At 44.5% G+C, this 116,539-nt stretch overlaps 3 protein-coding genes and 1 pseudogene across 10 annotated transcripts; 1 reads left to right on the top strand and 3 right to left on the bottom strand.

Annotated features, from left to right (window-relative positions):
• Nucleotides 1–7,416: 7,416 nt before the first annotated feature.
• On the bottom strand, nt 7,417–16,513 carry LDLRAD1 (low density lipoprotein receptor class A domain containing 1). 2 transcript variants are annotated; one of them, XM_042951773.1, is made up of 6 exons: nt 16,449–16,513; nt 15,706–15,760; nt 13,025–13,150; nt 10,841–10,978; nt 8,972–9,100; nt 7,417–7,758 (listed from the first exon to the last, which is right to left on the bottom strand). In XM_042951773.1, exons 1-6 carry the CDS (start codon nt 16,467–16,469, stop codon nt 7,610–7,612), a joined length of 618 nt encoding a protein of 205 aa, XP_042807707.1. In that variant the 5' UTR covers nt 16,470–16,513; the 3' UTR covers nt 7,417–7,609. The 2 variants fall into 2 exon arrangements, with proteins under 2 accessions (XP_042807707.1, XP_042807709.1); XM_042951775.1 differs by lacking the exons at nt 7,417–7,758; nt 13,025–13,150 and having other exon boundaries at nt 8,978–9,100; nt 10,841–10,947.
• Nucleotides 16,514–25,619: 9,106 nt separating this feature from the next.
• Nucleotides 25,620–54,386, bottom strand: TMEM59 (transmembrane protein 59). 6 transcript variants are annotated; one of them, XM_042951477.1, is made up of 9 exons: nt 53,420–53,730; nt 49,387–49,419; nt 48,288–48,393; nt 46,182–46,276; nt 43,084–43,236; nt 41,449–41,530; nt 40,553–40,637; nt 37,070–37,178; nt 25,620–26,265 (listed from the first exon to the last, which is right to left on the bottom strand). In XM_042951477.1, the coding sequence occupies exons 1-9, from the start codon at nt 53,606–53,608 to the stop codon at nt 26,110–26,112; spliced, it is 1,008 nt and encodes a 335-aa protein (XP_042807411.1). In that variant the 5' UTR covers nt 53,609–53,730; the 3' UTR covers nt 25,620–26,109. The 6 variants fall into 6 exon arrangements, with proteins under 6 accessions (XP_042807411.1, XP_042807412.1, XP_042807416.1 ...); XM_042951478.1 differs by having other exon boundaries at nt 40,553–40,634; nt 53,420–53,728; XM_042951482.1 differs by lacking the exons at nt 49,387–49,419; nt 53,420–53,730 and adding an exon at nt 54,105–54,386.
• On the bottom strand, nt 30,568–32,827 carry LOC122227167 (annotated as a pseudogene).
• Nucleotides 53,980–91,792, top strand: TCEANC2 (transcription elongation factor A N-terminal and central domain containing 2). 2 transcript variants are annotated; one of them, XM_042951484.1, is made up of 6 exons: nt 53,980–54,179; nt 54,789–54,933; nt 64,823–64,964; nt 80,258–80,451; nt 85,938–86,025; nt 88,670–88,752. In XM_042951484.1, the coding sequence occupies exons 2-6, from the start codon at nt 54,832–54,834 to the stop codon at nt 88,687–88,689; spliced, it is 546 nt and encodes a 181-aa protein (XP_042807418.1). In that variant the 5' UTR covers nt 53,980–54,179; nt 54,789–54,831; the 3' UTR covers nt 88,690–88,752. The 2 variants fall into 2 exon arrangements, with proteins under 2 accessions (XP_042807418.1, XP_042807417.1); XM_042951483.1 differs by lacking the exon at nt 85,938–86,025 and having other exon boundaries at nt 53,985–54,179; nt 88,670–91,792.
• Nucleotides 91,793–116,539: the final 24,747 nt, after the last annotated feature.

Raw genomic sequence — 116,539 nt, forward strand, 5'->3', positions numbered from 1 at the left:
GATCAGGAACAAGGCAAGTACGTCTAGTCTCACTGCTTCTATTCAACATTGTAAATGACCACTGAAATGAGAGAAAAAAATGACAGACATCCAGATTGGAAAGAAAGAAATAAAACTATCTTTGTTCACAGATGATATAATTATCTATATGGAAAGTCTGATGGAATCTGCCAAAAAAATATCTAGAACTAATGAAAGAGTTTAGCAAGGTATATATGATTGATGTACAAAAATTGTATCTTTATACAATTAGCAGTGAAAAATCAGAAATTAAAATTTGTAAATGCCACTTGACATCGAAAACCATAAAATGCTTAGGGATAAATCAGACCAAGGATGTACAGACCTGTATACTGAAAACCATACCACATTGCTGAGAAAAATTTAAGGAGAACCAATAGAGATAAATGTAATCATTGGTAAGAATGCTCAGCAATGTTAAGATGTCAGTTCTCCCCAAAATTGGTCTGTAGTTTCAATGCTATTTCAATCAAAATTCCAGCAGAACTTTTCTGTAGAAATTGGCAAACTAATTTTAAAATTCATATGGAAGTGCAAAGGACCTAGACAGAATAGCCAAAAAATACCTTTGGAAAAGAACAAAGTGGAAGGACTGATACTGCCTGATTTCAAGGCTTAGTATAAAGCAACAGGAATCAAGACAGTATGGTATTGGTACCAAGACAGACTAATAGATTAGTGGAACAAATAGACCACAAATATATAGATTACTGATTTTTTTTTAAGTTTATTTATTTTGAGAGAGTGCAGGGGAAGGGTGGAGCGAGAGAGGGAATGAGAATCCCAAGTAAGCTCCATGCTGTCAGCACCAAGCCTGACGCAGGGCTCGATCCCGTGAACTGTGAGATCATGACCTGAGCCGAAATCAAGAGTCAGGTGCTCAACCGACTAAGCCATCCAGGCGCCTCTATAAATTACTGATTTTTGACAGAGACGCAAAGGCAACTCAGTAGAGAAAGTATTGTCTTTCCAACAAATGGCACTGGAACAATACCATGTGCAAAAACAAAACAAAAAGAATATTGATTCATTCCTTGCACCATATACAAAAATTAACTCAAAATGGGTCATAGACCTAATTGTAAAAACAAAACTATAAGCCTTCTAGAATGCAGAGGGTAAAATCTTTGTGACCTAGGGCTAGGCAATTATTTCATATATACAATACCAGAGCATTATCCATAAAAGAAAAAAATCTGGGGCACCTGGGTGGCTCAGTTGGTTGAGCATCCAACTTTGGCTCAGGTCATGATCTCATGGTCTGTGAGTTCAAGCCCCGCGTCGGGCTCTCTGCTGACAGCTCAGAGCCTGGAGCTTGCTTTGAGTTCTGTGTCTCCCTCTCTCTCTCTCTGCCCCTCCTCTGCTCACTCTCTCTCTCTCTCTCTCTCTCTCTCTCTCAAAAGAATAAATCAACATTAAAAAAATTTTTTTTAATGGAAAAATCTGATAAATTGGACTTCATCAAAATAAAAAATTTCCGCTCTTGGAAAGGCACTGTTAAAAGAATGAAAACACAAGCCACAGACTGGGAGAAATATTTGCAAATTACACATCTGATAAAGAACATGTGTTCAGAGTATATAAAAAACCGTCAAAGCCCAGTAATGAAAAAACAAGCAATCTAATAAAATAAAATGGGTAAGGAATTTGAAGGAACCCTTCACCAAAGAAGAAATATACATGGCAAGTAAGCACATGAAAAGATGCTCAACATCATCAGTCATTAAGGAAATGCAATGTAAAATCACCCCGAGATGCTGCCCCACACCCACTAGAATAGCTATGATGAAAAAGGCTGGCCATACCAAGTGCCGGCAAGAATACAGAGCAAGGGAACTCTCCTGTTGCAACGGTGGGAATGTAAAATGATACAACAACCACTTCGGAAAACAGGCAGTTTCATAAAAAGGTAAACATCCAGCCATCTCACTTGCATGTATTACCCCAGGATAAAGGAAAAGTCTCATGTCCAGATAAAAATTTGTACATAAATGATCATAGGGGCTTCATTGTAATAGCCCAAATTGGGAGTAATCCAAAACCATTAACAAATGAATGCGTCAGTGAAGAGTGCCTCTCTTCAGCCTGGAGTGCACCAATTGTGGCAGATTCATACAAAAGAATACTAGTCACCAATAAGAAGGAAGGCCGATCAGGCATGCTACAACATGGGTGAGCCTCATAATAGTTATTCTGAGCCAAAGAAGCCAGCCCGGCCAAAAGGGTATATACTATGTGATTCTATTTCTATAACATTGTAAAAAAAAAAGAAAAAAAAAAAAAAAAAGGACAGACTATACTGAGGAAAGATAATCACTGGCTGCCTGAATATGAGAGTAAGGACTGGGGAGAGTGAGGGTAAAGGGTGATGAATATGTTCACGATCTTGATTGTAATAGATTCATGGGTATGTACCTATGTCAAACTTATGAAAATGTACACTTAAAATATGTGTAACTTGGGGCGCCTGGGTGGCTCAGTCGGTTGAGCGGCCGACTTCTGCTCAGGTCATGATCTCGCAGTCCGTGAGTTCGAGCCCCGCGTCGGGCTCTGTGCTGACAGCTCAGAGCCTGGAGCCTGTTTCGGATTCTGTGTCTCCCTCTCTCTGACCCTCCCCCGTTCATGCTCTGTCTCTCTCTGTCTCAAAAATAAATAAACGTTAAAAAAAAATTTTTAAAAAAATATGTGTAACTTATTGTATGTCAATTATACTTCAATAAAGCTATTTTTATGTGTTTTTAAATGTTTATTTTTGAGAGAGAGAGAGCAAGAGGGGAGGGGGTAGAGAGAGAGAGAGACAGAGGATCCAAAGCATGCCCTGTGCTGACAGCAGAAAGCCCAACGCGGGCCTTGAATTCACGAACTGTGAGATCATGACCTGAGCTGAAGTCAGACGCTTAACCGACGGGGCCACCCAGGCGCCCCGCAATAAAGCTGTTTTTAAAAACTCATTAACATATACTTAAGATCTATGCCTTTACTGCGTGTAAGTTATACCTCAATAATTTTTTTTTTAAGAGGATTCGGAGAAATCACTTCTACCTTGACCTGGAGTTGCTGTATATCCCTCAGAATCCCAGTGACACCCAGCAGACAGTCAGTGCCACTTTGAGCTGGTCCCAGTGTCCTCTTGTCAAAAGCCTGGCTGGGCTCTGAGTTTCTCACCACTTCCAATACCTGTGGTTCAGAGAGTCCAAGGATGGACGGAGAGTCCTGGGTGAACAGTGACCACAGAGGGTTAAAGCAGACCAGATTTCCAGTGCAAGCCCTGCAGTGAAGGCTGAGCCTCTTTAAATTTCATCCGTCGGTCCCTGGGTGCAGGCTGGGTGGGGGGGGGGGGGGGAAGGAGCCGGGGCCAGGGAGATAGCAAATATTGACGCTGGCTGCCTGGGTTCTCGATTCAGCCTGTGGCATTAAGTCCGCCATTCTGTCCAATGTGAGCCAGGGGAGGGGCCTGGCTGGCCGCCCTGGGCTCTGTGGCTTTCTGGACCTGGCGTATGAGTGTTGTCTGGGAGGTTGCTGTGGCACCTGCCTCTTTCTGAAAGGAAGTACCGATAAACAAGAAAAGAACAAACGCCATTCTGCCAGCGGCAGCCACCTCCTGTTGACAGGCCGGTTCCCCCTGGCCTGGCCTCCAGCTCTCTCTTCCAGGGAATCCTGGCTGAGGAAGAGCGAGACGTCAAGGGGCAGGGTGGGGGGTACGACAGGCTCTGGATCTGGACCTCTTAAGGTTTGATCCTGGCCACGTGATCTCAGGCAAGTAACTTTATCTCTCTGTGCCTCTGTAAAGTGCGAATAAGCAAACCAGGTTCCTGGAACTTTTGCGAACACAAGGGGAAATGAGATACAAGGGACAAGACGTAGATAAGTTTGTGACACTGCTTGGCAGATACTACATGCTGACTCAATGTTGCCTTTTAATAGTCACTAAAGTGAAAGGTCCCTGGCACAGTGCTTGGCCCTCCCCTTTCTTCTGCTTAAATCTTTAAGGTTTCCCAGCGGGGTTCACATTCTGGATCTCACTTTTTCTTCTCAATGAGCCTGCAAGATAGTTTGACGATGACATCATGATTCCTGATGCACAGAAGAGAGACTTCTTTGCAGCCCCTCCTCTGAAGGAAGAATCAAATGTGTTCCTCCTGCTAAAGACCTCTGCCAGCACCCTGCAGTCTCCAGAGTCAAGTTTACTCCCTGCAGTCCAGAGTCGGAGGCTCTTCCTCACACTGCAGCCACGGGGTACCGTCTCACATTCCCTCAGCCACCGGGTGCCCTGCCTGCACACTTCAGCCTGAGCTACCCTGTCCCTGCTTCCCACTTGGCTCCTGCATGGCCCTACTCAGGCATCACCACCACCAGAAGCTTCCCGGTGTTCAACAGCAGACTGCCACAGCTAAGTGCCCAGGCCCCTGGCTCTGCCCCCGACCGGTCGGAGGGTTAAGCTCTCACTTAGAACTGTGCATGTGTGGCTCATAGTAAGCACTCATCAAGTGCCAACTGTGTGCACCTGGAAAGCTGGCTTTTAGTCCTTGCCTTGCCACTGGCACACTGCGTGGACTGGGACAAGTTTGTCCCAGCCTTGTTTCTCTGTCCTGAGAAAGGAAGTATCTTTCACGTGCTTCCTAGGGGCCCGTGGAGGGGTTTGGTGGAGAGAGGAGGGTAAAATGATGTGCAAACAGTGGGGCCTCCAGGCACTTTCTTTTTTAAAAATTTTTTTTTAACGTTTATTCATTTTTTGATAGAGACAGAGCCTGAGTGGGGGAGGGGCAGAGAGAGAGGGAGACACAGAATCTGAAGCAGGCTCCAGGTTCCGAGCTGTCAGCACGGAGCCCAACGCGGGGCTTGAACTCACGGACCGTGAGATCGTGACCTGAGCCGAAGTCGGACGCTCAACCGACTAAGCCACCCAGGCACCCCGAACAGGCACTTTCTGAAAAGAACCGCGGCCACTGAAGAAGCCCAGGACTGGATGGCCACTGGGGTCCACATGCCTCTACTCTGCAGGGCCCAACCATGGCACCAATAAGAAATGTTTCCCTGGCGGGAACCGGGCACTCTCCTGCTGCCTGAACCACTGAGGCTGACTGGTATGAGCAAACTAAGGGCATATTCCCATGGCCTCCTCCCAGCAACTTTGTTTTCAACAGCCAGGGCTCAGGGCATTGGAAACACATTATATCTGAGTGCTGGAATGTGCCTCTGGAACGTTCCTTGTTCCTTTCTTCCCCTGGAGACGGGTGTCCTGTTGGAGAAGGCATGGCCCAGGGAGGGAGGACTGTACTCCTTCTCAGGCCTCTGGACTCCTCTATCTCCTTTTCCCTTTCCCCGCGCGTGCCCCCCGCCCCCACCCAGGCACCCATAGGGCCCTCCTCTCCCCACTGCCCCCCAATGCTCCCATAGGGCCCTCCTCTCCCTGCCCCCACCCATGCTCCCATAGGGCCCTAAGGCCCAGGTTTCCCCACCCATAAGTAGCCCTTGACTACCCCCTCTGCCCAGTTGGTCCAAGTGCTGGCATCTCTTTCTTGGATTATTGCAATTAAAGTTCATCAGAGGTCCAGAAAACTTCCTTGCTCCTTGGCCCCGATGATGCCCACTGCCCTTAGGATGAAGCGTGACAAGCTGTGCCCTGAGGGATCACATCCCTCTTTGCCTCCTCACCTTGTCTCCTACTGTCTCCTACCCCCAGCCCATGCTTTGGCCTCTCTGGCCTGCTGGGCATTCCTTGGCCGAGCTGTGCCCTGTCACACACCCATACTTTCATTCACACTGGCCCCTTGGAGGGGAGTGCCCTTCTCCTCCACCTCTACCCCTGGAAATTCTCCTACCCTCCAGAGCCAGCCCAAGTGTCCTTGCTCTGGACCAGGTGTCAGAAGTGCCTCACTTGTGCCATTAGTTGGAATGAAGCTCAGCCAAGGGTGCCAGAGCCCTGGGCCGACCATCCCTCAACCAGCATCCCTGAGGCACCTTGTTCCAGGAGCTGGTCCTCAGGTCGTCAGTGTCGGGGACATGATTGTATCCTCACTCCCCAAAGGCCTCTCCTTGGTGCCCTGATCCCAGCATTTCCTGTTGCCCATCCATCCCTCTACGTGTGAGGTGCCTCCCCCATGAGACTCTGTTCCTCATGTGCTGGGATCCAGCTGTCTTCACTCTTGGGTGCCTGGCCCTGGCTTGGCCCACAGCAGGTGCACGGAGGCTGTGCAGTGAGTCAAAGGATGAACTGGAGCTCAGCAATCTCTCAGATGCTCATTTTCAACTCAAAACTCACAAAAGACTGCTATATAAAACCAATTAATTTCCAATGGAGATATGTCTGTCTCCTTCAACAGGAACCCTCTTGTTGGCCAGATTCTAAGTCTCTCTTTTGGAATAAGGGAAGGCCACATTCTGCCCTTCAAGCTACCTTGTTTAAATACCCCACAGAGATTCTGTTCCTGGCCAAGGTATAATCACATTGGTAGCAGGAAAGGCTTCAGAGCCTAGAGACCAGAGACCATGCTTGAGTTCCAGTTCCAGCACTGTCTTTGCTGTATGACCTGAGCAAGCCATTTCTTCCTCTGGGCCTCAGTTTTCTCATCTGTTCAATGGGGATACCGTCCTCGTCTGTCTGGCTATTGTGAAACCAGAAAGTATTCAAAGAAACAGTTCATTCACTCAGACACCAGCACCAAAATATAATACCTACTTCAGGAAACCTGGGCTGTTTGGCTGGGCAGCTGGTCACAGGGTAGAGGGTGGGGAGTGGTAGGGTGGAGAATGGGCAGTGAGCAGCTCCTCAAGCTTCGCTTTCTCCTGACCTTCTATTCTTCCGCTCAGAGCCTCCGGTGACAGCTTCCCAATGGCTGAATGGCCCATACCCTGCCTCATATGCAGTCTTCTGTGATCAATCAGTAGCACTCGCTGGGATTACCGTGTTGAGAAAAATGCTAAGGCTGCACGTGAGCCCGGCCGTTTGTCTTAGGTACCAGAGGGGCAGAAAGTGGCATACACTTCACATGTATGTTCCATCCCTAAGAGCTAAATTCCTTAGCTTGGTTTTTTAAGGCCCAGACTTAACCTTTTTCTAAGGGGTACAAGGTCAGGATCTGCAAGCCTGTCTTAGGGCAGAGGAACATATTTCTTCTGTGTCGCCCAGAAACAGGCCCAAAATCATGGAGGCAGATTCCATTCATCTTAGGAGCTGCCTATTACGGTAGTGAGCCCTTATCACTGTAGGCATTCAAGGAGAGGCTGACCAACTTGAAGGCAGGAGAGGCAGTTTTTTAAGAGAGGGAGCAAGCAGGGGAGGGGCAGAGTGAGAGGGAGAGAGAGATTCTTAAGTAGGCTCCATGCTCAGCTCAGAGCCTGGTGCAGGGCTCGAACTCACGACCCTGAGATCATGACCTGAGCCAAAATCAGGAGTTTGAGATTTAATCGACTGAGCCACCCAGGCGCCCCCCAGGAGAGGGGATTCTTGTTCACAGGCAGTGGTGCATGGTCCCACTAGATGATCTTGTAGCCTCCTTCCTGCCCTCGCGTTCTTGGACGTGATGCTCGTGTGAAGGGTTATGAGTGCCGTTCCAGCCAGCCTCCCAGCCTGGCCCGGGTGGCCCCCTCAGGGTCCAGGACAGGAGTATTCATCAGACCAGTCGGAGCAGTGCTGCGTGTGGTCACGGCACAGGACCCTTGGGATGCAGTCACAGTACTTGAAGACAATGGAGGGGCAGCGCCACCAGCCGGGGCCACAGGGTGGGCATGTAGTCACTGTGGGCACAAGAGCCAGCAGAAGGGCCGCTGCTGTGTCCTGGAGTGCCCTAGGCACCCGCCCACCCCTGGCTCTGAAATCTGCCATAGCTCCCCATAGAGCCACCCCATCAGACATGGGTCGCCTGTATGCCTTATCTCCCAGTGGGAGACAGAATTTAGACTCCCCAAATCATAGGCTATGTGACCACACACAGCCTTACCCTGTCTGAGCCTCACTTTCCTCATCTGCTCAAGGATGTTATTAAGGAAGATAAGCAAAGTGCCAGGCCCATGGTCAGTGTGGGATATTAAGGGGAGCATATTGTCTCCCGCAGCCCGGCTTCCCTCCCTCGCTCTGACTCAGCCACGCCAGCCAACTTATGGCGACTCTCGGAGGATGGCTCACAGACTTCCTGCCTTCACCCTGTACCCTGGGCCTCCAGTGTGCTTCTTGCACACTCAGCATCTGCCTGTTAAAACCTGCTTGAACAGTGCCTCTTCTGAGAAGTCTCCCTTGATTCTTACCCCCACCCCCACCCCCCACTGACCGCCCCGCAAACCCTCTCTAGGGTTTTTGGAACCCAGCACTTCCTTTTGGCATCAACGTGATATTAGTCCTGAGGGTAGGACACATGTTTGACTCCTGACTATCCCCCAGCAGAACCTGGCACCAGGGCCAGCCCCTAACAGTGCTCGGAACACGTTTGTTGATTGAACAATGGGGGAGAGATTGAAAGGAAAGTCTGGGCAGTGAAAGAGCTTCAGACTTGGAGTCAGAGACCTGGGTTTATACCCATGCTTCTTTCCTATCACTTATTCTATGAAGTCCCTTCTCTGGCCTCAGTTTACCTACATATGAATTTGGGGCCAGTGATTCCTATGCTGCTTCCTCACAGGGCTTTTGGGAGGTACAGAGGGGATGAAGGAAACTCAGGTTCACATCCCAGTTCAGCCATGTACATACTCTTTGCGTGACCACCCTCTGGGCCCCAGTTTCCTCATCTGTGCCCTTGAGGGTGAGCTCCCCACCACAGAAGAATAACCCTCCAGCAGGAGCCACCTGGAGTGGTAGTGAGCACTCCGCCACTGGAAGCATTCAAGCAGGGGTGGAGAACTTCATGGTATGTGAGAAGGGGAGGTGGGGGGAACCTCTGAGGTTCTCTGGTCAACTTCTGCCCTTTGGCCACTGCCTGGTCACCTGCCTCAGCCCGGCCTGTGCCCAGACCCTTACCTGGGCTCAGTTCATCTGAGCAGTCCCCGCAGTTGTTAATGCCATCACACTTTTGGTCCGAGTAGATCCAGGAAGACGGGTCTCCACAGCGGGCCACGAGGAAGCTGGGGAGGCTCTGGGGCACATCCCCTACAGGGAGACAGGTGAAGCAGGGGGAAGTCCACATCCGGCCTCCAGACATCTATCAGGAGGTGGATTGTCCTGGCCACCCTGGCAGTTGCCAAACGGGCTCACAAGGAGGTTTCCTGGGGTGGAGGTCACGTCAAGGGCAGAGGAGTGCTCTTTCCCTGTCTGCCCAACAAGATGCCCAGAGAGTGGCATCTCCCTTCCTCATTTCCGGCTTGGCTCTGGTGCATGCCCACCCCACACCAGGGCTTGCACTATTCCTTCCTCCGGAAATGTCCTTCTTGACACCTCTCCAAAACCATCCCACTTTTAAGTCCAGGTTCAAGTTCCTTCACCTCCAGGAAGCCTCCAACAGGAACATAACAAGCGTAAACATGAAATCTTGCATTCGGGCGCCAGAACTCAGAGGATGCGGGTTCACATACTTTGTGAGAGGGCATCAGAGCACCGTTCTTGCAAGTGGGTTCTGTGTTAGAGGGGTGAAAGGGCTACCAAAAATTCACATAAACTCAGGCCACATCACAAGAGACCTTTGGAAGTGGAAAAGCCTTTGTTCCTTGGACAAGCCAGGGCCAACCAGAAACGTCATGGATGCTTCTGGAGCCCGACCAGGGAGAGGGACAAGGGTAGCTGGTGTGTGTCCTATGGTGTGCTGGTGGAATGGAGAAAACCAAGCATGAGGGGATGACTGTAGGAGTTCAGAGTGTGGCCCGAGGAAGGAGACTCTCACGGTAGGCGAGAGAGCAATCTGCAAATCCATGCAGTGCCCCCATCATGGAAGATAGATTAAAATGTGGTTCAGATGAGAGAACAGAGTTGGAACCAATCAAGGATGCTGCAGGGAGACAGCTCTAAACTTGGCACAAGGGAGACATTCCCATGGAAACTATGTGATGAAGGAGGGGAGCAGTGCCTCACGCTGTACTGAGCCCCCCATCCTACACGTATGCAAGCAGAGGCTCGGTGGCCTTTATTGGGTTTGTTATGAGGGCATTTGAGCATGAGCTGGGACATGGACCAGATGACCTTTAACATCTCCTCTAGTCTAGCATGTCCACGATAAAGTGACCCTTTCCCCATCCGCTCCCCCCCCACCCACTCCAACACAGTAGACTCTCTCCCTCCTACATGGAAAGTGCCTCGTCTACACAGCCATGGTTTTTCTCTCCTGAGTACTGTCAGGTCTCTAAGTTTTGGGACCAGGTTTTCCCACTCATTCACTCATTCCATCATTGATTCAGGAAATCATCCCAGATCTAGTCCTCTGCCAGGAACTGGAGCCCCCAGACCAAGTAGACCAGGCCTGCCCTAGAGGGGTTCACAGTCTGGTGGGGGTGGCCAATGTGCCAATGTGAGTAGGGCTGGGACAGGGGGAAGCACGGGGGCTATGGGAGCCCAGGGGAGGGAATTAACCTACTTTGAGAGTCAGGGAAGGTTTCCTGGTGGAGTTAACACTTGAACTCTCCCTTGAAAGATGGATACAGGTTCTCAGGGAGTGGAGATGCCCAGAGCGAAGACCTTCCTAGCATGGGCACGTATGTGTGCATGTGCCCGGGACAGGGTGAGGACAGTGCTCCTGGCTGAGGGTCCCATACAAGCAAAGGCTGGGGGACATGAAGGTGCCTGGTAGACTGGGGACTGTAGAGCTTCAGTATGGCTGCAGGGAGAACAGAGTGGGGGGCAACCGCAAATGGGCCCTGGAGGGGCCCACTCGGGGCAGGGCAGGACTGAGCAGGTACTCACGGCACATGGCCTCGTCCTCATCCTCGCCCTGGGCACAGGTGCGGATGCCGTCACAGACCCTGCTGGCTGGGACGCAGCTCCTCCGGTCATGGCACAGGAAGCCTGTCCTGTTCATCAGTGTCACACAGGTCTGGACGCCTGAGTTGGCAGGGAGAGACCCCGGAGGCTCAAGAGCGGTGCTTACAAGGACATCACGAGTACCTGAAGCTGAGCCTTACACTGAGCCTGCCCACAGGACCAGGTGTGACCCTGGCGGGATGGTGACGGAGATGAGGTCCAAGCCCCTACTCTACCATTTGCCAGCTGTGTGACCTTGGGCAGACTACTTGACCTCTCTGAGTCTCAGATTCCTTGTCTGTACAATGGAGATCAGAGCACAAAGCCCATAGGACTGCTGGAGAGATTACATGAAAGCTTGTGTGTGAATGACCCTACCACAGAGAGCAGGCAGAGTGAGTCATGGTTCCCTCCTTTACTGAGAGCTTAGGGCCAGTCCCATGGAGGCCCCTGAGGGCAGCGTTCCAGTCCATGAAGTGGTTTTAATGGTGGAGGTCCTGGTGCCAAGGTCAGGTTGGCAGGAGCAATCTAGTGGGGCCTGCTGGGGACCGTTAGGCCACAGCCCCTTACCTGTGGGCACAATTCATGGGCTGCAGAGCCCTTTCACATTTGTACTCTACTGTTTCCCCAAAAAGCCCTGTGAGGTGTCATCATTAGCCCCACTTTACAGATGAGAAAAGTGAGGCTCAGACAGATGCAAGGCCCAGTCCCGCCGCTGATAGCCCAGGCCTGCTGGGGCTGGCTCTTCCCTGAGGCTGAGGCTGGTCCCCCAGTGTCCAGCTGAGAGTCTTCTCTTCCATCCCACTGGGGGGAACACCCACCCCGTGGCTGCTCCAAAGAACTAAAGGAGAGAGACTGGCAGACAAGTGGGGGGTCGCCCTGGCCCCACGGGCTGTGCCTGTGTATATATACGTGCGTGCAGGTTGGAGATGGGATCGGGGCTGTGCACGTGTGTTTGGGCACCCATGAACCACGTCTCACCTCCCGGAGCTAGCTTGGCTTCTAGGAGGGGGACTGACTCTCAGAGATACTCACATTGTCACACATACATACACACAGTGACACACATGCACATACTCAGACATGTGCACACACATGCACACGAACACACACACAGACACCCACACACACACTGACACACACATACAGACATACGTGTCATTCACGGGCACATGAGTGCAGCTCCACATGTGTTCACGTCTACCGTCAGTGCCCGTGTTCTTGCACAGGCACATAGAGTACTGTGGATTTTACCCCCTACCCCCACATTGTCCCCTTATACCCCCCCACCTGGCTCCAGAGACCTCTCTCAGAAATGACACCCCACCCCCAGCTTAAGCCCCTTCCCATGGCTCTCTGGATGGTGACCCCTCCCCAGGACAGCCCTGAGGCCCTGGGCACCTGCCTCGCCCCCTGCTCTTGCCCTGGGTGTCCCCTGGCCTCCTGCAGTCTCTCCTTCTCCTTATGTTTCCTCTCATCCCAGGGACTCTACACATGGGGTTGCCTGTGCCCAGGACATTTTTCCTGCCACCCCCTCCAGTAACCAGTTCCCACTTTTTCTTCATGGCTCGGCTCCCTTTCACCTCTCAGGGCACCCACGTGACTCCTAGACTGGGTCAGTGCCCCTGTTCCAGACTCGCAGAGCCCCCATTAATCCTGCCTTCAGGTGCTTATTTGATGAATGTCCTTTAATCTCCAAACTGCGAGCTCCACGAGGCAGAGACTGTGTTGGGGTTCAGCACTGAAGTCAGGGCTGCAGGGATGTACCAGACACGTCCCTGTCCTTTATGGTGGAGGCAGATACACAGGTAGACGGCACCTCCCAGGATAGCCAGGCCAGGGGAAGAGGAAGTATGTGGGGCTGTGGGGATCGAGACACATGGCCTAGCCTATGGGCCAGGGAGGATTCCTGAGGAAGGTGATGTCAGAGCCGGTCCTCTCAATAACTCCTATCACAGATGTGCAAATGGCAGCTCAGACGTGCATGTGGGCCGTGTCTGCGCACACACCCTGGGAATTGTCCCAAAGCCTGTTCGTGGAGCAGCCAGCGGCGTTAGGATTCCTTATCTCCCTGTCCCCGGATCCCCTCCTGGTAAGTCCAGCCCACCCTCTCTTGACCACACTGACCTGGTGTGCGCGGGGGGAGTCCAAGGATGGCGACCAGGGCAATCAGGGCTGCGAGAGTCACCAGAAGCAGGAGCAAGAAGGCTGAGAGGCAGGCGCCTCGGCGTGAGCAACAGAGGGAGCCAAAGCCTATGATGTACGGGGTGGGAAGCCAGTGACCAAGCAGCTAGGGATCCTAATCCCTGGCCCCTATAGGTGTGCCTCCCCTCCTAGGGGTGCAGGGGCAGGAAGGGCTCCCTGGAGGAGGGGGTGCCTGAGCCTTCCACGATGCTCCCAGTCCTGCCTGTGGGCCCACCTCCACCAAGCACCCATCCCTCGCCCCGGCCAGTAGCTGGCCAGTGATAAACATGTCAGAATAAACATCCCAGTCACTGCTCCACTGCCCTCACCCAGATGTCCTCCCTCGAGGACTTCTCCTCAGGGGGCCAAGAGAGATGCCCACCTGCTTGGTGAGCCCCTGCCTGGGGAAAAACTAAAGCGGGCCTTCATAGTCATTAATTTTCAAAAAGAACCTTTATTTTATGGATGAGGAAACTGAGGCTCAGAGAAGAAAATGTCCAGGTCACCTTGTGCAGAGCTGGGACATGAGTCGTGCCCTTTGCACGATGCCAGCTGATTGTCCATTCTGGAGCCAGCCAGGATGCAGGTTAGGATCCCAACTGGACCATACTGAGAAACCACTTTATTTTTCTAGGCCTATTTCCTCACGTGGAAAATGGGGGTCATAATACCTACCTTAGGGTTGTTGAGAGGGGTAAGCTAAGCTAGTTAACGGATAAGAGCAGAGCTTGGCACATAGTAAGTGCTCTAAAGGCTTTAGCTATTATTGTTTGCTGAGCACCGACTATGTGCCAAGCTGTATCCTAAGCACTGTGGAAATAACTGTGAGAGGAGACATCCTGCTCCTTTAACTTCCCTGGCTCCTTTAAATTTTGCTTCCTCATGAAAATAATGAAAGAAAGCTTTATTAAGGACCTATGAGGTGCCCTGCTCTGTAAAGGACAGAAAAACAGTAGTCATGGCTCTGGTCCTTATGCCCTGCAAGCTTGTTGTTGTACTTAGAGGACAAGGCATGGATGGGGAAAAGGAAGAGTGTGGGTGCCCACTGCTGTCCTGTCCTCTGGGCCACAGTTATTGCAGAAAAGGGAGCGAGACAGGTCTTAGGCATCTCTAGGTCTCCAGGGTCCCATTGAGAGGCAAGACACACAGTAGGTGCTTTGTGACCACTCTGACCTAGAGATCCCAGAGACACAGGAGGGCCCCCAGTTCAGGTGAGTTCATGTCACTTCCCTCCAGTCCACTCACATTTCCGGAGCTGCCTACTCTGTGCTTGCCCGCCTGTCAGATGGGTACCTGGACACGGGCAGCTCCGGTGCCAGGCACTAAGTGTCGAGCAGGCATGAGCAAGGTGGCATGGCTGCTGGACGGAGGGGTGTGGGAAGCACAGGTGGGATTTCCACAGGCAGGTGAGGGGAGGGTGCAAGGACAAGGCATCCCAGGTAGAGAGTGTAAGAGTGAAGGCTTGGCGGAGGGCGCGTGGGGAAGGGCAAGTGGCTGGAGCCCCTGAAGGTGTGCCCTGGGAGAGGAGCTAGAACAAGCGATGCAGCATGAACTGAAAATCCCCAACCCCCGCAGTCCTGGTCGGTGGCAGACACAGAGTAAACTCCGGTAACCAGGGAGACAGCGGGGAGCCAGGTCAGCCAAGCAGCTGCTCCTCAAATATTTGTGCAGCACGGGCTGCGGGCGGGGTGTCGCGGGAGACGCTTGAGACCCATTGGCGGCACCAGGGCCTGAGCCCAGGTGAAGATGCCGCTCGGCAAAGCTAAAAAGCCCTCGGGCGCCAATCCGTTCCGGACAGACGGGAACCCAGACTGTTCCACAGCCACGCCCACCGGGAGCCGCACTGGGAAATACACAAGCCCCGGTGTGGAGCCACAGGGACGCAGGGGCTTTGCCGCCAGAGGAACCCCAGGTCGAATTTGAACTCCACCTCTCCCACCTCCCAGCTGTGTGGGATCCCAATTTGGCCAAGTTCCCCAAACTCCCTTCTCCTCAGCTGCCCCGTCTTGTTACTGCCCCAAACAGGACCCCTTCCCGGAGCGGCCTGGGGATTAAAAAGAGGCCATACAGTGCCAGGCACATACAAGGGGGGTTGATTCTTTATAGCCATTATTATTATTATCATCCGCCTCTCTGGTTCTGTTTCCTCGGTGACAGAAGTGGGCCAAGACAGGGCTCAATAGATGTGCGTTCCTTCCTTCCTTTACTGCGTAAAGGGAAAGCAAACTGTGCTGGGTACACCGTCAGTGTCACAATGGAGGTGCTAAGTATGTGATCCTGCCCACTTTATCCCTCAGAGGTAAAGAGCAGAGCCCAGGTCATGCACTCAGTCAGGACTTTGGCTCCAGAGCTCTTCCCTCTATAGGTTACAGGGGGCGCTGTATGTGGCGCGGGGTCTGTGATAGGCAGCGCACAGTAGGCGCTCAACGAACGCATGGAGAGAAAGAACAAGCCTCTTAAGCAGGTGACCGTCAGCAGGGCTGGCCAGGAAGCTGGGAGCGGGTGACATTAGCATGGGGGCAGAGGTCCGAGGGACAGTGGGAGCCGTGGGGAGCCCTCTTCATGCGTCTGTAGCCGTGGCCCAGCCTCAAGGGAGCCCCACCTGGGAGCCCTCTGTCCTTTACCTTCCCCTCCAGGGAGGGCTTTGGTTCCAGCAGCAGCATTGCCATTGCCATCTCCCTGCCCAAGAGACAGAACGGGTTTTCAGAAGGGTCACGGAGAGTCTTCCATGGAACCACAGGCCCCCATACACCAGCGTGCTAAGTGTCTCAGACCTGTTTCTCGATTCCACACCTGCGCCTAGACTGTGCCCTCTGCCTGCAACGCCTTTCTCTCCACTTGGCAAACATTCCTCCTTCAAACTGGCTTGGGCTCCTCCTTGGAGGGGCTTTCCTTGCCCCCTCCCGTAATGGTGATGGCTCCCTCCCCTGGCCTCCTGTCCACCTGGCTCCTCTGTCCCCCTTCCAGCACCCACCACCCAAACTGTGCAGCTGGTTCACCTGCTGGGCCCCCTACAATCTGGGAGGGAGCCTCCAGAGCAAGGGGGACCCGGGCCACCTCAGCACCTCACCACTTTACTGCCCACTCCTTGCCCTGGGGTTGACTCCCCCAGGTCAGGAGCCATTTTAAAGCTGTTCTTGGGGCACCTGGGTGACTCAGTTGGTTGAACAACCGACTCTTGATTTCTGCTCACATCATGATTCCAGGGTTGTGGGATCAAGCCCCACGTTGGGCTCTGCACTGAGCATGCAGCCTGCTTGAGATTTCTCTCTCCCTCTCCCTCTGCCTCTCTCCCCTGCTCACACACTCTCTTTCTTTCTGAAATAAAATTTGAAAAAAAAAAATCAATCCATCAATCAGCTCTTACCTGGGGGAAGATTTTGTTCATGTCTCTGGCCTCTAGCTCCCAGCTCCAGCCTCCTGGCACTGGGGGCCCCATGCAGAGAACTCAGCGGGTTCCTGCCCTGTCACCAGGGGCAGCCTGGAGGAGGGAGTGTGTGAGGCCTGGCCACACCCTCCTTGCGGGCAGTCCCTTCCCAGGCTCCTGCCTGGCCTCTCCCCACCCTGCAGTCTGATGGCACACTCTCAGGTTAGAATCTTCCTGCCCATGATACCAACCAAGAGCCTGTGGTTCAGAGAGGGAGAAATTGCCCCAAGTGTCACAGTAGGGGGCAAGCGGGGTTCGGACCTGCTTTTTCCTCTACATCAGTGATGAGACTGGGGGATCTCCGGCCCCTCGGCCACATAAAGATCCAGGCAGAAATACCCAGAATTAATGTTCTAGTGGCTAAAAAACAGGAGTCGTCTTCTTATTGTTCTTCTATTCAATTTCATAGGTTATCTATGTGGAAAGAATATGAATTTTCCACTAAAATTATAAAGCAGATATAATTTTAACTTACTTTATCTTGAAAAGTAGCCATGTACCTTTTTCTCTTCTCTTCTCTTTTCTTTTCCTTCCTTTAAAATTTTCTTTTAGGGGCACCTGGGCAGCTCAGTCAGTTAAGCATCCGACTTTGGCTCAGGTCATGATCTCACCGTTTGTGAGTTCTAACCCTGAATCGGGCTCTGTGCTGACACCTCAGAGACTAGAGCCTGCTTCAGATTCTGTGTCTCCCTTTCTCTGCCCCTTCCCTGCTTGCGCTCTGTCTGTCTCTGTCTCCAAAAATAAACATTAAAATTTAAAAAAATTTTTCTTTTAATGGTTATTTATTTTTGAGAGAGAGAGAGAGAGAGAGAATGAGCGGTGGAGGGGCAGAGAGAGGGGGAGAGAGGATCCAAGCAGGCTCCGTGATGTCAGCACAGAGCCCGATGTGGGGCTCAATCTCATGAACCATGAGATCGTGACCTGAACCGAAATCAAGAGTCTGACGCTTAACCGACTGAGCCACACGGGAGCCCTGCCACATACGGTTTCATCTTTCTGGCAGTGGGGCCCCTGATGGGGGAGGGGTGGGCAGGTTGCTCACCTAAAAAACCCCTGCCGCCCAACCCTCATCCCACCGCTGGGGAGACCAAGGCCCAGGGAGCTTAAGGGACTGGTTGGAGGACCAAGGGAGGAGAGGTGTCCGTTGGGGCCTCCAGGGAAGGTCCCTCTGCAGCCTGCCTCTGATACCCAGGGGTTGTCTAACCTGTGACTGACCTTCTCTTTTGCATTGGGATATTAAGTACCAGATGCGCCTGCGGTAGGGCGGGATGGGCAGCCCTCTGGAGGCAGCGGCTCTGGGAAGGGCTAAACCCGCAGGCTCTCCTGAGGGCCCTGCCACTGGCGCTGCTGTGGGTGAGTGGCTCCCCTTCGCGGAGCTTCAGTTTCCTCGTGCGTAGGTGAAAAGCTTAGACTAGACGAAGGGGGCGTCTTAGCTGGGGACTCCTATAATCAGACCATAAGACCAGACTGAAAGGCAAATAGGCTTAATTGGGAGTGATGCCTGGAAATGCCAGCTGGGGAGTGCGGGAAGTGAGACGGGGAAAGGAAGGACCCCGTAACGGGCATGGTATCGAGCACATTCCCACGACGGGTACCTAAGAGTTCCCCCACCTGAAGGCCAGGGCACTGGGGTATTTATCTGCCCGCTCGTGCTAGTCACTGCCTGAGACTCGCCGGAGGGTACTCACTCCTGGCACCGCTGGCCTGCCTCAGGCGCAGAGATGCGGGCTAGGTTGATGTGCCCTGACATGGAAAGGGCTGAGGGCTATGGGCGGGACGCGCCACACCATCTGCTAAAGATGCCGGCTAGATCCCATCTGGTGTGCCAATGGCAACTGATTGGTAGAGGATGTCTGGCGCACGGGGTTCGCAGGGTTTCTGAGGTCAGGACTCAGGGTTTTAAGATTGAGCAGAGACGTCTACCATGGGTTCCCTTGGGCAACGCTGCTGAGCTCCCTTGGCCTTGGCTGGGGCCTGCTGGAGCCACCTTCCGGCAAGAACAGGAGCTTTGGAGCTGAGCGTCCAAATGGTCCCACGCTGGCTGTGTGGCCTCTGACAGGTCGGTTACCCAACCTCTCTGAGCTTCAGCTTTCTCATCTATATCTCTAAGCTTCCTATCCATTCATTCCAGAAGAAAGGTGGTGCCCCAATAAAAGGACCTCTCTGTCCTCCCCACTCAACACCCAGTACCACCCCCAGGCGCCCTTTCCCTATTTACTCTCACTTCTCCCTTCTTCCCCTCTTCCCTCCCTTGGGAAAAAAAAAGAGTCTCCAAAACTTATCACAGAAAAGTAGGAAGAATCATGTAACAAATAATCATGTACCTACCCCCGGAGTTAACAGAGGGCAAGACTTAGTCATTTTTGCTTCAGATGTCTTTACTATTAAGTTTAGCAAAATCAAAGGCTTCTGTTCTCCCCAGTCGTGTTTATTCCCTTCCTTCCCTCCCTGCAGTCCATCAGTTTCCTGACTATGCCCTGTATGCTTCCAGGGGCTGATTTTTACAATGCTGCTGCCTTCTCTACACACACACGCACACACACACACACACACACACACACACACAATCACATGGTAAGGACACCTCAGTTTTACCAGAATTTGCCAAACTGCTTTGCACGCCCATTAGCAGTGTGTGGGAGTTTCTGCCTCCCGTCTCCCCAGCATTGAAGTGGTCAGACTTTCAAACACCTGTGTCTGGTAGGTTCAAAAATCGTATCTCTGGTTTAATTTGTACATCTCTATTAAGTACTACTGCTGCCACTAATCACTGACAATTACGGAGCGTTCGCTTTTGCCACTCGCTGTGCTACAGGCTGTATGTATGTTGACTCGTTTACATACGAGTCTGTGCTCCTCCCAAGCACAGACTACGGGGACTACCATGTCCATTTTACAGATGAGGAAGCTGAGGCACGGGGACATTAAGTGACTTGCCGAAGGTTCACAGATGAAAAGAGGCAGAGCCGGGGCGGCTGGGTGGCTCAGTCGGTTAAGCGTCTGGCTTCGGCTCAGGTCATGATCTCACAGTCCGTGAGTTCGAGCCCCGCGTCAGGCTCTGTGCTGACAGCTCGGAGCCTGGAGCCTGCTTCAGATTCTGTGTCTCCCTCTCTCTCTGCCTCTCCCCTGCTCATGCTCTGCCTCTCTCTGCTCAAAAATAAATAAAAACATTTAAAAAAATTAAAAAAAAAAAAAAGAGGCAGAGCCAAGATACAGAAATGGCTGGCTGGAAAGTTCACACCCTACCTGTACCCACACCCTCACTTCTCCAAACAGCATGTGCATCATCTGAGAGCTGTTTAGAACTGGGGTCTCACTCCAGCCCTACCAAACCAGAACCTGCATCTTAACAAGAGTCTCAGGAGATTCAAAAGCACATTCAGTTTGGAAAGCCTTGTCCTACTCCATGCTTTTGTGCCGCTCTTTTTTATACACGGGTCGTGCGGATTTCCTCCCTGGTGTGTTGCTTTTTCCTATCTGTTGTTCATTTTTCTATGGGCGGTGTGTCATTTTCTTACTGATTTATGGATTTCTTTATGCTGGATTTGAGTAAACTGTTACATGGGTTATACATCTCTCTCCAGACTATAGCTTGTCACTTACTTAGAGTGACTTCTGCTGGCTCTCTCTGCCTTTTTTTGTTTTTTAAGATTTTTTGGAAGTTTATTTACTTTGAGACAGAGAGTGGGCAAGCAGGGGAGAGGGGAGAGAGAGAGAGAGAGAGAGAGAGAATCCCAAGCAGGTTCCACACTGCCAGCACAGAGCCCGACAGGGGGCTCAAACCCATGAACTGTGAGATCATGACCTGAGTGGAAATCAAGTGTTGGATGCTCAACCACTCAGCTGACTGAGCCACCCAGGCGCCCCATCCTTCTGCCTTTCTAAATCCACCTTTTGTGCCCAGATCCGGGTAAAAACCTCACTTGATAAAGATTTGACTCTCCCTCCTCCCTGGATTTACCTTTCCCTATATACCTTACCCTGTGGGGTTCTGTCTTAGCCCAGCTGTGGCTAGGAGAGACCCCCTAGATGTGAGATCAGCAAACCTCAGCTTGTCAGACACACCGGGGTTTTCATCCCAACTCTGTCAGATTAGTACTAACTCATTTAAGGTGGCAAGTCACAGCCTCTTGCAATCTTTCCTCATCTGAAGGATGGAGATAAGGACACTTACCTCAAAGGGCTACGTGTATTATGAAGTAAGAGCCCCTATGTGAAAAGAGCTCCGCTCCCTGCAATATTGTTTCTGGAGGCCTTGGTTTGTTTACAATCACAGAGAGATCCGCTAGGACTGCTTCTCAGTCCAGTGCCCAACACTGAGTTGGAGAATGCTAATGGGTGCCACTATTACATGGACCCGGGAACCGGAGAGATCTCCTTCCAGACCCCCCTAGAGTGAGGCCTGGTCCCTGCCTCGGCATTTATCACTCCTCCCCTATAAGTTGGGGAGCGCTGGCTGGCCGTCTCTCCTCTCCGAGACTGTCGACGCCAAGGCTAGAATGGGAATAGCGGGTCCCAGCCTGCTTTCCTAGAAGAATGTTGTAAGCACCCATTTAACGTGATAGTGAGACTGCTCTGAAGGGCTTGGCAGAAGTGACAAACGCCATTGTGATAGATCTAAGCAGACACTTCTCCAAGATAGCATTGTAATATAGTTTAATGCAGATGATCCTCACGTTATTGAAGTTGACATACTTAAGCATTGTGATTCAACAGATGTGGGCTCCAGCAATGACTGCCTGATGGTACATCTTGAGGTAACATTATCGAGCTTTTGTGGAAACCTCTCATGTCTAATCAGTCGCTGTTTTCTTTCTGCCCAAGCCTTCAATTATTGCTGTTCCAATGTTGCAGAACAATTCAAGTATAAAAAGCACACAGGAAACAGTAAAAAAACAAAAACAAACAAAAAAACCCAAATAATTTAGAATTGAAGAAGCAAACAAAAATATTTTGCTCCTAAAATGACAAAGTAAAACTGTAGGTGAACTGGAATTTCAATAAAATCTTATAAAAAATGACAAAAGTTAGACATCCTTTAAACCAAGGATTCAGCAAACTTGAATGGGAAAAAAATTAAATCTTTATTTTCACTAACTTCTAACTGAAATCTATCATTTCCTTCAGTTATGAAATACAGGCAACAATCGACAGTATATGAGAAGTACCTGTGACTTTGTCACCAATAGAAATCACAGACATTTAGAGATCATATTACAGTTGCTGCAGATATTTCAAAATAATAATTCGCAATCACTTTGAAATTACAGAGGTTTTAGAACCACCACTAGACCTTAATTTATGTGTTAATAAAGAAATAGCTATATACACAACCACAACATTTCAAAAGTCTCTTAAGAACTATATTTTAACATCATTAGTGTCCTTTGCAGTCCTTCATATTTAGTTTTATGCATTTGAAAACATTGTTCTAAGGAGCCCACAGTCTTCACCAGATCGCCAAGAAGGCCCACGGCCTGAACAGGGTTAAGAACGCCTGCTCTAAACAAGTCATCAACATCACAGGAAGAGAGCACTTAATTTGAAATGTATGGAGCTGACTTCAACAATCACAACTTTCAGAAAAGGTATATACACTGCACCTCCCAGTATAATTATCACAAGGAGTCAGAAAATGCACATTCATCGTACAATCTAGCTTCTCACGGAAGTCTGCATTTCCCACTATTTCAATCTCCATTACTGTACATACCTCCACCCCCAGACTCTAGAACAAGTGGTCAAGGAAAGAAAGATAAAAAAAGGTAACTCAAATGTTGATGATACTCAAATGTAAACATGACACCCTTAGCAACTGGAAAGCTTGTGGGAGGGGCTCAGGAGCACACTGGGTTGGAAGAGACTGGGTTGGCAAACCTAGAATTTGAGGATGGTGAGAATTTGACCTAGCATTGCAGTTTAAAAATGTAGCCCAACGTAAGTCTGGTAAGAAGCTTGGGCTTCATGGAACAGCCTTCCCAGTTGGCTTGGTAACACTTAGCTTGTGACCAGGACCCAGACACCGGTCCTAGGGTTTACCATCCAAACAGTAATGTGGAGGGGCAGAGAGACTTAGAGATAAGGACTCAAAAATATATGTGAAGTAAAATTAAACAGGATTATTGGGCATTAAAAAAAAAAGAACTCTGGGAAAGGAATGGAATTTCCCATTTTGGTGTGGCTGAATAAGTACATAATTTAATAGATTCTAGAGGTTACTACAGAACCGCTATTGTTGGCTTCTGAACTTGCCCCTCTGGTCTATCCTCAACGTTGCTGTCAAGTGAATCTGTTCTAAAACGCTATAACTTGCTTCAAACCTTCCTATGGCTTTCTGTCATGCTCAGGATCAAGTCTGGGTTTAAGAAGGTCCTTTATTATTTTGCCCGCCCAGCACCATCTATCGTTATGGTTTTGCGTACTCTGTCTCAACCCACCGACCAATTTGCAGTCCTCACATGTCTAGGTCTTTGTGCGCACTGCTCCCACTGCTTGGGATACTTCTTTGTCTGGCTTTCCTTTCTCCTCCAGGTTTAAGCTTGGATACGACTTCCTCCCACAAATTAAGGTTAGGGGTCTTCCCATAGTACTTCTATGCTTATCTGCTCATAGCCCTTATCACATTAATAGTCATCTCCTTCCCCAGACTTTGAGCAACCAGTCTTGTTTGTTGCTAAAGTCCTATCACCTGGCATAGGGCCTGACACTCAGGCTCTCAAGTGGTTGTTGGATGGTTACACTGTGAACCGGGAACAGGATCCCTGCACAAAATCACTCACTGCCATGGTGTGTGTGTGTGTGTGGCGGGGGTGGGGGTGGGGGTTGGGACTCAGATGAGACTGTTTTATAGATTGCTCCAAAAGTGAGGGGGACTGGTTAATTTTATCAGAAAAGGTCTAGAAACCTTTAGGTCAAGATTCCCAATATATGCCCTAAGATACACAACAGCTCATAAAAATCCTAACAGAGCTATTTTATATATTACAAAAATCATAATGGAAATGGCACATATATCTGAGATAAAGCCAGACCAATAACAAAGGATAAAGTTGTTTGCTTTTGGTTAGACTATCAGCTCAGAGTAAAACAGGTTTCACATGATGATCGAAAGCTCAGGTCGGCTGATAATGTATCATAGGAATTTCTGAGACAGGATTGATAGGCCAGATAATCTGGCCATTTCTAATTTCCTGGGGAAAAAAGTGTATCCTAAACAAAAGATGTCCATAAAGTTTTGTGAAAAGATTGGGATTCTTGGGGCTTACATTCTTCATTATAGGGAATACTAGTCTCTGTAACTGCCTGAGTTAGTATGTGTCTTAGACCAGGGACCTGATCCAAGATCTTTGGAGTGTGGGGAGTTTGAGTCATAGACTCAAGGGTCTTGATAATTTGTCCAGGGCCAAGACAAGATTCTCAAGAAGATGCTGTGTGGTAGGAAAGAAGGTGCTGCCTGTCTCATGGCAACAAGTGAAGATGGGCTCATCCAACAAGGGCTAAACTTTATTGATTTATTTTTTAAGTTTATTTATTTTGAGAGAGAGAGGGAGGGCCAGAGAGAAAGGGAGAGAGAGAGAATCCCATGCAGGCTCCGCACCCGACAGCATGGAGCCCAACGCGGGGCTTGAACCCATGAACCCGTGAGATCATGATCTGAGCCGAAATCAAGAGTTGGAGGCTTAACCAACTGAGACACCCCGATGCCCCAAAAGGGCTAACTTTAAAAGAAGGAAAAAAAAAAAAAAAAAAAGGAACTGGTTTCGTTGCTTCTTTTGGAATTTCAAGTCAAACATTTTTATGTTGTGTGTATTTTGTTGGGGGGGGGAGGAGTTTTTTTTTTAAGCTAAACTCTTTCCGAAAATGTCTTTTTGGTTTCATACTAAAATAAAAAGTCAGAACACAAATATTTGCATGCCTACTAAATAGCAGGAATGATTGGGTATTTCCACATATATGGAAATATCTCATACACAAGAGGGGATAGTTTGTCTAAACTTGGATCGATACTTTCTAGAGGAGAGTGTCTCCGGGGTACCTCATTCGAGAAGCAAAGAGAATTAAGACCAAGAGAAGGTGGGAGAATCTAGGACAACTATCCAGTTGCTCCGTCTTATCTACGCATTCCTTTGTAGTGTTTTATAAGGAAGGCCCTCCCTAACAGTGGGTTCTCAGGCTACTATAAATTTGCATCATCTGGTGTACTTCCCTCGCAGCATGCTTCACTGGATGCATCACAATAAAACCTGTGCCTGACTAAGGAACATTAAGTATGTACCACGGGTGGGAAAGTAAGACCACTGTGTGTGTTTTTAGATAACTCCAATCTATTCCTCAGGTTTTTCAACTGTTTTCTACAAAAAATAAGAAAGAGACAATGACTGCTCGACAACTGCTTAATAATTCCTTCCTTCTACCCGTTCTGGATGTGTTCGCATACTTTCAAACCCTCTGTCTTTCAAATCTAGACAAACTATTTTAAAAAATAAAACCCATCATTTTATGACCAAAGTGTCACTTGATTAGTTAACCCTATTTTCTTCTGACTCAGAGAAAGCTGATGACTCGGCTGGAAGGTAAGCGTGTGACTCACTCTGCAGAGTGCTGGCACGCAACGCCCTATGAGTAGGGAAAGTAGTGGTCTGCAAAGTTCTTTAACATTCCATGGTATAATGACACAGAATCACGTTCGGACTGTGGTGTACTATGTCGCCTAATGTCACTCTTCTTTTTAAATCTGAATTATTGTAGGTTAAAGGAATGATGATAACAACAGTCTCTGACAAGTGAAATCTATACTTAATTCTGCATCCCAAAGAGTCTAATTCTTACCATCAACATGAAAGGTTTTCTCTGAAACTTATACTTGATATGCTTTCTAACACAGAAAAATCGTTTTTTGGAACTACTCATCCAGCAAAAACTCTATAGCCTATACAAAATAACATAAAATGAACTTCTGAGAGAGTCATTTTTGCTTCAGTTTGTTCTCTGATCATCATATTATATAGCGACAGACATAGAACATTTCATAATTCTTTTCTAGGTTGGGTTGGGGTGAAAGGGGAAGATCTGGAAAATCAAGAGTATATTAACTCAAATTTTGGCACATAATTATTCAAATAAAATTTTAATGACTTCAGTCAACACAACTGAAAATGTAGTGTCATAAAGGGCATTTCCTGCTAAATTTCAAAATACAGCTTGTGGGCCATTTCTGAGCAGAAGCATCAAATCCTACCGAGTATTCAGTTTATTAACTAAGACGACAGATACTATCATGGTAGGAGGAGGGGAAGAGCAATGATCAACTTACACAATTTGGCTAAGAAAAAAAAACAAACAAAACAATGTAAATAATAAAATAGCTACAGATATTAGTAAAATAAAAATGCAATCTCAAATATCTGTCTCTTAAATTACTAGAAAAGAAATTACAGATAAAGTTACAGCAAATACAGTCTTCACAGATCTGGGTAACTTTATTTGCAGTTTATAGTGATTTTTAAGCCCTATATCCAATGAAACCATTTTTAAAAGCTCTATGAGGAAGGGAAATGTAGATGTCTATTACCCTTTACTTTAAAAAAGAAAAAAAAAAAGCTTAAATTTCTGAATGAGCAAGATTCACTTTTGCAGGTAGAGGCCCTGCTTCTTCATGGTCTTCAGCTTTAGATCTAACAACCACCAGAGAGGAAGCTGGATATCTGTTTAGCTTTTGTTCGTTCACAAATTCCAAGTCACCATAGATACTCAGCTTCTGCAAAAGAAAATCAATGCGTATTACAATAGTTAAGAACCTCTCTGAGTACATCCTCAAATAGTAATTTAATCTACAGGTATTTGGTAAAACAGAAACAAAAACTCTACCGACGTCCTCAAGAATGAAGAATGCTTTTACTCAATGTTACTGATAAGCGATTCAGCTCCCAATGGATGGCCAAAGAAAATTTTTCCACAGGTCCCAGCTTAAAATACATAGAGGTATAGCAACTGAGTATCAAGAAAAATTGCTCAGGTTTCAGTGGAATTAGTGTGGTCAAACCAAGAGCACTGATTCTGGATATTTGATATGTCAGGCGATCGATTCCTTTAAGATCTTAGTTCTCTGAATGAGATGTGGGGTAAGTTTTAACTTGACACATTGAAAAAGGATATTTTTAAAAAGCTATGAGTAGAATAAAGGATATACATGAAACACTTTAACATCGATACAAAGGTCTTCAGAAATATATAAAAAGCTCCTCAAATTGTTACTATCATATTCAAGAAGATATTGCCAACAAAAGAATGAAAGCATAAAACAGAATCAATGTAAATATCATAAAACTCACTGGAGTATAATGGCAACATTAATATCTTTTCAGAGTAGGCCTATTTAGACTAGGTCTATCTCCTAAAGGCAGAAAAGCAAAGTGAGAAGTTTTTACTAAATAATGGGTAGTTTTGTTAAGTCATACAGCAACAAACCTCTGAATCTATCAGTTAAAAATTGAAGTGCTGGGGCGCCTGGGTGGCTCAGTCGGTTAAGCGGCCGACTTTGGCTCGGGTCATGATCTCACAGTCCGTGAGTTCGAGCCCTGCATCGGGCTCTGTGCTGACAGCTCAGAGCCTGGAGCCTGTTTCAGATTCTGTGTCTCCCTCTCTCTGACCCTCCACGTTCATGCTCTGTCTCTCCCCATCTCAAAAATAAATAAAACGTTAAAAAAAAAAAAAAATTGAAGTGCTGATGCTATTGACAGGGAAATTGACTACATTATAAAGCAAAACCACCTAGAAGTACTTGATGTTGGAAAGGTACTTTTACTTTTTATTTATTTTCTTTTATAAAATTTTTTAATGTTTTTATTTTTATACTTGAAGGAGAGAGAGAGACAGAGAGTGAGCGGGGGAGAGGCAGAGAGAGAGGGACACACAAATCTGAAGCAGGCTCCAGGCTTCAAGCTGTCAGCACAGAGCCCGATGCAGGGCTTGAACTCACGAACCGTGAGATCATGACTTGAGCCGAAGTCAGACGCTTAACCGACTGAGCCACCCAGGCACCCCAGAAAGGTACTTTTAAAAGATGCTGAATAAAGAGCACTTTCATGAGGTTAAGTATCTATGAATACTACTACATGCTATAACATGGATGAGCCCTGGAAACATTATGGTAGGTGAAAGAGGTCATTCATAAGAGACCACATTTTGGGTGTCTATGGCTCAGGGTGGTGGTGGTAGTGGTGGTGCTTGGGAGGCAGTGGGGAGAGACTACTAGTAAGTAGGACGTTTCTTTCTGGGGTGATGAAAATGTTCTACAAGAGATCGTCACGATGGTTGTTTACTTGAACGTGTTTCAGATGTAGCCTGCTGCCTATGGTTGCAAGGCAACAACTATTCTACAACAAGGAGGCAGCCCAGTACCTTACACTTTTCCAGTAAGGGAGTATCTTCCAGACAAATTCAGTGGTTGATGGACTGGACATAAATCTGATATGCTGTGGCCTCCCCTTAAACCCCAGAACTAACAGGCGCTAATTTGCTCTGGGGCACGGTGAGAGAGATACTTTCACGACCCTAACGGCATTTAGACCTTGAAGCAGTGACCAGGACCAGTTTCAGTGATCTCAAACATCCACGTGGAAGAAGCTACCTAGAACAGGGTAAAAGTGTAAAATGTGTGCAGAGAAATGAATGGGAGTATATGGACACTCTGTAACCAGTAGGTATACTGATTTTGTGACTACTCTGAACTCTCAAATTCCAATTAAATATGCGTGTACAACAGAGCTTTTCAAAAGTGTTAACTTGGTAAGTTTACCATCCAAGTATCCTTTATGAAAAACAACTACTTAAGAAAGTACTCCAGCAAAATAAAAGAATTCAAGAAAGCAAAACACACCGAATACGAGAAACAGTAGCAGTTGAGATGACTTAGAAAATGAGAAGAAGGCTAGAACAAAACAATAAAAGGTTCCATTAAGCAAAGATATTTGGAAGATTCTCTTGGGAAAATTTTAAGTAATTCAGGTTTACATTTGCTTTTATGTGACTCTAATCACCACTGTATTTGGTTCTATTTTGCATATTTACATAATCATATTGTAAATGCTATCTACTGGATTTTAATGTTTTTAATATTTTTTAAAAGTTTTTATTTATTTATTTTGAGAGATACAGAGAGAGTATGATCAGGGGAGTGGCAGAGAGAGAGAGGAAGAAAGGAGAATCCCAAGCAGGCTCCATGCTGTCAGCACAGAGTCTGACGAAAACTCACAAACTGTGAGATCATGACCTGAGCTGAAATCAAGAGCTGGAAGCTTAACCGACTGAGCCACCCAGGCACCCTATTTTTATTTTTGAGAGAGAGCGAGAGAGAGCGAGAGCACACATGTAGGGGTGGGGGGTGGGTGGGCGGAGGGGCAGAGAGAGAGGGGGACAGAGGATCTGAAGCAGGCTGTGCACTGACAGAGAGCCTGATGTGGGGTCTACTGAACCATGAGATCATGACCTAAGCCAAAATCGAACACTTACCGACTGAGCCACCCAGGCGCCCCTGGATTTTAATTTTTCAAACTAATCTATTAGAAAAGCACAGAGGGATATATAAATAATTAATATTTACATTTTATTGTCAAGGGTCATAATAACTAATGAAAACTGAGAGAGAGACTACGGGAAGAAAGGAGAAGGTAAGGAAGTATGAGGAGTTCAAGTAGATCACTAGAAGTGTACAAAATTCACATTACAAAAACAAGAGCATGGAGAGACAAGGTGAGGTGGGACAGAGTATAAGTGAACCAAGTTCCTCATTCTTCAGTAGGAAGACCTTAGATGATGTCTGAAGTTGATAAAACAAAAAATGGAAGATAAAATAGAAGATCAAAGACAAAAATAAAAACGGAAGATAAAATTAAAAAGTGGCAGCTACTTGGAAAAATTGTTAAACTATTAACTGGTTTATCTGAGAAGTGAAGAAAAGGAAGACAATTTAATTCACATGCATTAGTACTTCTACAAGTTAAAAAGTAAATTAATAAACATGTATTTGGGTTTTAGGCCTCGTTCTGCCACTAACCAGTTATGGGATCGTGGATAAGTTACTTAAATCTCTCAAACTCAGTTTCTTAACAGAATTTGCATTTAAAAGCTGTGGCATTTACACTGTTTTCTGATTTTCTGACTCTAATCAGACTTAATACTTCAGAACAGCACGGCTTTTGGTCTTTTTTAAGTTAAAAAAATAATGCTTATTACAGTTTTTTATTTTTAAATTTATTTACTTTTAGGGAGAACACAAGCAGGGGAGGGGCAGAGAGACAGGAAGAATCCCAAGCAGGCTCTGTGCTGACTGTGCAGAGCCTGACTTAAGGCTTGAATTCAGGAAACTACAAGATCATGACCTGAGCTGAAATCAAGAGTCTGATGCTTAACTGACTAAACCACCCAGGTGCCCCCTTATTACAGTTTAAGACATATTTACTCTACTTCCCAGGTCTTGGAAGCCTTTATCATTCCATCTTGATCATAATATTCTCAATTGTATCTCTAGTGCCTTGAACAGAGCTTGGCACATATCAAGTTACTCATAAATGTATGTGATATACTAACATGAATGTTATTAGGAGTCTTCTAAAAGCCTTTCTTCTTTGTAGAAAACTGCATCTTATTTTGCAGTTAGAATTCTGAACAAAATAAACAAAACCCCCCACAACATACATCCAAACCTAATGTCAAATGTGGGAAGAAATAGGGTTTGAGGCCCTTGGATACTGCCTTAGAAAGACAGGAGAGGAAAAAAACCCACTAGGTATCAGCAGAGGGAACGAGGTAGCCCAGAGCCACTCAGGGCTACTAGGAGAGCCATGGGGACACTATGCTGAGGGCACAACTTCTGCAAGCAGAAACTCCTCATCTACTTTTTTTTTTTAAATTTTTTTTTAACGTTTATTTTTGAGACAGAGAGAGACAGAGCATGAACGGGGGAGGGTCAGAGAGAGAGGGAGACACAGAATCTGAAACAGGCTCCAGGCTCTGAGCAGTCAGCACAGAGCCTGACGTGGGGCTCGAACTCACGGACCGCAAGATCATGACCTGAGCCGAAGTCGGGACGCTTAACCAACTGAGCCACCCAGGCGCCCCCTCATCTACTTCTTCCATGCGGGAGGCATCCTCGTCACCCTCAAGGGGAGGCTCTCATCAGGAAGAGCAGCACTGGGTTCCTGTGCTGCCACTTCATGTGTATCAATGCCCGGGCCTAGTTTGACCATGAGGTAGAGACAGCTGGAGTGGGCCTGGGGATCCTCAAGTGGCAGGCCAGAAGACAGGAGTGGAGTTTCAAATACCAGCGCCACCAGATCCTTGACAACCGTATCATTCTTATGTGCCTCTGCCTTTTGGTGCAGTGTCTGCACAACGGGGTGGTCAGTGTTAAGCTCCAGGCGCTTTCTGGCCATCCTATTGCCCATTGTAGAGTTATCCCAAAGTGCCTGGGATATGATCTGTTCCGCGTTAGCTAAGTGCATTAGTCATAATGCAGCAGGGTGAAGACGTAAGCCTACTGGAAACTGTCACCTTCTTATCCAAGATTTCTTTCATGAGTTTGCAGAGGTTCTCAAACTTGGCCTTACTCTCCTCCATTTTCTTCTTCTCCTCTTCATTCTCAGGTAGCTCACGCCCTCCTTGGTAACTGAGACCAGACTTTTCACATCAAACTCCTTGAGCTGCTACGTGCAGTATAGTCAGTAGGCTCAGTCATCTACCTTGAAGCCCTGCTTCCACATTTGCTCCACAAGAGCAGAGTTGACAACCTGCTCTTTGTTCTCACCAGTGATGTAACAGATGGACTTCTGGGTCTCCTTCATGTGAGAGACATATTTTGACAGAGAACTCACCCCATCTCTAGACTGGGAGGTGTGACAGTGCAGCAGCTCGGAAAGGAGTTGCCAATTAGTCAAGTCTCGAAGAATTCCAAGTTTTAACTTTTTAGAGATTGGCTCATACAATTTCTTATAATTCTCCTTGTCTTCTGCCAGCTCAGAGAAGAACTCAAGGCACTTATTGACAATGCTTTTGCAAATGACCTTCGAGATTTTGCTTTGCTGCATTCTCAGGAGATGCTGAGGGGCAGGTACTCAGAGGCAACCACAACCATGGATGAAGTTGAGATACTCCCATAGCAACTCATCACAGCTGTTCATAATGAACAGATGGCAGATGGAGAATTTGTTATTTTTCTTTTTACTCTTGCTTTCGGAGGTCAAAAGGGGCCCAACAGGGGATGAACAGCAATGCTCTGAATTCCAATTCATCTTCTAGAGGTAAGTGCTTGATTACCAAGCGGTCTTCCCAGTCATTGGTAAGGCTCTTGTAGAACTCTGCATATTCCTCCTGGGTGGTATCATCAGGTTTATGGTCCAAATGGGCTTAGTCTTGTTCAGTTCTTCCTGACAAATATATTTCTCCTTAGTCTTGTTTTCTTTTTGTTGTCCTTCCTGCTATCATCCTCCTCATCTGAGCCTACATCTCCAGTCTTTGGCTTCCCCTCATTATCCTTATCTTCTTTCTCACCTTTCTCTTCCTCTGCCTCATTATCAATGATTTCTCTCTCTTGTTCCTTCTCCAAATAAAGGGTGATAACATAACCTATGAACTGTGAGTGCTTCTTCACCACTTCTTTGACCTGACTCTCCGAAGTACTGTGTCCGGTCTTAAGGTAGAGGATCACTTCGGTAGCCTAGCCAATGGGCTCACCATGGTCTGCATGTACAGTGAAGGAGACTCCAGCAGAAGATTCCCAAGCATACTGCTCATCATCATTGTGCTTTGTGATCACAACCACTTTCTCTGCTACCAGGGAGGCAGAATAAAAGCCAACACCAAACTGTCCAATCATGGCGATGTCTGCACCAGCCTAAAGAGCCTCCGTAAATGCTTTAGTACCTGACTTGGCAATGGTTCCCAAATTACTTATGAGGTCAGCTTTGGTTATGCCAACCTGTGTCCACCAGAGTCAGCGTTATGTTCCTTGGGACTGGGATGTCAATTTTCAACTTTTTAGCACTGTCCAACTTGGAAGGGCCTGTCAGGCTCTCATAGTGAATCTGGTTCAAAGCATCAGAAGCATTACTGATCAACTCCCAAAGAAAAACTTCCTTTTTGGAATAAAAAGTATTGATGACAAGAAATAAGAATCAGGCAATTTCTGCCTGGAAGGCAAAAGTCTCCATCTTCTCCACTCCATGGTATACTACCTCAGGCACCATAAAGGAGAAAAGCTACACGCACTACAGACCAGAGCGGGCAGGGACTGTGTCTGGCTCACACTCTGCAACAAGGCTGCATAGGAGTTGCTCAAGAGAGATAAAACCCTTTCTAACTGACGGCATGAAATCAGAGTATTACGATCTTGAAAAATAAGAAAAAAGGAAGCACACAGATGGGAACACTGAACAGCACCTATATCACCATCTGTTGCAACAGAAAATTTCCCTCTGATCTCTAGGAATGAATAATCCAATACTGCTACATCCTGATCTCACATGTCAAGTTTGACCTTCCTGACAAGGGCCACTATGAATGACGACTCTTTATCTTAAATGGATAGCTCAACAAGAGAAAGCGTCATGCCATGAAATTTCAAAATGACACAAAAAATGTGAAACAGGAAAAAAGGAGAGAAAAGAGAATCAAAATCTTTATAAATGACACTGCTTTAAGATCAACCAAACAAATGAAATTCTTTGCCAACTCTTTCTGGTCATTATAATCAAATGATAAATGATGAGTACCTACTATGTGCAAAGCAGGCTAAAGATAAATTATTAGAGAGCTTTCCTAAATAAGAAAAACAAAGCTGCTAGTAAGTTCCTAAGACCACACTCTTGACCTTTATTACCACCATTTTAAGCTTTGTTTGTAGTGACCGAAAAGGAAGCTTTTTATATTTCATGTTTGAGCTCTCAGATACCAGATCAGTACTGAAGAGAGACTCTCAGCAGGCTTATGATTTCCTACAAACACACAGGATTATATATGTAAGTAATTTAACAACATATAAGTAACATGGCTCACACGTGAGTTATACTTGTGGAACTTAAAATGAAGTCTCCTGTTACTATGGAGAGGGGTCAGAAATAATTTGTGTTTCAATAATAAAATCAACAAAAATGCTTTATGAAAGTAAAGTTTTAAAATAGGTGGCTTTTGGCCAAGAAAACCGAGTAATTTTTCTAGTACTAAGTTTTCAGCTATTTTTTACAGTAAATAGAGGAACAAATACCAGGGACAGAGATATTTTGAAACAAGAACAAAATATTAACAATATGTATTAAAAATTATTATTAAAAATTTTTTAACATTTATTTATTTTAGAGACAGAGAGAGCACAAGCGGGGGAGGGGCAGAGAGAGCCAGAGACAGAATCAGAAGCAGGCTCCAGGCTCTGAGCTGTCAGCATGGAGCTCGACGCAGGGCTCGAACCCACAAACCATGAGATCATGACCTGAGCCAAAGTCGGACGCTTAACCGACTGAGCCACCCGGGTTTCCCAATATTAAAAATTATTTGTGCTGAAAAGAAATCTGCTAAAATGGAAACACCATGATAGTTTTGGATGGTGACTGACTTTTTTGTTTCTTTATACGTACTTTACAAATTTTGACAGTAAATATATGCAATTTTTATAATGAGAAAACAATAGTTAAAACTACATTATTACTTAGCCAAAGTGTGGTTTCGCATTACAAAGTAAAGCCTAAGAGCAGAGAATCTAAGCGGCTGTTTTCCATACGTTTTTCTAGAAAATCTATTTTCTTAGAAAAGCACAGGTCCTTTGAAGATGGAGCCATAATTTTGATTGTTAAGGATATGCAGTAGAGTTCTAGAGAGGGGTGAGAAAGTAACATCCATATGGCAGGTATCTGGGGGGAATATACCAGCTGCCCACAGGACTCTGCGTGGTGCTGATGCCTTAGGTTTTATGATCACAAGCATGTGGGGGCATATGTGGCAACAAGTGAGGTGCTTCCTCAAAGAACTTGGAAAACAGGAGAGAAAATTTCTCACAGAATTAAAGCTATACAATCAAAACAAAATTTATCAGAGCAGAGACAACATCTGAACAGAAGAGAAGATCAAGAGTCATCTAAAAGGGAGGGAAAGAGCCCCAGGTCTATAAGATGTAACCAAAGCCACGATGAGAAGCGGTCATCTCCACTAAGTCAAATAAGGCGATAAGAGAGGAAAAACTATGAAATGTCCACCTATGAACTGTTTGGATAGGAGAGAATTTGAAGATCCTGGCGCAAAAACATGAACCACGTGGTCCGGGTGGTATCTATCTTCCTAGTGTCAAAGAGGTCCCACGGGGAGATCAGTCCTGAGATGAACCACATAATCAACCCTGCTGTTTATGATTTCAGGCTAACTAAAGACACTTCAGGGTACTAGCTTTGGAGTCAGATTCCCCGGGTTTAAATTCTGGTTCCACCACTACTGGTAGGTGACACTGGGGAAATTAAACACTCTCTTTTACAGTCTTCCTACCTGGGAAATGGGAATGATAACAACAGCCATCTCACAGAGTTCCTGAAAGGACTCCATGTGCCAATTCAGGTAAAACACCTAGAAGGGTGTCTGCGAGAAAGTGCTCAACGTCAGTCAGGCCTGGGGACCAGGATCCAGCTTGTGGTGGACTTACAGAGTACATTCTGCCTGAGGCCAGCCATTCAGTCCTTCCCGGCAATCTCCAGACCAATCTCTATGGAATTTTGGGGATTCCAGACCAATCTCTATGGAATCTCTATGGGGAGTAAGGAGGAGGAGCTGTGCTGACATACAAAAAGCAAGGAACGAAGTGCCACAGGGTGGGTGGGGATCAACAAAGATTTAGTAATAGAGGTTTGTAGCTTTGTTGTCACGAGGGTTTAGAGAGAGCGTGGGGCAGCTCTAAAGGAACAGGCCAAGGCATTCCTATGTTACATAAGTAATTTCGGTTTTATCAAGAAGAAAAAAATGATTAAAATATGGACAACAGAACTGAACAAGAACACAAGTAGATAATGTAGCCAGAGGATGTTATTAGTATGTTCATATCATAAACAGATGAGTTCTATAGAAATTTACTCATTCTCTAATATGTCCACAGTTCAAGGTTCTTCCTAATCCTAACTTTATTCATTTTGTTTAATTTCCTAAGTTCTTTTAATTAAGTCAATTCCTTACAGTCCGTCACTGACAGCTTATTCTTGCCTGTACTTGGGAAAATTATCCACCCTCCTCTCTCTGCTAACCTATACCTTACTAGCCATTTTCCAAAATTCAGGTCAAGACCCCCATTATCCAAAAGCCCTCCCTGACAGTCTCCGCACATAGACTGTGCTTTCCTTAACACTTTATACGTTTCCTATTTGTGCCACCTTATTAGCCATGGGAAAGGTGGTATGTACACAGGAAAAAAAACAGGAGTCGCAAGTCAAAAGACATGAGCTGAATTCCAGCCTCAATAGTTTCATAGCTGTGCAAATCCAGGAAAGTCACCTAGACTTTGTAAGCCTATTTACTCATCTACAAAATGGATAAGAAAACCTGCTCCAGAGTATTGCTAGACATAGAAGATACATGAAAATATTTTGTACATTTTAAAGAACTCTATAAATGTTAGTTACCAACATTATCCTGTCCCAGTTTCTAGCTGCTTGTATCACACAGTATCTTAATAAAAAATATGAAATATCGTAATCATTACTCATGTGTAACCTTATATTAAATAAAACCTACCTTTAAAAACTACCTTTCTAGTCTACTCAGATAAGGCTATTATTGCTCAAGCACCATGGTAGGCACATCCTAACTGTTTATTCGATTCTATTTTAATTTCTCTTTCTTCTTTTAAGTCTTTTTCTATTACACTTTGGAGGCACAGGAAAACTAAAGTTTCTTTCAGTTGGATTTGATGTCAACAGACATTATTATTCTCTATACAGTCACATAAATAACTTTCTTTTCTTGAAAGCTAAGTTGAGTCACCAAATTATAGCCTTTTCCGCAAACAAAAATCCTTTACACAGTTAGGTTTCTCGGGCCAGTCAAATTTTAATTACCAAGGAAGTCACAATCGTCTTCCACCTCTGTCAGGGTTAGATAACAGCACACAGTAACTCAAAACCAAATACTCCAGCCATGTCACTTCTAAAGCAGCAATTCCTGTTGAACATCTGTGGCAATTAATTTAAAATTTTAAGTAGTTCTACAAGTCTTCCTTCTTACATATCACCTTAGAAACTGGTATCACCAGGTTCTCTCTATGCTCAAAAAACCAGGGAAAGAGAGAGACACCTTACTCAAACCAGCCAACATATGTGTCACTCTGGTAGCATCACAGAGAACTGGGAACAGTGATTCTTCTGCTGCAAACCTGCCATTTCCATGTGTGCCGACACGCATCTGTGTGATTAAAACCACCTAATCTTCTCTCATTCTATTAACAGAAAGGCCTTGTTCTTCTAGTTAACAAATAAGGCGTTCAAAACGGTAAATCATATGGCTCATACTTCAAACGGCCAAAGGGTTGGAATTAAATTTACCTCGGAGGGAACGTACTGCTCCACAGCCGTGGCAACAGTTGCACAACAAATCCAGAGCAGTACCATCACCGAGAGGACGAGAGTCGTGGTTAAAATCCATCCAGAGTTACTGAAAAACAAGTTAGTCATGTTAAAATTTCCTAATGTAAAAAGAAGGAGATTCTTAATAATTAAAGGCAATCAACCTGACGTATTTAGTTTAATAATACAATTAAAACTTCACATGTACTACCTTTAAAACTATTTGTTAGATTTTTTTTTTTTAATATTTATTTATTGTTGAGAGACAGAGCAAAAGTGGGGGAGGGGTAGAGAGAGAAGGAGACACAGAATCTGAAGCAGGCTCCAGGCTCTGAGCTGTCAGCACAGAGCCCAATGCTGGGTTCGAACCCATGGACCAATTTACAAAAGCGCATCTATTATGAGGCATTCTGTACCCATTATAGCATACCTTAGTAAAGAGATAGTTAAATTTCTCTTATGTTTAAAATATCATAAAATTGGCCAGTTACAAGAATTAGCAACTGGAGTTTTTTCTATAATTGACCTATTGTTTGCGAAACAATAATAAAAACAAAAGTCAAGCTATTTTTAAATATCTAGTAGTCCAGTTCTGAATAAACTGATACTTAAGGCAGGTAGTCTGATTTTCACATCTGTGCTCATCCGATACCGCCTGACTAAAGGTCTATACTTACCACTGTAACCCATTTACTTGACGGTTTGCCAACACTTGAACATGCTAAAGAAAAGGTATGCGGAGTCACTGTGTGTGGGCAAAAGAGGTGGACGCTGAAAAATGCACTGCATCTAAAAGCAGGGAACGTCTATATGATGTTTTAAGCATTCCAATTTAGAAAGATAACAGTAGACAACATTTTTCATGAAAAAAAAAAAAAACAAAAAACAACACCCACTTTACATATCCCAGCCCTAACCCGAGTACTAAGGAACTTCCTTCCACGAAATGAGAAGAATATACTTGATATCTGGATTCTAGTGACAACTAGTTAAGCCAGAAAACAGGGGCTCAGTGTACAATCAATCTGCTTCTTCAACTTCCACAATAAAACGATCCTACAGATTCTCAACTATCTCTTCTCTCTTCTGTTCAGGAGTTACCACAGCTCTCCAATCTGATCTTCTATCCTTCACATAGAAGCCTCTTCCTAATACTTAGATTTGATTACTTGCCTGCTCCTACCTAGTTCCTGTCCACCTGGTTTGGTCAAATCCCCGATTCTCCTGACTCTCCATACATAGCAATACACTTTATGTATTTAGTAGGAAGCCAGCATAACTGGAAAAAAAATTAAATCTGCTACAACTAGCAAAACTCTCTATTCATTATTTAAGACTTATTTCTATTTCCTTTGTCAATCCTCCCTTTGAAGGTATATTCCTTGTATTCTGTATATGAGAGATGTGTATGTGTATGTGACACACAGCAATCACCACTGTTGACTGTTTGCATGTCTGTCTCTACCATATTAGACCTGAGAACTCCATAGAGTCAGAGACTGAAATTCTTTCTTTAGGTTCAAAGTCCCTAACACAGTTCTTGGTACACAATAGGCTCTTTGAGAAGAAACGGCAAGTGGAAAAATGAGTTGACCTCAATTTCCATTCTAGAAGCTAAGGGTACCTCCATAACAGCTATACAGTACAATAAAAAGCACTGCAGTTAAGAGCCAGATTCCACTGACTGGCCAGGTGATCTTGCATTCATCATGAAAAACTCATGACCCTTTAGAAAAGACAACTATAGCAGAACAGGACAAGTAAAAGATGTAGGTTTAGAAAAGCTAGGTTTGCACTTTAACATAGTGGGTATATATAACCTTAGGGGTGGGCAATTCACCTCTGACCCACCTACTTATCACAGTGTACTGTTCTAAGAGCCAAATGAGCTCACTGAGGGGGGGAAAACATTAACAAAAAAAAAAAGTATTTTTTATTAAAATGTAGAATACTATTATAATTCATGTTTGTGCACAGAAATTTCTAGGCATTAAAACTCTAGTTATAAAGTTACTTTTTTCATAAATTAAACATTTACAAAATTACTTCTAAAATGTTAGATTTAAAAGAACTACATGAAATATAACGATAAAATGCTAAAGAGTGTAAGTCACCAATAAGCTACCAGGCAGTATACTATTGAGAATAAGCTGTAACTCAAGATTAGGTGATTACTTAGGTTTCCTAAGACCAGCAAACTACAACAAAGATCCAAAATATTAGAGAGAGGAAAAATTGCCCATATTCTGCCAAGGTCAAAAGCAGGTTTAGAGATGAAAGGAAGGGAAAATTTAAAGTTAAAGCCCCATTTTCTTACCCAGTCTTTAAAGAATTTGGTAAAAGGTATTAATTTTTAGGTGCCAAATAACCCTACTGATACCTGACAAAACCTGTCAAGAAACTATTTCTATTGTAAGAAATGAAAGAAGTGGGCAGTTTAGACTACTGCAGTGTTACACTTGAGACAGAACAGCATATACTGGAGTATACACACCGTGAGGGCAGGCATTGGTTTACCAAATGCTTTGTCTGGTGAGTAGATGATTATCAGTAAGTGCTCCAGGCCACTGTCTTTATCTTTTTTTTTTTTTTTTTTTGGAGGGATGGAGGTGGATATAGGGGGAGAGCTCATATCAGAACTCTATGGAGGAGAAGAAGCATACATATTTTTTTCATGTTTTTATTTATTTTTGAAGGAGAGAGAGAGACAGAACATGAGTGCGGGAGAAGCAGAGAGAGGGAGACACAGAATTCAAAGCAGGCTCCAGGCTCTAAGCTGTCAGCACAGAGCCCGATGTGGGGCTCAAACTCACAAACTGTGAGATCATGACCTGAGCCGAAGCCAGGCGCTTAATCCACTGAGCCACCCAGGTGCCCCAGATGGCTATGTAGATAAAAACAAAATCCAACCCCAAACCATTCAGACATACTTTAAAGCTTATTTTAAATGTCTGGAGAAGCACATTTCTTAACGTAATAAATCAAGGAATCTTAACAAGAACAAAAATGATTTGGTATTGTGAAAAAAAAACTACCTGCTTGGGTTTTATTATAGTAGTATATTACCTTTTAAACAAACTAAAATATCCCAAAGTACAAGTTTGGCAGGAAAAGGGTTTTAAAAAAGTTTTTTACTTTTGAGCACCTTGTATAATTTTATTTTTTCATATTTTACTTATTTATTTTGAGAGAGAGGGAGAGTGTGTGCGCGCACGAGTGGGGAGAGGCAGAAAGAGAGGGACAAAAAATCCCAAGCAGGCTCTGTGCTGTCAGTGCAGGGCCCAATGCAGGGCTCGATCTCACGTACCAGGAGATCGTGCCCTGAGCTGAAATCAAGAGGTGGACGCTTAACTGACTGAGCCCCCAGGTACCCCAAATATAATTTTAAAATAATAAAAAGGAATGCATCTGCTACAAGCCAGATTCTACCTCCTCTACATATAAATAAACAGGAATACATACAGAGAGAGACATCTCAAAAAGCCATCACTTTCTCCATCTTCAAGATAGTTCCTGTGTGTTTGAGAACTTCTCATTTGCAGATCTGCTGAAATAACAAGGTACAATTTATGATATCCTGTATCCCAAGAGCTAGCCTCAGATGACTAGTCCTAGATACGTTCACTGTACAGACACCCAGTTGTTTTTAGAAGTGTAATCTGATACGTTGATAATGAATGCAAGTTCCTCTGGCACATTAAAAACCAAATGGATATTCTACCACGTTATGGATTTCCTATTTTATTTCCAAATTCTTACTGACGTTGCTTTCTGTTTAATTACATTCTGTTTAATTCTAATTACAAAATAATTCAAAAATTAATTAAATCAGTATCTAAAATAAGGTATGAGCCAGTACATTTTAAAAGGTGAGCTCAGCTTTAGGTTGATGTTTTATATTCCTGTAAGTTAAAATTTATTTCTAGTATATAAGTAAATAGAACAGGAACTCACACCTTTGGGCTGATTTCACTATTTGGTTAGCATATTAGGAAATATCACAATATCTTACTAGTTTATAGTCAAAATATCCTTCAAAGCCAATTACATGTTTTTATACTATAGGTTCTCAAAGTGTGATCCCCTGACCAGCAGCATCAACAAAATCTGGGAACTTGTTAGGAATGCAAATTCTCAGGTCCTATCCCAGATCTAGTAAATTGGAAGCTTGGGAAGTGGGGCTCAGAAATCTGTTCTAACAAGCTCTTCAGATCCTAATGCAAGCTAAAGTTTGAGAACCACTGTTTAAGAGTTATTTGTTCACTTTCTATTAGTGTAAGAATAATCATACAACTAATTCCAGACCACAACCAGATTTGCTAATGTTGTTATCCCAAGCTACTAGAAATAAAACTTACAGGACATTTTGCTTAGCGACGATTCTTTCAAATTTGTAGGCTCTTGCTCCAACTGTGGTGCATACTGGATTTCTGGCTTAGACTAAAATGATAATGAAAGCAATGAAGCCATTTGTACTTCTTATGCTTTTCTAAGTAACAAGTTCTATAACACATCATCTGTATAAACATTCGAATTGAGAAAAAGTAACAGAAGTATGGTATAAAAAATAAAACACATTTACCACAATATATTTTAATTGCACTTCCTAAACATCAGATCGAGTGCCTTGCAAAGAAACAGACAGATTTCTGGCATCATCAAGTATCTAGTCAGTTTAACTTTCTGACAGCATTAAAAAAATTAAAAAGCAGGGACAAATGACAACATACTGCATTAAATATCATACCCTGCAAAAATGAGTTCTAATTCTAGTTGAAAAAAGAATAATTTAGCAGGCTGCTGAAATTTTGGGCTACACTAGTATTACCTCTATTTTTCTCATCTGAAAGATTCCATTCTTCCGTCAGTATGAGTAACTCATACATTATAGCTAAACACTCCATACTTTTCATCTTCTATGGAGCGCAGACCCCCTGGAGTGGGGGTTTCTCCATTGTAGTTACACTTGATACAAAGAAACAAAGCTAATCTCACATCCAATCAGGAATGAATGAGGGCTCTACTCTCACATTCAACTCAAGCTTTAAAAGCTAATTAGCTTTAGGACACAGAACTTATTCAAAAATTTAAAGAGAAAAAAGTCCTTCTGTGTTTTACTTATTACCAAATTATGTACAGAGGACCCAAGACTCAGGATAGTGCTAAAAATTACATGGTAGCCTTACAGTGAGCCATTCTATTAGCAATATTAAAAGGTTTACTTTATTACATGGGGTAAAGTGCCACAACATAGTTTGTGGTACATTTGAGGAATTTAAGTACCAAATTAAAAGGAAGATAGCATGGTAGGGTGTGATATGCGCCTGAGAGCGAAAAGTGACCTGTCTTAAGTCTAATTCTGTTACCTACTGGCAGGGTGATCTTAAAAAGTTAGACTGTTTCCTTATCAATAAAATAGGGATAATACAACCTCAGGAAGGTATGCAAAGATTTGAGATAATATATGTAAATGCCTAGTACCTAAGAACCTTCAAGAAAAGCAGCTATTATCATCACATCACATGGTAAATAATGAGGTAGGAGAAAAGTTACTTCTCTAGGAGGCAATATGCTTCTTTAACAAGCTCTTACAAGAATTATGAGAAAAAGCACTATAAAAAGCTAAAAATTATGTCATATTGCTTTTCTTTAATATCCGTATGTGATATATAGACATGTCATTATTTACATTCAAAGTATATTTATTATTCTTATCTCTCATATCTAGTGGTTTCATTTCATCAATTTAACCACTATAAAATTTAGAAGACTCAGAATTCTTGTTAGATAAGGATCAGCGGGGCTTCCACAGGCTTCCAATGGGTAGACAGGAGAATAAGTCACACTGTGCCCTGATGCCCAATGTTTTAATGTAGGTCAAATTAATAATTATTATTTGATGATGTATATGGCTCTATGCCAAGACATTCATTTAAGACATGTACATTTACTCTTGTCAGTATTTAGATGAATCTCTGAAGCATAGTCATTACCTGGAATATCACTATTTTTCCATCATCAGCTTGAAGATAGAAAGTCCAGGAAGAGGTTATGAAGCTCTGTGCAGAGTCCATCATGTCACTCCAGAATGACCTTACCAGAGTTAGAGGGAAAAGTAGATGCATTTTTGGCATCAGGGACATGAGCTTCAAAAAAATAAAATAAAATCATATATTATTTTTATATATGCATATTCAAGAGAACAAACTTAATCAACATTCCTCAAATCCTGATTGAGACAGAGAATAAAAAGTTAAGTGATTCTACTAGCATTAAACTCTTAGTTATCTATGCAAATTAACTGTGATAAAGCTTAATATCCCAGGCTACTTTAATTTATCACCAAACACACATATAAACTACCTGGCACCTCTATCAGGCTTTTGAATTAGGTCCCAAAATACATTTTGGAGAATCTTAAGATTTGATTAAAAAAGGATTAGCAAGGACTCAACAGATAGAAGGGGGAGGGAGAAATTATACCATCCTAATCTCTGATGTTTTCATGTAAAATAAATCATTCTAGGGGCGACTGGGTGGCTCAGTCAGTTAAGCATCTGACCTCAGCTCAGGTCATGATCCCACCATTTGTGAGTTCGAGCCTTGCATTGGGCTCTGTGCTGACAGCTCAGAGCCTGGAGCCTGCTTCAGATTCTGTGTCTCCCTCTCTCTCTCTCTCTCTTCAGATTCTGTGTCTCCCATTCTCTCTCTCTCTCTCTCTCTCTCTCTGACCCTCCCCTGCTCACACTTGCATGCACTTTCTTTCTCTCAAAAATAAATGAACATTAAAAAAATTTAAAATAAATCATTCTACAATGAACGCTGATGGAAAAGGGGAAGGAAAAAAAATCAATCAAAAGAATATATGCATAAAATGTAAGACATCTGATAATAGGGCAGGGTGAGGGGAGTATTTATGGGCTATATATATTCAGCTCCTAATATATAAGCTACTCATTTTAACATTAATTGGTTTCATGTCCCCATTCCCCCAATTCTGACTTCTTTGCTTATTTATTAGCAGCAGTGGGCCCCTCTAGAGCACAAGTATGAGATACCATTTGCTGAACTCTAGAGATAGCTTTCGTTCTGCTGTATTTCAAGAGAGGCATTACGGGGTAAGAGATCAGTTTTTAGAATCAAAAGACCTGGGGCGCCTGGGTGGCGCAGTCGGTTAAGCATCCGACTTCAGCCAGGTCACGATCTCGCGGTCCGTGAGTTCGAGCCCCGCGTCAGGCTCTGGGCTGATGGCTCGGAGCCTGGAGCCTGTTTCCGATTCTGTGTCTCCCTCTCTCTCTGCCCCTCCCCCGTTCATGCTCTGTCTCTCTCTGTCCCAAAAATAAATAAAAAAAAACAAACAAAAAACGTTGAAAAAAAAAATTTAGAATCAAAAGACCTATATTCATGATCCAATTTCCCCACTAATAGCTGTGAAATCTTTCATTGATTAATTCACCAAACAAGTATTCACTGAGATTATAAATTTTAGGATATCAGGGACCATGTGTATTTTATACATCAACGTACACCTGTGTTTAATCTGTGTAATCTATATAGGACAGAGGTTAAAAATAGGGTAATACATGTCTATGGAGAGAGGCACCTAACCCAAACCAGAGTGAGGAGTGGTTAAGGCTTCACACAGGAAATGACACCTGCCCTGAATCAAGGGGATTCAATAGAAGGATGGAGAGTAGAAGAAACAGAAGCACGTAATAACTCATCATACTGTAAAAATTAAGAACTGTCCACTACGTATACAATTAAGAGAAAAAAAACGACTCTTAAAAATTAGAAAACATGTTTAACATTAACCATAATAAGAGAAACATAAATTTAAACTACCTTAAAAGTGGTACATTTTCAGGAGTCGGGGAAGGGGGGAAGGAGGAAAGGAGTGGGTAGGGGATTTCTTTTTGGGGTGATAAAAATTCCTGGAATTAGACAGTGATGATGGTTGCATAACTTTGTGAATATACTAACAACTATTGAATACTTTAGAAGGGTGAATTTTATAGTATGTAAATTATACCTTGAGTTAAAAAATTGGTAAAATTCCACAAAGAGCAAATTTGCTCTATTTCTCAAAATTAAAAATACAGATACCTCTTACTCAGCAATTCGACTGGTTTTATTCTATTCGTATAAATGTGCAAAGTAGGCAACATCGCTTATAAATGAAAAAGATTAGAAACAAGGTACATTTCCAAATAAGAGACTGCTTAAATAGACACATCTATAATGGATTATGCAGTAAAAAAAAAAAAAAAAAAAATGATCAGACATTCTTTGTGTATACTTGTATTTTAAAAAAAGAAAGAATATCTGTTTCCTTGTATATGCATAAAATACCTGTCTTGGTAACACTTGCTACATTAATGGAGAAAAACTGAATGATTAAGAGATACAGGGGTACGAGATATTTCACTACATACTCTTTTTACCTTTTGAGTTCTTTACCATGTAAGTATATTTCCTCTGAACAAATTTTTTCCAGTATGTTTGGAGGACAGAGTATGAGGGGTGGGGAAGAGAGATGACATAAGAGAGGAAATCAGGAGCCAGGCTGTGATAAGTGGTTTGGACTTACTCCTGTATGTAATGGGAGGTACTGGTACTGAAGAATATAAAATAGGAGAATAACATGATGAGAGTTCCACTTAGAAAATAAACATCTGAACAAAGACTAAAGGATGGACTAGAAGCGGGTAAAGTGGGAAAATAGTTTGGAAGTTTAGTAATACAGATGAGAAATAATGATGATTTAAGTAAGGAAGTAAGGCAATGGCAGTTGGGGTGGAAAAAAATGACTCTGAACTATCAACTTCTCTGAGCCTCAGTTTTTTCATATGCAAAATGGGGATAATATAGTGGACCGAGAGAAAAAACAGAACTTTTGGAACTTTTAACAGTAAAGCATTATACAAAAGTAATTATGCAGTTGAGTTTTCTATTTGCAAACATACAATTTGTTTGCTGAAAACTAATTATAAAATATAACACTAAAATAGTATCAAGTGGGCGATAAACACTTCAATACAAGTCAGTGCAATTTAAGCAGGCAATTTTGAAAGGCAGTATTGTTTCGTACTTGTTCTTGTCTCAGTTCAGCGAATGGCAGCTGATTCTGGCAACCAAGATGGCAAGCATATTGCTCATCAGATTGGGAATATGCTTCTGTACATGCTGTAAGAGAAAAACAGTCAAATTACAAGGAAAAAGAGAGAGAGGAAAGAAGAAAAGGAGAAAGAAGGAAGAAAAGAAAAGGGGGAAGGATAGAAAAGAAGGGACTTGGCATTTTATATAAAAATTTCTTATACGTAAAAAGCATTTTATCAATATGAATTCTCAATTTGGTAATAGTAGCAAATATATTATTTTTAATAAACCCCATATCTTCTACCTCTCACATGTCTGATGTTTCGGGTATAAATCTACTGATTACACACTCAGGCTCAGGCTATACGATAACATTCATAATAAGGGAATCCTCACAGCTAAGGCTGTAAAGTGGAAAAAACACAGGTCTAGCATAAGTTTTGGCTTCATACACACTTGGCTGTGTATGTGACCTGGGCTGTGCTGTTTAACCTCTCCAACTATTGACTTCTATATTTTTTTTTTTTTTTTTGACTTCTATATTTTTAAAATGGAAATAGCATCACCTACTTCATGGAGTTGAACAAAACAATATATTTTAATGATCGACACAAATGTATGATATTACTGTAAAGAATTAGATCATTTCGCTGAGAATCAAGGGTATTCCCACGGCAAGGAAGAACAAAACAAAGCAATCAGCCTAACACCCTAAATTCTGAGAAACTGAACTTAGAAAATGTTCTATAGTAGGATTCTGAAGTTGAAATGAGTATATACCCTCTCATTTAGTTCACTAGAGCCATTTATTTCCTGTGACATAGAACACTTTACCACTATAACAATCTTTTATTTCTTTCCAACCCAGTCATGCATTTGTAATATACTTCTCAAAGGTGTTAGATCATAAACTGAGCTGCACTAAGCAAACAGAAAGATGGCCAGTTAGGACACTGAGCCATAAAAAGTAAAGTTATGACATCAAGGAGACTGGATAGGAGTCATGGCATAGTGATAGGGAGAAGAGAGGTACTTCCTGCTACACTGAGGAAACAGCATGATGTAATGAATGGAGAAAATTCCATTACAGTTCTTTAAAAAGTTAAATGTCAGTTTTGTCTCGATTACAGGCTTCTTTTATTAAACACATCTCTTTCAGCAAAAGGTAAAAACAGTGGTTTAAGAGATGACAAAGACTTTGGTTACTTCTTTTATCGGCATGACCCACAAAGAATACACTATTAAATAGTGAGTCAAAGGTCTGATTCAGTAAAAAAAACCAAAAACTTGGAGCTAAATTAACTGGCCTATGATTGAAAGGCTTTGGAAAATTATACTATCCACTGAAAAGGTAGTGATGAATTATGAGAAGGGTAATTACTACTGCATTTAAACCAAATGCTTGGTTAAACAAAGGTGTCCTATCCATAGTACAAAATAAATATTGTCTCAACAAACAGAAGTATCCCCTGCTTTTCGGAAGTTCATACCTATTTTTGCTAACCAAAAGAAATCAAAAGAGGATTTGTGCTTTTCAAAAAAGAAAGCGAAAACAGCGTTCAGCAAGTGTTCCGCAGTGAGCCCCCACAGAGGCAGCGCGCGCTCAAGCAGCAAGAGCGGCACCACCAACCTCCTTCCCTGAGAACAACGCTCAGCATCTCAGCGTCAGGCCACCATGGCTTTGAACTGTGTGAGCATCTGTGTTTTATCTTGATTTATTTTGTGCATCCGTTAGCAAGATGTGTCCTAAAGTATCAGAAAAGCCTAAGAGAGGTTATTTTTTGGGTTTAAAAGCACTCAAAAATTTTTCCATGTAAATTAAGGGGAATTGCTTTGCTTTATGCCATTGTGGTTTGTGAAAGGTTTCATAGGAACACTCTACTTTCATACAGCGGGGACTCCTACAGATGAAATTTAAAGCCCGTGAAATTTCTAGCAGCTGCTGCTACAACCCTGACTTCATAATAATTAAAATATGCACGAAATTAGTTTAAACAATATGCTTGCCATTTTCTGAGGAAAAGACATAAAGAGCATAACATAACCCAAAGAAAGCAGAATGTTATATATTGCTGATATCATTAGCATAGCATCTTACCAGATTCACATTCCATTTTGGTCCGATTTAAATCAATTCCATCATCCACAAATTGACAAATTGAAAACAGCCTGCAACCTCTCTGACATGCATACAACTCCTCTTCCTAGGGAGTTCAAGAAGAAGGAGGATTACCAAAAAATAAAACAGTACTTTTCTCTCGGGGAAAAGAAGGTCAAAAAGAAAGCAAAGTTAGTAGGGTTTATTATAAACGGTCCAATAAAATTTTATAACTGAAAGAAATATGATAGGAGCCAGGTGATTGATACCCAAGACCTTTGCCATATAAAGAGGCTTTAGTTTCTTATTTTAAAAGTGACACCCAAGAAAAAAGCCTACCGGGTAAAAGTATCACCTTTTTCCAATATTCCAAGGTCACATTTTATGGGGAAAAAATTGGAGATAAAAACAACAGTGACATCATCAGAAATTTAGCAGAGGTGGAAATGAGTGAGCAAGTACCTTAGGATGAATAGCATACTTCTGCCACATAAATATTTATACAAATCATCAGGCTTCTCAAGAAAAAGTAGTATGACTGGCTTCACACAGCAAATAGTGTCATAAAGGCCCCCACAAAGTGAGGCACACAGCTATAAAAATGCTTACATGAAAGGGTTATTGAAACTTGGCTTACTTTAACTGAAAACACAAACAAGAGCAACAGTGTGGCATATGAGAAAGGCCTTTAGGATCAGCCAGACCTGGACTAAAATCCTCTGGGCGAGTGATGCTGCCGAAGTTACTTTACCTACTTAAACCTCAGTTTTCTCATCATAAAAGGGGATAATAGCTATAAATGATCTCCAAACCCCTCAACAATGCTGGAAGATAGCTATTCCTAGTATAGTGGCTGGGACACAAATGGTTCTCAGTAAACGGTAGTAGTGTTAATCATAACAGATTTTTAAAACAAAACAACGGTTGCAGGCATCATTGTATATCTATGGGAGCTCAGGACAGGGTAGATTTTTCATTACCAGAAAATGTTAGCTGCTTAATAAGACTAATGACGATGTCTTCAATAGGTTTTTCTTAGAGGAAATATATACAGTATTTGAAACAAACCAGTACATGTGGGGGAACCCCCTCAACTTACTGTGTGATCCACTGTGTACAAATTGGCAGGCACCTAATAAGGAAGCAAACAGCATGTGCATATACCAGTTAGCAACCAATGAACACAAAGGTATGCATTTCTTTCCAGTAGAAGGATCAGTAAAATTGATGCAGCAGCAACAATCCATTAAGAAGAGATGGCTGCAGTCTAATATTAAGCAGTTGTTATCAGACGACTTTGAAGGTGGCATATATTTGGACCTCGGTTCTAGTTGCATTTACTGTTAAGGCGAAACTGAAAGAATTTTAACAATTAAGATAAATTTCATACCTGAGTAGCTTTTGCAGCTTTGGAAAAGTGGAAGAATTCTCTTACGTATTTGGAGTACACGTTTTCTTATATTGCAGAGGAAGCCTGAGCTCATTAGTAGGAGCTATATTGCATGCCATTCCATTTTCAGGTATGTTTTCTTTTGTTAAACCAAGCCAATAAGCCCTCCAGTCCCATTTTCAAAAGGGAGTATGGCATGATGAAAAGAGCCAGGGTCCAAGAATCGGCCCTGGTTTGAAGCTCAGCCTCACCACTTATTCTGTACAATCCTGGGAAGGTGACAATCTCTCTCACAGTCTGTTTCTTTGTAAGCTGGGGACAATACTCTTGAATCAATCTTATGATGGGGATTATATATTTTGTATCCACAATATCATGAATATTATGCTATACTATCTAGTAAATAGACACAACAATAATATATTCAACGAGTACCCACAATGTGCCAGGCACCATGCTAACACCTAAAGTATTATACAATATCCAGCACAGAGTAGGTACTCAGTCGGTAGCTCTTAAGAATCCTATCCCAGGGGCGCCTGGGTGGCTCAGTCGGTTGAGCATCCAACTTCGGCTCAGGTCATGATCTCACGGTCCGTGAGTTGGAGTCCGTGAGCGTCGGGCTCTGTGCTGACAGTGCAGAGCCTGGAGCCTGTTTCGGATTCTGTGTCTCCCTTTCTCTCTCTGACCCTCCCCCACTCAAGCTCTGTCTCAAAAATAAATAAACGTTAAAAAAAAAATCATATCCTTATTCCAACTGTTTCATGTACTACATAATATTATTGTTCTAAGTAAATATTTCATGCTCTATGTATCTCAAATTATTCGCAAACTAATCTAAAATATATCTCCTCTGATTTAGAGCACAAGGAAATGGTGCTCCCCACCAAAACAAATACCAGATAAATAATTAGAAGGCACTTAAATGATACTATCTATAGAATACACACATTTTCTTTCCCAGAGCTAAGTCGAGCTAACTATTCTCATTATTCAGCACCACTGATACTATAGGTACCAAACGGGTTTTATGACATATAGCAGAAGAAATAACTACCTGTTGTCATCTGTTAGGCACTGTGATAAGAGTGCCACATACATTATCTTTAATCATCACGCCAGCTCTGCAAGGTGTAAGGGTTTTGTTTTTGTTTGTTTTTTTACAGCTGACAAAATGAAGTCATGAGAAGTTAACTGATCAGCAAAAACACACAGTAAAAGTGGAGCTGGGAATGGAACACAGGTTTATATGGTTCCAGAGCCCCCACTCTGTTTAAAAACGACCAGGCTGCATGGGATGCCTGGGTGGTTCAGTTAAGCATCTCACTGCGGCTCAGGTCATGATCTTGCAGTTCGTGGGTTCAAGCCCTGGATCAGGCTCTGTGCTGACAGCTCAGAGCCTGAGCCTGCTTCAGATTCTGTGTCTCTCTCCCTTTCTCTCTACCCTCCCCCCTCGCCACTCTCTCTCTCAAAAATAAACATTAAACAACAACGACAAAAAATGACCAAGCTGGTTCTAATTAGTTTTGTTGTTAACATAGGTCTCTCCTATTTGGATCCAGACAAATGACACAATTGCACTGCTGAGGAAAGTGAAATGGTAACTACATAGTAATTTTAAAATAATTACTTACAAACAGGTAAAGTGTTCTACTTTCTTGCAACAAATAATTAATTCTGAAAAAGAGTCATTAAAATGACCCTATCTTCCAGTTGCACATACCAGACTAGAAAGGCTATGTGAGCTTCTAAATTCATCTCATTTCTGGTAACACACAAGGCTTTTTCCTGAACTGCAAAGCACAACAATTCAGAGGGCCAACAGAAATCAGTGAAGTAAGTAAATTAAAATTTTTAAATATAACTTTACTAATAGAAGGCAGCACACTGTAGCCAGTTTTAGGACTGAATTCCTACTACTCCACTACTTCTTGGCTATGTGGCCTTAGACAAGTCACTTAACCTTTCAGAGCCTCAACTGTAAAGCCCTACTTTGCATGCTCGTGAGAATTAGGGATAATGGGTGTAACTCTCTCATCACACTGGCTCACAGAGAGTAGGCAGTTAATAGATTTTAAGTTTGATCTAACATACAGGGAGCCAGATGACTTAGAGTTCCTGGTGAGAACAGCTTTAATAAGTAAGCAAAAATGACTTACAGATATCACATCAATTGTTAAAAATTGTTAAACTGTGGATATTATAAAAGTACCTGAAGTTTCCAGAAATGTTTACATTACTTAATTACTCTCCCAGCATTCTGGGTCACACTACAAGTTTGCTAGGAAAAGCTCAAAAAGGGGGGGAAAAAAAACCACAACCAAACACTAGGTTACAAAATAAGTCTCCGCCCAATGCCAGGCCAAATCAGTATTAGTGAGTTTCCTCAATCTTGATGAGAGGTTTATAAGCAGAGAAGAAAGTAATGTGTTTAGGGGCAGTACATACTGATTTAAGCCTGGAAGTCAGAATTTCTCATTTCTCTCTTGATTGCTATATTAGTGTCTGACTGAAAACTTTAGGGTAATCTCTCCCACACTTTTTCTTGAAAACTGATAATCCTCATGCCATGTAAAATCCTGCAGTAGACAAGATATAGGGGAAGTGAAAGCATTTAGAGCTTCTCATTTCAAAGACCTGAAAGTATTTTGCCAATAAGAAACATCCTAAACTTCAGTAACCCTGTCCTCACGGTCACTTTGTAGTCTGAGAGAGCAAACAGGGCTAGCCACACGGTAAAGCCAACAGCACAGAAGAGATGAAGGGAAAACAAGGAGAAACAAGGCCAGAAACATGAGCAAAAGCTCTTATAAAAAAAAGCAGTGGGGGGAGGGGAGCACAGATCCAAAATTACATATGGGAAAGGGTGGGGAGTCGCCACGCAATTGACCATGTTGAGTAAACAGAGTTCCTAAACTGAGAAAAACAACTTGAGGAGTGGAATGGAATTAAAGGAAAGGCATCACAGACGGGTGCACAAGGAGTGAAAGCTGGGTCACTCCCCTCCGTAAACTGGGACCCTGACCCCCCCCAACCCCCGCCCCAGGGCAGTCTCATTTCTATACTCGCTCCACAAATTCCCCCTGTCTTCTGCACCGAACGGTTACGTTCTTTGAATGCAGAAACCTAACTGCTTCTTCTCTAAGCCATCCCAAAGCCCTAGTGGCAGCGTCTTGCACACAGTAATTCAACACAAGCAGAAAGCCCTTCCTGGGCGTCTCACAACTCCTAGGGCTGACTTAATACGTTTCATACCACAGTGGAATTGTCTACTTGTCGGACTCCCAGAACAGACTGTGCGCTGCCAGCCCGGAGAAGCGCTCAGTAAACATTGGTTACGAACTAATCTTTTGTGGGTTTGCATACCTGCTCCTCCCCCGCGACCGTCCCTTAAGCTCGTTGAAGGTGAAGACCCTGCATTAATCATCCAGACCCTGCATTAATCATCCATATCCTCCTCCCCAGCCGCCTCGCAAGCTCCCAGAAGAAAGAAGTCCTGTCTTTTTCATCTTTGAGTCCCCCCAGCCCATATTATAGAGTAGATGCAGCACAAACTTCCCATTAATTACAGCAGGAGCGGGGTGTGGGGTAGAATTAGGGAAGAAAACAGGAGCTACACAGGCGGGAGACAGAGGTTGAAGGGTGTGGGTTCGACACCCAGGTTCCCAGAGCTGACAGATGTGCGGGAGAGCGGAGATGGGCAACCAGGGGAGGGTTGTAGCCCGGTTCGGACGGGCCCTACCTTGGGGTAGGTATGCAAGGGGAAGGTCAACTGACAGGCCCGGTGACAAGACGCCGTATCACCCAAGATCGAGTCAAACGCTTCAGCCGAAGCGGTCCCCGAGCCTCCGGCCAGGGCCATGGTCAGCAGCAGCAGCGGCGGGAGCCCCAGTTGGGCCCTGACCCAGAGGCTCCCCTTCGACGCCGCCATTTTGTTTCCCTCTGTCACAGCAGCTCAGCTTGTTGCTGTTTTCTTTTCAGGTTTTCCTCCGCCTTCCGGGGCCAGCCCCTTCCCCGCCCCTCAGGCCGCCGCTTCCGCCTCCGCCGTCTCCTCAGCTCCGCCCTGAGCCCACCCCGCGCCCCGAAACTGCCGCCTTCCGTCCCACCTCCAAATCTACGATCTTCTCTTAGGTTGGCAAGAAGAGATGGATCCAACCATCGCGAGGATTAGAACGAACCGGCATTCCCTGACTCCTTCCCTCCGCGGGGTACGCTGGGGGCTGTAGTTCTCCGCTGGCTAGCAGTGCACGGTGGGGCCGGGAAAGTTGATCTCGGAGAACTACAATCGCCCTGGGCGGGCCTCACCGGCTCCTTTGCAGTGCATTCTGGGGAATGTGGTTTGCTGTGGCTCGGAGACGCTTCGCTGGGTGGCGGAGCCAGTTCCGAGAAACCACGGTCGGGGAAGGAAGTGTCGGTTTAATTCTCACCCCCACGGCCCAGGCTTGGGTCCTCAGCGGGTGCGCTCTGGAAGGGTCCAGCTGCTGGCAGGACTGCTTTTTCTGGTGGGTTTCACGTCAGACCGTTGTTGGGTTCCCCTTGCTGGGCCCCTGAATGCTGAGGGTAGAGGAAGATGGTGTTTCCCTTTGCCGGGGGATCCACAACACGACAGTCCTGGTTAGGGTCTTTTGACCACCGAGCAGTACCTGGAGATGGTTGCTTGTTGTGAGGACCCTGCTGAGATATGGAGGTAGTTGTTAGTTGCTGGTTACTAGGGGGATCTTTGGAATTGTGATTATGGTGAGATAGTTGTTAATAGAGCTTCACGGGACTCGGTGGAACTTTTAATCCTGCCTCAACCTCACCTAGGTTGGAAGAAGCTTTGGAAGTCACCAGATTCAACGCCTGGCCCAATATTGGAATCCCTTGCACAGCGTGCACTTCTGAAGCTAGGCACCTCCTAACTCAGGAATTAGACTGATCGTTATATACAATTTCAGTTCATAGCAAGATATTTCTTTTCCAAGACGAAATTTTGTTTCCTGTAAATCCCACCCCAGTCCTCCTCATTGAGGAAGGCTTCCAGAGTATATAAAAGGCCATTGTGTTACTTTAGGAGCACACATCACAGCAGTTTTGATGACGTTTTAGAATCTTCCCTCTTTCTTGAGCAGAACACGCTGCAAGCACGTGAAGGTAGTTGGGAGTCCCCTAGCCATGGATAAATTCGTCATTCGAACGCCTAGAATCCAGAATAGCCCTCAGAAGAAAGATCCTGGTGCAAAGATTTACAAGCAGGCCACGATTGAATCTCTTAAGGTGAGAGGGGATATGGGACCAGAGAAAATGTGGAAAGGACTGTGATAGCAAGGTGGTGCAGGAGTTCTGTGGAAGACCTGTGAATTTTCTTGCTGTTTTCTTCCCAAAGGGTTCCTGATCACTCCTAATTTATTTTCTTCATACCGTATACAGACTTCTACTTATCAAGGCCTGCATGCATTTCTGTTACTTTTCTGATTACTTTGGCTTTATGGTGTGTTTTGCTGTCTGGTAGGACAAGCCCCCTAGGTTATTTTATTTTATTTTTTTTTGCAAGATTTTCTGGTTTATTAGGAACGTTAAAGTACCAAATATGATTCTGTACAAACTCAATAAGGCTGGGTGATGATACTATACTCTCCCGTCTTATTGGCTGGAACTGTATCACATGGTCTTAACAGCTACAGCTGAGACTGGGAAACAGACTATTTTGACAAGACTATTTGCAACTTTGACATGTCTGATTTCTTTTTATTTTTTTTATTTTTTTTATTTTTGAGACAGAGAGAGACAGAGCATGAATGGGGGAGGGGCAGAGAGAGAGAGGGAGACACAGAATCGGAAGCAGGCTCCAGGCTCCAGGCTCTGAGCCATCAGCCCAGAGCCTGACGCGGGGCTCGAACTCACGAACCGTGAGATCGTGACCTGAGCTGAAGTCGGACGCTCAACCAACTGAGCCACCCAGGCGCCCCGACATGTCTGATTTCTGTTGGCAAAGAAGAGGCAAGGGAATAGATACAGGATAGACAACAATGCATCAATGGACATAGGTACCCAATTAATGATCAAGTAAGAATTGTTTCACTACAAACAAACAAACGGTTGTAATTAGTTCCCTTTGCCTTCTTGAACTGATACATTTCTGGCCTTTTCTTTTTAGTTTCCTTAATGGGCTCCTCCTCTTCCACCAGACTCCTAATATTTGTGCTCCCCAGGGCTTGTCACATTTTATGTATTTGGCCAGGGTAACCTTATTTGTCTTACGGCTTCCCACGGTGATGACTGCCAAATGTGTAGCTCCAGCCTAGGTCTCTGAAGGTGAGAGTGGGATCTGGGGCTAGAGAAAATATGCACAGGGCTATGATAGCAAGGCAGCATTCTGAGTACTTAACTTCCATACTTAGTTGGACTCCTCTTCTAGACGTGCTACGGATTTACCAGACCCTGATTAGAAAGCAGTGCAGGGGAGTATAAACAGAAGCCTTGGTTCTCGGCCCTGTTGTGCCGCTGGGTGATCTTTAGCAAGTCATTTCTTACCTGGGATCTCAATTTGTCCTCATCTGTAAAATGTGGGGGTCGAACATATCAGTATTTCTTCAAAGGAACATTGTTGTCATTTGGGGCAAGGTTAATTCTTCATGATTTGGAACTGTCCTGTGAATTATAGGACATTTAACATCCTTGGCTTTCAGACACTAAATGCCAACAGCACCTCCCATTGTGATAAGCAAAAATGCCCTCGTGTTTCCAGGCAGCCCTTGGTTTAGACCTACTGAATTCTAGATGATCTTTAAAAGTCTCTCCTGGTCTTGGATTTCTGTGCATAATCAGATTTTTCAACTGTCTGTGTTTTATCAGAGTATTCATGGATACGTGTATACAATAGTGATTCTCAATGACGTGGTAGGCAGGATTGTGGTATCAGACTGGAAGAAAAAGAGGAGGGTAGTAATCAAACTACTCATACACTCACATACAAACACCCAGATTCTAATATACCTCCACCTGCCCCTTCTCCTCTCTGTGTCCCCACTTGGGCCTCAGTTGAGAGTCCCTGTATGTGAAGATGAGAATATGTCACGTGATGATGGAATCAGAATAAATAATAAGTGTGTATGGGGAATAACTTTCCCCTTAAATGCAGTAGCTTTTCTCTCAAACCTGTTCTTTATTCTCTTGTTTTTACTTTTAAATCCATATGCCAAGAAACTGGGACTAGAAACGTGGAAGCCCTCCTTAACTCTTTCCTCTCTTGTATCTAATTTCCAATTCTGCCTCCTAAAAGTCCTTCTCGTCTCTACATCTCCAACTTTAAATTTAAAAATCCCTCATCTAGAGCAGTGCCATGGTCTGTTAACTTGTCTCCCTGCCTTTGGCATTCTCTTTCATTCTCCCCTTCACACTGAAGCCAGAGAAATCAGTCTTAAAAAAAAAGAAAATCTGTCAGGTGACTTCCCTGCCTAACCCTTCAGCTGTTTCTCATTACCTGTCAATGAAGACATTTCTTTACTTGGCACCCAAGGCCCTCTGTGACCTGGCATCTGCCTGCTTCATCCCCTGCTGCTCTCCTTGTTTACATTCTATCCGGTGCCAACCACTCAATTTTCCAAAGATGGTGTGCTGTTTCTTACCTCTGTACCTTTGCATATGCTGTCCTGTTTGGCTGGAATGGCCTTACGTTCTTGTCCTGGAGGCAATATAGTATGGTAATTAAGAACACAGACTCTGGGGGCACCTGGGTGGCTCAGTTGGTTAAGCAGTTGAGCTTCTGACTCTTGATTGTGGCTCAGTCGTGATCTCTAGGTTTGTGGGATCGAGCCCTGCATCAGGCTCTGCACTGATGTCATGGAACCTGCTTGGGATTCTGTCTCCCTCTCTCTCTCACCCTGCCCCACTCATGCACACACTCTCTCTCACAAAATAAACATTTAGAAAAAAAAAAGAACACAGACTCTGGAAGCAAACTGCCTAAGTTTAAATCCCAGCCATGCCAATTATTGTTTGCATGACCTTGGGCGAGTCATTTAATCTGTGTCTTTCTTCATAAAGTGGGATTAATGAACTATCTATTTTATAAGGTAGTTTTGAAGTTTGAGTGAGCCAATATATGTAAAGTGCTTGGAACCGAGACTGGCACATAATAAATACTTGTGCAAGTGTTTGCTGTTATCAATTTATGGCCTCCAGTTTATTCACTATGACCTCGTTCAAGAGTCTCCTGTACTATGAGGCCTTTCCTGACCACCCTTCTGTCTCCCAGACAGAAAGCCAATCTAATCACTCTCTTCTCTAAGCCATCCCTGTATCTTAAACATGACCCTGTCCCTGCACTCCTTTGTGCTATATTGTGTCTTTTTTAATGCTGTATCCTACTATACTCTGAGCTTCTTGAAAGACTGTGTCTGACTGATTTTTGCGTCCCTGGTACCTGGCACAGGGCTTGGTACATAGAAGATCACTGTGTATTTTTCTGAATGATCAAATGAACTAAAACACTAAAAGCCTTGGCATTGTGTATGAGACCTTGTTCTGCCCCAGTGAGCCTTCTCATCTCATCCCTTATGGCTCCCCATTCCCAGGAATGCATTCCAGCCACACCCTGTTCTTTGCTGTTCTCTGTATAAACTAGTTTCTTTCATGTCTCCAGTGATTTGACTTGATGCTGGTCCCTTTTCCTGGCAAACTTTTCTTTCTTTCTTTCTTTCTTTCTTTCTTTCTTTCTTTCTTTCTTTCTTCTTCTTCTTTTTTTTTTTTTTTTTTATGGAGACAATGCTTCTCATTGGTGAACCCACTCAAGTGCGACTTTCCTCGTGAATCCTAGATTATAAGTTTAATGAGTACAGGGACCTTGGGTATTTTATTTACCTCCTGTCACAGTGCTTGGCATATATTAAGTGGTTAAATAAGTGAGTGTTGAAGTGCTTTCTGAGTCCTTTGGAGGGAATTAGTCCTTCCCTCTTCAATACTGTCTCAGCACTTTCTTCAAATATCCTCATAGCACGTACCTTACTGTATTGTGATGATCAGATTACCTGTACTTTTCCCCAGTCTACTATGAATTCCTGAGCACTGAGACCACAGTGTCTTATTATGTTCTGATTCTGCTCCAAGACCTAACACAGTGCCTGCATGTAAAAATTTATTGACTAAATAATAATCATTCTTATTTGGGGATGCCCTTGCAGGGTCTGTATAGTAAACTATTTAACAAATATTATTACAAAACAACTTCATGCCCAGCACTATGCTATATACTCCAGGGAACATAAAAGAAATTAAAAAATTTTTTTTCTAAATGTTGATTTATTTTTAAGAGAGAGAGAGAGAGAGACAGAGCATAAGCAGGGGGGAGGGGAAGAGAGAGAGAGAGGGAGACACAGGATCTGGAGCAGGCTCCCAGCTGTCATCACAGAGCCTGATGCAGGGCTCGAACTCACAAATCGTGAGATCATGACCTGAGCTGAAGTGGGATGCTTAACCGACTGAGCCACCCAGGTGCCCCCATAAAAGAAATTTAAGATGAAAGTATGAACCCTCATGGGACTTCCTATTGGAGGATCATATTATAAGAAATTAATAAGTAATGATAGAAAATCGTATGTGATCCATTACAAAACTGTTGTTTAGACAGTAAAGGTTAAGAGATAAGAGGAGAGAGCTCAGTGTCTGTTTTAGTGCTCAGAGCACCTTAAAGATTTGAAAAGATTTGGCGAGGTAGAGGGAAGTAGTGATGTATAACCACTTAATAATAAGTAGTACTTGCCGCTCTCTTCCCTTTGTCCGCGCACACATGCTTGCTTTATGTATACACAATGACAAATTAAAAACAAGTTGAGTTAAATTTGCATTTTAAAGACATCTACTCTACCAAGTAACTTATTCCCACATACCAGTGTCACATTTAAATGCCAAGAATCTGCTGAATGTTCAAGCCTCAGTTTCCTCATCAGTAACATTAGAAAGAACTACAACCTGCAGGGTTGTTATGAGAGCTAAATAGATAAATACATGTTGAAAGGGCTAAGCATTGTGCATGTCATATAGTAAAACTGATCAGTAATGTTCTCTTTTCATGTGTGGAAAAGGAGGGGCTTGTGTGGTAACACTAGAGCTGGGAACAGTGATGATGATAGCGATGGTCATGATTACAGCTAACACTGAGCCCGTTTCTCTGGGCCAGGAATTGTGCAGAGTGCTTTACATATATTAACTCTTTAACCTCTGATAACAGCTCTGTGAAATGGATGCTTTTATCATTTATATTTTACAGATGAATCTAAGCCACAGAGAGATTAAGTAGCTTGCTCAAGGTCATGCAGCTCTAAGTGGCAGAGCTGGGATTTGACCTAGACAGTCTGGTTCCACTGTCTGCCCCCTACAGGGCGAACTAAGAAAGTGGAGGTTTCTGAATGTCAAGCAGAAGAGGTATAAAAATCTTGGATATTGGGACCATTGTACTTCTGTTATCGGTATATTACAAGTAATTTTGCCATAGCCTTATCACATTCAGTAGAAGTGATACCCAATAGAGCGTGTGTAATATACATTTGAATGGTAGAGGTTAATTTGGTTAATCTCTCCTTACTTCCTGAAGGGAAAGTGATTTCCTCTATTGGTTGCAATAGATTTTTTTAAATTATTATTAAAAGATTCAAGAATATGTGAATTCTTTTAGGTTCAGCACTTTAGAATGTTCTGTAAACCTTTCCTCCTTCTGTAGGATGGAGCAGCCAATAGATTGTCCCCTGCCCCCTCTGGTGGGATGGTTTCCATGTTATTGCCTAAGTGAATCATTTTCCCTAATTGGTTTTGTCAAACCTGATGTTTCAGCCATCCACAACTATAAGACCAGATGGTATAGGAGAGAGCATGTCTTTCTGGTGATAACCTTTCCACTGCTCATTGTAGCTTCCCCTTTGATACTTTGTGTCCACTTCCCTTGTTCCTCTAAATAATTCAGATAATAACTTGAAATATCTCTTTTGAGACCCATATTTGGACAGAAATAAGGAACATTCTTGGATATATGTGGAATTCTGTTCTGGAATTGACTGCAGATTTTTCTATTTCTGAGCTAAAATTTCGGATCTGAAAACTATACTGGATTTAGTCCTTGAGGGTAAGATGACTTGTTCAATAATACCTAGTGTGGCAGGGAATAGAGAGACAAATAAATTGTCCCAACCCTCAAATTGCTTAGTCAGTGGTGAAGACAGCCTTATAAATAAGTATGTGCATAAAATGCAGATACAGTGGTAGGAATGTGTCCAGATTACAAAGGACTTAAAAGGGAGTGTGGTCAAAATTTGGTAGGAGAGAGTCAGGAAAGGCCTCATAGAAGACGGGATGCTCGAAAGGAGTCTTAAAATATAAGTAGGTGTTTATCATATGGCTGAGGCAAAAAAAAGAGCATCCCAGGCAGAGGGTGTGAAACACTGCAATTCATTTAGGCAGCTTCAGATAGTTTGCTGTGTAGCTGGAACAAATTATGAAGCTGCAAAGGATGTCAGGAGCCAAGTCATGTAAGGCCTTTTATGCCATGCTAGAGTTTGGGCTTCTGTAGTTCCATATACTAGAATGATCTCATGTGGAATCCCTAACCTCATTCTAACCATGTAGAAATGCTAGATAAAAAGTCTCTAATACAAGAGCTGAGCTTGAAAGCAAGAACGAGAAATCTTCAGATGCCAGAAAGAGAGAGGAAATTCAAACCCTAAGCTTTAAGTGGGGGCTGAAGCTGAACAGTTTTATGAAACTAGATATAATGTTTGGGGTGTGAAGTTTTAGGGCCGGTGTGGGGCCTAAGGCCTCAGGCTAATAATTCCCACTTCAAGCTGGGAGCCAAAACAGGTCTACCATGTTTGTGAAAAATGAACTAGAAAAATTCCATCCACAAGTCCAAGGCAATAGCATGAAAGTGATGATCTTCTCAGGGGTTTTGGATGGAAAAAGAATTGACTATAATAAATTAGAACCCCATACTTACTACTATGCGTGGTTTTAAATTTACACTCTTAGCAAAGCAGGAAAAAAGTGAACATAACTGGCATAGATCAGAGAAATCCAGAGGCTTTGGCCAAGGCAAATGTGAGATTTCCTGTTAAAACACCTCACACCCTAGGACACCAGATCCCCATGGAAATAGTCTCCATTAAAGATGAACTCATGGTCAAAATTATCCAGAGGGAGAATGAGCAGATAGAGATAAATAATAGCATTTCTACCCCAAGAAGTGGCAATAAGGGCACAACCTGAAAGAGATCTTAAATATGTGAATTTTATAACGAAAAGATTAGATACTGTAAGAAAAAACCAAAAGACTATGAAAAGAAATTGGGTAGATTTTGAGGAAAATATTAAGTTGTCCTATGAAAAAATTATTCCTTTATGGAGACATGGAACAGGTTAAAAGTAGACAAGCCATAGCTACAGAGAGTAATAGTGGATTGGAAGCTTGAGGCGAGGAAATCACTTAGAATTCATTCCAGAGAAATAGAGAAAAATATGAAAGAACAGTTAAGGTACACGAAAGGATAGACAAGTCATTTATATTTCTAGTAGGGATTTCTGAAGCCGAAGCTTGTGAGGAGGATACTGATACAGATTTCATAGAGCATATGTCTTAAAAAGTATAATAATGAACACTGTAATGATAGAAATAGAATGTATAATTTGCCAACCGTAAAGAAAAGATCAAAGAAAACTCAAGCTGTTACAAAGATAAGAAAGGAAAAGTAAAAGAAGCAAAGAGGAAGTATATCCAGTTATATCAGTAATCATAATAAATGCAAGTGGCTTAGCCATGCCTGTTAAAAGATAGAGATTCTCAGATTGGATGGGGAATAGGGGCAAAATAAAGCAACCATAGGCCATTTAAAGCATAATGACCCAGAAGAGTTAAAAGGCAAGGGATGGAAGACGATGTTGACTATGTCACAGGCAGGAGTTCATCCTAGCAATGTTTACAACAGGAAAAATGTTGGGTGGGGCTGACCCTAAATATCCATTAGGGGAATAGATTTTAAAATTCTAAGACATTTGTGTGTAAAAATAATGGAATACTATCCATTACTATTAAGTGGATCAACTGCGTTTATGTATATGAGTATGAATGCATGGAGAAAATATATTGAGTGAAAAAAAGCCTTTTGCAGAATGATATGATATTTATACTTTACATCTTCTTCCTATTGAAAATATCCCCTTAACTGGCTTCATTTATTTATTTTGCATACCATATACCACTGACAGTATTGTTTTGTATTGTAGCAGATCATAACAAAGAACTTGTCTCCCTTCTGGCTAAAGCACCCCAAGGCTGAGAACAAAGCAAAGTGTTCCCAGATGAGTTTCTAGACTATGCAGAAATTGTGAAGGCGGTACATGAAGACCAGTTTCGGAATCCCGAACCCATCACCTACTCTAGGGCATAAAGAAGGTTGAAATTAAAAGAAGAGAGGAGAGAGAGTTCCCTTGGATATAGTGGGAGGGCTGTGGTATTTTCACTTGGAGAACTTGACCTCTGTACCTGGATCTGGTGGACACAGAGACCAGATCTGTGCCTGGGAAAGACTAAAAACAAAGAGTGGCTGAATGGGAAGGCTGTTAACCCTTAGAATTCTTCAGGGCAAAGATGAGGATATAGCAGAAAAAATGTGAGCTGGCCTGGAGTTGATTTAAAGGGGTTAAGTTCACAAGGATCATTGGAAGGTCAGTGGGACCCCCACAGAGAGCGTGTGTAAAGTGGTTTGCCGAAAACTGGGAGCTTGCGGGGAGTTGGACGTGGCTGGCTAGAAGAGGCATTGCCAACACTACAGGGATGGCAAGTGAGGTCTCAACAATGGGGGCTCTCCGAGGAACCACAGAAACACCTCAAAAGAAAAAAGAGTCTGCTTTCCGAATCTGCCAAGTCTAGAGAGCACACTAAAACCGGACTAGTGTAGTATCACAAAAGAGGAGAAGGCTTTTCCTGTCCCTTACCTCTCCTCCTTTTCCCAGCTTCAAACCTGGAAGGGTCAGAGGCCAAAGCAAACAAGCAGATGGGGGAAGGGGAAGCAAAATGGGGAGAGGAGTCAGACCTCTCCCACCATGGGCTGCTAGGTTGGAAGCAGACCCCAGCCAGGGAAGGAAATTGAGATTTTGTTGTTGCTTTTTATTGAACTATAACCTGTATATAGAAAAGTGAACAAATCACGAATGTGCATCTTGACAGATTTTCACGAAGTGAACACACCTGTGTCACCAGTATCCAGATCAAGAAACAGAACATTACCAGAATCCCAGAAGCCCTCTGTGCCCCCTTCCTTTCCCTAATTGGGCCTACCTCCCCGGGGAAATAACCATCCAAGACAGTATTTTTTTGTAATTATGAAAGCAACTTTATTATTTTGTCTTTCAGTTTAATTTTTTTAATTCTTAGTTGAAATAACTTCAGAACTACGAAAAAGTTGCAACAGAGTACAAGGAACTTCCTCATCCCCTTCACCCAGATTCCTTAAGTGTTCATATTTTACACCAAATGGAGAGATGCATATCAACTTGAAGGTGGTGATTTCTCTTAGAAACAGGAGAGAAATGAGTTTAGTGAAGGGTGTAAGGAGACAAACTTTAGAATGTTTTGTTATTTTATGGGAAATGGCAAAATGTTAACTTTTTTTCAGTTATAAATAGTTACTCTGTACCTTATTATGTGTTTCAGAGTTTTAAAAACTTTTCAAACAAGAGAGTTTGACTTTTATCATCTAGGAAGTGGGGAGCTGTTGAAGTATGCTTTTTATTGTTGAAATAAATATGCCTTTATGGCTTCTTTGCTTTCTATCCTTGCTTGTGAATGAAGACACTTAAGTGAGCTATAAGGTTGATTCACCTTAGTATCATTTTTCTTTTCTTCTCATCCTTATTGCCTCTCTCTGCTAAGTGCCCAGCAGTGTCTGACATGGTGAGATTAAAACTTGCACTTTTCCTAATAGATGTAACTCTCTTCCTCATTTGCAGTAAGCGGGACCTGCTTTTAAGCAATTACCCATCATTTGGGGCCATCACGTACTGTGCTTTGGTTCAGGTCATAATCAATAATTCATATGTCAATAGGAGCCCCATTAACTCAGGTGAAGGCAGATGTTTTTCTAATGAAAATGTTCCATTTCCAAATGACTTTTCTTTTTCCCAGAGAGTTGTGGTTATAGAAGACATAAAAAGGTGGAAAACTACGCTGGAGCTTCCTGGTCAGACCAGAGAGAATCTAGTTGAAGCTTTACGAGAATTAAAGAAGAAAATACCCTCCAGGGAAGTGTTAAAATCAACAAGGATAGGTATGTTCTTCTGAATTTTATGAAAAGTGCTTATATTTTGTCTCTTCTTCCTCTCTTCCCTGCCTCAAACATTAAGTTATCTATCATATCAGTGCCTCTCAGACTGTCCGTGGTGAAGGACCATTGTTTAAAAAATTCTCCATTGGTTGCAGACCAATACTTCTATAACACATAATAAAAATTTCCAGAAAAATAAAATTAAAATATACAAAATACAAGCCACACTTCTTCTTCTTTCTTCTTTTTTTTTTCTTTTTTTTTAGATTCAACAGGTACAGAATTACTCCGTCAAATTGCTATTAAAGTTTCTTAATGCATACTTCAGTTTCTGTACTTACCTCATAGACTGGTAACCAGCAGTGATCTAGGGATAACATTTTGAGCGCGTTTGACGCAAGATGTGTAGAAATGAATGAGACATGGTTTGTCACCTCAAGGAACTTGAGGTTTGGTAGGAGAAACAAGCGTGTAGGCAATGAGGAGCAGAAAATATTATAGGTTATAAATAAAAACGTATAAAGAGTATCCTGGATATCATTGTACTCTGTACAAGGTACCTGCTGGCACAAAGGACAGAGCAGTCACCTACATCTGGGGAATTCAGAAAAGATTTCATAGAAGAGATGACATTTCTGCTAAATCTTGACAGTTAAATCTTAGCTTTTCTGTCTTGAGCAGAAATAACTTGCAGAGTGTGGTTTGTAAAAACAAAATGATGGCAACATTTGCCGCTACATCCTTTATTACAGCATTGAGATGTTTAAAAGGTAAGTCAGGGACTACGTTGAATTGCCATTTTAGTACAGTACACAACTGTGAATAATATGTAAGGGAGGGCCAACATGTGTTCCTCAAGCTGCTCCCAGCTCCCTAGGGAGTCCAGGGTAGTCATTCACAGCTGCTGTTCTTGCCCTCGCCAGTGCAACCAATGCCTTCTCTGCCTCCCCTTGACCTCTTGTTCATGGGAAGCAAAAGAGAGAGCAGCTTCAGACTGGCGCTAACAGCTGGCAAGAGCTGTGTGGAATCCCCCAGAGGGCCCCCCAAGAGTCTCGAGAGTTGCACCCCTGTAATATAAACCAGAATCTGAGAAAATTAGATGCTTAAAGAACATAAAACCCCATCATTACAGCCAAGGAGATTCTCCCATCTGCTGCTGGATTTTCTCTTTATAAGTCATGGTCACTAGAGGGCAATAAGACCATTCATATGAGCCGATAAGGTATTTCCACCAGTAGAGGGTACTAGTGATTAATGTTTTGTGACATGTATATATGTACATATGTGTATGTTCATATTTAGGCACACACCACAAATGCCATTTCTGCCCAGATCATAAATATCAACGGAATAGGCTGGAATTGTCCCACAAACACAGACCAGATGATCATTTAAAAATATATATTTCTGTTTATGGGGTGCCTAGCTGGATCAGTCAGTAGAGCAGGTGACTCTTGATCTTAGGGTTGTGAGTTCAAGCCCCACATTGGGCACAGAGATCAAGTAAAAAAAAATTATTTGTCCTTTGAGTACAATTGCAAGTGTGCTTTTAAGAATGGGTGTGTCTGATGTTCATAGATTTCAATTCAAGGATCATAATGAAACCATAACAAGGAGGCTTAACTTAGGAGGAGCTGGAAATTATCCAACTTTTGATTCCTGACCTTACCCTAAGCCCTCCCTAAACCTGAGGTTGTATGGAATATAGGGGTTTCTTGGTTCCTTTGTAGTTACTTCAGTTGCTAGGCTGAAGATTCATTTGGATCATTGCCTGAAAATGTCTCCATTCTTCTACCTTTAGCCTCCTGCCTGTCCATATCCTGTGGACTAAAAGGGACAAATATTTACTGACTACTTTGTGCTAGGAACTGCGCTGGCGTAATAATAAAGGAGACAGATATTGTCCTCTCCTTTTTGGATCCTGCAGTCTAATGGAAGGACAGACAGTTTAATAAGAGTTATCATACAGTGCGATGAGTGCTCTGATGATGGGTAGAAGCTAGCCAAAGGAGTATATGCATTGGGAGTAGAGAAGAAGGTGTTGAAGAATGTGTTAGATAGTGGGTAACGTGAGCTTTACAGAGGACTGGAGGGGGGAGAGAACATGATGCATTCCAGAAACTAAAAGTTTGGTGTGTGTGAAATGTAATAAATGGGAAAGTGTGGCAAGAAATGAAACTGGAGAGGCAGTCTGGACCAGATGGAAGAGGCTCTTTGTAAGCCTGTTTGGTCTTAGTGTGTGTATTAGTTGTCTATCCCTGTGTAAAAATCACCCCCAAATTTAGCAGCTGAAGCTTTTGTTATCTCACATAGTTTTTCTGAGGGTCAGGAATCTGGAAGCTGCTTATTTGGGTGGTTCTGGCTCACGGTCCTTTAAGAGGTTGCAGTCAAGCTGTTGGCTGGGGCTGCAGTCATCTGAAAGTTTCACCAGGGCTTGAGGATCTCACGATGGCTCATTCACTGAACTGCTGGCAGGAGGCCTCAGTTCCTCATCACATGGGCCTCTTCTTATGGCTGCTTATGACACGGCAGCTGACTTACCCAGAACAAGAGACCCAAGAGAGAACAACCAAGATGGATGCCACAGCGTGTTTCATTACCTAATCTTGGAAGTGACAAGGTATCGCTTCTGTCACCGAGACCAACCCAGGTAAAATTTGGGAGGCAACTGCATACAGGTTATGAACACCAAGAGGTAAGGATCTTTGGAGGCTATTAGTAGATTGGCTACCACAATATGTATTTCTTTTTTTTTTTTTTTAACGTTTGTTTACTTTTGAGAGAGAGAAAGTGCAAGCAGGGGAGGGGCAGAGAGAAATGGGGACAGAGTATCTAAAGTGGGCTCTGTTAACAACAGAGAGCCCAGTGTGGGGCTCAAACTCATGAACCATGAGATGACCTGAGCTGAAGTTGGATGCTCAACCAACTAAGCCACCCAGACGCCCCCAAAGTGCTTCTCTTTCATTATTCCTTCATTTTTGGATTCTACAATTAGAAGTATGTTTAGACCTTTTATTTTCCATACCTCTTAGCTTGTCTGTCATAATCCTATCTCCTTATCCCATAGAATTCCAGTAAATTTCTTCAGATATATATCTTCCAAGTCATTAATTCTCTCTTCAGCTCACTCTAATCAGCTGTTGAACCCATTCACTGAGTTTTTTGTTTCAAAAACTGTTTTACATTTTTATAAAATTTCCCCCCAATCTGTCTCTTTTAAATATTGTTTGTACATCCTTGTGATAGTGCCTTTGATTTCTTTAAATATTAATGTATGGTTCTTCTGTATACTTCATCTGACTATTCTAATATTTATAGTCCTTGGGGGTTTAAATCTTTGTTTCTTCTAAGTCTTATGGTGCTTGCCTTTCCATGTCTCGTTGATGTTTAATTGTGAGCTCATTCTTTTCTTTTAATCCATGGAAATTCTGTGGGGTTAAGTTGGAGCTTATCGCTAGAGGGGATTCACTTTTTTTTTTTTTCTTTCTGCCAGTAGTCAAGGACCACTTCTTACCTGGAGTACTTTAGCACACCTTGCAAAGATCCCAGCCCAGTATCAGAGTCCAACTAACCGGTTAACTCTCCCACTTCACCATGGGCCCAAAGCTAAGTATTTTAGTAACATCGCTGTTAACATCACCCCTTAGGATAACCCTACTTCTTTAGCCTCTGTCTACTTTTTTTGAGGGAATGAAGTGACTTTTGTCCAGAATTTATCTAGTGTATTGCAGTGCAAGGGTAGCTTTAGTCCATCGTAAAGCCTGAGTTCTTAAGGATAAAAAGTGGTTGCATCGAAGTGTTTTGAATGGAGGAGTGACATATTCAGATTTGCGTTTTAGGGAAATCTGTCTACCAGAAGAGTGTTGGAGAAAAGCAAACCTAGAGGCAGGGAGGCCAGTTAAGATGCAATTGAAATGTCTGGGTGAGAAATGAGAGTGACCTGGATCGGATAGTCATTGTGGGTATGGAGAAGTGTGGTTGGAATCAAGAGATTAAAATCCGAAGGATGTAGACATTGATCGGATGTTGGGAATGAAGATAAAGGAATGAAGGTTGAAGCCCAGACTTCTCATATGGGCAAATTGGTGGATGGCAGTACCACTTATTACCATAGAGATGGGGGGAATAACAAGTTCCATTTTAGACTTAGTGTATTTGATATACTGTGGGGCATCCAAGAGGAAATGTCCAACAAGATGTTGGATGTACAAGGCTGAAGCTAAGGAGAGACTATAAATATACACTTGAGAGTCATCATCAGCATATAGCTAGAAACCGAGGCAACAGAAATAATAAGCTTGCCCGGGGAGAGTATATAAGAAAAGCTAAGAGCCAAGTCCAAAATCCTGAGGCACACCAGTATTTAACAGACTTGTAGAAGGAAACTGTGAAGGTGTGACCAGGAAAACAGGAGGGAATGCTGTCATGCAGTGGGAAGGAGTGGGCATTTGCTGGGGGGGGGGGGGGGGGGGGTAGTGTCAGTATGTCCATTGTTGTCAAAGGGCCAAATAAGCTAAATCTATTAGATTTTGCAAAGTAAGGTCATTAACAGTTTTGATGAAGACAGCTTCAAAGGCAAGGTTAGGAGCAGAAACGGGAAGAGTAAGGAAGAAGTAAGGAAATGAAACTGGCCCTTTTAAAAAATTTTGTATTGAAAGAAAAGAGAGGCAGCAGTATCAGAAAAGAAATGTGGGATGGAAGAAAGTTCTGACTTTTGGAACAGGAGAGAAGCCAGCCTGCGGAGTGACAGGTTCATAGAGGGAACCTGGTCTGGGCGAACGGACTGGGCTTAGCAGGGACTGACTGTGGAAGTGATAGGGAATGAGGATGCCAACATGCCTTTCGCTTTGTTACCCTCTCCTCCAGCTCATCCTATCTGCCCTCAGACACACTCAGATCTTCCCCTTTAACTGTCTGCTGCGTCTTCCAGGCACCTGTTTCTCTTTTATAGCCAAATTCCTTTAAAAATGATTGATACACATTCACAACTCCCATTCCCGCCCCTCCCATTCCTTCATTAAACCCTTTCCATCCTGGCTTCTCCTACACCACTCTTCTTTCCTCACAGGACACGAGTGATTTCTTTCTACCCAGATCCAATACTCTTGTCTCATTTCTCATCTTCCCAGATCTGTGAACTTGAGACCATTGATTACTCTCTTTTCTGTTGACATAAATGGCACTGAACCTGTTGCCCATTCTGTGTCTGTTATTTTATATGTTTATTTCTTTCATATGCCTTATCTGACTTTATAATTAGCTCATTTTTTGGCTTCTTTGTCTTTTATTTGCTAAATCGCGGCTCTGTGCCTGCAGGACCATGCTATTTTATTCACCAGTGCTTTTCAAGCATTAGTGTGGCATATAGCAGCGGCTTAGGATATGTTCATCAAATCAGTGAAAACCACAGGGTCAAGGATTCCCTCCATGGCTCTTTCTAGCTTTGTATATCCTGTTTCTTGCCCTTCTCTCTTTCTTCAGTCCTTGTCCCTTTCCCCAAACAGAAGGGACTTTAGAGTACCTACCCAAAGAGCTTGTGCACTTCAGCTTAACTGAGGCCTTATTTCAGGTAATTCTTGGGCATATATATCTCCTAGCCTGATTCATTTTTGAATCTTAGACTTTTAGAAATGTTCCAGTTTATATTCCTGCCATTTTCTTAAAATCTTACTAATTTAATGGGTAAAAATAGCATCTTGTTTTTCATTTGCTGCATAGAATGAATTGTTTTCTGTGTTTATAGGCACTCTCTTCTTTTCTTTGTGAATTGTATTCTTTGTTTACTGTTGAGATCTTTTAATTTTTGTTATCTATTTCTGAATTCTATAAATGTCAATGTTGTAACACTTTTAAATCCATTTAGCTACTTGAATTTGTAAAGAAGGAAACTAAGACCCAGGAAGATGAAGTGACTTATCCAGGGCCACTTAGCGAGGTTAGCACTAGCAATGTAATGAGAACCCAGGTCTCTTGGGGCAGCATTCTTTCCTGGTTAGCAGACAGACTGTCATTGTGCCCTGGACCCCAGCCATATGTGCCTTTATTTTATTGGAGCATTTCTATGGGTTCTGCCATCTGCTCAAACTCACCTCTTTTAAGTCAGAATTTAGTGCCATTTCTTATGTACCCCAGTTGAGAGTTTTCTCCTTGTATTCCCATTTTAGTCAGCATCTCTTGGATTTTGCTCTGACGTAAACTCTCTTAGGTAGAAATGTCCAACAGGCAATCGGAGATGTGGGATTGAAGTGCAGATGAGAGATTTAAGACTAAAAATACATGTTTGGAAGTTCATCTGCCTGGAAATATTTGCTTAAAGTCACCTAAGTGGATGAATTCTCTGAGTAAAAGAACAGATTAAAGGGGTGAAGGATTGAACCTGAGCGAATGTCTGTGGAGGGGAAGCGGGAGGAGGAAGAGGAACCAGTGAAGAGGTAGAGGTGTAATTAAGAAGGAGGAGGGAGAGAGCCAGGGCAGTACAGTGATGTGCAGGCCCAGGAGGAGAGTGTTTTAAGAGGCAGGAGAAATGTGTGCCCTCACTATTCTCAAGTGGTCTGGGAAGTCGAGGGCTGGCTGGACAAAAGCCTTTGGACCTAGCACTTAATTAAGGGCTCTGTGACTGGATACCTTTATCATAGAGGAAATAAGTGGGCAAGGAGTACTGGGTAAATGTCTCGTAAGGCCGTGGAGTGAGCAAGCATGCTCCCCTTTTTTCATATTGTATACACGAATATTCTGGGGAAAGTTTTATGTCAGTCCTATTGATCTGATTTCAGAGACGTCTTACTTTCATTCACGACTGGTTAACAACAGCAAAAAACCCTGTACTTCCAAAGTACTTTCCGATCTATGATCTCATTTGATCCACTTAACAAGTGTGTGAGGGAAACGTTATGATTTTCTCCGTTTTACAAATGGGAAACTGAAGCTTAGAGAGTTTGAAGGAACTTGCCCTAGGTCAGAAAACCAAATAATAAGTGACAAAGCTCTGATGTACTTACGCCGTGTCATGCCACCTCTTGAAACCTAAAGGTGCACCTTTGTCCCTGGTAAACTCTTACTTTTCCTTCACTTGAGACCCAGATGAAACAGTCTTCTATGTGAAGCTAAAAATGTTTGTTGGATGAATAAGTGAGTTAGTGAGTGGGTCAATGAATGGGTGTGCGATTTAACTTGATAAAGGTTATGGAATAAGTTAGTGGTAAAGACCTTCCAAATGACCTTTTCTTTTCGATTTGTCCTATAGATTGTCACTGCTTCAGCAATCTTGAAGTACTTATAGATTCCTGTATTCATTTTCCATTGAATGGTGCCATGACAAAGTGCCACAAAATTAGTGGTTGAAAACCTTGAAACACAGATTTATTTATTATCTTATAGTTTTATAGGTCAGAAGTTCAGGACAGGTCTCATTGGGTAAAATCAAGGTGTTGACAAGGCTGTCTTCCTTCCTGGATATTCTAGGGGAGAATCTGTTTCCTTGCCTTTTCTACTTTCTAGAAGCACCTGCATTCTGTGGCTCATGGTTCCCTTCCTTCATCTGTAGAGCTGGCAGTTGTGGGTCGAATTCTTACACTTACCTCCCCAACATAAGCCTTCTGTCTCTTCTACTTTTAAAGACCCATGTGAGTATATTGGGCCCACTTAGATAATTAAGGCTAATCTCCCCATCTCAGGGTCCTTAACATTAATCTCATCAAAGTCCCATTTTCCATGTGAGGTAATATATTCACAGGTTCTGAGGATTAGGGCATGGATATCCTTGGGAATCATTATTTTTCTTACCACAGCCCTTAAATTATGCCATGCTATTTCAGGTTCTATGTTCTCGTTCACTGTACTTCTCATGTGAGTCCTGTCTTCTTGAGTCATTGTTGAGACTCAAGACGAGAATTACCTCTTTTCATGGTGTTCCCCTTTGCCAGCTGAATTGACTCCTCTGTCCTTTTGACCCCCCTGGGTTTCCCCTTCAATACTGTCTTAGGACCCTGGAACTGCCTGTAATACTTCCGTATTTTGTTTTGTTTAGGTGTCTTCTCCTAGGCTTAGACCTACCTGGAGCTCCTTGAGTACAGGATTGTCTTATTCAGCATTCTATCCCAGGGTCTAGCACAAGACCTGGTATATACTTTGTATTCGGTAATGTTTGCCAAATGAGCAAAAAGACTGCTTCCTGCAGGGAATTCGTCTTAACAATGTGTTGGGATGCAGAAACCCCCTACCCTTAAACCTAGGGGACTGGACTTAGATCATAAGACCAGCCAGGGGCACTGCTTGCTTTAAAACATAAACTTCATGGAGCACATAATGACTTTGCAGATCATAAACTTCCTTGATGTAGCTACTGACCAACTTGTGACCTTGGGGTAAGGTCACAGAGCCTCATATTTTTTCATCTCAGTCAGGAGGAGGTAGGACTGTATCATTACCAGAGACAAGAGTATAGGATTAAAGCGTGAGCTCTGGAGCCACTTTGCCTACATTTGAAACCTGGTCCTGCTTCTTACTTGTGGTGTCCCACAAGTCACTTAATTTCCAGTTCCTTAGTTTCTCTACCTGTAAAATGGTGAATCCTAATAGCACCTACCTCATAGTGTTGTTCCAACGCTTAAGTGAGTTAAGGTAGGTAAAGCATTTAGCACAGTGACTAACTGTCATCATTGTTACCATGAAATTCCCTTTATGATCTAAAATTTGTTATTTTGTCTTTTTTTTTTTTTTTTTTTTTTTTGTCCTAAAAGATTTCCTAGACCCCCTCTCTTCTCTTTTCCTGCCCCGGACCGACTGCCTTTCCTGCTGTCACCCTCTTGGTGACAAATCTTGGATCTTCCTGGGCTCCCTTACAGTGCTACCCTTCCCGGAAGGGCTTGGCTGGTGTTGGCAGTACCTCCTGACCAGTCTGGGTGGGGTTCCTATGGGGCATCTGTGAGGTATACTGCCTCCTACAGGCCAGAAGCAGTGACCCCACTGGCCTGGCCTGAGAGTCGAAGCCTTTTGCCCTTTGGCCACCTCTTAAGACCTGTGCTCTTCTGATTTGGGAATATCCAGAAGGTGAACTACATTATATCAAACACTCCCCATGTGCCAGTCCCTAATACAGAGAAGTACAGGGTATAAGCGGCTAAGTGTGCAGGCTCTGGAGTCAGGCTGTGTGTGTTCACATCCTGGCTCATACACTTACTGGTTGTGAGGCCTTGGGCAAGTTACTTTGCTGAGCTTCCTTTTCTCATTTGGAAAAGGAGATAGAATAGTTTTTACTTCGTTGTTCAGTTATAAAAATGAAATAACTACATAATGAGGATAATTCATATACAATCTGGAGTAGGAAGAATTCTTAACAATGAGTAAGAATTAGAAACTTCTCATTTTCCCAGCGCCTTTGGATTCCATTCTTTATAGTATAGTTCCATTATTTTGTTTGCAGTTGTGTGATTTTCCCAATCAACTGCATCCATATTCAAATGTTAGTACAAAAGCAATTTGAAAGCCAAATGTAAGTGGTTTTTATTTAACTGTTTGATTCAGTTCAGCAAACACTTATTGTGCTAGTCACTATGCCAAGAGCTGGCAATATAACTTGGAGTGACGTATGGGGTCCTGCCCTCAAGATGTTTACAGTTTAGAGGGGAAGGTGGGTATTTAAACCTTGTAGACAGAGGGAACAGTGTGAGCTAAGGCACAGAAATGTAAGAAGGCCAGACAGCCTGACCCAAAACAAGGACATGCAAGTTGCTCTCCTTAGCCAGAACTTAGCTCATGGAGGCAAAGGGGTAGGAGGGCTGGGAGGGAGGAAAGAGGGCAAAAAGGTGAGAGGTAAGGCCGGGGAAGTTCCAAGTCATCAAGAGCTTGGATGTTATACTTAGGAATTAATTTGAGAGCAGTGAGGAGAGCCATTTAAGGACTTTTGGTAAGGGAGTAATGAGATCACATTGTGTTTGTAAAAGGTTATTTTGACTTCAGTAATGAGATTGAGTTGGAGAAGACCAAACTGGGGACAGAGATTGGTTAGTACATTTTTGCAGTAGACCTGTGGAGGGGTGATGAGGACCTGGATTAAGGTAGCGGTGAGGAAGAAAAGGGAAAGATACAAAAAATGTTAAGGAGCCCGAAATGATGGGTGAGTGATGGTGCTCTTGTATGACAAGTACAGGAGGGACAAGTACAGGACACTGAGGGGGGATAATAGTGAGTTCCATTCTCCATTTAGAAATGTTGAGTTAGAGGTACTTGCAAAATAAACAAGTGGAGGTGTCCAGTAGGAGACTGGTGTCAGTGGGAGCCTTTGGGCTAATACTTGGGAGTCATCTGCTTGCAGATGGTAGTTGGACCACAGGAGTGGGTAAGATTCCTCAGGGAGAGCAGGTGGAGAAAGAAGAGAAGCGACCAAGGACAACGCCCCAGCTTGGGTTCACTGATAATTAAAGTTTGGGTAAGGCATATGCAGCCAGCAGAAGAGAGAGAAAGAACAGTAACAGGTGGTGTCTCAAAAGGTGGTGGAAGAGAATATTTCAGAAGACAGAAAACAATATCAGAGGCCACAGAGGCATCAAGTTACATCAGGATGGAGAAGGTCCATTGGATTTGACAAGCAGAGGGACGCTGTTTGAGGGACTTCGGCATCTTCATTGCTCACATGTAAAGCCTGATCAACAGTGTCTTTCTTGGAGAGAGAAAGGGATAAGAAGGGGGACACATGAAGAGAAGGATCTGTGTTCCGAAGAAACCGGAATGCACCTCTAGTACAACACAACCATGCCGTTAGGATTGCTTACAGGCTGAGCCAACCCATGAGACTGAGCTGAACTGCACAGATGCATTCAGTCGTACGACTCAGAGGAGACCCCAGTTAATAATTTCATTATAAATTCTTTAGACTTTGTCCCTGCATATAAACAAATATGTGTGCTTATATGTATACACAAATATAATTGTGAAAGTAAATATTGGCTCATGCTGTGCGTGCTCTTCTGAGAACCTGAGTAAAGTAATCATCTTTCCATGTTACTACATGTAGAGCTATTCCAGTCTTTAATGGCTGCAAAGTATTCGTTGTTCAAGTGGACTATAATTTATTTAACAAATTGGACCCTGAATGATGAACTTCTCATTGTTTCTAGCTTTTCACTATCACAGTACCTATAAGGGTATTTTTGCACACGTTTCATCTTTGTACACTTTGGCAGAGTGAGTGTAGGTTAAATTCCAAGGACTGTGTCTTACTTGTTTCTCTTTGTGCTAATCTTTCTATTTTACAACGTTGTACATTTTCCCCTTTCGTTCACATTTTCTCATGTATTTTAGTAAAAATACATTCTTTATATGGGTGTTTCATTCCACCAACATTTACTGGACACCCACTCTGCCAACCCCTACCTTCTGCCACTGTGTTCTCTGCTGGAGAGACAAAGATGGACATGTCACAGCTCTTGCCCTGAAGCTGTCTTTGGTGGGCAAGAGAGATAGCTGATCAGATGATTACAACTTACTGTGACAATTATTGTGAACAGAAGCACAAGGTGCTAAGGAAGCACAGGGGAGGAGAGGCACCAACCAAGACTGGGGGGTGTTAGGAAGACTTCCTGGAGTAGGGGACTCCTAAACTGAGTCTTAAAGGCAGAAGGGAAGTTAACCAGATAGAGGGAAGCAAGAGTATTCCAGGCAGACTGAATGTTCATTGGAAAGTAGGTGGGAGGAGACAGATTGTGAAAGGACTTGTGTGACAAGATATGAGTTTGGATACAGGATTGAAAGCTGTAAGTGGAGGAGTGAAATGGTCAGATTTATGTTTTAGAAAAAATATCCTGAAAACAGAAAACAGTTAAGTTTTGGGGTGCCTGGGTGGCTTAGTTGGCTAAACGTCCAACTCTTGATTTCAGCTCAGATCATGATCATGAGTTCATGAGTTCGAGCCCCACATCGGGCTCTGCTGAACCTGCCTGGGATTCTCTGTGCCCCTTGCCTGCTCGCTCACTCTCTCTCTCCCTCTCTCTCTCAAAATTAAATAAATACACATAAAAGAAAGAAAGAATAGTTAGGTTTTAAAAAGGCCACTCTGGCTGCAGTGTGGGAGATGCCATTAAGGGGTTTGAAACTTAGGCAGAGAAGCCAGTTGGGGCTGTTGGAATCAGAGATGACATGCCCGAAGACAGGGTACCCCACTCTTGTTAATCTTTTGCTAAGTGGTTTATGGTTTTACTTATTTAAGCAGAATCTCTCCCTAATGTATTCAGACTAGCTATTGCAGATGTAAGAAAGCAATTGATTTTTTTAAATATAGCTAATATTTGTCTACTTTTTAAGTGTTTAAAATTTTTTTTTATCATTTATTTCGAGAGTGAGTGTGAATGGGGGAGGGGCAGAGAGAGAGAGAGAGAGAGAGAGAGAATCCCAAGCAGCACACAGAGCCTGACACAGAGCTTGAACCCATGAAACCATGAGATCGTGACCTGAGTTGAAGTTGGGTGCTCAATCAACCAAGCCACTCAGGTGCCCCTCTACTTTTTGTTTTTATTTTTTATTAAAAACAATTTTTTTTAATGTTTATTTATTATTGAGAGACAGAGAGACACAGAGTGTGAGCAGGGGAGGGGTAGAGAGAGGGGGAGACACAGAATCTGAAGTAGGCTCCAGGCTCTGAGCTGTCAGCACAGAGCCCGACGTGGTGCTTGAACTCACAATCTGTGAGATCATGACCTGAGCCGAAGTCAGTCGCCCAACCAACTGAGCCACCCAGGTGCCCCTACTTTTTAAGTTTTTAAATCTAAGTGTTTAGTTGATTTCTTTGCTTTTCTGTGTAATTATTTTTGAGTACTTTTGCATATTGATATATTTTTGATCCTTTCCCTCTTTTTCCATTTTTATTATGCACATCTCAAACATACATAAAAATAAAGAAAATCATAGAACACACCCCCATATGCCCTTCGCCCAGATTCAGTAACTGTTAGGATTTGGTCCTGGGGCACCTGGGTGGCTCAGTCAGTTAAGTGTCCAGCTCTTGGTTTTGGCTCAGGTCATGAGCTCATGGTTTTGTGAGTTTGAGCCCCGCCTTGGGCAGTTCTGCTGGCAGCGTGGAGCCTGCTTGGGATTCTCCCTCTCCCTCTCTCTCTCTGCCCCTCCCCCACTTGCACTGTCTCTGTCTCTCTCAAAATAAACAAATTAAAAAAAAATTTTTTTTAAAGATATGGTCCCACTTACTTCATCTTTCCTTTTTTCGTGTTTTTGTGCTGTTGCTGAAGTATTTTATTTTATTTATTTTTTTTTTTTTAATTTTTTTTTTCAACGTTTTTTATTTATTTTTGGGACAGAGAGAGACAGAGCATGAATGGGGGAGGGGCAGAGAGAGAGGGAGACACAGAATCGGAAACAGGCTCCAGGCTCCGAGCCATCAGCCCAGAGCCTGACGCGGGGCTCGAACTCACGGACCGCGAGATCGTGACCTGGCTGAAGTCGGACGCTTAACCGACTGCGCCACCCAGGCGCCCCTGTTGCTGAAGTATTTTAAAGCAGAATCCCAGACTTCTTATTATTTCAGCTCTACAGACTTCAGTACGCATCTCTGAAAATTTCCTATATTTTTCGGATACAAATTTTCTTTTTTTAATTTTTTTAAAATTTATTTTGAGAGAGAGAAAGAGCAAGCAGGGGAGAGGGGCAGAGAAAGAGAGGGGAAGAGAGAATCCCTAGTAGGCTCTGCGCCGTTAGCACAGAGCCCAGTGTGGGACTTGAACTCACAAACCATGAGATCATGACCTGAGCCAAAATCAAGAGTCGAAAGCTTAACTGACTGAGCCACCCAAGCATCCCAGATACAGATATTTTCTTACATAACCACAGTGCCATTATCATTCCTAACAAATAGTAATTTCTTGGTATAATTTAATATCTAGTGTATATTCATATTCCTTGTGTATCTCAAAATCTCTTTTAATAGTTGGTTGATTTGTTGCAGTCAGGATTGGAATCACACATTGCATGTGGTAGTTTGAGCTCAAAAGACTCTTAATCTATAGCAGTCCATAACGTTACTCCCTTTAAAAAAAAAAAAAAAATCAACAAATGAATAAGCAGGAGCACCTGGCTGGCTCAGTCTTCGGGGCATGTGACTCTTGATTGCAGGATCATGAGTTCGAGCCCCACATTGGGTGTGGAGATTACTTAACAAATAAAATATTTAATAAAAAACAAACAAAAACCAGAATCAGACCTGTAAACACAGAGTATAAACCGATGGCTACCAGGGGAGGGGGGGAGTAGAGGATGGGCAAAATGGGTGAAGGGAAGTGGGAGATACAGGCTTCCTGTTATGGAATGACTATGTTACAGGAATGAAAAACATAGCAGAAGGAATATAGTCAATGGGACTGTCATAGCATTGTATGGTGAGCATAGCATAAGGTATAAACTTGTGGAATCTCTATGTTGTACACCTGAAACTAATGTAACATTGTGTGTCAACTACACTCAAATAAAAACTTAATTATAACACAAAATAAAAATGCCATTGACTATTGAGGAAATCAGGTCTGTGGTCCTGTAGAATGTCCCACATTCAGGATGTGTCTTTTTCCTCCTACTATAATTTAACTTATTCTGCTGCCTCTCATATTTTCTATTAGCCAGATAGCTTTGAATAACTAGTTGGATTCTGGTTCCTCTTTTCTTTGGGAGGAGGGTGCAGGACTACTCATAGGTAGGGCTGTGAAGTGCTACCTCTGTCCGATAGCCGCACTCTTCGGGGCACTAAGATTGATTAGTGGTTCAGGCATTGACAGCTCCTCCCTCCATTATAAATTTCCCCATCAGCCTTTCATCGAATGAGTTCATCCACTGATGCTTGTCACCTGAATGAATTATTTCATCATGGGCTATGAAATTTTTAAAATTCTGTCAATCTTTTCACACTTCTTAGTTGAATAAAGAACATTCCCTCAATAACTAGGGCTATTTGGTTGTTCTGAAATATAATATGTACCAAAAAGACAAGACAAATGCTTAATTCATTTTCTTTTATTGCAATTTTTGAATTGAGGAGTTGGTACTTTAATTGTTCCATTTTAAGTGTCTATTGATCATGCTTCTATTTTATGACTTATTGCATTGGCAAGTCTAGTGATTCTCCTGCCATGATTATCTGGTTATCTCAGCCTTTGAGAAATGGGTCTTCCTTTGCACAAGAGGCTTTACATCCTTAGGTATGTAAATGACTTTCTGCATGTCACACATCAGTCCCTCTAGTCCTGTAGTTTTCAGTAGAAAACAGAACAACCTTTCCTTTGGTTTCTCCTCTCTTGTTTCAGGTCACACTGTGAATAAGATGCGTCAGCACTCAGATTCAGAAGTGGCTTGTCTTGCTGGAGAAGTTTACACTGAGTGGAGAACTTTCATTGAAAAACACTTAGATAGACCTTCTATTGAAGTGCGAAGTGACCCCAAAACTGAGACATTCAGGAAAAATGCCCAGAAATTACTCTCAGAAGCCTTGGAATTAGAGGTAATGTCTCCTGGTTGGAATGTGATTCTCTTAGGTAAACGAGCCTCACATTTTCGTAATGATCTTTCATAGTCTTAGTGCTTTGGCTTTATTCTACCTAGGCTTGCTTTCTTTCTTTCTTTCTTTCTTTTTTTTTTATTAAATATAATTTATTGTCTGATTGGTTTCCATACAACACCCAGTGCTCAAAAACCTCTCTGACCTCAGCCGCAGCAATTTCTTACTTGACACATTTCCAAAGGCAAGGGAATTAAAAGCAAAAATGAACTAGTGGGACCTCATGAAGATAAAAAGCTTCTGCACTGCAAAGGAAACATTGAACAAAACTAAAAGGCAACCGACGGAATGGGAAAAGATATTTGCAAATGACATGTCAGACAAAGGGCTAGTATCCAAAATCTATAAAGAACTCCCCAAACTCCACACCCGAAAAACAAATAATCCAGTGAAGAAATGGGCAGAAAACATGAATAGACACTTCTCTAAAGAAGACATCCAGATGGCCAACAGGCACATGAAAAGATGCTCAACGTCACTCCTCATCAGGGAAATACAAATCAAAACCACACTGAGATATCACCTCACTCCAGTCAGAGTGGCTAAAATGAACAAATCAGGAGACTATAGATGCTGGTGAGGATGTGGAGAAACGGGAACCCTCTTGCACTGTTGGTGGGAATGCAAACTGGTGCAGCCACTCTGGAAAACAGTGTGGAGGTTCCTCAAAAATTAAAAATCTACCCTATGACCCAGCAATAGCACTTCTAGGAATTTATCCAAGGGATACAGGAATGCTGATGCATAGGGGCACTTGTACCCCAATGTTTATAGCAGCACTTTCAACAATAGCCAAATTATGGAAAGAGCCTAAATGTCCATCAACTGATGAATGGATAAAGAAGTTGTGGTTTATATATACAATGGAATACTACTTGGCAATGACCAAGAGTGAAATATGGCCTTTTGTAGCAACGTGGATGGAACAGGAGAGTGTTATGCTAAGTGAAATATGTCATACAGAGAAAGACAGATACCTTACGTTTTCACTCTTACGTGGATCCTGAGAAACTTAACAGAAGACCGTGGGAGAGGGGAAGGAAAAAAAAAAAGTTAGGGAGGGAGCCAAACTATAAGAGACTCTTAAAAACTGAGAATAAACTGAGGGTTGATGGGGAGTGGGAGGGTGGGGAGGGTGGGTGATGGGCATTGAGGAGGGCACCTTTTGGGATGAGCACTGGGTATTGTATGGAAACCAATTTGACAATAAATTTCATATTAAAAAAAAAACAAACAAACCACCTGGTGCTCATCCCAACAGATGCCCTCCTCAGTGCCCATCACCCACTTTCCCCTCATCCCCACCCCCCAACTCTACCTGGGCTTTCTTTAAGGATTCTGAATTTGTAAACATTCTGGGAGATAGTATTGCAGAAAGACTAGCAAGACCTGGATTAAAACCCTGGCTCTATTAGGAACTGGTTGTGTCACTGTAGGCAAATCCCTTAATGCTTCTGAGACTTGACTTTTTTATCTGTAAAATGAGTATTATAATTCCTATCACCTATAATTATTGGAAAGATGAAATGAAACACACAAAGAATAGTATATATAGTATGTGATGATTAGAAGTCACTTAACGAGTATTGGTTCCTTCCTACTTAAAATTCTTCCCCTTCCCACTGAAGCAAAAATTCTGGTATGGACTCTGCTATGGACTATCAGTCTATTGAAAAGACACTGCTCCCCCTTTTTTAAAATGTCAGCACTCATACCTTTAGTTCCAAGGCATATAATCAATTGGCAAGACATAATCTCTATTGTTTCCATAGCTGAGAGTTCAAATGTTAGTAGTTTGAGGTACACCTGGTAGTTTTGCTCATAATCATCAAAAACAAATCTTATAGATCAATTAATATTTTCGAAAAATCAGATGTAACATCCATATTTTTTCCTATTCTTAAGATATCCCTATTAAAATATACTTAAAGAATAATTTGAGAGGCACCTGGGTGGCTCAGTCCATTGAGCATCCAGCTCTGGATTTAGGCTTGGGTCATGATCTCACGGTCACAGCATTGAGCCCTGCATTGGGCTCTGCCTGCTTGCGACTCTCTCTCTCTCTCTCTCTCTCTCTCTCTCTCTCTCTCCCTCCCTCCCTCCCTCCCTCTCCCTCCCTCTCCCCCTCCCCTTCTCCCTCTCCCTCTCCCCCTTTCTGCCCTTCTCCTGCTGGCATGTGTGCGCACTCACACTCTCTCAAAAATAAATAAGAATAATTTAATATTATTAACAAAAGAAACAATTTCAAAAGTCTGATTTAAACGCTAGGTCTGCATTCTCTGAGAAAATATTTTAACCTTTCTATCTCAATTATACATCTACAAAAGAAAGGTAAATGGACTTGTGGTATGTTACTTTTTAAAAATAGAGTTTTGGGCTTTTTAATACAAACTTATGATAGAAAATGAGAAAATGCAGAAAGGAAAAATAAAATCACCATTGAACTACCATCAGACATAATCTTATTGACATTTTGGTGCATTTCCTGTTTGGTAAATTATTATAGCTCTTTAAATGAATATTGGGCAAGTTAATGATTATACGATATTTATTAAGAGCCAATCATATGCTAAATGTTCCATATGATGCTTTTATTGATTATTTAAATAACCGCCGAAAACTGACGATTATTTACATTTGCATTTTACTTTTAACCTTGATCATTATCAGTGTCATTTTATATATCCTTTTCTATATATCTTTATTTTTTCATGTTTATAATTTTTAATGTCTATTTGATAGTTTAGTAAATTAATATGCTGTAAGTTTGCTTAAGTTCTTCTAAACGAAGTTTTAATATGACTATTAAACCCTTGAAAGAAGAAAAAAATACGAAGACTGTAAGTCTAATTTTCCAGAGTATCGATTAGCCAACAAGGTTTGCTATTTAATATTTTACATAAAGTTTATTTTTTAAATAAGCCAAAATTATTGCAGGAACATAGAGTGTGGGTATATAATATGTAGTTAATGTGGTGGTAAATACCAGTTCCCTGTGGTATCTTTTTAAGTAAATGATAATAACGAAGCTATGCTTGTAAGGATTAATGAGCAGTTTGCCTGCTATATTAAACTCCATAATAATTATCCTTTTAGTTTATCCATTAATTATCCTTTAAATGGCACATCAAGTGGTAAGCACTCAAGTGTTACAAAGCAAAGTTAAAAAAGTGATACATTCGTTAGTGCTTCCCAATGTAATTGGAAAAAATATCAGATTAAGCATAGCTAAATGGTTTTGCTCCCAAAGAATAAATTTTTAAAATTAAAAATGTGCATCTTACCATCTTCCTTCGGCAAAAAAAATCAATCTGTTTTCCTTGCATAATAAACAGCATTTGATAGTATTTTTATCAGTTTGGTATGTCAGAAGATATAAATATAAGCACTTTTATATAAGGTTAACTTCTAGCACCTATCATCATCTGAAATATTTCCATATTAGGGTGAATCAATGAACCATCTAATCCAGTATCTGGTCTTTGACAGTAACCAATGTTGAGTGCATTCAAATCAGACATCAGATCTCCATAAATGTACTCTATCAGCCAGTAGTAAACCATTGGGTAAGTTACTGGCCCAATGACTAAAAAGCCTTTACAATTTGATCCTAGTATGTGTTCTTGCAAATTCACTCATTACATTTTTGTAGAAAAAGGGTCTCGTGTTATTTGTTTGGGTCATGTCCTTTAGTAGTGAAAGCCACAGATGAAGAATATACACACACAGCCAAAAGGCGCATCTCTTTATTACTCTACACAGGTCTCGCTTTCCAGATTTATGGATTGTTTCCTTGTTCTTGGAATAATGGGATAGATGAATAAAAACTCCACTTTTGAGACCCATGCTCCATTCCCCTTTACTTCTCCCTTCCGGATCTTCTTTGTTCTTCCCTGTCTTTTAGATCTTTCCTCATATGAACGTCCCCTGTGGTGTCATTCTCTTACTTCCCCTTCCTCATTATCCACTCTCCTTCCTACCTCATGGCCTGTGATCATTTTCCTATTATGTCATTAAAAAAAAATGAACCTGATTCTCAAAGTGAGCCCGTATCATTAAGAGTTATGAAACACTGGCCGGTTGGCCCAGTTGGTTGTCGGATGGTGCTAATGAGATCCAGGTCAGGGGTACGTCCCCATATGGGACTGTTAGTTTTTCCTTTGTTTAATGGCCTCAGACTGCACCTCTGGCTTTGACCAGCTCTCTCATAAATGTATTCGAGTGGTCAAAAAGGAGTGTGGGAAGATGTGTACAAATCCAGTCAAGCTATTGGAAGACTCATACAAAGTTTGCTCCCAGTGGATATTCAAGTCAACAAATGTTTAGTATTGGTGCTGGTGCTGGACAGAATATAAACATAAATGAGTCGCATTTCCTGGGCTAAGAAAGCTTATCCTTTCTTGGCTGAGAGCCTGCAAATGACTAAATATAAGGCAGGATGAAAATATGTCTGGAATAGCGGTTTGGCAAGTGGTGTAGACACACAAAGGACAGAACAGTGAAGTCTGATGGGGGAATCTGGGAAGGTTTTATGGAAGAGATGACAGTCGAAGGGGATAGCATTTTCCTAACTAGAAAATACATATTAAAATAGAAACATTATATTTCAGATCTCATCTTTTATGCATAGGATATTATTGAAAGAGCAGGAAAGGATGGAAGTATACACAGGGAAAAAGGATATTCATTTAACAAATGCTTACTGAGCACTTGCTTTGTGCCTGCACCTATGCTGGGCATCAGGAATTCGGGAATAATTCCAACATGGTAACAACCCTAGAGGGGCTCACCATCTTCTGAGGGAGATAGATAATAAATAGTCACAATCCAATGTGGGAAGTTCTACACTTGAGGTAGACACCTGAAGAAGACCTCCTTTAGCTTGCTTTTAAAGAGCTTAAGGATGTGGCAAACATCACTAATTGATTATGGCACCATTTCCCACTGGGTCCAGACTCCTTGATGAAAGACAGCTCTAGATGGTCACATTTTATATCTTCCCTAGATACAGCCAGTATGTCCAGGATTGGACACACAGTTAACTTACAGGTACAAATAGATAAGGAAGGCAAATCAGATTCTCTGTCTCTGAGAAGTGTGAACTAGGAAATGGCAAGAAAGCAGCAGTAGGAGTGTTGAAGCAGAAGGGGTGTTGGAAGAGTTACGAGGGAGCAGAAGCTGTGGGCAGAGATGTGTAGAACAGGGGAGAGAATAAAGCGGTTAGAATTGGTAGTAAGGCAAATAGAGAGGAGCAAAAACATGTAAGAAAGAGACCAGACAGATCTTGAGACACACAAGAGAAAGGGTATGGTCTCTAAATAAATCCCTAGGTTTCTTGTTCCCGTTCCCATTCATACAGATATATCCCATTCTGGTTCCCGTTTCCATTCACATGGATGTTTCTCATGGCAAAACCTCTTTTTCTCAAGGTCTCAGTGAGACTCCGGTCCTTTCACCCCAAAGGACTTAACCTGAATCACCAAGTTAGGACCCATTGGAGAGGACTCAACAACTTGGGTAGGTTTGAAATATCCAAAGGCAGTTAGAAGATAGACACTCTTCACTTGGGGCAATGAACTTGTACACATGGGTGTGTGATGAATTCTTTTCCCTTATGATTTACAGTTTAATATCACTGCTATTTTTCCTCCTTGTGATTGGCCTCCATTTAACAAGAAGCATGCATGAGAATCGTTAGGTGTTTGCTTCCTGTCCCTGTCACATCACTGGTATGGCACACAGTCCACTGCCCCACGGTTATCTGTATACATGCCATCTCCTTTTTCCACTGGGAGTTCCTGGAGGGCAGGGTCAGGTCTTTTCTGCTCTGTGTCTCTAATACCCAAATCAGGCCGGACTCAGAGTAGTGACTCAGGAATTATTTGCTGAATGAAGTATGGGTTGTATCCAGTTATGTGAATTTCAAGGTACTCTTAAAGTTCTTTTTATATGTATATTACAGTTTGATGGAATGGCCATGACCTCTTTTTGCAAATGCACATATACCCTTCTCCCCCAACAACCACTTTCCTCAAAAAAAAAGGAAAATGAAGACTTCCTCTTGTCTGTTATGTTAAGAGAATCTCTGAACAGTGACTGACCATCCTCACACTGAGGTGAGCAGCCTCTCTGGCAAATGTTGCTGGACAAACAGTGGGCCAACAGCAGCTACCCTTGCCATCTCCTAAAGTAGTCTGGTACCAGGGCTGCCTCAGGCCGGGGGCTAGTTCAGTGCCCTCCCAGGAGGCTACGAGAAGCTCAAGGAGTCTGGATTCTGGAGAACCATGTTGCCATACCACTCACTCCAATGCAGGCCTTGGAGATAGTCATCAGGATCCCGAACTTCCCTGAGCATCTTTTGTCTGCTACACATAGGCAGACGTCTGGGCCTAGACAGTCATTCTCCTTGTCTCTCTCTTTGTTTCTCTCAGTCCTGTTTTGCTCTCTGCCTGGTCCTTATTTCTCCCAAGCTTCCTTTCTCTATTCGTTTTGTTCTGTCGGTCTCTCTGTTATGTGAGGATGTTTTATCGAATATCAGGTGTTCCTTTTTTACTTTTAGTACATTTTTTCTTAAACTTTTCTTTTAAATAGAACTGTAGTACATATATAGGAAAGTGCACAGAAGATAGATGTGTATGTAGCTCTGTGAATTTCTCACAAAACAAATGCCCACTTTACCTCACCAGATAAGTATCCGGTCAAACATCACTCTCTCCCAAAGCCAGGCGCTGCCCTCCTGGCTTGGGACCCTTTGCTGTAGCTCTGCGCCCCAGCACCCATTCCTGTTCTCTTTCCTGATACTCCGTATACTTACGATCCTGTTCTCTACTTGTCTCCAACTGGGCTGTGTTCTCCGTGGAGTCAAGGACTGTCAGCCTTGTTCACTGCTTTTTCCTCAGCCCACGCACAGAGCCTAGCACATAGTAAGTGCTGAATAAGTATTTGAATGAGTGGCAGGGTGGGGAGAGAAGGGAAAAAAGGAAGTGAGAAAAAGAAAATTGTTTCCTGTTTTCAGGGAAGACAAACTCAGAAAATAGGTCATTCATCTTATGAAAGTGTCTACAGGAAGCTTGGGACATTGTGGCCACCCAAGGAAGAACTTTCAGTCCTTTGAGCTAGGATTTGCTTTTTTGCTTTTTGGTTTTGAGCTGAGTTTTCACATGCAAATAGGAATATGTTTCTTGGGAAAAGTGGACCTTGCTGAGGGAACATGTACCTGGGCAGCGGCACAGCGGGATGTGAAAGCACCTTGGCTTGCTCAGGCTGGGCCACGGTCAGGGCTGGCGAGGCGAGTAGTGGGAGGTGGGCCTGGAAAGGAGGATAATGAGGGAGTCTCTGAGCAGCAGCCCAGTCTGGCCTGGATCCAGACTGTGGACAAAGACCCAGACCTGTCCTACTTTGATTAGGTCTGTGACTTCAGGAGGGCTTGGGCCTGAGCTGGACCACCCCAGAATTGCCGCAGGTCCCATCCGCTAGGGCCACTCTGCTTAGCTGGCCCCGTGGAGGTCCCTTCAAACTCAACTGGTCTCTCCAAAAGTAAGGGGGCAGTTAGTATGGTGAAAGGAGAGGATCATGAACTTTGGGGTCAGGGGTGCCAGGTCAGAGTGCCGGCTCTGCCTCTTAGTTGTGAGACCTTGAACCTTTCTTTACCCTTGAACCTATTTCCTCATCTGTAAAGTGAGGTAACAGGAGTTGTGAGCATTAAATGTGAAAAGTGATTTATAAACTGTTCTACACACATATCAGGACCCAGACCCGGTGTTTCTAAAATGTTGTAAGGGGTTAAAAGGCACTTTAAAAAACAAACCAAAAAAAGTATAAACTGTTATACTGATTTATTATCCTTGGTCTTCGTTTCCTGGTTGGTAAAGTACAGGGCCCAGTACCCGTTGCTTAGTTCAGGCCAGTTTCCTGTTATAATGGCAAATATTACCACCCGGCAGGGGTTGTGAATGAGGTCCCTGTCACAAAGCACATGGCCTTGTTCCTTAATTGCTAGGGTGGAATTAATTTGCTCTTCCTGTTTCTCTTGTGACAGGAAGTAGATGTCCTTGAATTTCAGTTGATTAATGGAGGCCTCTGAGCAGAGTGCTCCAGCCTCTCTTGCTTTTAATCCTTATGCAATGCAAGGCCCTAATTTGATAATTTTGCTGTTTTTTAGATGGATCACCTACTGGTTGAAAATATTGAGCGGGAAACGTTTCATCTCTGCTCCCGCCTCATTAATGGGCCATACCGGCGGACGGTGAGAGCCCTGGTCTTCACATTAAAGCACCGAGCTGAAATCCGGGCTCAGGTGAAGAACGGCTCGCTGCCAGTCGGCACGTTTGTACAGAACCACAAAAAATGACCCGAGGATGGTTCCAAAGCTGGGCTGGGCAGAAAGCAAAATGGGCCTCTCTCTGCCATTCAAAGACTCTTTTGAGTTTGGGTGATGGCTGCTGCTGGTGGTGCTAAATTTTCCCATGGTGCCATTCCTTCAGACAGAGGATGCGGAGAGCCCCGGGAGCCAGGCCTGCGGGAGATGCTTCATTAGCTGTATGCACTTGTGCTGCCTCACGGGACGTGCGCTGGCTGTCACTAGGAAGCGCGGTATGGTTGCCATCACCCAACCCAGTGAAAGGGTGACAGATTTCACTGTGAGTGCGCCAAGGACACCTCTAAACTTCCCCCATGTCAGGCAGATGAAGTTACTACTTTATTTCGCCACCCTGCAGGTAACTGAAACTCAATTACTGTGGCTGCACACTCAGTTCCATCCCCCTGAGTTTAGATAGCTCTGGTGCCTCTCAGAACTCCCCTGTCTGTTCTCTTTGCTCTACCCCGGGGGTGAGCCTGCTGGAGCCAGCCAACTACCCCTTCTTTCCAGAACTCACTTATCTGAACATTTCAGCTCTCCCTGGAAGACCTTCTGCATTGGTCTCCAGAGCCCCCATGCTGAGGCTTCTAATGAGGAACTGGCCTGAAGCGTCCCCCTACCTTGGGGTTTATTTGAATACGCTGGCTCTTGGTTTAGGGCTCCGTAGAAGATACATAATGAAATTTCTCTTGAAATGAATTACCACAGTAGAAGAAAACACATCTATATTCTGAAATGAAATGCCTCTGTACAGGCCTGCTTGAACAATTACATAAATGAGATTTGCTCTTTTAAAGTCATAATAAACTGGGACTTTTTTTTTTTTTTTTTTTTTTTTTTTGCGTAAAACAAAAGGTATGGCCCGTTCATTGAAAAGTATTTGGGGTTGAGAAAGGGGACAGTTGGTGAAAATAAAGAATGACTGGATGAGAATTTGAGGGAGATAGCAATACCCAAGGAAAGCTTTTTAGGTTAGGGCAGATGAGAGCATGTTTATAATCTGAAGAGAAGGAGCCAATAGAAAGGAAGAGATTAAACCGTTTAAAAAGAGGGGCTAAGTTCAAAAGCAAGGAGAAAAGAGAGGGGCCTAATGTCTACCTTCTAAGTGCTAGAGACCATTCCTAAGCTAATTTGTTAGCATTTACATTGATGTTTATGTAGTGTCTTAAAAATCCTGTTTAACCTTCTCATTGTTGCGTTAGTAAATACTGTTTCAGTTTTTTAGATTTCTTCATTTATTTAGCACTTATTTACTGAGCACCACTCCTCGGGGCACTGTGGGACCGACCGAGCAGTAGCAGCAGATGAGACCCTGAGGCTCACCAGGCAGAAGTGTCTTGCTCAGTTCCCCACTGCTAATAACTGTTGGAGCTAGAATAATAATCGAGCACTTAACCACGGGCTCGGCACTGTGGTAGACATTTAAAAAACTCCTAACAAACCAAATAAAAAAGTAAAACTAATAAACTAATACCTGATTAAAGATGAGGAAAGTGAGGCTCAGAAGGGCTGGTAACTTACTCGGGGTTGCACACAGATGGTGAATGGCAGGTTCAAGATCCAAAACTGAAGTCTACTTGATATAGATGGTCTTCCTGGTTGATTTCGTCCACGCATGCCCTTAGGCATTTCGTATATGCCGATGACTCTCCAGTTTGTGTCTTCAGACCCCTGAGCTTCAGACAGAATCTCCTAGATGCGCATCTCAGAGGTAACATGTCTTCTTGTACTTGGCAATACTGGCACGTTAGCCAGGAGCCTGGGGGTCAGCCTAAGCTCTGCATCCCCTCACCCCCTCCACCCCCCACCCACCCAACCAAATCCTGATGGTTTTACTTCTCACCTAGGTTTACAGTCTCTTGTCTCTCCTCCATATTTAGCACAACTTCAGGACTTTATCCTCTCTTTCCCAGGTGATCACATGCCCCGCTAACTGATCCCTCAGCCTCCAGTCTTAACCTCTTCAAATTGGCCTCTCTGTGCTAGAAACAAAGTGACATATCAAAACTGAAAATCCCACTGTGTCACTCCCCCTTGGAGCATTTTCACACGTGAGCGTTTTCTCTCTCTGGAATGCTACTCTCTATCTAATTCCCTCCCCTGCCCCTTCTGTAATACCCTGTTCTATATACATACTCACATGTTCTCTGGTTATGCTTCTGATTGTATCCCCACTCGATTGGAACCTCCTTCAGAAGTCCTGCCAAAAGTCAGAAGTCCTGTCTTACTCCTCTGGGTATCTTCAATCCTTAGAACAGTGCTTGTCCCATAGAAATACCCAATACGTACTTGTGGAATTAATGGATATCCAGGTGCCTATGCCCTGTCTACCTCCACCTTTGTTCCCCTTAGAATCTATTATCCGCTAGGGTAGGTAGAGTGAACCTTTAAAAATGTAAAACAAATCATGTATTTACTCTGCTCAAAACCTAGTGGCTTCCCTCTCAGAGCAAAATTCCAAGCCCTTCTAATGTCCTCCCAGGCCCAACGTGATGTGGATCCTGGCCGCCTCTTTGACCTCACTTCGTAACATTCTCTCCCTTTCTTACACCTGTGTGGTCCTACTGGCTCCCTTGCTGTTCTGAACACACACACCAGACATGTTCCTACCTCAGGGCCTTTGCACTTAAACTCTTATGCTGATTACAATGCTCTTTTTATAGATACTTACATGTTCCTATTTTCACTTGATTTGGATCTCTGTTTGCCTTATCAGAAAGGCCTTCACTGACTCCCCTAAACAAAACAGCACTCTCTCCCAATCATTTTTTAATACTCTACCTTGCTTTATTTTTGTTCAGAGTATTCATCCCCTTCCTTGATACAGTTTATTATTTCTTTATTGCCTATCACCCCACCTCCTATAAGAATTTAAGCTTTTTTTTTTTTTAATTTTTTTAATGTTTATTTATATTTGAGACAGCATGAGCAGGGGAGGGGAAGAGAGAGGGGGAGTCAGAGGATCTTAAGCGGGCTCTGTGCCGACACAGCCCGATGTGGGACTTGAACCCACAAACCGTGAGATGACCTGAGCCAAAGTCAGGTGCTCAACTGACTGAGCCACCCAGACGCCCCAAGAATTTAAGCTTCTTGATAGCAAGAGTCTTTGTTTTTGTTCCTACTATACCTCCAGCACCTAGAACAGAGGCTGGCACAAACTTCGTCTCCATAATTGTTTATTGAATAATTGAATGGCCAGTTGTAGGCATACAGGAAAGTCATCTAATCCAATCAGGGAATGCTTCCTGGGGGAGGTGACAACCTGTGTGCGGTCTGAAAGGGCAGAAGTAGGTAATTGGGTGGTTGAGGTGTATGCCTGGCAGAGAAAGCAGAGTATGGAAAGCCCTGGAACTGTGATCCCTAGGGGGTGATTGGGATAGCTGGAGTAGAGAACACATGCAGGAGAGTACCTGGGGATGAGGCCGGATGGGAGGGCAAGGACCAGGACAAATCTGAAGGGTCTTGAGCACAAAATGAAGAGGTTTGGACTGATTGCAAGCAGGAACTAGTTAGTTTCTTATTACCGGGCTGTGTGGAAGAGAAGCTAGAGCAGGGAGAGCTGGGCAGGAGGAGGAAGCTTCATTTATAAACGTCTAACGAGTTCCGCTAACTTAGGAACCCAGAGTAAGTTGAAAACAAATTGCTGTCTAGCTGAAAGGCTTCAGTGGTGATAGTTAGAAAGTGAAATGATTGCAGAGATGTGCTTTGGAGATTTGGAAGGCAGGCTGTGTTATTTGTGGCTGTTTTCTCCTTGATGCATGTGCAGAATTTCCATGCATGGTAATGGAGCTATTCTGAGTGCTTGCCAAAGGGAAGGAGGCTCACAGACACCCACGTACGCTTGTCCACCCACAGAGAAGCACCTCTGAGCTCCAGCCTGTTACAAGTGAAAGGGACAGCTCCTGAAAAGGGGTGAGAGAGGTCCCTAGGACTCTGAGTTACCTGTAAGTCTACGCATGAATATGTCTTCTGTATTTACTTGCTGTAGGAAATTAGGAAATTAAGTACCATTAGAGTCTGCTCCACTAGTTTATTGGTCCTTTTTTGGTGGTTGAATCGGAGGTCCTGGGCCCTTGGGTAGGGACTGGGTCTCTTCATTCATTTGCTCAATGAACAGATGTTGCCCATCTACTGTGTGCCCATGACTGGACTGGCACTGGGGAAACCGCAATAAATGAGATATAATTTCTACCTTTGGGGAGCTCTTAGTCTGATGGCAACACAGACACATAGGTAAATAATTATACATATATCTATACATGTATATATATATACACACACAATAATTATACATATATTTACATAGGTAAATAATTATAGTATAAGATAATAGGTATTTACTGTAGATATTTAGTTAAAATGTTGAGAAGGTGAGAAAAGGAATGATTCACACCATTCTAAGGAAAGAAAGTCTTCACAGAGCATTGATGTTTGAACCAAATCTTGAAGTAGAGGTAGGAGTTCTTAGCAGAGGGAGCAGCGTGTGCTCAGAGGCACAGGTGTAAAGGCTTGTTTCACTAGAGGCAAATGTGTGTTGGAAGCATAAGGCTCTTGGAATGGTGGGCAGAAATGGGGCCAAAAAAAAAAAAAGTGGCCAGGGCCGTGGAGACATTATGCAGGAGTTGGACTTTGACCTTCAAATAATGGGAGGCCATGAGATGTGTTTGAGGAAGTGAGGGACCTAGTAAGGTGTGTGTTCTACAAAGATCAAAATGTTCCTACGTAAAAACGTATTTAAGAAAAAAAAAAATTGTTAACCCAAAAGCTTAAGACAAAGGAAAGACATGCTTGAGATTCAGTAAATGAGAGATTTTTTTTTTTTTTTGACAAATGAAGTTTAGAGTTGACCAAACAGATATCATTAGAGAGTCCCAGGTTTGAAAAATGGCAGGAGGCTGAGATAATGCATTTACTTTGTTCAGTGGTGAAGGAACAGGCAGCTGGCCTTTTTTCATTTATAGAATATCAGGTTCTTAAACTTGTGCATGTCAACCTTGGTTTTCTTTTGCTGCAGCCTCAGGCCTCAGAGCCTCACTCTGAGATTTGTAATGTGTTTTGGATGCATTTATCACAGGCAAATGGGGCGGGGGCTCGGCTTGTTACTGCCCATTACTGCTATCAAAGGGAGTCCATCCAGAAAACAAGGCTTTGGGAGCTTTGATTAGGTCAGTGACACTGCCTTCGTTTCAAAAGAGAGATGGTTTGATTGGATAACATTGTATTTTCTTTTAAGTCAACCAAAATAATAAAATTGCTGTCAGGGATAGGCTTACCCAAAAGCAAAGGAGCTTAGTCTCAAGATCCCAAGAATACCAGGATGTCCAGTCAAATGCTACTTGTTCATCTTGTTAAGATCACTCACTCAGTATGTATGTATTGAGCTCTTACGAGCCAGGTCTGGGGGCACAGGGATAAATGAGACATAGTCTCTGGCCCCACAGTCTAATGAAAGAAACAGATAAACCATTAAAAAAAGACAAATGATTGTGAATTCTGGGAATTCAAAGGAAAGGAAATAAGCCAATAAACATATTAGAAGATGCTCAACCTTACTAATAAAAGGGGAATGGCAAAGATCAATGCCATCCTTGAGGACGTAAAGGATGCAGGGGCAGTGATTCTCATCGTCTTCATTCCATTCACTGATCTGGCCCCTGCACAAATCAAGTGGTTCCTGGAGGATGACCGTGGATTACGGCAAAATCAACCAAGTGCTGGTTCTGCTTGCGGTGCTGTGCCAGATGTGGCGTCTGTCCTAGCGCACATTCGCATGTTCTCAGGTCCACGGTATAAAGCTGTGGACCTAGTGAGTGTGTTTCATCTCCTTCCCCATCAGAAGCAAAGATCAGAGTTCATATTCCCTTGGAACAGACAAAAGTACACAATTACCATCTTGCCCCAGGGCTGTTAAGCTTCCTGCCCTCTCACGACCTAGTCTGAGAAGACCTATACTGCCTAGATACCTTGCAGAACATCAACTTGGACCAGATGAGCAATGAGCAAGTGTACTGGAAGCCTTGATGAGACACATCCATTGCAGAGAGCGGAAGAACACGCTATGAAGATTCAGAGGCCTGATAGACATCTCAGTGAAATTTTTAGGGACCAGTAGTCTGGGATATGCCAGGGACATATCTTCCAAAGTGAAAGATAATGGTGATTGCACCTCCCACCTCCACCCCGCATGAAGAAGGAAGCTCAATGTCAGGTGGGCCCCCTTGGGTTTTGGAGGCAGCGCATTTCCCACCTGGGAATACTGCTCCACCCCATATCAGATGACACAGAAGGCTGCCAGTTTTGATGCTGGCCCAGAATGGGAAAGGGCTCAGCAGCAGAACCAGACTATACAAGTAGCCATATGATCTGGCAGAAACCATGGTATTTGAGGTATATGTGGTGGGAAAAGATACGTATGGAGTTCGTGACAAGGCTGAGTAGGAGACAATATAGACCCTGGGGGTTCTGGAGCAGGGCCATGCCATCTGTAGCCAGGAATAACACACTTTTCAACAAATAGCTTCTGATTTGCTGAGCGTTCTGGTGGAAACAAAACAGATCATCTGACTGCAGAACATCAAGTTGACCATGGAACTAAAGCTGTTCATCGTAAGGTAGATTCTGTCAGATCCACCAAATCATAGGGTCACACAAGGCCCAATTCATCAGGATAGACATGGTACAACTGGGATTTGGCACAACAGGGCCAAAGGGCACAAGACAGCTGCATGAGCAGGTGGCCCAGACATTTATGTCATCCACCATCTTTGCACCAGTGCCTCTCCCTGAGGTCACCTATGGCTGCCTGAGGAGCTCCTTATATCCAGCAGGAGGAGAAAAAAAGCCAAGCTTTGTTCATGGGTGGGTCAGCTCAGTATGTGTAAGCCAAAAATAGACTGTTGCTATACTGCAGGCCCCACTGCAGTGTCCTTGAAAGACAGTAGAGGAGGAAATTCTTCCAGCGGACAAGCTCTGAATAGTACACCCAGTCATCCACCTTTTGTGGAGAGACAGAGGGCCCATCGTTAGAAGACACATGGATCTAGTGGGCAGTGGTGAATGGCTTGGCTGGTTGGTCAGAGGTCTGGAAGGATAAGATTGAAAAATCAGGGACAAAGAGGTCTGGGGTAGAGGCACGTGGATGGACCTACGAGAGTGGACATCAAGTGTGAAGTTCATTGTATTTCATGTTAACACCCACCAGAGAATGTATACCACAGAAGAAGCATTAAACAAATACAAGTAGCCATGCTACTTGTGAACCATATGATCTAGCAGAATCCATGGTATTTGACCATGCAGCCAAAGCTGTTCATCATAAGCTGGGTTCTATCAAATCCACCAAATCATAAAGTCACACAGTCCCTAACAAACTTCCTGTACGCTAATCTCCATCTCACGGTCTACCTTCCAGGGAACGGACCTGCAACATAGCTCTTCTAATTGCTGGTAACAACTCTTAAATCGGCTGTTGGCAGAATTTTCTAAAAAGGGACAGAAAAAGTCTGGTTTGCAGGCCATATGATCTCTCACAACTACTCACCTCTGGTGTTATAGTACAAAAGCAGCCATAAATAATACATAAATGAATGAGTGTGGCTGTATTCCAAAAAACTTTCCAAAGGCATGTGGTAGGTGGCATTCGGTCCACGGCCTTAGTTCGCCAACCCCTACTCTAAAGAAATATTTTTACAAGTGTACCAAGTAGGCATTACAAAAATTTAATGGCAGCATGGTCTGTAGTAAAATTTTAGAAGTAATCTTACACTAAAAAAAGAAAGGTTACATAAATTGTGGTATTTATAGATTTTGGAATAGTATGCAGCATATAAAAAGAATGAGTTTAGATCTATAAAGCAGCACTGTCCAATAAAAATATAACATGAGCCAGCCACATACGTAATTTTGAATTTTCCAGGAGCCACAATGAAAGCTGTAGAGAGAAACAGATGAAATTAAGAATATATTTGAGGGGCACCTTTGTGGCTCAGTCAGTTGAATGTCTCACTTCGGCTCAGGTCATGATCTCGTGGTTTTTTGAGTTCAAGCTCCATGTTGGGCTCTGTGCTGACAGCTCAGAGCCTAGAGCCTGCTTTGGATTCTGTATCTCCTTCTCTCTCCGCCCCTCCCCTCCTTGCATTCTGTGTGTGTCTCTCTCTCTTTCTCTCTGTCTCAAGAATAAATAAACATTTTAAAAAAGGAGGCATATATTTGAGCTCTCTACACTGAAGATATTATCACTTTAACATGTAATTAACATAAAAATTATTTATGAGATATTTTACGTTCTTTTTTTGTACTGAGTTTTTGCAGTCTGATGTGTATTTTACATTTAACAGCCCATCTCAATTTGGGCCAACCACATTTTCAAGTGTTCAGTAGCCATGTGTGGCTAGTGCTACTGTATTGGACGGCGTAGATCTGTACTGAAAATCTGTTACTGCCGCGGAGACGCCACTGATACATATATGGTTTAGTGAAAAAGGGAAGGTACCACTTTGGTATGAACCACTTCGGTGAAGGGGAAACACTCCACGAGCATATTGAAGAAGATGTATACACATGTGTACCCAATTTAGAATGAGGCTTTGGGTGGAGCGATGGAGGGACTCACTCTCTCCTTACCTGATTTTTTACAATAAACTTTTTATTTGTGGATAATTTTAGACTCACAAAAAAGTTGCAAAGATGATACAGGGAGCTCCCATTTGCCCCTCACCCAGTTTCCCCTGTCGTTAACATTGTACATCAGCGTGGCGCATTTGTCAAAATTAAAAATCCACGATTGGCACACGACTACGAACTAAACTCCAGACTTCATTCGGCCTTCGCCAGTGTTTCCACTAGTGTCCTTTTTCTGTTCCGGATTCATGCTGGGATTGAACTGCATTTCGTCATTATGCCTCTCCAGTCTTCTCTGCTCTCTGACCAGTTTCTCAGTCTTTCCTCGTTTCCTATGACTATGACCGTCTTAAGCAGTGCTGGCCAGGCATTTTGTAGAATGTTTCTAAGTTTGGGTTTGTCTGAAGAAGGCCTCCTGACTGAACTGGGGTGATGGGTTTTGGGGAAGAATACCACAGAGGTGAGCTGTCTTTGTCACAGCACATCCAGGGGTATAGGACATCCATATACCTTATCCCTGGGAATGTTCACCTTTGTTGCTTGGTTAAGGTAGTGTCTGCCCTGTCTCTCCACTGTAAATGTTACGATTTTTCCCTTTCCCTACTCTGTTCTTTGAAGGCAAGTCACTAAGTCCAGACCTTCCTCAAAGGCGGTGGTGATTAAACTCCTTTCTCCTGGGTGGAGTATCTACTTGTATTATTTGGAATTCTGCCCTAAGGAAGATCTGTCCATTCTCCCCTGTCTGTCTGGCTAGCTAGCTAGCTATCAGTATGGACTCACATATTTGTTTCATACTTTCAGCTGTAATCCAATTGGATTGTTTTTCACAATGAATATAAATTCACGTATTGTGATGTTTTTAATGCAGAAAACACAAGCAACCATGCTGTGTGAGACACAAATTCTGTGATTGGCAAGACTTTTACCTCCACAGCTCTTCAAGACTGCCTTTGAGGAGGATAATCATTGGCTCATTACTATTCAACTAGCAGCTTTAGACACGCTATTTCAACTCTGCAGCTCTCAGTACCCCCATCTGAATAAGAGAATGTGTCATGAAATGGTCTCGAGGTGAAGAAGGGGATGATGTTTGTATTACAGGTATTTTGTTGCCTACTAATAGACATTAAGTCCTTAATGGCGAGTGTTATCTTCTCTTATTTATGTTGGAAGATGAGCCCAGAGCTAATAGCCCTTGAGAACATGACGTAAACATAATCAATATTTACATCCCCTATCACAACCCCAAATAGTTCTCCTGCCCTACTCATTCACCTCTGAGTGGGATCTGGCTTTCCTATTCTCCCTCAGCTTTTTCTCCAGTGGCTGAAGTCTACCCTGAGGCCTGGCACTGGGAGCCCTGTCCTACAGATGTCTCCTGACCTCTGGCTTCATTCTTGTGCCTCTCATCTATCTCTGCTATGACCACACTGATGTCCTTATCACCCCCATGAACGAAAACGCTTACTGAATATCTCCCTCCTCTGTGGCAGGCCCTGAGATGAGATGAGCCGGATAGGGGCTTTGTGTCCTAGCCCATCTTCCAATGGGGGAACCAGGTCATCAATCCATAGCAATCTGTCATCTAGAGGAATGGGTTGGGGACTGTGGGAGCGTTATGGAGGGAGGGCCTAGGTGTGCCTGTGGAGGGGGTTGGTCTGGAGAGAATGAAAAAGGCTTTGCAAAGATGCTAATTTGGGAGCCGGCCGGGGACAGGTATATAGGAGTTTACCAGGCAGGAAATGGGAGAAGTGGTGCTCCAGCACAAGGAAAGGTACATGCAAGCCAGAGAAATGTCAAAGAACAGGGAACCATGATATGCATGATATGGCTAGAGCCAAAGTGCAGACAGAGGACGAATGGCCTGAAGTGAGAGTGGAGACTGAGGTGGGGGACAGTCTGTGAAGGCCTGAATTCTGGGCTGGAAATTTCTACTTGGGGAATTTTTGATATTTTGAGATGAGGAAATTACCTAAGTAAAAGCAGAAGTCCTGGATCAGGGACCTACTACTCAGGTAACTGTTAATCAACAAATACTGAGCTCCTGTGGCACATCACGAGGCACTTGTTCGTTTCCTCCTCCACCCTGACGGTGAGCTTTGGGACAGGGACTGTGTCTCATTCATTTCTGTGTCCCCAGCAGAGTCTCATACAGAGCAGGAACTCAACACACACACACACTGAAATGAGGGAATTAGAAGCCCGGGTGAGACCCGGTGCCTGAGTCCTGTTTAGGTTCTCACCGTGCAGGATAGGGGCCAAGCCCTCCCTCATGATTTTCATGAGTCTCTCATGGTTCTGCAGTTTCTCTATACATGCAAGAGTCTCATCCTCTCCTGCCTGATGCAGAGAGCAGAGCTCCCTGAGGAAGCACTAAGGGTTGGATTGCTTCAGAGCCAGAAAATGCATGGCCCATGGGAGGTTCATTTCAGAGGTAAGCAGCCCACGTGGCCACTGGGGACATGATTTGAGGACAGCCCACAAGGGAAAACGCGGCTAGCATTGTCGTGGGGGCCTCTGGGCCAGTACTTGAGCTGATCAAATACCAGGATTTTTCAAAGGTATTATTTTGGAAAGGCTGTGTGGCAGAGTATCAACTAATCTAAGCCCCAGCCATCACATAGTGAGCTTCCGCTGCATGTTAGAGAATGTGCTAGGTACTCTACCCTCCGTATCTTTTTCTCACTGTTACCTCCAAAACGTAACCTCAATCCTATTCTTTTCCCCACCCCTAGTGCCAGAGCCTCTGACCTTGTCTCCTTGGGGGCCCTCTTGGCCCTCCGGTAATTGGTTCTCCGCCCAGCAGCCAGAGTGAACATCTAAAACAGACTGCAGGTCAGGTCACTCCGTGCAAAGCCCTCCAGTGGCTCCCATCACACAAAGCCCTTACGGTGACCTACAAGGTCCCCGGTGGCCTGACCTCTGGCACTGTCTCCATCTTGTCTCCTACCCCCGGCTGCAGCCACTCCGGCCTTCTGTCCCTCACACTCATAAACCGTGGCCCTTTGTTGGGGTGTCTGCTCCACTGCTCCCTCTGCCTCGTGCACTCTGACCTTCCAGTGGTGACTCCTTGTCGTGCAGATCTCACCTCCTCAGACAGGTACTTCCCTGGCCACCTCTCTAATTAGGCCCTCACCCCCAAGTCATTTTCTGACACATCGATGCTTTTTTTCTTCTTAGGGTTTAACCCCATCTCCACTTCTTTACTCATTTATTCCTTTGCCTGTCCCACCAGAGCACATGCTTCATGGGTGCGGTGACTTTGTCTGTCCCTCCTCTGGGTCTCCAGTGCCTGGCAGGGCTCCATACATACGTCCTGAATGAGTGTCTCCCCCTGCACACCTTCAATCTGGCCCATGAGCGCCCACACCACTGAGCGGCCCTGTTTGCGCTCCATGGGAAAACCTAACCCAGAGCGGGCGGACAGACAGATGGTGGGGAACCCAGAACCGAGGCGCGGCTGTTATTAGTCTGAGTTGCTTTCGCTTGGAATAGGATTAGCATAAATACCATCCCTGGCAAGTGGATAAGGTAAAGCTCTGTTAGTTACATTCAGATTTTGTTTTCCCTGCCGCAATCCAGAATCAGCCCTTTGTTGGGGTCGTTCGATTCCCGGCTAAAGGTGTTGTCCAGAGAGGTCAGATGGGGTGGGAGTGCGGAGGGTCGCACACACAATCCTTCTCAGTCCCTGCCCCACACCGGCCTCTGAAGTGACCTCTCTAACCCCTAGAATCCAACCTCACCACAGCGGTGAAAAGCCTTGTTCTGGTCTGCGTTGTCCCCAAGGAAGCCCAAAGGCCTTGTAATAATGAAGATGTGATGAAGGTAGCTGCCACCTGACTCTGTCAGAGCCTCACAGCAGCCTTACAAGGCAGAAGAGTAACTCTGTCCTCATTTGTTGAATGAAAATCTGATGGCTCAGAGAGGTTCAGTGACTTGCCCACAGTTACTCAGCCAGCAAGTAACAAGGACAGGTGCCAGGCCCGGGGCTGTGGACTGACTGTTTGACAGGCATTTGAGGCCCTTCGTGGGCGGACGAGCCTTTCTCTCAGCAAAGCTGCCCTGCTCTTCCAGGTGCCCAGGCATCAGCCTCACCTGACTCAGCAAGGAGCCCAGTCAAAGGCAGGTGTCTGCCCCATGAAACACCTACATTCTGACTCAGAAGCATCACTTGCTTTAGCCTCTTCCTTTTTAGCTCCATGAAGGAGCATTTAGCTTTGGGCGGGGGGGGGGGGGGTATTTTCCACAAATAAACAGATTCTTAAAAACTGATTTATAACAATATATATAATAACAATAAAAGCTAACATTTATGGAGTATTATGTGAAGACTCCTGTCTCCCATTTCCCCTCCCAGAGCCCACTGTGACCTGTTCCTTGGGTATCCTGCAGGGTCCGTGAATGACTGTGATCTCACTAGTCCTCAACAGCCCTTTGAGGTAGATATGAATATACTTGTATTACAAATCAGGACACCAAGGTTCAGAGACAGGAGGCTGCTTCCTCAAGGTTACACAGCTTTGGGTGGCAGAACTGGGATTTCTCCCCGGATGGACTGCCTCTAACCCCACGTGCATTCTCTCCCCGGATCACCCTACCTCTTCTGGGGAGGAAAAAACCAGTAAGTTGAGCTAAGAAGTGTAGGCCAGGCAGGCTTTTCCCCCACATACTGGTCTTCGAGAATTCAAATTTGCAGGGGGGGCCTGGGTAGCTCAGTCAGTTAAGCGTCCGACTTTGGCTCAGGTCATGGTCTCGTGGTTTGTGAATTCGAGCCCTGAGTCGGGCTCTGTGCTGACAGCTCGGAGCCTGGAGCCTGCTTCAGATTTGTGTGTCCCTCTCTCTCTGCCTCTCCCCTGCTCACTCTCTGTCTCTCTGTCTCTCTCTCAAAAATAATAAAATATTTTTTAATTTAAAAAAATAATTCAAGTTTGGGCCTCAGTAAAATGACAGATTATGACCTGTCTCAAACCTCTGAGGTTATTGACCAATAGTCAAGACCTCAAGCATTCCAATCCTAAATACCCCTAGATGACTGTCTTGCTGTACTTGCCTTCCTGTACCTTTGTGCCCTTGGTTTACCCTTTGGAGGCATCGGCTCAGACAAGCCTTTCAATATGAATCAAGTTTTGTGAGGCCAAATAGAAAAAAACACAACTGCTCAGCCATAAACCTAGACCGTGCCTCAGCTGCCCCTCTGGCCTGCATGACTGGGGTGGGCCAAGCACCTCTCTGTGCCTCAGTGTCCTCACTCATAAGGTGGGAATGATTACATCTCACGTAAAAGGTTTGGAGATGCTCAAGTGAGGTAAAGGCCAAAGGGCGAGTAACAGTGCCACGTGCAAATGTCATTATTTTTAATAACCATAAAAGTTGGAGTGAATCTGGTAGTCTCTATGTAAAGACAGCTGGCTAAATTCACAATGACTATCGCTTCACTTCTTTCCATCCCACCCCCAAGCCTGCATTTGTGAAATCTTTTACAGTCTATAAAATCCTTTTCATCTGTTGCCTTATTAATCTTTGCCCAAGCCCTGAGAGGCAGCAGGATTAGCAACCCCAGTTTACTGATGAGAAGACTGAGGTTCCAAGAGGAGAAGTGCCTTGCCCAAGGTCACAGAGCCGGTGAGAGGTGGTGCGGTCCTCACACCTGGCCTGTCACTGCCCTGCCCTCGCCCATGCCACAGACCTGTGCTCCCTGGCCCCCAGCACCGCAGGCTCGGCAGGATCTAGCCCCGCCTTCCTCCCCAGATTCATCTGTCACTTTGCCCCTCTACACTCTGGTCTTTTCAAGTATCTCTTCATTCCTCAGACAAGCGGTGACCTCTCAGCCCTTGTCCTTTACTTCCCTCTGCCAGGCCAGCCGGTGGACTTCTGCCTATCCTTCATCAATTCCTCCCACAGTCCCCGTGACAGACACCTGACACAGTGAATTTCCACTGTCGTTGTCACTACCGTATTGATCATTTTGCAGAGTGTTTCGGGGCCCAGGCTCTGGAGCCAAGCTACCTGGGTTTAGATCCTGGTCCAGCCACTTACTAGCTGAGGGCTCGTGGGCAAGTTACGTAGCATCTCTGTGTCACGGAGCTGTGCCTTCTAGGATTGCAAGGAGTAAATAATACATGCAGAACAATAAGCTCAGGGCGTGGCACAGACTGAGCGTTAGCTCATTAGCATTAGCTATCGTGATTATTTTCCATTACTTGTATTCAGGGATGCCTGCCCTGTCCCAGTCCTTGCGCTGGAACACCGAGCTGACTCAGACACAGTGTCTGGGCTCAGAAGCTGAGGGAGGAGAGAGGCATGTATACACCCTATGACAATGCATTCATTCGGACCAAGTCACTGTTTTGCTTAAATCCTCCAGTGCCCGTGTTCATGGGCTCCAAGGAGCAAACACCACACTGCAACCACTCCTTCCCTGCCAGCGGTGGCCTGGGTCCTCGTTCCCCCCACCCTATTGAGTGTCTGATCATGGGGAAGGGCTTTATCGGCCCTCCCTTCTTTCCACGTTAACCCCAGAAACAGGCGGCTCCTAGAATGCAAGGAGAGTCCGCTGCGGTACAATTTATCTCCCTGGGCTGCTTCCCCAGCGGAGATTTACAGGCTGTGCCTGTCACAGGGACCCTGCAGGCTCAATTACAGATCTGCTTCCAGGCTGGACTGGAGCAGCAAAGCTGCCTAGATTTGCCAGGTGGCCCTGAGGGAGAACCATGGACCCTGTCACCTGGGGCCTCGGAGAGCGTAGGACCCGTGCAGCTGCCTCGCTTGTGACACATGAGGAAACTGAGGCCAGAAATGGGGAGATATTTTCAAAGCTCCCACCAGGGAGAATGGGCCCAGTGTGAAGTCTAATGCAGGCCCCTGAGTACCATCCCGGGAGTTTATTGTACTGTATGTGAGTGTATGATTTTATTACCCCAATAGCTTTCTCTTTATACGACAAAAATAATTGCTATGGAAACACGCTCTTTGAAACTGAAGCCTAAAGCAAAACATTGCACGTCCATAAACAAAGACCCTATTCGGTCTGCACAAACACATTAGGAGTGTATTCAGTGCAGCCTAAACATTGCCCGGCTTCACCAATCTGTGATTACAAAATGGAGGTTTATTTTTGTCCAAAGACAATGGCCCTGAGCCCCGTTCTACGTAAGGAAGAAATTATCCCCAAAGAGTCCCCCAGTTATTCCTGGGACTATCCAAGAGTAGCCACAGACCAGTCTGTCGATTGCAGTTATCATAAAATATTGGCCTGTTCTTCCTCTCCAGCTGTCTCCTTTATCAATATCCTCAACTAGTTGAGGTCCTTAGAAGGAGTCCCACTGCTGCCATTGTGAATAGTGCCTGTTGTGGGGACAGTGTCAGGGCCTAAAAATGCCCCAGGTTGCTTTTTCTCTGGGTGTGACCACGCAGGGAGGGAACCAAGGTCCCTCAACACCCAGCCCTGCTAAAGGCTTACCATCTGACAGCCCTTGGTCAGGCCTCTGAACTGAATCATTTCAACCGTTACATAGAGGCATAAGAGTATTGTCATGAGGATCACATGAGGTCATATGTACATGATACCTGGTATATAGTAGGTGTTCAATAAATGGCAGTTACTATTATGATGATGATGATAATGATGTCTGAGGCCAGATTCCCCCAGGAACAGACCCTGAAACAAGGATTTGAAACAGTTGATTTGAAAGATAATCCGAGGAAACCCCTGTAGAGGTTGTGCTAGAAAGTGAGAAAGGGAAGAGAAAGAAACAAAGAATATACTATCAAGCAAGATTCTGCTGGAACCAGCCCGGGCTCAGTTCCACTAAGGGATTCTGGATAATGGTGAAGAATGTGCCTCAGTGTTGTCCCAATCAAGGGGCAAGGAAGCTGGAGTATGTATCCACCTGTCATTGGCTGGGATTTGCTCAGAGGAAGTAGATGTTAGGTCTCTGGCAGCGTTCCTGCACAAATGCAGGCCGGGCCAAGTGGGCTTTGAGGCCAGAAAAGGTCCTCAGGGAGAGTGCAGGGGCTGGCACTTGGAAGCTGCTGGGTCGAGATGCACAGAAATGGTGGACACCAAGAGACACAGGCAGGACATTCAGAGCATCTGCTGCAAATACCATGTAGTGTCACTTCATCTTACAAGAAAGATAGTAAAAGCACCTCCTTTGGGCTGGGGGAACCTGGGAGAAGGCGGGAGGCTCTGTGGGTTCTAACTCCAGCTCTGTTGCCTTCAAATTGACTGTGACCTTGGTCTGTGCCATCTCTGATCCTCAGTTTCGTCTCCTGTCCAGTGGGGAGTTCAAAGCAGGTGGATCTTGAGGTCCCAACCAGCTCTCTCAGAAGTTCCATAATTCTACAGCTTTTTGATTCGCACCCCAGAGCACCCCTTGGCAGGAGGTAAGCCGGGCCGGCACGATTCTCCCTGTTGAGAGCCAAGGAAAGTCAGACTCAGACAAATGGTTAGGCCAGCCATTCTCAAAGTACGGTTCCTCCCTGCAACATCAGTTAGAAATGCAAATTCTTGGGCCCGAAGCTAGACCTACTAAATCAGAAACTCTGGGGGGAAGGCCTGCAGTCCGTGCCACTGCCTGGTGATTCTGTTCCTTGCATGCTCATGTTTGAGGCTAGGCCACACAGGGAGTTAAAGACAAAGCTGGGACTCGAATCTGAGTTCCTACCTCCCAGGCTGTTGCATCTGTGGTTGGCACAGTGCCCCGTACTTAGTAGACCCTCAATAAATAACCAGGGAATCTTTAAGCCTCACACCCCTTTCTGGTCACTGCCTCTCCAGGGCACCTTTCGTGCTGTGCTGTCTGCTATTAGTCTCTGGCAGTCAGGTGAATCCATGGTAGACAAGAAACAGTCCTGGAGAAGAGGAGCCCCTGGCCTCAGGTCACTCAGCAAGGAAGTGATCAAACCATACGCAAAGACCTGGTGTCCCTCCTCTTACCTCAGAGCTCCCCTACCACTGCTGGGTGTCTCCTCTGGGCCAGCAGTGAGGTGGAGACAGGGGTCTTTTGAGCCATCTGGATGCAAGATGATAAAGTCCTGTGACACTAGGTGCTCCTGGGGTCTCTCAGCCTTTTTTTTTTTTTTTTTTAATGTTTATTTTTGAGATGGGGGAGTGGGAGGGGCAGAGAGAGAGGGAGACACAGGATCCAAAACAGGCTCCAGGCTCTGAACTGTCAGCACAGAGCCCGACGCGGGGCTCGAACTCACAGACTATGAGATCAGTAGCTGAAATCAGACGTCTAACTGAGCGCCCCTCCCAGCTTTTTGTAGATGCTTCTCCCTTCCCATCTGGTGTGCCTGGGGCTTATGAGAAAGCTCAGCTTTGGGGAAAGGAAACTATTTTGGTCTTGGAAACTCTGGCATAGCAGCCAGAAACTTCTAGTTATGTCTTCCCCACCTAACTACTTCCCGAGTCTACGTAGAAAGGTTCCCTGAGGTAAGGAGCCCTTCCCTCTGCAGAGCCAAAGGGCCTAGTCACAGCACTAAGTGAGGGCTGGTCCTGGGGAGGGTCACCTGAGGGGGCAGCTAGTGAAGCAGAGAGCTGAGTCACCGCAGACCCCTCAAGAGCGGCTGTTTGAATACCCGAGAGGGGAGGACCCAGCCAAGGTCACTCAGTTGGATCCTGGCTCCCTGACTGGCCTAGACTGACCAGATGAGGCCTCTCGGTTCACTGTCTCCACTCCATGCACCTCTCCCGCAAGGGCTCTCGGGCTTACCCCGACTTGGCCCGACTCTGCAAATCTGACTTCGTGCTCACTGGGCACCACCCCCGGCTTCCACTTCCACCACGTCACTTGCCTGGGTCACCAGTGCTCTCTCCGTTTCCACACATAAATCAAGACTATCAGGGCGCCTGGGTGGCGTTAGGTTAGGCGTCCGACTTCGGTTCAGGTCATGATCTCACAGCTCGTGAGTTCGAGCCCTGCGCCGGGCTCTGTGCTGACAGCTCGGAGCCTGGAGCCCGCTTCGGATTCTGTGTCTCCCTCTCTCTCTGCCCCTCCCCTGCTCGCACTCTATCTCTGTCCCTTTCTTTCAAAAATAAATAAACTTAAAAAAAAAAAATTTCTTACCCAGACTGACAGCTGCAGCATCAGCCAGCCACTTTATCCTTGAAACGTGTTCCTCTCAGTTTTTCCAACACCCTGTTTTTCTGATTTCTCCTGCGAGGTCCCAGGCTTCTGTGGACTCCTTCATTCATCCTACCGGGCTGTAAGTGGCTGTGTGTATATGCTAGTCATTGTGGCTGGGTCTGGCAATCAGTGGGGAGCAAGGTGGTCAGGTCCTGCCTTTGGGAGTACACGGTGTAAGAGGCTCTGTTCTGAGCCCTCCCATCTCCCTCTTCCCCGCTCTCTTCTGTTCATCTCAGCGACACACTGCTGACTGCCAAGCCCCACTCTGCCCAGAACTTCCCCCCAAGCTCCAGGCCCACAGCTCTTACTGCATGGAGGACAGTTCCCTCTGGATGGTCCACAAACAACTCAAACTTGCAAGGCCCAAACCAAACCCGTGACCGTCTTCTCCCACCTGTCCTCCTTCATGGCTTGTCTTACACAACTGGGGCGACATGTCTCACTTCTCCCTCCGGCACCTCACAACCATCTGCCTCCCTAAATAACGCACTCCTCTGTCTTTCCCACGGCCAGCGCCCTCGGCCTGCCCCCCTGACACGGCCCCAGGCCTTCTTCCTCGTCCTGTCTTGTTCCCTCCAAACCATTGTATGGACAGAGCTCGAGGGGTCAAGAGTAAGCCTGACCAGCCCAGTGTCCGTCAGCAGGCAAATGAATACTCCATGAGTGGCAAATCCACACAGCAGAGTATTACTCATCTATAGAAAGGAATGCAGTACTGACGAGCCGGTGAACCTTACAAACACGAAGCTACGGGAGGCAAGCCAGACACAAAAGGTCACGTATCGCATGGCTCCATCTGTGTGAAATGTCCAGAACAGACGAATCCATAAGGCAGAGAACTGACGGTTGCCAGGGACTGGGGGAAGGGACACTGGGGAGAAACTACTTACATAACACGTAAGGGGTTTTACTTGGAGTAATAGAAATGTTTCGTCACTACATAGAGAGGAAGGTAGCCCAACACTTTGAATGTACTACGTGCCACCACACCGTTCACTTTAAAAAGGTTAGGGGTGCCTGGGTGGCTCAGTCGGTTGGGCGGCCGACTTCGGCTCAGGTCACGATCTCGCGGTCCGTGAGTTCGAGCCCCGTGTCGGGCTCTGGGCTGATGGCTCAGAGCCTGGAGCCTGTTTCCGATTCTGTGTCTCCCTCTCTCTCTGCCCCTCCCCCGTTCATGCTCTGTCTCTCTCTGTCTCAAAAATAAATAAATAAATAAATAACGTTAAAAAAAAAATTTAAAAAGGTTAATTTTACGGGCACCTGGGTGGCTCAGTCGGTTGGGCGTCCGACTTCAGCTCAGGTCATGATCTCATGGTTCATGGGTTCGAGCCCCGCATGGGCTCTGGGCTGACAGCTCAGAGCCTGGAGCCTGCTTCGGATTCTGTGTCTCCCTCTCTCTCTGCCCCTCCCCTGTTCACACCGTCTCTCTCTGTCTCTCAAAAATAAATAAATGTAAAAAAAAAAAATAAATTAAAAAAAAAAGGTTAATTTTATGTTCTTACAAACTTCACCTCGGTGAATTAGTTGTTTTAAATGCCACCCCCATACCCATTAGGATAGCTCCTACCAAACCAAACCAAAGACCAAGCAAAAGAAAGTAAGCTTTGGCAAGGATGTGGAGAAAATGGGAAGCCTTGTGCCCTGTTGGTGGGAATGTAAAGCGGTGCAGCCTGTATGGAAAACAGGACGGTGGTTCCCCCAAAAATTAGAAATAGACATACCACACGACCCAGGCGTTGCACGTGGGGGCATACACCCGAAAGAACTGAGAGCAACATACACGTCGCACATCCATGTTCCTAGCAGCGCGATTCACAAGAGCTGAAATGTGGAATCAACCCAAGCGTCCATCGACCGATGAATGGATAAATGACACATGGTGTAAATACACCCCACGGAATATGATTCAGCCTTAAAAATAAAAGGCATCCTGCAACATGCTACAACACGGGTGAACCTCGAGGACACGATGCTAATGACCAGGCACACACACACGCAAAAAGACAAATAGCGTATGATCCCACTTATATGTGGTGCTTAGAGTGGTCAGATCCACAGAGACAGAATGGTTATGGGGGTTGCCAGGCACGGGGGGGAGGTTTATGTATCGAGTTTCGGTTTTACAGGACAAACAGGTCTGGGTATGGGTGGTCGGTGATGGTGCACGACAGTGTGAGTGTACTTAATACCAGTTTACAGTGGCAAATTTTAGGCCGTATGTCACCACAGCATTTTTTTAACAAGGAAATCTGACCTTGTCAGTATCTTTTCAGTTCCCTGCCATGGCCTGTTCTTGGGACGAAGTGCCAGCTCCACAGTTGGGCACCCAGAGTCCCCTGGGACGCAGCCTCCCCACCTCTCAGGCCTTATGCCCTGCTCCCCACAGTCGTCACTCCACAGTCTCAACTGCTGACAGTCTGTCGCACAAGCCAACCGTGTTTTCTGATGCTGGGGCCTTCGCACATTTTTTTTTTTTTTTTTTTTTTGTATTTTCAACGTTGGGATTTGATTTTATTTTTTTAAAGATTGTATTTTTTTTAATTTTTTTTTTAATTTTTTTTAATGTTTATTTATTTTTGAGACAGAGAGAGACAAAGCATGAATGGGGGAGGGTCAGAGAGAGGGAGACACAGAATCTGAAACAGGCTCCAGGCTCTGAGCTGTCAGCACAGAGCCCGACGCAGGGCTCGAACTCACAGACTGCAAGATCATGACCTGAGCCGAAGTCGGCCGCTTAACCGACTGAGCCACCCAGGCGCCCCAAAGATTGTATTTTTTGGGGGGTGCCTGGGTGGCTCAGTTGGTTAAACGTCTGGCTCTTGATTTCAGTGTCACGAGTTCAAGCCTTGTGTTGGGCTCACGCTGAGCACGGAGCCCCCTTGCTCTCCCCACCACATCCTTCTTCTCCAGCCAGTGTTGTCCTTGTTTATAGAGGTCTCTGTCATCAACCGCATTATTATCTCCTTTGGCCAAAAACTTGATATGTCCATTTTGCTCTTCACGAATCTTCAAGACTCCACGAACTATAGGAATCTCTCTTCCTTCTATCCTAAAAACAATTTCTCCCACTCAGATGGGATCTTCAACTCTATTTGTTAAAAAGAGAAGATCTCCTCTATGAAATGCAGGTTCTGTGCTGCCACTGAGCAACTACAATTGGACTTTGACTTCCAGTTATGACCATGAACCCCTTCCAGATCATTAGTGCCGAGGAAACTATCATTCCAAAATTTAGGACTTGATAATACAGCTGCCGCTTGTTCATTCACTGCACACCGTCCAAAAAATCTAGATTCAGCACGGTGAGGCCAGTGAGGGGGGGACACGGGCAGCAGAGAGGGTGCGATGTGACCGGCGGGTGGTTCTGCCCGGGATATTTTTCCCCACTTCTTCTCCAGGGGCATGTTTCATCCTTTAAAACTATGCTTGGGGGGGCGCCTGGGTGGCTCAGTCAGTTGAGCGTCCGACTTCGGCTCAGGTCATGATCTCGCGGTCCGTGAGTTCAAGCCCCACGTCAGGCTCTGTGCTGACCGCTCACAGCCTGGAGCCTGTTTCAGATTCTGTCTCCCTCTCTCTCTGACCCTCCCCCGTTCATGCTGTGTCTCTCTCTGTCTCAAAAATAAATAAACGTTAAAAAAATTAAAAAAAAAATAAAACTATGCTTGGGGATGATTTTCTGTAGGAAGCCTTTTTTTACCTCCCTGCTCCCAGGTCAGGGGCCTCTAGCTCCCCTCCATTATAGCACTGACGTCACAGTGCTATGTATCCGTCTTTCCCACCAGGCTGTGTGCTGCACAAAACCGCTGACGCGATTTTTATTCACCTCTGTGCATGAGTCAGCAGAGAAGAAAGGAAGAATGTTAGTGTGGAGATTACTGAGGCGGTGAGCTCTTAGTCTAGGCGTGTAAGACAAGGACACAAAGGGGGTAGATGTGAAGGGCAGTGGTGCGTAGAGGAGGGAGCAATCCTGTCCCTGCCACTGAGCCCCAGAAGCTTCTTGGAGGTGGGGCCATTTCAGAGGGTAACATTTCTACAGAGAGAGATGGAGGTCTTTGGAAGAGCCTGGGTAAAAGCACAGAGGTGGGAAGCTGCTTGGTGTGGAGGAGAAGCAGAAAACAACTAGTCATCTTAGAGCAATGACTCTTTGCAAACCTTTCAAAGCTGCAAAAGCCTTCTTAGAAACAAAGTCGTAAGGAACCCCAATCCATAAAATGTACACAATTAAAACTGCTCTGGTCAAAGTAGATGTGAGCGATCTGAAAGCTCTATTCTGCCCCTACCAACACTGACACACCAGAGCAGCCACTGGAAACATACCATCCCAACCACACACACCATCCCAACCACACACGCCATCTCAACCACACACGCCATCCCAACCATACACACGCCATCCCAACCACACACACGCCATCCCAACCACACACACGCCATCCCAACCACACACGCCATCCCAACCACACACACGCCATCCCAACCACACACACGCCATCCCAACCACACACGCCATCCCAACCACACACACGCCATCCCAACCACACACACGCCATCCCAACCACACACACCATCCCAACCACACACGCCATCCCAACCACACACACACCATCCCAACCACACAGGCCATCCCAACCACACACATGCCATTCCAACCACACACACCATCCCAACCACACACACACACCATCCCAACCACACAAATACCATCCCAACCACACAAATACCATCCCAACCACACACACGCCATCCCAACCACACACACCATCCCAACCACACACACACCATCCCAACCACACACACCATCCCAACCACACACACGCCATCCCAACCACACACGCCATCCCAACCACACACGCCATCCCAACCACACACACACACCATCCCAACCACACAAATACCATCCCAACCACACAAATACCATCCCAACCACACACACGCCATCCCAACCACACACACCATCTCAACCACACACACACACCATCCCAACCACACAAATACCATCCCAACCACACACACCATCCCAACCACACACACCATCCCAACCACACACACCATCCCAACCACACACACGCCATCCCAACCACACACACGCCATCCCAACCACACACACGCCATCCCAACCACACACGCCATCCCAACCACACACACACCATCCCAACCACACAGGCCATCCCAACGACACACACGCCATCCCAACCACACACACCATCCCAACCACACACGCCATCCCAACCACACACGCCATCCCAACCACACACGCCATCCCAACCACACACACGCCATCCCAACCACACACGCCATCCCAACCACACACACACACCATCCCAACCACACACACGCCATCCCAACCACACACACGCCATCCCAACCACACACACCATCTCAACCACACACACACACCATCCCAACCACACACACACCATCCCAACCACACACACGCCATCCCAATCACACACACACCATCACAGCCACTAGAAACACACCATCCCAACCACCACACACACACCAATAATGCCACATACACACCATTGCACCCATACCATCATCATTCTCACCAGGACACAGAAAACCAGCAGCACAGCGGGTACAGGTGGAGCAATGGTTAGAAATGTAACTCTAAGGGCAATAAGAACTGGTCACATAGCAAGGTGAAGGTGCTGCAACTTCATCCTGAGGACCACGGAGAGCCATGGAGGGGACTGAGCAGGAAGACGCTCCAGCTGCAGAGTGGATATGGAGTAGAGAGATGCCTGAGCTGGCCTTGGCCAGCCTTCCCAAATGCTCTGAAGGACAAAAACAGGGCCCTCACATTCCTCTCGTGCAGGGTGGCTGGAGAGAGTGTCCCCAGACTGGCATGGCAAGAATTCTCAGGACTGAGGACCTGGAACCGAGTCCAAGCCAACATTCTCACTCATCCTTAAGCTGGGACCAGACTCCACGTTCTGGCCTGTTCTAGATGAACGCAGGGCAATTGCTGGAGACCACAAGGCCAGGGGAGGATGGTGGTGACAGTGTAGTGGCAGCGGGGATGAGAGAGAAAGAAGTAGACTGGAGAGATGGTGGTACATGGAATTGAAAGGCCTGGATGTGGAAGGTGAGGGATTCAGAGGGATCAAAGAGGGATCAAAGATGTCTGGCTGGGTGACCAGTGGGTGGGAATGCCACTCGTTGAGATAGGAACACAGGAAAAGAAAGAGGCTCAGGGGACATCATAATCGCATTTGAGGCCTGTGGGGTGGCTACGCCCGTGTGACAGCCTGGCCCACTAGTTCAGAGCAGATGAGGGACCGAACCCACGAGAGAGGTCTGGGTGGAGGCCCAACTGGGAGTCACCAAATCCCACGGAGATGGTAACAAAACCCTCAGGATAGAAGAGATTGTCTAAAGCGTCTGTGGCCAAGACCCCTGCTGGGGTGAGGGCACAGAGGCCTCCTCTGACCCTTCAGACCAACCTAGGTCCCCAGGAATCGTCTGCACTATTTCCCCGCTGCCACACGTGCTCATCTCGCGTGACTAGTCCCGTTTGCCCAGGACTTCCCTGATGTTAAAACCGAGGGTCCTGTGTCCTGGAGACCTGTCAGTCCCAGGCAAACCAAGGCAAAGCAGGACACGTGGCCACCTTTGGCTTTTCTCACTTTTAAGAATTTGGTTAGCGTCTGACTTCCCTAGTCAATGGGAATAGCATTTAAGAGTCAGAGGAAGGAGCATCCTCCAGGAGGAGCCAGGAAGGGAGGGGGAAAACCTCAGGGAAGCCTCTTGGATCTCTTTTGTCCCAGGAAATTGGCACAACCCGGATCTGGTGGCCCGGGTTCTGGGAGCGGTTTGGCCTTCCAGGTTCCCCGGGACCACTCTTCCCCATCCCCATCCCTCTTTCTCCCTGCGGAGGCCATCAGCTTCCCGGACATGCCACAGATCCCTCCTTGCGGCCCCACAAGGTGGCGCTGTGCCCAACACCAGCCCAGGCCTCTGCCCAGCTGGGCAGAGGGGCCTGGAGAGCCTCTGGCCAGCCCGCTGAGAGCCTGCTCCCCCATCCCTCTCTGAGGCCTTGGGCGCTTGGGAGCCGTCTGGTGGAAGAAGACGCCCCGAAACACCCACAGTCTGCACAGGCTTTCTCTCTCACCAGGCACACATCTGCTCAGACACACTCCCCTGCCCACATAGATCCCAAACACACTCGACCCTGCAGCCCTGCAGGAACATGCTGGGCAGAGCCAGGACGGACCTGAAGGGTTATCACTTCCGGTCCCTCTGGAGATGGCACCCGCACACGCATGGGAACATCCATCCAGGAACAGGCACGCAGGGCTACCTCCTGCAGTCAGGTGCCCTTCCCTCACCCTAGCTTCCCTCGGCCCAAGCTTCCCTCGGCCTCTCTTTCTCCACAACCCCTGCCATGCCTCCCTCACTGCCCTACGACGGGGATCAGATAAGACACTGGAAGAGATGGGGTTTCATGAGAGTGCAGTGGGGGTAACGTTAGACACACACACAGATGCTCTCAAACACACCCAGATACACCTGCACACGCAGCAACATGCAGCCCCTCGCACCTGTGCCCCAGCCACACACAAGAGAGCTCATGTGCAGCTATGCATGTGAAGCAGTACAAGGACCCACGGCCCATGAACTCGCCCTGCTGCACAGACTGGCAGGCCTGGTCCGGACGCCTGATGCCCAGCGGGCCCCTCCTTCCCTTTTGCTATGAAACGGAGCTGGCAAAGAGGCCCAGCGCCCAGGCAGGGCCTCCCCACACCTTCAGACTGCACCCCAGTCAGCCCCGAGTTCAGCTCTGGCTGGAAATAAGCTCCTACAGCCCGTCCCCACCTCGGGCCCGGGTTCCAGCTCCCGCTGCACGGCCTGTGTGGCCTCAGGCAAGGCCTTCCACTCTCCGGTCCCTTCCCTGTTCCCTGAGGCTGGATTGTCCTCTATCAGATGTTAAGGGGTTGTGGGGGTACTGGAAGGACTTGGGCAGTGGAAGATGAGCTGGCCTAGAGGGTCTGGCCACCTAAATCGGAACTCCCATTCCACCTGAGCCTGGGTGACCTGGGACACTGAGAAACCTTTCCCGGAGTTTGTAAGGAGACCCGCACAGGGCCTGGTACGCCCAGAGGCATATGGGAAATCTTTGCTTCCTTTATTGCAGGGAATCCTCATTTTGTGGCAGGGATTATATAGAAGGGGAGACTGTACAAAAGAAAGGATTTCTATACTCCTGAGCTGGAGGTGCCTAATGACAGGAAGCTGTGTTCCAGAGAAAGGGAGTGAGCACATCTCAGAGCCCACCTGGCTCCTTCTCACCCCACCCCTGCCCCCAGCCCGGCACCAGCACTGTGAGCTCCTTCTCCATGCTAGGGGGTAAGCAAATCTGGGGAGGACTGGGTGTCTAGGAGCACAAGGCTGTGGCCTGGGTGCTCTTGTGCGTGTGTGTGCACACGTGTGTGTGCCTGTGCAGGCAGCTGTCTCCCCACGTGGCTGAGAGTGTGTGCAAAATCGCTCAACTGAGCCTGTGGCTTCAGTTCAAATCCCAAGGACACTTGCGGACTCTGTGACCTTACCCAAGTTACTTCACCTTTCTGTGCCTCGGTTTCCTCACCTATAAAATGGAGATTTTGATGATAATAAAAAGTAAATAATAGGCCTCACAGGGATTAAAGAGACGATGTGTATAAAAAGTAGCTAGCCAAGCACCTGGTGGCACGTGGTTAGTGTTCAAAAAACTCTCAGCTGCTATTTCATGTAATGTAGCTGGCACTGTGTATTCATTCATTCATTCATTCATTCATCCTTATTCATTAACTGGCTCCATCTCTGTGCCAGGCCAGCCTTGTGCTAGAGACTGAGGATACAGAAATGAACTGGATAAGGTCCTTGCCCTCCAGGAGCTTCCAGAAGGATGGGGGAGACAGATCTGAACACCAACAGCAAG

Source organism: Panthera leo, chromosome C1 (assembly GCF_018350215.1).
Source record: "Panthera leo isolate Ple1 chromosome C1, P.leo_Ple1_pat1.1, whole genome shotgun sequence".
Lineage (NCBI taxonomy): Eukaryota > Metazoa > Chordata > Mammalia > Carnivora > Felidae > Panthera > Panthera leo.

Excerpts from the sequence above, each read along its gene's own strand:
- LDLRAD1 (XM_042951773.1), bottom strand. The coding sequence starts at position 16,469 with ATGAACAAAATCTTCCCCCAG. Across the intron at positions 13,151-15,705 it reads AGCCCTCCCTGGAGGGGAAG|GCTTTGGCTCCCTCTGTTGC; the intron begins GTAAAGGACAGA and ends CGTACATCATAG. Across the intron at positions 7,759-8,971 it reads CTCAGATGAACTGAGCCCAG|TGACTACATGCCCACCCTGT; the intron begins GTAAGGGTCTGG and ends TTGTGCCCACAG.
- TMEM59 (XM_042951477.1), bottom strand. The coding sequence starts at position 53,608 with ATGGCGGCGTCGAAGGGGAGCCTCTGGGTCAGGGCCCAACTGGGGCTC. Across the intron at positions 43,237-46,181 it reads CTGAACTGAGACAAGAACAA|CTCATGTCCCTGATGCCAAA; the intron begins GTACGAAACAAT and ends ATTTTTTTGAAG. Across the intron at positions 41,531-43,083 it reads GAAAAATAGTGATATTCCAG|TCTAAGCCAGAAATCCAGTA; the intron begins GTAATGACTATG and ends TTATCATTTTAG.
- TCEANC2 (XM_042951483.1), top strand. The coding sequence starts at position 54,832 with ATGGATAAATTCGTCATTCGAACGCCTAGAATCCAGAATAGCCCTCAG. Across the intron at positions 54,934-64,822 it reads CCACGATTGAATCTCTTAAG|AGAGTTGTGGTTATAGAAGA; the intron begins GTGAGAGGGGAT and ends TCTTTTTCCCAG. Across the intron at positions 80,452-88,669 it reads CAGAAGCCTTGGAATTAGAG|ATGGATCACCTACTGGTTGA; the intron begins GTAATGTCTCCT and ends GCTGTTTTTTAG.